Below are 102,471 nucleotides of genomic sequence, written 5' to 3'. Positions count from 1 at the left end.
TTTAAATAAATGAGGGATGAGGTAATTGGGGGGGTAATTAATATTATGCAAAAAATTCTCTCAATTAAACTTCATTTGTATTGTACCCGGAATATTCCTGGATAAAGGACAACATGATGGCATCAATGATTTTTCAGTTCATGAGAAGTTTTGGCAACACTTTATTTATTTTTTTGCCACACACACACACACACACACACACACAAAAAAACACCTAATGTCTTCAAAGTTCAGTTCACTGGAAGTACAACTTTTTGACCGTATGAGTTGACATTCAAGATCCATTCATGCCATGGTACTACTCCAGTTAACTAGCACACATACATCTCCGAGATGTCTGTTTTAGACCTTTTCATCTGGAAAGCAACGCAATCTAATTAACATCTGCTAAACATCTTAAAAAGATCAGGTTTACAAACTTTCTAAATCATAAAGGTCTCAAAGACGTCTTCTGAATGTCTTATAAACATCCGAGACATACCTATTGTCAAACTTCATCAATAGACGTATTGCAGATGAGCAAACAATGGAAAAAATAAGTCTTCCAGATGTAAACACACATCAAATACACGTCTGGGTGATGTCTGTAATAATATACTACTAATAATATACTATTATTTTCTCCACTGCAAGGTGTCCACCCCACAAAAGGCACTACAGTACACTGTAAAAAATGTCTGTAATTTTAACGGTAAAAGTCTGTAAAAATGCTACAGAAATAAAACATTGATTAATGAATATTAACTGTAAAATGTACAGTAAAAATGTTTTAATATGCTTTAAAAGACAATACACATTTTATTGTAAAAATTGCATTTTTTAGGTGTAAAAAGTATAATTTTTACCATAATGTAAACAATTTACATTATGTTTAACAAGAGGGTACATGTACTTTTTACAGTAAATTATTGTTAAAATTTTATATATTTTAATTTCACATGTGTTACCCTGATGGTGTTTAGTGTTTGTGTGAGTGACACTGAGCACTGTCTCTACATGTTTATTGGTCATTGCTCCAGGAAGAGCCACTATTGATGAACTTCATGTCATCATGTGCCCTTCTGTAATTTTCACGGTGCTTAACAATATCTTATAAAGTAAAAAGCTGATTTTTCCAGTTTCAGAAGTTTAATATCACGTTTATGATGGTTTTTTTTTACTGTGAATTGAACAGGATTGTTTTTTTACAGTGCCAGTGTGGTCATGTAAATTACAACAATTTTAAACTGTAAAATGTACAGGTTGTTCTTTAAAGTTTTTTACATTTGTACTGTATTTTTTTACATAATTATTCTGGCAACCACAGCTGCCAGTTTTTTTGTTTTTGTTGTTTTTTTTTAAACAACAGGATTTTTTTTTACAGTGTACACTACAGTAGATAACTCTTTTTTCTTAAAAGTCATCACTCTGTCTAGAATTACAATTGGAGGCCACCAATGCTCGTTTTCACGCTCACATTGTGACATCCTCAATGAAATGACGTCACAATGGACTAAATGTAAATTGCATTATTCAATCCCAAAGAACAGAACAAGCGGCTGTCACCCGATCTCTGCGACCCGATGGGTAAACTATCTGATTACCCTGTGACATATCTCATAACATCACTCACACTCCACATCAATGAGTTTGTATGTGTTAGCAATGATGTTTTAAATATGGATTACCAGTCCTTTACATGTTGCGTAAGCACCGGTCAGGCTTTATCGTATGATGTTTCGGCCTTGCTCTTGAGCAATTACATTTTCCCTCAGTGAAATGCAACCTTTATCATCGCACCTATTATCAAGCTTTGTCTAGGCGAACACGCACATAACACTTGCGCAATCGATCATTTGATACGCGTTAATTCCATTTATGGCCGTGCTGTGGATACATTATATTTTCTCCATGTTGCACACCAGATCTATTAAATATATCTTAAATAGACCTATACTATCTGCACGTGATAGTCTAAAAAAGGCTAGCCGACCAAGACCTGCACAGATATAAAGGTCAGACAGAGAATTAACGGGAATAATAATAATAATAATAATAATAATAATAAATCTATAATTTCATCACATCATCAAACGCTTGACTTCATTTCACTTCAATTACTGCCATGAACTTACTGTGTATGAATCCGCAGATATCCACTAATATAAAAGCTAATCAAATAAATGTTCGTCTTTTTTCCCCTAAAATTAATAACTTTTCACATTCTAATGGATCAGAATCAGTTTGATATGAAAAAAACAAAAAAACAACAAAAAAAAAACGAGTAATTAATTATACTTTAATGCTCTCTCTGGAAGCTGTTAACATCTAGACAACGTTTCAGGAACGTTTCGATTAATTTGACTAATCAATATGCGATGGGCTAAACATTTTGGCCCTGTTAACCCACACTCATACACAGCGAATATTGAAATACAGGAAATATAGTTTGAGCATGTGTGTGTGTGTGTGTGTGTGTGTGTGTGTGTGTGTGTGTGCGTGTGTGCGTGTGTGTGTGTGTGTATGTGTGTGTGACCGCAGATACACTCCTGTACTTTACACACTCTAAAAGTATTGCAGCGGAAAAAAACTTCACCGACGTCGCTAAACGACAACGATAAATTTAATTCATTAAAGCACGTCCAGGTGCAGCGAAAGAAACGAAAACCGGACGCGTAACCAGCGCGGTTTTATTTTTTCCTTCTTCAAAGATTTTGCATGGCAGTTTTAACACACCTTACCCCGCCATGTTGAGAGCGGGTTTGACACGTGAAGATCGGGGATTTGCGATTATTCTCAGCGCACCTGAATCGCGTTCACCGACCAGTGCGCGACGATCAACAACAATTATAGAAACACCGTCCGACGATGTGAAATTAAGTGTTGGTATTTATAAACATTTCGTCCTTTGAAATCGAAAGGAGGTCAAATGGCAGTTCAAAATAAAGTCAGTCGCTTTGAGGAAGAACACGAAACGAAAATATCGCTTGTTACATAAACGCTATTTTTCCGCGACATTTCCAGCGCGCGAAAATATATTTTATCAGCAGAATCGAAAGTGCCATCGCTCGACAATCGCGTTATTTATAAAGAAGGTGGATGCATTTGTCAGACCATTTTTTTTAAACTCCTCCTCGGAGGTTTGTGTATATTTCCGACTGTTACAAACAACCACCAAATGTTTTTATTAAGGAAAAAGCGTCCATATGCGGAAATTCGCTTGGCAAAGCGCGAGCCCTTGTAGAGCACGATCGTTATTACTGAATGAAGTTCAAGCAGGGAATGTAGTTTTTACCTTATGCGAGTTTTTTTCCGTCTATCTGAATTGAGTGATCCGGTGTTCTGGCTGAAGCAGGAACGGTGCGTGTATGCGTGTGTGTCAGCTGAATACTCAAGTCCAATATGGCATCATCCCGCGTCTGCGCATGTCTCAACATCTATATTATTTTCAAACCGACTCCTTCATTGACCTTTACAGTTGCAAAATTTGTTCAGCCCATTATAAATAGAAATGGGCCCGAGCCTCCGCCTCCCTGGTGTGGGGAAACTCACTGGCTTTGTCTCAAAACGTAGTGAGCTGCCTAAATGGACAGCATCTCGGGGCGTTCATGGGCGCGTGCAGCAGTTTCGGGCGTCATATTGAGGCGTGCAGCGTTTTTGGGCGTCTTGGACACTTCGATGTTGTTTCGACACGAGTCCAAGATGCTGACGAAATGCTGTTTTTGTAGGTGGCTCACTATGTTTTGAGACACAGACAGGGTAAACAACAGTGGAGTGCTGTTGCAATCTCACTTGTTTTTTATCTTGATCATCAGTTTGATTATTTCTTCACACTTACACAGTAATAATCTAACAGTTTACATTTGGACTGTGTTTTTTCTTCTGTATTTATTTACTAAATGCATAGTTGCATTTTTTTCTCCATGTTATATTGAAAAAAAAAACAGCTAATAAATAAACAATATCCTGTTGTTTCTCTTGTGTCATTTAACTTTTCCTATGCGCTTCTGCTCTCTCTCTCTCTCTCTCTCTCTCTTTTTATTTATTTATTTATTTATTTATTTATTTATTTTGTTGCCTTTCTTCAAAACCTGCTCGTGATTCTTGCTAGGTAAACAGGGACAAAGTAAATATACAGAATATCTCACAAATGCATTTAAAGTATAATGTAGACAAATAGAGATGGAGTTGCTGAAGAAAAAGTTTAAAGATCTAAACAATAAAATTAGCCTCAATACTGTTTAGAAATTACAGTAATAGTCAATTGCTTTCATCTCGTTCTCGACATAACGTTGCCATCCAGTGGTAACGATATTTATAACTGCACTGAGTTAAGTCGACATTTTTAGTTAAATGTGAGGTTGGCTACTCTTGAGCAAAAAAAAAAATTTCACAAATATTTTTTTACAAAAATTTGGACACCATAATGAGGCATGCAGGACTGGGGGAGAGGGAGGCAGTTAGTTTATCAGGCAGCTTAATCAACACTTTAAAGCACAAGTGCATGCACTCTCTCTCTCTCTCTCTCAGCAAAAAATAATGAAATAAATAAATAAATAAATAATGACCTCGTCTAATAAGCACTTGCTTTCTCTTAGTGATGTTACTGTAACAGATGGTTCGTGCCTTGAGCTTAATCTACAGGAGGAGACTGTAACAAGCACGTCCAGGGACAGATTACCACTGCTGGAGCAGCGACCTTGTGGGTGGAGATAGACAATGTGGGTCAATACTTTACCCTCCCCACTCTGTGTTATAATACTGCAAGTGTTGCCCAGGCAAATTTGCTCTGGAACTAGTATTTTATTAACATGCTTTGTTCAACTGATTAACCGGAAAGAGAAAAGTATGTGCATATAATGTTCCACAACGTTAACACAGCAAACTGTCTGCACAAATCAGATGCCACAGAACAAATAAACTGGTAACTAGACTACTGACTGTGTACTAAACACAGAGTTATTATAAACTACAGATCTAAAATTGGATCAGGGTGTTTAATTTACTTTACAGACATTCTAAGAAGTTTTGTCTTGTGAAAATCAATAGTGCATTTTGCATTTTTCATGTCTAGTCTAACAAACTGCACTGCATCATGTATTTTAAGTAAATTCAACTTATGGTAATTTTATGTCAGCATAACTAGAGAACTTTTGTTAGATACACATTATACAAATGTATCAGTTCATTCAACTTTATTAAAAAGTTATGTCACACAAATAAAATCTGACTAAAAAGTAATTAGTTACTGTAATTTAATTACTTTCAAGTAAAAAAGAAGTAGTGAAACACATTACATTTTAAAATCTTGTAATCAGATTCCACTTACTGACTTACAATTTAGGTAATTCTACATGCATTACTGGGTTACACATATTTTAGAGGTATAAGTAATTTGTAGTGGATTACATTTTTGGGTAATTTACCAAACGCTAGTGCTAACTATTTACATTTACAATATTTTACAGTAGCATTTATTTGTTCAATTAAATTTATGCCCCCTTTAGAAATTTCAAAAGCCCCTTATTTATTTTATCCTGGCACGACTCTGATTATAGTGGTTTTGAACAAATCTTTTGAGTGAACGAATCGTTCTTGTTCACTTCCATTGTTTGGGTGGTGAACAACTCTGTATTTTTAACAAATCAGTTGAATCAATGATTGAACAACTCATTCAAAACATAAAAGATGTTCATTTGTTGCCACCTTCTGGTGTAAATATACAATCTTCAGAAATGGTCACTAAATCAGTGAATGAATCAAAATGAACAATGAATCAAAATTAGGCTCTTTGCCCCCTCACTTCAAACACTGTATCCCAATTTTTCAGTTGATCGATTTCACGTTAGTCTATTTTGTAGCAAGGTACAGTAGATACATTTGATTTATTTTGAGCATTTGTTTGGTATAGTTTTTGGGTTTGCATGTCTACAAAAGCTGACGGCGACCATAGAACAAACACTCCTTTTAGCAACGTTATATAGTGACAAATGTGAGCCCCCTCAGAAATTCCAAATTCATCCTGGCACCAACTCTGATTATAGTCTTGATTTCAGCCTTAACATCAATCTCAGCCAAACGCTTTGTGTAGTTTCTGATCAGACCTGCAGCCCATTGCTCTTTACAAAACTGTTTCATTTCTCTGAAGTCACTGTTACTCTGGCATTCTACCATGAGGATTTTGTTCTGTTCAGGGCACTCAGTTGTACTTTCATGTTCTGGTTCATTTTCACGTTCATGACCCAATGTCTTTAGAGTAATACATCAGTGACGCTGAGACAATAAACCAGTCCCACCCCATTACACTCCCTTCACTACACGTCACGGTTGGGTTGAGTTTTTTGTGTTGCTATGCTGTGTTTTGTTCTCTCCAACAAAACACTGGTTTTAGTCTCTGCTGCTTGCTTGAGATGGGCAGAAATGTTTTGTGAGAGCATTGATTTTCTATGAACTTTAACTTTAAGCTGATTAGTATCAGTGATTTGTGAATGGTTTACTTAAAAAAAATGGGTTTTATAAAGTGCAAGAGACACCAGCAGATCTTATCTTATATATTGTGTTGTTTGATAGTAGTTTCATCTCTGTTATCTCTGATATTTGCAAGGATATTCAGATAAGTGGTCAACAAATACTGTATGTTTTTTTAAATATTTTTTAATGTTTTTTTATTGCCGGTTCAAAAATCCTACATCCTACATTTGTGGTTACAGCCTTGCAGAGTACCAATAGTTAGTTATTGTTACTAACACTAAGTTAAGCCTAAGCTAACCCTATCCCACAATCACTCTTTCAAAACATGTTTTGTGTCTACCCTGTTTTATTTAACATTTTAGGGGGTTGAATGCTATGGGGTTGAAGGTTAGTGCAAAAATTGCTAGCAACAGCAAACCAGCAAATTTCACAGTCAATATTTTTGTACTTTTGGCCAAAAAAAAAAAGATAAAAACTGATCGCTATGTTTTCCCACAACAGAGTTGAACTATTGAGCTTGAGAAGGCCAATATAAGTGTAAACATAATTAAATATAAATACTAATAATTAATTTTTAACTGCATGGATCTTTTACAATACATAAAGACTGTAAAAGAAATCTATCTTTGTTTGAACCACTGGTCAAAATTATTTATGATTTCAAAATCATTATTTTAATGGTTCTATGACTTCTCAGATATATAGATATGTATCTTTAATAGGCCTATATGATATTTAAGCAATATCAAATGAGCAAAAGTGCTGTTGTACTGTCATCTTTATCATATATTTTATCATATATTGTATCATATCATATCATATAAAATATGTGATTCAGCTGTAGCAGCCGCACAGTTGCACAGTGTGCTATTGCGTTTATACAACAATTTAACAAACAAGTAAATAATATGAAATAACTTACGTTTCAGACAAAACTTAGCAAGCTAATTTGTGCATTTCTCCTCAGCCAGCAAAAATAGTTCCAAAAGAAGCCACAGCTCTCTTTGCATTGCACTAAAACTCTGGTTTTGAACTAGTAATATTTTGTTTGTTAACAAATCGTGTTTTTGAATAAATAGTTCACTTCCATTATTTCGGTGGTGAATGGGTCTGTTTTTAATGAATCACTTGAGTCAATAGTTGAATGACTCATTCATAACATTAACGAGACTCATTTGTCGCTACCTACTGGTGTATATATGCAATCTCCAGTAACAGCAACTGAACGAATCAGTGAATGATGTCAAAATGAAAGTGAAATAAAAAATGCCCTCCACTATTTGGAAAGCAATGGACACAGAGAAGCGGAGTGACACAAAAAGTAAAGCATCCCAGTCCTTTGGACAAATCAGTAGGCCTTACTCTTGAAATGCCGCTCATCCAATCATATTTGAGGACTGGAACTACACTAAAAACCCTAATAAGTTGACTCTACTCAATTGATTGAGTAAACTCTCCAAAACTTGAAGTTCACTTAACTTGGTGTTCATGTAGTATTAACTTAACCACGCGATTGCGCTGGAGAAACACTCACGCAACAACATCAATAACACTGGCGCGCACAGAAGGGACACTCGTGCAATCGCATATCTTAAGTCTATGGATTTTTAAGATAAATAAGCTAAATGAACATAGATATTTGAGTTATCATCCCAAAATTTGGCATTTCAAGTACTGTTTAATTAAGACAACTTGATCTTTCCACTAACGACAACATTTAGGGTTTACAAAGTAAGTGCTGTATAATTTAGACCACATCCACACTAATATGTTTTCAGTTTCCAATTGTCATAGTTTTCCAAAATATGGAATAGAGTAATGGAGAGGGTTTTCGAACCGCTCCATTTTCGTTAGAGGAACATGTCGCTGTAGTGTGGATAAAAGGCGTATAAATGTAACAAAATTCAAACGAAAACACAACATATTATGTCGATAAATGCAACAACAGGGCCGTATCTTAGCACATGGGGACCCTAAGCGAAATCCTACTTGCCCCCCGACTTTTTTCCACTCACGATTTGTAGGTGCGCTTCATGATGATGAAAACCCTTTGAGCATGCACATGCCTGTCACATTTGATACAAATCTCTCCTTGCAGTTACATTCTCCCTTCCCTCTCAGGCCACAAGGGGGCCCCCTATAACTGTCTTAACAGCTGCCTGAGGCTTACTCCCAGCTTTCAGTATATTTAAAAGTAAATAAATAAATAATTCTCTATAATGCATAAAAATGCAATGGTGATGTATGGGTCATGCAAACTGAGTCATATTGTGATGGAAAGCAAACATTTTACATTTAAACTGTATTATTTTAACTTGTGTTAGGCTACTTGTTATGTTTAAAGTAATGTTTAAAGTAAAGTTCAATACCCTGTTAATTATATCAGTAGTAAGTCATGAGGACACAAAAGGCACTGTTCCCTGTTAATTAAGTATGTCAAGTTATTGTAACACAATTACCAGAAATTCATACCATTCCAAACATGTTTTCTCACACGCACATGTGATGTGTTTTAGGGGACAAAGGGCTGCAGGAGAATTCAGCAGCAGGAGGTGACGTCAGCAAGCAGTTTTCCCCCATTGTTGATTCATTAACAAGAAAGAAAGAAAGCGAGACGGGAGAGAAATGCTTTATGTCACATCGCTCAACTTTAACGCGACTTCTCAGATATTGCGATTTATATGCGATCTCGGTTCATCATTCTGTTCTTCCTTCTTCTGATGGGTGAAGTTATACGGAAAACCTGTTAAGACGGGAATTCCACAGGATTTCTACTGCACTAAGGACCGCTCTTATTGTAAACATGTACATGTATGGTTTATTGAAGAGTCGCACTAATATGAGCGATATTATGAGATCGGAGTATCAGGGCTGTGTGGACGGGACTCTGATGGACGGATTCAGTGTTTTGATTCAGGGTCTGCTGGCTCTTCTCGCTTTCAGCACTTTAATGTGTAAGTTTCTTTAGCTTTTAATCGAAACCGCAAATTCAGCTGTGTTTCTATGTGTTTTGCATTGTTTCTGATCCGGATGTTTAATGAATGTGAAGCAGCACGTGGCTTGGGTTTGTTTGTTTACAGTCATCATACTGTACCCAGATTGCACACGTACCTGTGATGCTTGTTTTAGATCTTTTCATCTGGAAAGCGTCGTAATCTAATTAACATCTGCTAAACATCTTGAAAAGATCAGATTTACAAACATTCTAAATTATAAACATCTTAAAGACATCTGCTGAATGTCTTATAAACATCCGAGACATGCCTATTGACATACGTCTTACAGACATATTGCAGATGTGAAATCAACCTTGAAAAACAAGTCTTCCAGATGTAAACACACATCAAATAGACGTCTGGGTGATGCACGTGTGCTGTCAGGGATGTGACTATGTGTTGTTACACTTATAGCACACGTACTTCACCCAGACGTCTATTTGATGTGTTTACATCTGGAAGATGTATTTTTTTTACGTTGCTTGTTCATCTGCAATTCGTCTATAAGACGTGTCCTGTCTTTGAGACGTTTATGATTTAGAATGTTTGTAAATCTGATCTTTTTAAGATGTTTAGCAGATGTTAATTAGATTGTGATGTGTTCCAAATGAAAAGATCTAAAACAGACATCTCTGAGATGTACATGTGCTATCTGGGTACAGCTGTTTCTCCTTGACCCACACTTTAAAATGACTTTGGTTGCTGTTACCTAATGTAGTCAGGTTCATTCAGTCATAGAATTTTTTTTAATCCAATTAATTTAGATGTTACCAGATGACACTTTTTTTTTTCTTGGCAAAAAATGTATTTACATGAAAATGGTTGTCATAGTTTCCATGTATCTGTGCCATCTGCTGTTTCCTCTTCCTGCTGTTTTTTTATTACAATTCTAGGTCAATTATTTTATCTTAAGGCAATAAGGAAACAAAGTGACTTTGTAGTCGTGTTATCCATCATTCAATCTCAATGACCTTAATAGACAAGGATTTTACACTCAGGAATAGCATACACCAAACTATAGGCTACATAACCTTGGGTTGTATGAAACATATTTTTTGTCACTCAAATATTTTTACACCATGTTATTCTGCACATACAAGCATTATTTCTATTTCAAATGAGGAACATTACATTTCTATTCGTAGTCTGCTGTGTTAGGATGAGGGTGACCAGTATCAGATGTGACTGTTGTCAACCATTAACTGTCAACTGTATTTGGGTTGTTGACATGAAATTTCAAGCAGTGTCAGACATGCTATATTTAATTAACTATTACTTAATTATTAACTAAATATTTTTTTCAAATTTATTTTAATAATTACTATAAATTAGTTTTTACGTGTAGAGAATACATTAATTTGACACTGCAGAACTATTTAATTAAACTGCAAATAAGCAAAATGTGTTAAAAAAACAAAAAAACAAAAACAAAACATATATATAAAAAATCATGTCCATGTTTATTTGTCAACTACCCATTTGTTAATTGTCAACGTCAGTTAAACTTTGTCACTAAATTCTGCATTTGAAACCAATATGAACTTTTAAATGAACTTTTAAGAAAAATTTAATAACTGCTTTTTAGAAGAAGAATGAACCATCTGGATTAGATTAAACTTTAATGAATTTGATGTGTAAGTTTTTGTGTTTGTTAGGTTCAAAATACTTGTCTTGTTCTCATTTTGTTTATTCATTTGTGAAGCATCTTTCACCTTACCTTGAGCAGGTATGTTGTACCTGCTTAATCTTTAGAAAAGGTCCTTTTATCATGCAAATTTTGCTTTCCTACAGAAAGCCTATTCTCATAAGAGACAGCTTTGTTTAGAGATGAGATTCCTCAGCTGGTTGATCACTTTATCACATGACAGTGCAACGTCCCTGCAGCTCATGTGATGTTCAGACCCCAAACTCAAATTATACTTTGTTTCCAGCTGGGGTCCCAGTCATGTGATCTGCCATTCAACCTTAAGGTCTGATTTAGATCTGCTTTAGCAAGGTACCACTATAGAGGAAGTAAAAATTCAGCTCATTTTTTTCCATATGGAAAATAATGAAGATACTGAAGATATAAACTTATAAACCTTTAAAGACGAACCTGCTGTGAGCTCTGAGGTTGTTTATCGATGGTGTATGCTTCCTTTGAAGCCATCAGTCCACGTCATTTCAACTTTATTGTTTAAAATTGTATTTAATAAAGGAAATTGTTCTGAATATTACTACCCATGATCCCACAAGAATGATCTCACAGTAGATTGACTTTTTGTTAAGCTGAAATTGGTCTGTACTTACCGAAATTCGAAACACTGCCCCCAGTGGCCAAAGTGATGTGTTGTTGCACATATGGGCACGTGTGAACTCCATTTTCTATGTGAAATGTCCACAGAGGGGCGCCAAAAGCGAGTTATGAAGCGAGTTGTTTTCAGCGGAGCTATGCAGTGACCGCCCACTCCCATGACTCACTGTGAATGACGCAAGCGAGTCGCACTCCTTACGCTCTCAAATAGCTATATTTGTATGTATCTGAATATTTTGCAGTAAACATAAAACATATGGTCTCTATACTTATAATCAACAACTTTAAATCAAAAATTTCTTATCCTTTCCATTGTTTTTAATTTGATTGCTTCATTCACAATGCTTCATGAGATTGTAGTTTACACCCTGGTAAAAAATCATGTACCTTTGTTTTTATCTATTTATTTTATTAGATTTTCAAATACTTTTTTTTTGCTTGAAATCAAAGGAACTCAAAATCCTTAGAAAATTCCTTAGAATTTTTCAAAATCCCTAAACCTATTTTTCCATACAAAACTACCACTCACCAATCTAAAACTCTAGTGTTCTGTTTCAGTCAGTCAGTGTGTTTTAAGATCATGCACTGAATGACCACCCAAAACATGGTAAATGACTTCTGACCTTTCCAGAGTTACATATTACCCTGGATCTGTGCTGTTCCTGTTGATCATTAAACATTCTGCTGTGCATGGACAAAAATACCCTAATCATTTGTTAATATCTGATCATTGATATTATTTTCCTGTGAATACAGAAGGGTTTGTTTACAATTTCATTAGAATTACACAGACTCTTATATACAGATGGGAAAGTTTGACATTTGTACTTTATAGACACTTTCCGGCATCTGCGTATGCCTGTGTTTTTACAGTATATACTTCCTCTGTTATTCTGGGCACTGTCTTGTTTTTGGCAGCTTTATGCTGACGTCATCAGTGTTTGTTTGCGCACACATTCAGTAATCATTCTGCTTCTGTTTGGCTGTTGATTACAAACTTACTGTTTGCATATTTGAGAACACATCCTTCGGATTATGTCTTCAGTTTGAGAGAGAGTTTCAGTTTCAGAGTGAACACAATAAAGTTCCTGCTGAATAATTCTTTCTCTTGAGTGCACTTTTCTTGACGTGTTTGTGTAGGTTAATCATAATTTCATTGAATTTATAACCTTGTTGTTGTTTGTTTTTCTGTAAAAATTATTTTATTCAGTCATGCATGTACAAAATACATTTTGTCTTCATTATGAACAGTGTATATTTTTAGTTTGATAATTTAACACCTAACAAACTTGTTTTTGTGTATTGTTTTGCATGAAAATGTGCTTGTGAAATCTCTCTTGATAGTTGTAATGCCGTATTACAGTGCCTTAAGTGTCTAAATAACTTTTAGTGCCACTCTGTACGTTATTTTTCTATTTGTTATTTTTACAGTATATATCCAGTATATAGATAGATAGAACTAGATAAATAGGTAGATTTATACAGTTAAGAAATATTTTTATTTAAAATATTTACATTTTACAAATGCAAATAATATATATTTATATATATATATATATATATATATGTGTATATATATATATATATATATATATATATATATATATATATATATATATATATATATATATAGTGTGTATATATATATATATATATATATATATATATATATATATATATGTAATAAAAAATATATGTAAAAAAAAAAAATATATATATATATATATATATATATATATATATATATATATATATATATATATATATATATATATATACACAGCTGAAGTCAGAAGTTTACATACACCTTAGCCAAATACATTTAAACTCAAACTTTTCACAATTCCTGACGTTTAATCGTAGAAAACATTCCCTGTCTTAGGTCAGTTAGTATCACTACTTTATTTTTAAGAATGTGAAATGTCAGAATAATAGTAGAGAGAATGATTTATTTCAGCTTTTATTTCTTTCATCACATTCCCAGTGGATCAGAAGTTTACATACACTTTGTTAGTATTTGGTAGCATTGCCTTTAAATTGTTTAACTTGGGTCAAATGTTTTGGGTAGCCTTCCACAAGCTTCTCACAATAAGTTGCTGGAATTTTGGCCCATTCATCCGGACAGAACTGGTGTAACTGAGTCAGGTTTGTAGGCCTCCTTGCTCACACATGCTTTTTCAGTTCTGCCCACAAATTTTCTATCAGATTGAGGTCAGGGCTTTGTGATAGCCACTCCAATACCTTGACTTGTTGTCCTTAAGCCATTTTGCCACAACTCTGGAGGAATGCTTGGGATCATTATCCATTTGGAAGACCCTTTAGCGACTGAGCTTTAACTTCCTGGCTGATGTCTTGAGATTTTGCTTCAATATATCCACATAATTTTCCTTCCTCATGATGCCATCTATTTTGTGAAGTGCACCAGTCCCTCCTGCAGCAAATCACTCTCACAACATGATGCCGCCGCCCCCATGCTTCATGGTTTGGATGGTGTTCTTCGGCTTGCAAGCCTCACCCTTATTCCTCCAAACATAACGATGGTCATTATGGCCAAACAGTTAAATTTTTTTTTCATCAGACCAGAGGACATTTCTCCAAAAAGTAAGATCTTTGTCCCCATGTGCACTTGTAAACTGTAGTCTGGCTTTTTTATGGCAGTTTTGGAGCATTGGCTTCTTCCTTGCTGAGCAGCCTTTCAGATTGTCAATATATGACTCGTTTTACTGTGGATATAGATACTTGTCTACCTGTTTCCTCCAGCATCTTCACAAGGTTCTTTGCTGTTGTTCTGGGATTGATTTTCACTTTTCACACCAAACTACATTCATCTCTAGAAGACAGAATGCATCTCCTTCCTGAGTGGTATGATGGCTGCCTGGTCTCATGGTGTTCATACTTGCGTACTATTGTTTGTACAGATGAACGTGGTACCTTCAGGCATTTGGAAATTGCTCCCAATGATGAACCAGACTTATGGAGGTCCAAAATTTTTTTTCTGAGGTCTTGGCTGATTTCTTTAGATTTTCCCATGATGTCAGGTAAAGAGGCACTGAGTTTGAAGGTAGGCCTTAAAATACATCCACAGGTACACCTGCAATTCAGTACACCTCCTATAAGAAGCTAATTGGTTAATTGTCTAAAGGTTTGACATAATTTTCAGGAATTTTCCAAGCTGCTTAAAGGCACAGTTAACTTAGTGTATGTAAACTTCTGACTCACTGGAATTGTGATATAGTCACTGTGATAAAATGAAACAATCTGTCTGTAACAACTGTTGGAAAAATTACTCATGTTATGCACAAAGTAAATGTCCTAAACAACTTGCCAAAACTATAGTTTGCTAATATTAAATCTGTGGAGTGGTTAAAAAAATTAGTTTAAATTACTTCAACCTAAGTGTATGTAAACTTCTGACTTCAACTGTATATATATATATATGTGTGTGTGTGTGTGTGTGTGTGTGTGTGTGTTTATTGTAATTGTCAAACTGCGATGTTGCTTGGAAATGGCACCCAAGGCTTTCACCCACTGTTGCATTTGTGCATATGGTTGAGTGACAATAAAGGGATTTGATTTGATTTGAGATATGTATATATATATATATATACAGTACTGTACAAATGTCTGAGGTGCATTATATTTTTAGTCTTAAAATTATTTTAATATAGTGTATCAGTAGGAAATATACATTTTAGATTTCATCATTCCCTTTGCCAATAGAAGTGAATAGAAAAAGAACAAGGAGCCCTACAACAGATGGTATGACCCCAACAGAGCCCGGATCTCAACATCATAGAGTCAGTCTGGGATTGAAGAACTGTGGCGAATTCTCTAAGAAGCTTAGGACATCCTATCTGCCAACATCCAAGAAAAACTGTGTCCGTGTGTACTTAGGAGAACTGGTGCTGTTTTGAAGGCAAATGTGGTCACAATAAATATTGATTTAGCTTTTTTGTTTTGTTTTGTTTTGTTTACTGGATATTGTATGATGTTAATTGATAAATGAAAACTGTTTATGACATTATTTTTGAAGACATCCTCACTATGTAACATTTTTCACAAGTGCCTAAAACTTTTGCACAGTACTGTATGTATGTATATATATATATATATATATATATATATATATATATATATATATATATATATATATATAAATATATGTGTGTATGTAAAGAGTGGAAAACAACCTGCAAATTTTGACAGGTTTTATTTATTTTATTTTTTGCTTTTGTGCTTTTCAACTGACCCTTTTCATTATTATCATGATTTATTGATATGTTTGTGTGATGTAACAAAATTCCATCAATTAAATTGAGTAATCTTTATTAAAATAAAATAATACAAAGTTTTATTTAATTTTGTTAGACTTTAAAAATATTGTATATATATATTAGTGTAATAAGTGTTATTATGACACTTTTTTTGAATGCCAGCCAATATTGTACTATAAGTGATACATGTGTATATGTGTGTCTTGACAGTGAAGAGGTATCGTGAGCCTGTCGGAATCAGAAGACCTTGGAGAATCTGGTACTTTAGTAAATGTTAGAAAAGTATGAAGGATAAGCAGAATAAGAGCATTAAAAGAGAAAAATAAATCTTTCTTTCTGTCTGCAGGTTCTTTGATACATCTAAGCAGGCCATTGGTTCTCTCTTCATGCATTTTGCCAATGTATTCCTCTCCACGCTCACCAATGAAGACCCTTGCTCTCTGTGAGTCAACCATCAACTGTTTGTCAAGTTTATAGCTTTATCCTGACATAAAAATAACTAACTGATTCTCATCTTTCTCAGGTATCTGTTGAACTTCCTGTTGGATGCCACACTGGGAATGCTGGTGATCTGGGTGGGGGTGAAGGTTGTTTCTAAGATAGTGGAGTACAAACAAGTAACACTGCTGATGTTTGGAGAATACGGTGAGTAAAATGGATAAGGAAATGATACCAAGGGCTTGAGTAACAGGGGAAATTATCTTTTTGGAATGAAAACTTTGCTTTGTGTGTGTGTGTGTTTGTGTAATTTATTTTCCACTAATTCATTTTCCTCTAGTTTTAGTTTATTTTTAACAAATATTTTAGTACTAGAGCTTACGATTTAACATGTTAATATAGTGCGATTAATGAAAAAAAAAGTGTTAAAAAGTAAATTGCGTATCAAAAGTATGTATTTTCCTAACGTCAGAACAATTCAAGCTTTACACAAATGTAACTTTGTGTTTTTACAAGCGGTGACAGAAGGGGGCAGTCAGTGCGCTTCAACAGACCTCACAGGCAGCACAGCCACATGACATCCGGTCACACAGGATGTGTTCTTGATAGATGGACAAAGCACAACACAATGCAAGGGTCACAAGATACGATTTACAATGTTTGAACTACTTTTAATTTGACAGAGCATCCTACAAAAATGCCTTTATGATGCTAAAACTAGTGAGATACTTCAGAAGCGTCAACTTAAACAAATGTACATAGACCGACAATTAAAAATAGTGCAGGAACAAGAACTCATTGACGAACTCAGTTGTAAATTGGAGCATTTCGACTGTTGACCAGTGATATAAAGGTTACTGTATGCATATCTCTCTCTCTCTCTCTCTCTCTCTCTCTCTCTCTCTCTCTATATATATATATATGTATATATATATATACAGTATATAGTCTTCTAAAGACACATTTTGTATTGTATAATCAGTGCTTCACAATAATGCAATATATTTCTATCTGAATATATGAATTAAGTGTATTATAAATGTATTTATAATTATTTAAATGAATGAGAATTTTATATTTAATTCTATATATATATCAGCAAGTATTTATTAATTGTGTTTAATTCTTTTAAAGTTTTTTATTGATTTACAGCTCTATTTAATACTTTAAAAGGTATATATACTTTAATTTTCCATTATATTATGTGTGGCCAGGATTTGAAAGGGCATTGTGTTGTATTACCACCAGAGGGCGCTACGTGTTATGTTTTTCAAGAAGGGTTGGGTAGTTTCCTTACACTTGCTTTTTCCCTCTGTGGGATTCCCTTATGGAGCCAGAATGATCTCAAAAATAATATATTTACAAAATACAATTCCTAAAAGCACAGCACAATTCACATTTACAAAATCCGATTAATAAATTCTAAATACAATTCCTAAATATACAAGTTATGGCACAAATATTTCCCCAATTGCCCACACAAATACTTATCAATAAAATACATTCAAAACGTTTTTACAAATACGTATCTATCAAGTTCCTGAATTAATGAGCCTTTTCTTTTTTTTACTTTTTTTTTTTTTGCTAATTCAACATAAACAACTGAACAGGAACGTACATACGTATAGAAATATAAAAAACTATATTCCTATATCAAAATAGGTAATAGTGGGGCAAGCCATTACAGACAAGACAGCTAACAGAAAACAACTGCAGAAAAGAACAATAAAAGGAAAGAAAGGAGATAATTAAAAACAAATTAACAAGTAAATAAATAGGTAAAACACACTCAAAAAAAGAGAGTACACAAATGATGGTGTATGCACATTAAGAAAGAATGTCAAACATGATACATATTCTAGTCATTTTGATCACTTTCTTATTAACCGATGTTGAGATTGTATCTGCATACAGCTTCAGTTCTTGTTTCAATATATTAAAGTGGGGTTTACAATTTGTGTATTTACATTTATGAATGTAAAATTTGCCAATTAACAAAAGTAAATTTATGCAGAAATTAGCATTGTCTATAGTCTTGTCATTAGCACAAAAAAAAAAAAAAAGCCAAAAAGAACGTGCTTGTGAAGAAAGTGTTTGAGCCAATTCATTTTAAAAGTGTTATTAAGAGAGCTGAATTCAATAAAATGTAAGCCACCCTTACTATAAGAATTTATTATAACAGATTTTCTAACATAATGGGTCTTATTTTTCCATAAAAATTTAAGCAACATTCCATCAATCAATTAACAAGTAGATTTATCAGCATATAAGGATTGAGAAGCACAGGACAATCTAGAAATACCTCCTGCCTTAGTGAGCAGAGCTCTGCCTTTCAGGGATAAATCTCTTAACAACCCCAAAAAAATGTCAACAATCAGGTCAAAGTTCATCTGGCATCTCAATTTAGTATAGTTTGTTATTTTGATTCCTAAATATGTGACACTTTCTCTAACAGGGATACTACAGATTGATATTACACAAGTTTTAATCGGGAGTAATTCACATTTATTAGTATTAAGCCAAGAAGCATCTGAAAAAGATCGAAGAGAGTTTAAGGCAACCGGGATCTGTGAACCATCCTCCAGAAATAGTGCTGTGTCATCCGCCAATTGACTAATAATTAATTCGGTATCAGAAATGGTAATTCCTTTCACAGGACTCTGTCTGATGTGTAAATTTAAAAATTGTGTAGCTATTAAAAAAGGTATGGAGCAACTGTACAGCCCTGTCTGACACCACGCTGTAAAGCGAATTGGGGAGAGGTACTGTTACTGAGTCAGATAAAACTATTCACATTACAAAAAAGCATTTTGATACAACTACAAAAAACAAAACAAAAATCAAATCCAATCTTGTGCAGGGCCTGTAACATAAATTCATGTTCTAAACAATCAAACACCTTATAGTGTTCAAGAAAGAGGATAAAGCTATCACTGGAAATAAGAACAAAATAAACTACTAAATCTAGAATCAAGTGTATATTATTGGAAATATGTCTCTGACGGATAAATCCGGATTGGCATTCATCTATTATGCCTCTTTGCTAAGATTAGGACAATGACCTTGTAATCATTGTTTAACAAAGTGATTGGCCTCCAGTTATCTATCAAGAGGAGATCTTTGTCAGATTTAGGAATTAAGGTTATTAGCCCCTGACACAAAGTAGGAGGAAGCTCCGTTCTCTCAAAACTCTCTATAAATACCTCATTTAAAAAGTGTACCAACCTTTTGCTAAAAGTTTTGTAAAATTTGGCAGATAACCCATCGGTACCAGGGGATTTATTATTCTTTAGATTATTTATCGCATCAACAATTTCCTTCCTAGAATAACAGGAGCATTGCATAGGCAACAGTCCTTATTACTAAGTTGTTTTATGTATGACAAAGAATCAAAGAATTTTGTGGTGGAACACTGGCAAAATTTAGAGGAGTATAAATCACTAGAAATTTTAGCACAGGAGACCGCAATGGATTTAATATCACCAGTGGCATTCCCATTAATATGTAGCAGCTGAATATGAGAGTTCCTTGCTGTTGCTCCAATCTAAAAAAATAGGCAGAGTTTTGCTCACCCTCCTCAAGCCATTTCCTGTGAGATCTAATGAAGGCCCCTTCAGACTTACGCTTATATATATCCTCTAATCGATGCTTCTGATCAATGAGTTCAGTCCTCTCAGGGTCTGAAAGGTCCTCTGCATTTTTTAGTGATAGAGCACTGATTCTAGCCATAATTTTATCTTCATCAATTTTCCTTCGTTTTGCTAAGGCACTACAAATCTTTCTACAATATTTTCCAATTTCGTATTTTAGACGTTCCCAATTACCGCTATACTTATCCTCCTTATTTGCTTTATACCAGTAAGAAGAGATCAAGTCCTCAATTTCACTGAATTTCACTGCTCTTCTTTAGGCTTCTATTTTGTAGGAGGAAAGGCGATTTAAAAAATCAGTTCCGGGTTTTATTGCTTTGTCTAAAATGCAGAAAAACTACCTAAGATCTTTTCATCATGCTTTTCGTTGTTAAAATCTATTAGATATTTCTCCCTGTTGTTCTCATAGGAATGAATAAGTAACTATGGTAATGGGAAACAATATCCAACAAAGTTCAGCAAGGCACGTTATGACTGGTGGATTAAAAGCTCAATGTGATTAGCTAAAGAGGACTTCCTAAAAATAAAAAAAAAATGCAATTTGTGAATCGAAACCTGGCAGGAAAGTCTCAAAAAAGCCACACACACAAATCCAAAGCAATCCACACACACGTGATGATTTGCAAATGCAGATTCAATGATCCATAAATAAATGTAACAACATTCATAAATGTTCTGATGCAAATTAATTCAAAAAACGTTTTGAATTTAAGTGAAAAGTGTGGGCAATTGGGGAAATATTTGTGCCCTTTCTTGTATATTTATAAATTGTATTTTGAATTTATGAATCGGATTTTGTGAATGTGAATTGTGCTGTGCATTTATGAATTGTATTTTGTAAATATATTCTTTTTGAGATCATTCTGGCTCCATATTCCCTTGGTAAAACACCATGGAAATTTAATCACACACACACTCACAGTTGTGCACTTGCACGCAGAGCAGATGGAATACACCCACCGTTTTAGATGTTTTTGGGCCTAGCAATAGTTCATGACTGCTTTTCTGCTTAGATCAGCTTTGGTTCCCTGTTTTGTTTGCCATATTTATTTTATCAGAATTTTTGTGAGCTGATCATTTAAGAGGGTTCCAACAATGAAAATACCAATACTTCACTTTCCATCATTTACATGATGAAAGTCAAACAAAATTAAATCTTAAGGGATGAAATTTTATTCTGCCTTAACCTAACCTGATGTGTTATTTGTTGTATTATTGGTTGCTATATGGATGTGCGCCTTTAAAGGTTTTTATATAATGGAATATAATATAATTTATTCCATGCAGTCATGCTAAACACTGTGATATTCACCCAAAAACATATTTTTTTTATTGCTCTGATTTGGTGGGAAATAAATCGCAATGTTTCAGACACTTTCCAGCAAGTCTGCACAAGCAATCAAACTCCCACTTTACACACCCCTGTTTCTTCAATTTCACGAGATCTCTTTTCAAGGTCTTTGAATCCCAGGACCTTGGGATTACTTCCTGTGGTATTAATTTTGAGAGTGGAAAATGAATTTTTCTTGAATTGTGATTCTTGATTAACACAATCTCAACAGCTAACCAGAAGTGGTATCTGGCAAGACCGTTAATGGCTGGTTGCTTTTAATACTCGTTTCTCATACTAACACTGTTGCTACAATCACCAAAAACAGTTTTGAAAAACGGACCGCTCCGGTCCAGGATGCTGATTGGTTAATACGCTTTAGCTGTGTACAAATATAATGTACTAAATTCAATTTAAGAACAGCTATGAATTGAAACATCTGACGATGACCGTGAATGTCTGGTCCCACTCATCAGTTGTTCCTCATGCAAATTTTCTTATTACCAATACCAAATATTTTCACATATCTGCTGAATGTGAGAATACATTTTAAATTTGTTTGAGTCTATCTGTCTATGATGTCTATCATAAAAACTTTTTTTTAAAACCCATTCCATATTACCGAGTAAAACAGGATACTCAGTTTAAAAATTTTTTATTCTGGGCTTGATTTTATTCATCTGATGAATTGTGAACAATAAGACCTGTAACATGTGTTAGGGAAATGAATTGGGTAATTTTTTATGTTATGTTGACTTTAAAGAATACTGTCTTTGATCTCAGAATAATGGTGTGTCTTTAAAGTTGAGTGAGAGATGCTGTCTGCATAAGCATGTTTGGCAGAGAAGTCTATTGTTTCTTTGAGCTTCTGTGTGTGTACATGTGTTTTACAAACTGGGTACTCTTTGATGCAAAACTTAAGTCTAGTTTGCCACAAAAATATCTGTCATTGCACTGATGCACAGTATGTATTTTAGTAGTGTTTGCTAAAGCTAGCACTATTACTTTTGCTCTTTTCGCTTGGCATATGATAAAACGGGTGAAAAACTCCTTAAGGCCCCGGCATACTCACTGAAAAGTTCTTCTTTGTTCTTCGCTCAGAGCCAAAAAAATAATAAATTCCGAAACAGCTGAGCAGTGGTAACTGTTTGTGAACATTCAGACACCGGTCACATCGCTGGGGGAGGTGTTTAGAGGATGTTTATTAGTTTCCAACTTTATACACAAGACAGACAAAACCACAAACGAAACAACAACAGCAACTCAGCTCACAGATACAATGACTAAGCAGACAGTGACTTAAAAATCACACAATATGAAAAAAAAAAGAAGAAATTATCAAATAGCAGACTATTAAAAGTGCATTCAGCAATTCCTGAGAAACACTGTTGATATTCGAACTCAACTGCCTAAACAAACACACCCCTCCCTTCAATGCTCCTTTGGAAGCTCCACCCCCAAAATGTTATGCACACCAGCTCCAGACACTCACAACTCTCCTGCTACTAAATCTAACATCACAACAACAGCATAAATGGGTTCTGTAAAACATAGCAAAATGTATGTTACCCACCTATCGAGAAGAAAAAGAGCAACTTCTGCATCCATCTTCAAACCTTTTACCTCTCGGAGGTCTCTCCACTGCTGAAAAGTCTCGCCGATGTTGAAACGGCTCCTAGCCCTCGACTTATCATAATCCTTCTTTTTTAGTTTATATTCATCTAACCTTTTTCTCTTGGTCTGTTTCTCAGCCATTTGTCCTTCTTGGAGTTTAGAAAGTTCGCATCAGCCAAATTTGCCTTCGCTCTTCTAATGAATTTCCCTCTCGCTCTGCCCCCACCCCCCATCCTGTGCACACACAAGAACCACCCCCTGTTGCTGATTGGCTGGAGTAGTGTTGTGTGGATCAGTCTGATCCACTTTGTTTTTGTCCCATTTACAGAGTCAGGGCTGTGTACAAATACTAGATTTTTTTTTCAGCCCTCCCACAGAACGGACAGCTGGCAGACTGTGTGGAGATATTTGCAGAATTTGACAAAAAGTGTATTGAATTAGAATTACTGAGTGCACCTTTAAAGTATGGCACAAGTCTGCATTACACAAACCCTCTTACAAGAATAGTAGAAATGCTTAAACCAATATAAGACAAAAAAAGCTCCCATGTTCTATGAAAACATTGTCTTTGCTGTGTAGCATACAAGTAAGATAGTCCAATGATACATATTCAAGAACAACCTTTTGCCAGAGTAGTAGTGAAGGGGCTTTGTCTGTTATCCAGTTAAGAAGAATACATTTCCTTGCACAGAATGTTAAATTTTTTTAGAGTTTCCCTTTATGTTTATCTATAATAAAACCACCCTGCATCCCCAACAGCATGTGTAATGGATTACATTCTAAGTGTTAACATCCTGCTAATTTCTTGTCCTACAACACACCAGAACTTCTGTATTTTCCTACAATACCAAAAGCAATGAATGAGGCTACCCACATCCGTTTTACACTTTTTTCATACAAACGTTCATACACGTTTAACCCATTCCCACACCTCTTTTAAATGCTGTGTGCTTTTATAGTGCTCTTTGAGAACACTATAAAATGAACCTGTGGAATTGCCCAACTGTGTGCGAAACACCCTGGTTGGCAAACAGGGTAGTATATTTTTTAACATAATCCCTTAACTGAAGATAACGAAAAAAGTCCCGCTTAGGAATACTGTATTTATCCATTAATTGGCTAGAAGACATTAAGGTGGGCTCATCGAATAATTCACGCAAAGTAGAAATCCCTTGAAAAGCCCAGACTCGAAAACCCACATCTAACATCCCCGGCAGAAAATCAGGATCATCACAGATTGGGGTGAACACAGAAGTAACCTGAGATCTGCCCTCTAAACATTTAATAGTCTGCCAAGCCTTGACATTACAAATCGTAATAGCGTTATTACAGGCCATTCTCAGGGATTTGATTTTCTTGAGAAAAAGCAAATTCACCAAGGGAAATTTGCTCATCGAACTTTCTATATCAAACCATAGGGAGGTGGGGTTTTTTTATACACCCATTCAGAGATGAAATGCAAGTGCACACTAAGCTGGTATTTCCGAATGTCCGGAAGATCAAGGCCAACCTTGTCTTGTCCCTCTGCAAATACTGAAATTGGAAGATCGGAGACCATTGGTAAGCACAGCAGACAGAGGATCCTGATAAAGTAACTTAACCCAACTAATAAAATGCTCCACCAAGCCGAATTTATGTTACATGCGGAACAGGTAAGGCCATTTAATGCGATCAAATGCGTTCACCGCATCCAAAGAGACCACAAGACTATCTACAGACTGCTGGCGAAACAGCTGAATAACATTCGACGATCTACGCATATTAATAGCAGAGTTATGACCCACAATAAAACCTGTCTGATCCTCGTTAATAAGGGAAGAGAGTAAGTTTTCCATTCGTGTAGCTAATATCTTGGAGAGGAGCTTCAAATCTACGTTTAATATGGAAATTACCCTTGCTAAAATAATCATTAAACATGTCCAGCAAAGGGTCAACTAAGAGGTTCCAGAACTCTTTTTAGAACTCACTACTGAACCCATCCAGTCCTAGCACTTTACTGGACTGCAACCCCTTAATATCATCCAACACCTCCTCCCTAGATATGGGATTGTTGAGAGAGTGCCTCTGATCATCTGACAGACTGGGAAGATTAAGGGAGGAGAAAAAGCCATCCATCAACTCCGAAGCCTCCACTTGTGACTCGGACTTATATAGATTTTCATAAAAATCCTTAAAGATATTATTTGAATATATATTAATAATCATATCAAAGAATAAATTACCGCAGCTATTTGTAATTGAGGAAACATTTTGAGAGTCAGATCTTTTCTTTGTTAGATATGCTAAGTATTTCCCGGCTTTATCGCCATGCTCATAATTTTTGTTTTGCATATCTAATTTCCCCTCAGCCTTGTTAAAAGGGAGTCCAAAGCAGTGCGGAGTGCAGAAATCTCTTTAAGCTTCCATGAGGGTGGCTTTTTCACATATTTTTTCTCCACTAACTTAAGTTTAGATTCCAAAATCTCTCTTTGTTCAACCTGCCTGTGCTTCTTGCTAACCATGTATGATGTGATGAGACCTTTGTTAGACATTTCCCACAACAATGACGGGTCTTCTGTAGAGGCAGAATTAATAGAAAGGATTTCAATTCCTCCGTAAATTAGGATACAAAGTTATGATCCGCCAGAATAAAAGGATGAAACCTCCAACTTCCCAATTTGATACCCGGTTTCCCAAGGGAGTACTGAACAAAAACAGCAGCATGATCTGAGATAGCTATATTACCTACAGAACTAGAGATGACTGATTGCAATAAAGATTTCGGAGTAAAGAAATAATCTATCCTTGTATAAGAAGAGTGAACTTTGGAAAAAAAGTACACTCCTTGTCCACCGGATGTTGTGCCCTCCAAACATTAAACAAAGAATGTTAACAGTCTTATCCTGAGAAGACAGACAAGACTTACCTAAGGGAAATTTATCAATGACAGGACTCAAGTGACAATTAAAATTTCCCCCAATGAATGAGCTCCTTACATTGAAATCTGCCAATTTAGAGAACGCAGTTACTACAAAATTGCTTGGATGACCAGAACGCCAATATATTTTCATAAAAGCAATTTCTTCCCCGTACATCATCCCTTTCACGAATAGATAGTGCCCTCTTCTGTCCTTAATGACAAGTTTTTCCTAAGTAATATAGCCACCCCTCGACTTCGCAACGTGAAGGATGAGAAAAAAGAATTGCCCAAACCCCTCTTGTTGCAACTTTAAATGTTCCTGATCATTTAGATGGGTCTCCTGAAGTATGGCAACCTGAACCCCCTCTCTTCTGAGATAGGTCAAAACCTTTCTCCGCTTAACCGGAGTATGAATACCATTAACATTCCATGTACATATATTCATCCTTGACAATGCCAGTATTTGCAAAGTATAATATTGCACATGTACCGCCTGCAAATAAACACATCGTTCAGATGAAAAGTGAGCCGAGAAACCAAAAACAAACAACTATTATACAAATAACAAAAAGATATAAACACAAAACACAAATTGCCCACATTGGCATTAGCATTAAGCACTTTCCCTCTCCCCGTGTGACGAGAGCTCAAGTGAAGAGGCTTTCTGAAGACAAAAGAAAACTACCTGTTCAGAACGCCAAGCAGCATCGCCTATATTCAGTCCCACATAAACTTGTAAAAAAAAAAAAAAAAAAAAAAGCAAACCCCCAGTTCAGCTAAGGTTCACACCAGTGAGTAGCCATGCCCTAGTGCTCATCCACAGAAGGCAAATAGAAACCCCCAGAGCTTAAGCCGAACATTTATGCATTATCCGTAGGGGTCACCTCCAGTGACTCGATGAAGTCCTCAATGGCAGCTTGGTCATGGAACATTTTTGTAGAGCCACTGTAAGTGACTTTGAGCAGGGCCGGGTATATTTGCTTGTACATGGCACCAGTGGACTTCAGACGTTTCTTCACTTCATCGAACACCTTACACATGCGAAGGGCCGCAGCCGAGAAATCCCAAAAGAATCTCACTGTAGCACTCCCGAACTTTAGCAGCGAACTATTCGCTCCATCTCCCACGCAGCGTTCAGGACATGCTGTTTGTCCTGATAATTATGAAACCTCACCAGGATAGATTGCGGCCTCTGGGTAGAAGGAGGCTTGGGGGCTAGCGAAAGGTGTGCTCTCTCCAACTTTGTCCGACCCATCTTGTTTTGATGTGCAAGGTTTCAGGCAGCCAAGACTCAAAGAACCACGTCAGATTATCGCCCTCGACATCTTCTGGTAATCCAACAATGTGAATGTTCTTTCTCCTTCCTCTATTTTCTAGATCATCAGTGTGTTCGCCCATCACGAGTATCTGTTTCTCGAAGGCTCTCAGCATGCTCTCGACCGGGCTAACTGCATCCTCCACCACAGAGATCCTGGACTCTGCCTCCGCGATCCACTTTTCACGGCCTTCAAATTCGGCGCGCTGCATTTGTAACAACTGTGATATCAGGCCGAGTTTTTCATTTATGATTTTAGAGATGTTCGCCATGATCTCCGGCACTGCGTCCGAGAGCGCTGACGCAGATGGACTAACTTCACCACTCGCCTTGCTAGCATGTTTGGTAGGCTCTTACGGGCTGTTAGAAACTGGAACTTTCCTGTGCGGCATGCTGTTAGACTGCCTCAAAAAGTAGTTGTTAATGCTCATTGTATGATATGGGGTCGCAAAAAACATACAAAAGCAGCATTGTGTGGGTTATAATGTAAACAAATCAGCGACACGACGTGCCAGCTCAACAGCACCTGACCTTCCTCCAAGCCGCCATCTTGACCACCCCCCTAGAGGAGCATTTAAATATTAAATGCACAAGACTACATGTAATACATCAACTTACAGTATATGACATAAAAATGTATTATCAATGATGTCATGCCATTTTATATTAGTACATTTACATGAGATCAGTAAAAGAAGTTTAAACCACTCGATTATAATTTTAAGTAATATATGCAGTTGATAATGCATAATTTGTCATGTTTACATTCTGCATTCATGGCGCTAATGCACTAGCACGCAGCCATAAAATGTGCCGGTTACCCTTCTTTATGTATTTTATGATGACACTGATACTACTGCAAAGATAGGTGTATACAAGAGTGTAAATGGGTAGAATACAGACAAAAGAATGATCGGCATCTTTGGGCAGATGTGTGAAGACATTCGGCCGCAGACGGCACATGAGTGAAGCAGCATATCAAACAACAGAGTGAATAAGCACTATTTATTGGAGTAGATTTTATTCCTTTTAGACTAATTAAACAAAAATTGCATGACATGTTCTTGGAAAATGTCTTTACATGAACAATTGTACAAATGTAGGTAAGTTTGCACCAGCTCCCTGTTAACTCTGCACGCTGGTGTGTCCACGTTGACCGCCCTTACAAAAATTGAGAGTTCACTGCAAACTTGCCACAAATTCGCGACAGATAATTTTCACATGCAAATTAGCTTTTAGATTTTTTGTAAGGTTGATGACGTCGACCAATGGCAGTAATAAGGTGTTTAGCAGCCGGTACTAAGTTTGCTCTGGTGAGCTGTTATAAACCACCAACAATCTTTTGGCCAAATTTTGTTCTAAATGTCATCACACCCATTTGCTCTATAATTTAGTATGGAGTATGTCGGGGCTTTTAAACTTACTTTGAAGGAGGTACCCTGCCATATCTAGGGATAAAAATATCATAGAAACTGGCTCATTTGACTTGGGCCAGTCTGCATCTAGCAACCACCAGGAACACCCCAGCAACCACATAGCAATGTGCCAACAACCACTCAAAACACCTCAGCAACACCTTGGCAATGTCTTGGGAACAAACTAACAGCTCTTTTTCATTTTTGAACGTGTCTTTCTTTCTGTCTTTCTTTAAGGTGACCCTCCTTGTGTGGTGGCGTGGCTGGCACAGTGTTTGGTATATTTACTCATCGTTGCTGTGGAGAAAAGTGTGGTGACTGTGGTGCTGCTCATACCTGGGTGGACCAATGTAAAATAAACACATACACACCCAAAAAAATGTCTGTTTTTGTTGAGGGCTGACCCAGTAAACATACTCACCCTATTGGCATCACTTTCCCCATATTTAGTAATACCAGCCCAGAGCAGGCAGAAGTAGAATCAGCTGGACTGTACATGGGTGATGGTTGTATCATCTTTGTTAGCTGTTATGAAACATGTAGGTTTGTTGGTTTTGAACAGTTAAAATCTGGACAAATTGAAATGTTCCATGTGTGCACACAATGTAAAATGTTTTGTCAAGTAACATAAAAAGATAACGTGATTGCACAGAAAATCGACATGCTACTTCTGAATGATTATGTGCCTTGAAATCGACACCATTTTGCCGAATTTCAGACATTTTTGCCTAAAATGCCTTTCGCCTTTCCCTTTGGTGCTTCTGATTTTGCGCAGCTCAAGAAACCTTTGAGAAATGCATTTAGGTCCTTTGGAAACCAGTGAGTAATCACATTTACGTATGTTGCGTTTTCGCTCTAAAATTACACTTTTAATCCACTTCTGTTAATGTTTAGGGTTGGGGTTTGGGTATGGGGGTAGAGTTAACAAAATATGCATTTCAGTTGCCTGACTTACATTATTGACAACTTAAAATACAACTCGCTTTTTATGCCACCCTGTGGACTTTTTACATTAACAACACTTCCAGCTTTGGCCACTGGGGGCAGTGGTTTCACATTTCAGTAAACACAGACTGATTTCAGGAATAGAACTTTTGACCTACTGCCGCCGAATTCAAAGTGAAATCAGTCTGAAAAAGATGTACTTCATATGGTAACATCTAAATTAACTGTTTTTTCTAAAAGATATTAAGGGATGAATCAGGTAGAAATAGATCCTTTAGGCTACACTGGCCATGTATGTTTTCATGTTTTGACATACTTGTTTGTATGGAAACATAAGTTAATAATCAAAGGAAGTGCTATCTGTGTTTTTGGTCCCCTTTCTTTGTTTATGGATCAATGTTTATGAAAAAATTACTAATGGTTTGGACTAAAGAACTTCCTCAAAGTATGCAAGAACTGAAAGAAGACAGAGACTAGAAAGACAATGATACACTGTGATCAGTGTTGGAATAATGAGTAGATATGGTATATGGTATATAGAATATGGTAAAAATTTGTTCTCTTTTCTTTTCTTTGAAACACACTCCCTTACAATTGACTGTCTAGAAATGTGTCTGTAATCATCAGTAAGAGAGTATTTGAATGAGAAACACAAAAGAGACAGGTTGCAGGTTTTATTATTATTAATTATTAGATTGATATGGCTATATTTCAGGGCTGACCACTGTGTATGTTTTTGTGTGTCTGTTTTGTAGCTGGAGGCTGTAGTGTTGGACTACATCCCAAACCCACAGCTGGAGTTAACCATTGTCATGCTGATCGTGCCTTTCATAGTCAATGTGAGTCATTCTTAATTATACATGCTATCTGTCTATCTGTCTGTCTGTCTATCTATCCATCCATGTATCTATCTATCTATCCATCCATCCATCCATCCATCTATCCACTTATTCATCAACTTATCCATCCATCCATCATCCATCCATCCAACCATCCATTTTTCCACCCATCCAACCATCCACTTATTCATCCATCCATCCATCCATACATACATCCAACCATCCATTTATCCATCCATCCATCCATCCATCATTCAATTTATCCATCCATCCATCCATCCATCCACTTATCCATCAACTTATCCATTCACTGGTCAAATTACTCATCCATCCATGCATCCACTTATCCATCCATCCAACCATCCACTTATCCATCAACTTATCCGTCCATCTGTCCATTTAGCCATCCATCCATCCAACCATCCATCCATTCATCCATCCATCCATTTATCTAACCATTCACTTATCAATCTGCTTATCCATCTATATGTCAAATTATCCATCCATCCATCCTAACACTTATCTGTAATGCATCAACTTTTTTATTTTAGTCTATAATGTTCTGGGTGGTGGACAGTTTAACGATGAGGAAGTATAAGAAGATGACATCACTGGAGGGGTCACGTGACTATGCAGAGCAAGTGGAGGTGTTGCCAGATGTGTGCAGTGATGAAGCTGAGGTGAGAAAAATAATGTAAAATGTCATGAAATAACAGCTTGTTAGCATGTTATTAATGAGTTATTTGGTCACTCCCACTTTAAGCCTTTTGCAGCAGTATGCTGTATGCTTTTTTTTGCAGCAATGTGCTGTATGCTTTTACAGTATTGACCCTTCGCTAAGCCATGCCTTAAAAGCATTTCTGACCAATCCTGTCTTAGCAACTGTTGAGCTTATTTTCCAATGAGAGCCTATAGGAGTAATGTGTGTTTGAGTAGTTTTAAATCTAAAATCTAAAAAATGGAAAACATGATTTTGCCTGTTCACTTGTAATAGTGACACGAGGAACCCAGAGAGGATACACAATGTTTTTCTTTATAAAAAATAAATAAATACATTTATATATATATATATATATATATATATATATATATATATATATATATATATATATGTCAAGAAGAGCATACTATGAATTAAACTGTGTCAGTCCTCATTCCCAAATGAGCATGAATAACATCAGCGAGGACACCTACATTTCCTCCAAGGTAAATTAAAGCTAATAGCTGAACATTAATTCATTTATGTATTGATTCACATAATAGTAAATGTTATAGTAAAAAAAAAAAAAAGAGTTCACAGCATCATAGTATGTGTGTTATGATATGTTATAAGCAGTTCTGTTCACTTACATTAATGTTATCTGGTGTGTAATCGCTATCAAATGATGCTTTTTTTTTGTAATTTAACTATTTCTGTTACAAAAAACATCAGATAAATATGCCTTACAATGTCACTCTTCATTCCAGCCCACTTAAGAATATTATCCATTCCGTTTATAAGAATATTTTGCGAAAAACCACGCCGTTCACGACAATATCCCATTCATTCCTTTAGGAAGTTCTGCAGAGCTTGTCAGAGCAAGCAACTGTAGCCAAGGGAGGCGGAGCTTAGAGAAGGCTCAATTATTAGCTGTTCAAAAAGCTGGATCAATAATTGGTAATTTGCTAATTTGACAGTTAGATGACAGTTTTATTCAAAGTGACTTTCCTTACTTAAAATGGAACACATTAATTGTACAATTATTTTTACAATTAGTTTGGTGTTGCCAGTGGCATGGAAATGATGGGTAATTTCTGCTCCTCTAGTGGCACAAAATTGAATAGCAAATATAATGGTTGTTTACAATCAGGTTTCCCAAATTATCTATGCCCCCCATCTGCCTTTGGTCAGAAAAACAAATAGTCCTACTCCTAAACTAACACCATTGGTTGAGCCAACTTGACACCAAGTTGCATTCACTCTTTTCAGGGAGTCAACCTACAAATGCTTTACAGTTGTCTCTGTACTTTAAGCTGGGATACAAGAAATATTTTAACACTGAAAAATGTACAAACAGCATTTATGTACAAAACCCAGGATTTTCTTTATCAGTGTTCAAATTCAGGAAAAAATTAGTCAGTCAAAAATCCCCATGACGATCCTTCTGGGCAACAAGAGTCCTTCTGGACAATGTATCCTTGTTTGGACTGTTTCAAGTGTGTTTATTTGTTTGTGTTTATTCTTTCTTGTGATTTAAAATGAAATCTGTCAGCTGGTTGAAATGTGAATGTTTTGTTTCTAGTGTGTATATGAATAGTTTAATTATGTATGTTATAATAGTGTTCTTCCTCTTGAATGCTGGAATTGTTCTGTATGAATTAATTTACAGCAAAGATCTTTCTTCATTTGACCAGAGACTTTTCCACAGAGCTGTTGACCCAAAGTGGGTCCATTTCTTGGGCAACATAGGGTCTTTCCCACATCTCGTTCTCATTGTTTTCCTCCTCTCCTCTATCATTTTCTTCTCATCCTTCTTTCATTCACTCCTTCAGTTCTGGCTTTGCGCCAAATGCCCACAAATCATCCATTTGTTCAGAATGTGCAGTGACATTTGGAACATGTTTCCATAATCTCATGCTATGGAGAATGAGTGCAAATCTGTGGAACAGTGTGGGGGTGTGTGTGTGTGTGTGTGTGTATTTGATGTGCAGAACATATAAAACTGGTCTATATCTTTATCATTGCTGGATTCGTCCATCTGTTCTGATGGGTTTTAGAGTCAGTAGACTCATGCATCTTTAAAATGATCAGATTCACATGTGATGTGAAAACCATAATGTGTAAGATCTGGCCATGCTGCTCAACTGACCCCAAACTGTTGTCTGTGGTGTATAGGTGCTATTAAAGGCAGATGAAGATGAGGCTACAGTGTGTTGTGAAGAGGAAGAGTACATCGCAACAGAAGCTGCATTAATACGAGTCTGCATGGAAGTTTAAAACACACTCATACAAATATTCTTATAAGAATGTCTTACTGTGTCTTTGTTTACGGTGTACATAAAGCGGACTGAAAATCTGTATAGCACTCGCAGTGCTGGGTTTTTGTTTTTGCTATCAAGACTACAAACAACAGAACGTATTTGAGTTGGAAGTGCCAAAAAAAGTTGTTGCTGCTTGAACAAAGCCTTAGAGATCTGAAACGTGTGTGTGTGTGTGTGTGTGTGTGTGTGTGTGTGTGTGTGTGTGTGTGTGTGTGTGTGTGTGTGTGAAAGCATATTTTAAACTTAAATTTTTATATTGAAAAAAGTTCATACTGTACATGTTATTTTTCAACTATTAAATACCTGCAAAAAGACGGTTGCTATAGTTGCTGTATATTTTATCAAACACTGTCAAATTACATTGCAGAATGTTGGAACATTTGTGCCATCACAAATATGTCACAGTTCTGTAATGTATAAGCAATATAACATAATTAATAGCATATGAGTTATTAAAGGGGAACATTATCCTCCTTCGACGTCCCTTAGAGTTTGTACTCCTTAGAAGTTAATTAAAAGTAAAGAAAGACAGTGAGATGAGAGAAGGTCTAAAGTTTCTCCTTATTACAGACATTTGGACTTCATTTGAAGTCTAAACAGCTCAAGTCACTACCTGTGATGAACACTGTATTTAACATACTGCAGACACGTTTGACATTCTATAGAACTTTATAAACTTCACCTTTTTTTTAATTTTATTTTTTATGAAAATGTATGGTCTTGGTATTTTAACCTGTAAACACTTCAATTACTGTACAGCATTCAATTTTGTATAATACTTGTCTTTTTACACATGCAGTGTCATGCAATATTACAAATTTACAATGTGATATAAATTGTAAATGTGTACATTTTAATTGCATACAATAAAACAATGTATGGAACCTGTGAATGTCTGAATTCCATCTGTTAAATTATCGTAACTTTTTGAAATGTTACCATTTTATTGCAATTCAACATCATTGTAGGAATGTCTTTTGATATTGGTTAAAATGTCTTGATGCATTCATTTTGCCTATTATTTTGCCAACAACATGTCTTTAATATATCATGTTTAGGCTGTTTTTTGCCCACAGAGCATAAATGGGTCTTTGTTCATGAAAATACATAGCTGCCTTGAATTTTAGGAAGGGGGATCCCTCTAGGGATCATCATATTTGAGGGTCCTTGGCATAAAAAAGTAAAAAAAAACTGTCCTCGAACAAAACTTTCCTTATAAGATGGATAGTTGAGGTCCTGGATGCTGACTGATCAATACAGCAATCCATCCAACCTAAAATACACTTTATAGTAACAGCTAAGATGTGAAACTCTTGTTATACACCAAGCTATTGTGTATTGTATATCACTGTGCAGATCCCATAGTGGCTATTAACCTTACTTTACATGTCAGAGAATTTGTCTTCAGGATTAAGGATGCCACTTAATGAAATTGCTTTTAAAATAAAATTTTATTTTCTTCATGTAGTAGACTAACCGTTTTCAAAATGCAATAAGGCACTCAATGCCAAGAATGTGTTTGGTCTGAAGAACCCTATGTAGGGTCAGTCGCCTCCAAAACTTTTATGTGAAGAGCAACAGTTATGTGCCTGTATGTTGACTTTATTCTTACCACAGCCAACAGAGTCTTGTGGAACAAAGAGGCCACCATTTCAATGACTTCGAGATAAGCACACCTGGAAGGGGTGGCAACCCTTTGACAGGGGCCAGACAGGTCATACCCTACCAGACGTTAGTCAACTCAGAGTTACCACATTTCTGAACATACAGTTTTGTCATTTTTACAATAAAGGAGCTGTGGTTGTTTGCTGAACATTAACATATTTTTCTCCCTGGATTTGAAATAAAAACCTACCCAAAAGCTGTTGAGCAGGGGATGGGTGGAGGTAGTTGCCCAAAAGTTGTTAAGTGGGGGGTGGGGGGGTGGTAGTTTCCCTAAAGTTGTTGACTGGGTGGGGGAGTGGGGGGTTTCCGTGGCCAGCCCACCGGGAAACCAGTCTGCCCATGGTAACAGACCACTTTTTTCAGCAGACTTGGTCCTGAAATTTTTCTCATTAATTTTCTCCATAAGTCATTCAAACATTCACTATAGAAATGACATTTAACACACACCTTAGATTCATAGGTGCAAATGATGGCAAACAAATATTGAAGAAAAGAGTACAATTGCACAACTCAAATAAATGAGCTTATATTTTGAGTTGTGCAGTTATTCTCTTTTTTTCTATATATTTTATCAAATTCAATTTTTTTTAGCGAAAACAAAAAGTTCCTAGATGAATCACAACAACATTTGATTCTAAGCAACAAAAACAAAAAACAAAAAAAAAACAAGTGTGATTAAATGAGCATTTTTCCTCTTGAACAGTTTTTTCATTTTGGCAATCCAAATGGGAGTGGGAAGTCGTAATTTCAGCCAAAGTATGGGATGCCCCGGCTAATATGGGACTGTTGACAACCCAAAATGGGAGTGGGAAGTCACTGTTGAGCTTTATTGTATCATGATGGTAAGCTTCGTTCTGCGATGTCTTGCAAAATTCACGTGCAACATTCATATTCTATTTGGAATCCCGCTGCAACCCTAACCCTAACTTAAGTAGCAGCAAATATTCCAAGAGTTTCAAAGAACAAGTTTCAGGGTAACTGTGATTCTCTGATTGGTAGATCTCTCTTGAGGCTTATGGGTAGTGTAGTACTTTGCTGGAAATTTGGTTATAAAGCACCTTTTTTACAAACGACAGCACAATGCTTTGTGGCTTCTAAAGAAGCATATATCATTGTTTCAACCTGGTCTCATAATAAAAAAAAATACTGTAACAAAGTTTTTGCAAAATTAGTTTTACATGCCTCGTTCTATGTATTGCTGCAGTTCTCTGGTGAAAAGAACACTAAAGGCGATACAACAATGACTTTTATTCACTTTCAAAGAAATCACTTGTAAAACAGGAGATTAACACTTCATGAACACTTATTTTTCGCTCTGTTCCTGACACAATAATATCTTATAACATTGAAACACTTTTACTATAATGCATGACTTGAAACCAGAGCTGTCAAAATTAACACATGCGATTCATTTAAAACGTTTAATGCGTTAATTTCTCTTTAATGCAATTAAAGGAATAGTTCACCCAAAAATGAAAATTCTCTCATTATTCACTTACCCCGATGCCATCCCAGATGTGTATGACTGTCTTTCTTCAGTAGAACACAAATGAAGATTTTTAGAAGAAGATAGAGCTCTGTCAGGTCCTTATAATGCAAGTACACAGGTGCCAGCACTTTGAAGGTCCAAAAGTCATATTTAGGCAGCATAAAAGTAATCCACACGGCTCCAGTCGATCAGTGAATGTCTTCTGAAGCGAATCGATAGATTTATGTAAGAAACAAGTTGATAATTAAAGTATTTTTAACTTTAAATCGGAGCGTCCGTCCAGAGCTCTGATGTTGCTTGAAATGACACAATTCTCGTGTGAACTCGCGGACTTGCTTACGTCATGCGACAGCCGCGTGATGCGTCAACTGCTGGCTGGAAGCGCTTCTTAAAAGTTAATAACATTTTAATTATCGATTTATTTTTTACACAAACATATCGATTTGCTTCAGAAGACATTCACTGATCGACTGGAGTCCCATGGATTACTTTTATGCTGCCTAAATGTGACTTTTGGACCGTCAAAGTGCTGGCACCCATGTATTTGCATTATAAGGACCTGACAGAGCTCTGCCTTCTTCTAAAAATCTTTATTTGTGTTCTGCTGAAGAAAGACAGTCATACACATCTGGGATGGCATCAGGGTAAGCAGATAATGAGAGAATTTTCATTTTTGGGTGAGCTGTTACTTTAATTCATTTACCAATTTTGACATTAGGTTCTGACATTTTATTCAGCTCTGTGTGAGTTCTGAACACTGGTTGCAATATGGTGGAAGCTCACGGAATATTTGCGATTTTTCCGCCTGGGGTTATTACACTGATGCACACACCACAAGTCCACAAACAAATATTGATTCCATGTTAATAATCAAGTGATGGACAAAGGACCTCTTAACCACATTTTTTTGTACAAAACAAACCCAGATTAGACCTGTGAAAAGCTGCATTCACATGACTCACTGGAGTGAAGCATCAGCGTCTCCCCAGCTTTGTGTTGTGATTCCATCATACCGGACAATTTGGATAAAGTATCATTTAGTGCTAGCGTTAAAAAAACAAAAAAAAAAACAAGATGTTCTCTGCAAGTGCTTTTCATGTGGAGTTAAAAACGGGACAAATCATGTGAATGCGCCTTCAGTATTGCTGTAGCAAAATGGATAGTCATGATTAATATCGTGGAGGATGAGAGTTCTTTTTGACAGAAAAGGAAACACATACAGAGTCAAATTTAAGCACTTTCAAAATCTGCGATTAATCACGATTAACTATGAAAAGTCATGCGATTAATTGCAATTAAATATTTTAACTGAGTGAGCACTATTTGAAACACAATACATTTCAATAGATCAAGATTTTGCTGCGGAGCTCTCCAATTCTTTTGTTGTTTTTGTTTGTTTGTCCTGTGCTTTTTCACACAAGTTTTTCCAATCAGTTTTACCAGGGGCAAACTGCTGAACATTTGGCAGCACATACCAGACAATCTTTTCCCAGTTTTTGACTATTCGGATGCTTTGCTGGACATTTTAGTCGGAGGCGCAGCTGTGTTGTTTAAGAGACGCAGACGAGGGAAATGAGCCAGCGTGCTGGTCAAGCTTCGTCAGCGTGGCTTTTGATCAGCGCTGCCGAGTATTCATCTAGCAAATCTTTGCTCTCTTCCTAACAAAACAGATGAACTACATCTCCTCACCCATACAAACAAGGACTTTTCAACCTCTGCTGCCTTGTGCTGCACAGAAACCTGGCTGAGTGAAGCCATTCTGGACAGCGCATTACATCTGCTGGGTTTTCAGCTGTTCAGAGCGGATCGCATCGCGGATTTAACAAGGAAAACAAGAGGCAGTGGAACACGCTTTTACATCAGTGAAAGTTGGTGTACAGATGTATCAACGTTAAAGAAGACGTGCTGTCATAATTTGGAATCGCTCTTTATTAACTGCAAATCTTTCTACTTGCCACGGGAGTTTTCCTAGTTTATTCTGGTGAGTGTTTATATTCTGCCACATGTGTGCATGAACGCAGCGCTGCAACAGCTGGCTAATCAAATCACAGACAAGGAACAACAATACCCAGATTGGGGATTTTAACAAAGAAAACCTCACACGTGTACTGCCCAAATACAAACAGCACATTACATGCCCAACCAGAGACAGAAATATACTGGATCATTGCTACACAACAATAAAGGAAGCATAGCGCTCTGTCCCTAGAGCAGCTTTGGAACTCTCTGATCACATTCTGGTTCATCTTCTTCCAACCTACAGGTAGAAACAAAAATCAGCTAAGCCTGTAGTAAAGACTGTAAATAGATGGACCAATGAAGCAGAGCTGGAACTACAAGCCTGCTTTGACTGCACTGATTGGAGTGTTTTTGTGCTGCAGACACCAATCTGGACGAGCTCACAGATACTGTGACATAATATATCAGTTTCTGTGAGGATATGTGCATTCCTACTAGGACTTATTTAACATACAACAATGACAAACCGTGGTTTACAGCAGAACTCAGGCACCTTCGTCAGGCAAAAGAGGATGCTTACAGAGGTGGGGATAAAATCTTGTACAATCAGGGCAGGAACACATTGAATAAGGAAATTAGAGTGGCTAAAAGAAGCTATTCTGATAAGATGAAAAACAATTTTTCAGCTAACGACCCTGCATCAGTGTGGAGTGGCCTGGAACAATTTACTAAATACAGGACTCCTACCCCCAACACTGTAGTGGACCAACAATTGGCTGACGACCTGAATGTGTTCTACTGAAGATTTGAAAGGCCCAATCTCACACCCCACACCTGCTCTGACCTTCACACAAACATCAACACCTCCTGCAACCCCCCTCCTCCCCCCTCCTGCTACTCAACCTGCACTTAAGATCTGTGAAGTGGAGGTGAAAACAAAAGACAAGGAAAGCACAGGGCCCATACGGTGTTTCACCCACTTGTCTAAAATCCTGTGCTAACCAGCTGGCCCTCATCTTCTCACTGATCTTCAACAGATCACTGGAGCAGTGTGAAATCCCATGCTGCTTCAAATGCTCAATCATCATTCCTGTCCCAAAAAACCCAAAATCACAGGACTTAATGACTACAGAGCCATTGCTCTGATGTCTGTGGTCATGAAATAATTTGAGTGACTGGTGTTGGTCCACCTGAAGGACATCACTGGACCCTTACTAGATCCCCTTCAATTTGCTTATCGAGCAAACAGGTCTGTGGATGATGCAGTCAACATGGGATTGCATCATATCCTGCAACATCTGGACAGACCAGGGACATATGCAGGGATCCTTTTTGTGGATCAGTTTGGCTTTCACCACCATCATCCCATCTATTCTCCAGACTAAAATACACCAACTCTCTGTTCCCACGTCAATCTGTCTGATCTCCAGCTTTCTGATGGACAGGCAGCAGCTAGTGAGACAGGGGAAATTCACTTCCAGCACATGTACAATCAGCACTGGTGCCCCCCAGGGATGTGTGCTCTCCCCACTACTCTTCTCCCTGTATACAAATTACCACACCGCCAAGGACCCCTCTGTCAAGCTCCTGAAGTTTGCAGATGACACTACTGTCATCGGCCTCATCCAAGATGACGATGAGTCTGAATACAGAAGGGAGGTTGAGCGGCTGGCTCACTGGTGTAGTCAAAACAACCTTGAGCTGAACATGCTCAAAACAGTGGAGATGAATGTGGACTTTAGGAAGAACACCCCAACATTGAGCCCCCCCCCCCCAATCATTCTAAACAGCACTGTGGCAGCAGTGGAGTCATTCAGGTTCCTGGGCACTACCATCTCACAGGACCCACATTGACTCCATTGTGAAAAAGATCCAGCAGAGGTTGTACTTCCTTCACCAGTTGAGGAAGTTCTGCTCAGCAGTCATTGAGTCTGTCCTCTGCACTTCAGTATCTGTCTGGATTGGTGCAGCTACGAAATTGGATATCAGAAGACTACAAAGGACAGTTCGGACTGCTGAGAGGATTATTGGTTGCCCCCTGCCCTCCCTTCAAGGACTGTGCAGTTCCAGAGTGAGGAAAAGGGCTGGAAAAATCACTCTGGACCACACTCACCCAGCCCACTACCTTTTTGAACTGCTGCCTTCTGGCAGGCGCTACAGAGCACTGAGCACCAGAACCGTCAGGCACAGGAACAGTTTTTTCCCTCAGGCTATCCATCTCATGAACAGTTAAAACTGCCCCATTGAGCAATAATTATGTACAATACATAGCTTAATCTATTTATATTTATCCAACATACCATACCTCTTCTGTATATAACAGATTTGTATATTGTACATATGTACATACATATATATATATCTTTTTTCTTTCTTTTTTTCTATTATGCATTTCTATAAATTCTTTATTTTCTATTCACTTTTTATTTTTGTTCTATTTTTGTATTATTATAATTATCTCTGTCTTGTTGCTGTATTGTTTGTACACTGGAAGCTTCTGTCACCAAGACAAATGCCTTGTAAGTGTAAGCATACTTGGCAATAAAGCTCATTCAGATTCTGATTCTGATTTTAATGCTTGCATTACATAACCAACTACATATACAACCTTATTCTAGCATGACTAATGACTAAATTCTCATACAAGCGCATTAACCTTAAAAACCTAATCTTTTTAGGAGAACATTAAACTTGCTTTTAGCGCCCATCAGAGGACATTTCACCTCGAAACTGCAGCAGTAAGTGTGATTTGCAAAAATGTTGCCACAGTCATGTTATTTTCATGAGATCAGGCTTCATCGCTTAATAATCTCAGAGCTCATGGCAGATCTGCCTTGAAAGGTTTGTACATTATCGTTAAACATCAACTTTTGTATGGAGAAGATGAATGGGATTTTTACTTCTGAAACCTAACTGTTGCCCTATGTACAGTACCAAACAATGCCAGTCTTATTGTTAATATTTATTTTTAGTATAAAATGTGTTCCAAATACAGTCTTATTATGAACAAAAAATATACAGTATATATTCACATGTTGGTACAATAAAAAGAGTAGAGTAGTATGTCCACAAATTACTGAATATAAATCATATACTTCAAATGCTGCATTCTGGAGTGTGTGATGGTTTTCCAAATTGTTTATGGGAATATATATGTTTTATGGCTCTTCAGTCCACTGGAATCATATTCTGTGCATATGGTATATGTGTGGGTCTCAGTGTGTGTTGGTTCCATTAGCCCAGTCCCCTGTGTCAAACAGATGTGACACAACATAATCATTGTACTGTCCATCAATCAGTTTAGCTGCATTGTTTTTGACGAACCAACAGTCTACTGTCTGCTTTCCTGAGTATATTCGTCGACTCTTCTTTATGACGTGGACGGTTCGATTCTTCAACTTCAGAGTAGGGTAACTGGGTAGCATGACATTTTTCCCTTGTTTTTCCTGTGTGTTGTTTTCTACATCCATGCTGAAGTTTCTAGGAAGATGTGTCAATCCAATGTCCTCGTACAGGAACTGACCTGTGAGCACAGGAATACGTCCGTTATATAATATACAAGAAATGTGTTTGAGTTATTATCTCTGTTCAAAGTTAGTGAGCTGCCTACATATATCTCATTTTAAGGCATAATAGTCATGCTGTGGATGTGAAGACTATTCAAAAATTATGCAGCAACTTCGTGCTGCCAATGCTTTGGATAAATTCTAAGGCAATTACTCAAAGACAAATGCTTGTAGTGAAGCATCGAGTTCTTATGTTGGTGCATGCCGAAATTTCTCAGGCTGCACAGTATAACGCAATGCATGTATTAGCGGAAACTGCCATCTTTTACTGTCAGTTTTCTTTTTGACGTCAACTACTGTCATGGCAGACAATAAGAATCTGGCTGAGCATCGGAAAAAGTTAGTTAAACTAAGCAATGCAATAGTGCAAGTTTTAAAAAAAAGTTAATACAAGATGGCGGATGAAGCAAATGAAAGGTCGACTATTTTTACTTATATGTTCAATACTGAAAAGTATCAACCAAAATGTTTTTAATAAAACTAATAACTAACTAACAAGCAATCTAACTAGAAGTGGACTATTTTACCTAATATTTGTGTCCGATCTATTTTTATGGTTATTACAATATTGCATCATTAGCTTAGCAACATGCTAAGCATACAAAATGCGTGTATGCTTGCCAAGTGAAGTTGCTGCCTGTGTAGAGTGTTCCAATTCAGTTACCTATTTAGTTACCACCTTCAATTTCGGTTCAGATGCTGCCTTAGAAAGTAGCTGTCTATGTAGGCAGTAGACAATGAGTTAGCTTGATGGGTGTATGGAAAAGAACTAAAGTATATGTGTGGGTGCTTACCTAACAAACCATGTGTATTCTTGCTTAGTCCTTTGCTGTTAGCAATGTAGAAGCCCAGGTGATCTCGCTGATAGGGGGCTGGATTTTTGTAATGGTGGAATAAGATGATGAATTTGATGGTCCCTTGGATGGTTACTGTCAGGTTTGTGTTAGCATTGAGTACCACAGCCAGGTTTGCAGTTTCAACTGAAATACTGGAGCTGGAAGGAAGGATCATCCGGTCGCGGCCGTCCAGTATAACCTTCTGTGGGGTCACCTCAATGTACGAGCGAGTCGGCTTATTGGCTACTATAGTTATAGTTCTGAAATACGTCCTCTGTTCTTTATGACTGCCCATTGGGGCTGGAGCACCAATCAGCGCACCGTTCACAGTCACACCTAAACAACACACATGAAAACACTTTAAAACAAGGATTTACAATCTTTTCCAACCATTTGCCAAGCTCTCCTGTCACCCTATCTTGCCTTAACATGGAAATTGTCACTGGCATGATCACATTTTAAAATATTATTACCAAATACAGCTTGGAGCATGACAGTTTTCCTTGCATACAGGAGTGTAGATTCTGGGTGGGAATCTACACCCATTATTTATACATGATCAATGGAAACGTAAATGCTTCATGCAGATTGTTTTTTTTTTTTTTTTTTTTAAGTAGTCATGTTGTTTACCTGAGTGTTTATGGTCAGTCACCAGTCTGAGGATGTGTCCTGGCTCTCCATTGATGTTGAAACATACAGTCAGTTTACTGTGGGGGAACTCCACCACAAAATGAGGATCTCCATCAACTACAAACAGGTAAGAAGTAGGTGACAAAGAAACAATAAGACATTTGAAGCTGAGTATGGACCATTTGCAGAACTTTGTATGACACATGTTTACAAATTTGGGTGCAATACCTTAGTCTGAGACCAGTCAGTATGACTGAAATAAGACCCTATATAATTACAATAAAATTTTGTTACATGCAAATTAGTCAAATTATGTAAGCTTGCTGTAAATTTGCAACACAAACAACACCATTGAATATTCACACCCAACAAGTTAACTATGTGGTCCTTCTAAGGCAAAGTTTTATATGATATCACATAACATTTCAGCAGAACAGCGACTTTTAAAAGCTTTGACATTAAACAAAGCTTGAATGATGGGCAGTTATACTCATCTGATAAATGCTTTTAATAGATTTCACTTCCACCCTGTTCAAAACTTTAAAAAGACTCTTTGTGAGTACTGCAGTCTGCGTATAACCCCTTCAAATCTGTCTCACACATATACACTGTCTGTGTAAATGCATTTTGATGTACAGTGCATACCACCACACATGCTCGGCCTACTGTAACTATAGTAACATTTTCTGAATATATGAGTTGTGTTTGCTTGCGCAAAACTCTATGTCTAGCACTAGGGAATTCAGGTGATTGCCACAGTGTTCCTATCCATTTGTTAAGGTGTTGTGAGTTTTTATGCGTGTTGCTATGTGGTTGCTAGGTCATTTTGAGTAGGCTACTGATGGCCGGTTACTTTGTGGTTGCTAGGGTGTTCTGAGAGTTTCAAGTGTTCTGTTATGCTGTTGCTAGGGTGTTCTGAGTGTTTTTAGTGTGTTGTTATTTGTTTTCTAGGGTGTTCTTAGTGTTTTAAGTGTGTTGCTATGTGGTTGCTAGGGTGTTCAGAGTGCTGATAGCATATTACTCTGCGGTTGCTAGGGTGTTCTGAGTGTTTTTAGTGAGTTGTTATGTGGCTGCTAGGGCAGGGTTGCCAACTTTGGCTTCCTGGTTGGAGTGAGATTTTGATGACATAGGCTGAATAAATCACACATGCATTATTTCTATTAGTAAGCCTACCATCTTAAATTTGTAACACCAAACATGACCTACTCAAACCCTACAATGAAAAGAATTATCAGTTTTTGTGCACAATTGTATCAATTAACCTGCCATTGACCATTTCAAAAGACACACATACCCTATAGCACTACAAAGGTTTTTCCTGGGTCTTCAGTGGTAGTTCACCAACATGATCATCCTCACTCACAAATTGATTGATTACATAATTGCAATTATTTATAACTTGATTGTATGTTTACATTGGAATCTTGGTGTTATTTTGATAACCTTATTTTGATGTCACCTTTTGAATTTAAAAATGATTAGTTTTTTTTCCTTTAAGGTGCTATGGAAAATCAAACTATTCTATTCTATACTAATCAAACTATTTAATTTAATTCACCCTTTGTTTCTAAAGGGTTAGTCATAATGTTCTGACTGTGAGTAAACCACTTTACTGAATTGGGACTCTGCTTCTATTATCTGGCTTAATGATTTAAGTAATCTCTTGAAATACCTGGCAAACATGGTCAGTTTTCTGGATATCAGACATCAAGAGAACAAGACGAAAACATTGCTCATAAACTGTCCATATTTCATGGAGATCCACACGTTAAACCTCTTCTTTCATTGTACTTGCCCTGGTCAAAGTTTACCATAGTTCTTGCATGGTTTAACAGTAGCATTTAAGACCATCCTCATTAATGTGGTTAGGCCAGCTAGTAATTCTAAAAAATATATTCTTGTTGTAAGAATATTGATAGTCTACACAGTTAAACACAGTTGTAGTTAAACACATTTAACTACACATTTCACTGTTGTAAAAAGTATTATATTGCCTATAGATTTCATATGAAACTGTAACATTTCTGTTACAATACCTGTTGTTGTTTGGCCACTACAGTGAAAATATGATGCGTTGTAATAATTGTGATGTGTAGTTTGAAAAGCCTTGTAATTGATGTTGATGCATGGCACATTGTTGTGTCATTTTTTCATCATCAATAGGCATTCAAATAATAATAACAAGGCAGCTGTCTTGCCGTTTTAAAGTTTAGACTTCCTCCATAGCACTTTTAAGTAGAATATTCTCTGTAGATTTAGAATGGATCGCATCTGCTCTGCGATATCCAGTGAAGATGACTCTCTCAACAGATGCGCGCTATCCTGTACACTGGTGTGCGATGCGCTGGTCTGCACGGCACTCACATGAAACAAGAGGCACGTTTCAGTTAGCGCTTATAAAGGGTCGAATGAAATAGTGTCCCCAGGGGGTACCCGCTCAGGACACAATGCTTTTTACATCATAATTGCTGGTGGTCATATAAGATTGTAAGGTGTGTAAATATGTAAAATATTTTGTAATATTGTGGTTCAGTAAATCTATAGCAGATAGCTTGCCAAATGTAAGTTAACTGAAAAATACACAGAACAAGAATCTTTTTATTTCACGATCTATAGCTGTGGCAATATACTATTATGTGTAATAAATTATTTAGAAGTCATTAAATGTCATATTTACAAAGTTATATTGTCATACATTATAAAAGGATTTTGTAGGATTTTTACTCAGGCAGTGAATGTAGTAATCATTAAAAGTCCTATGAGCCAATGGATTCACTAAGAATCGCTATGACGTCAGATGCAGACTCTATTTTACGGGCAGACACAGTTCATCACGACACCGGGCCAAAATTCCAATCGTCATACCAACAGAAAAAAATCAAACAAGCAGATTTTTAGCTATTTCTTTTTTATTTACTTTACATTGAATGATGTTGTCTTGTCATTTGGAGTGAGATTTACTTTGGTAGCGTGAGACAGAGCATGAAAGCGTGTGTCTCGTGCCAAATGCGTGAGAGTTGGCAGTTCTGAGTGTTTTAATGCGTTATTATGCGGCTGCTAGGGTGTTCTGAGTGTTTTTAGTGCATAGCAGTTGCTTGGGTGTTCTGAGTGATTTAGTGCATTGTTATGTGGCTGCAAGGGTGTTCTGAGTGTTTTAGTGCAATACTTTGTGGTTGCTAGTGTGTTCTGAGTGTTTTAGGGCATTGTTATACAGCTGCTATGTAACGAATGAGGCTGGTATCCCTTCAGCCGACCACCAGAGGGAGCCCTCTCCCAAAAACTGACTCTGTACCATTTCCTCTATGGTTACTTCCTGTTTGAACCATATAAATAGCCATGCTCTTCCATTATGACTTTGCGAAGTATTGCCAGGTTCATTGCCTTACCAAGCGTTATTCTCATTGTCTGTCTCATTGCCTTCTTGTTATGACCATTGTGCCTGCTTTACTGGATTACCGATTTTGGATTACTGTTTTGCTCTGTTTGCCTGGATGGACTTATTACCTGTGTAATGACTACTTTGCCTGCTTCAACGATTACGTCTCTGCCTTGTGTCTTGGATTTGTCTGCTGATTGTAATAAACTTCTTGCATATGGATTCTACCTTCGCCTCCATGTCGAGTCCATTATAGAATACATCTCCACCAATGAATCCAGTGGAATTTTCTCAACTCCAGGCTGCATTCGCTCACCAGAGCGAACTGCTCAAATTTTCCAGGAACAACTGAACCACATAAGAGCTGAAAATGAGAACCTCACCCGCTATATCCGTTCTCTTCCATCTCCACAAGCTACACCGTTAAGATTCACTCTTCCTGATAAATTTGACGGCTCGCCAGAGAAATGTAAGGTATTTTTACGTCAGTGTAAAGTATATTTCTCCAATCAACAAGAGTCATTCAGTCAGGAGTCCAAGTAATGATGACATTACTTACCGGTAAAGCACTAGAATGGGCCTCAGCTGTTTGGGAGAGTGATAATCGGCTTCAAACGTCATTTGATTACTTCGCTTCCCAGAACCATGAAGTGTTTGAATACCCAGAGGGAGGTAAAGATGTCTCTGTTCAGCTGCTTCATGTACACCAGGGTTCATGTTCTGCAGCTGACTTTGCCATACACTTCAGAACATTAGCAGCCCAAAGTGGATGGAATGAGATTGCACTCAAGACTGTGTTCAGAGAGGGACTGAACTACAATCTGCAGGCCGAACTCGCATGTAAGGATGAGGATTAAACACTCACTGAATTCATTTCATTGGCAGTAAGGATTGATAATTTACTGCGTAATTCACCACGCTCAAGGATTAGCTCCAAGTCACAACCATCAGTCCAAAGTCAAGTTCAGGCATGCCCCGAAGCTCCTGAACCGGTTCATTCATCCTTCCACCTCACCAGCTGCAGCAGGCTTCTTCTTCGTTGAGAAGAAAGATGGAGGGCTCCGTCCATGCATTGACTACCATGGACTGAACACAGTGACAATCAAGTAAAGGTACCCACTCCCTCTTGTTCCGACCGCCTGCTGAAACACCAACTCTACGTGAAAGCAGAGAAATGTGAGTTCCATGTTACCCATTCAACATTCTTAGGGTATATCATTAGCCATAGAGGCGTTGAGATGGATGACTCCAAGATCAAGGCAGTCACGGAGTGGCCAAGACCCAACACTGTTAAGGAGCTACAACATTTCCTGGGTTTTGCGAACTTCTACAGGAGTTTATCCGCAACTACAGTCTCATCTCAGACTGTGGCAGGGAATTAATATCATCACAGACTTTAAAGGGAATAAAAACTCTGCCGTGAACACCACTGCTTCTCTCCCGGATGAGCTAAATATTTTTATGCACGGTTTGAGGGAAATAACACCGCCCTCGCAGAGAGAGCTCTCGCGGCCAAACCTATAGAGGTTAGTTCACTCTCCGTCTCTGTAGCGGATGTAACCCGATCCTTCCAATGGGTGAATATCCGTAAAGCCGCGGGTCCAGACGGCATTCCGGGCCACGTCATCAGAGCGTGTGCGAACCAACTGGCTGGTGTTTTTATGGACATTTTCAACCTTTCCCTCTCTTTGTCTGTAGTCCCCACATACTTTAAAATGTCCACCATTGTGCCTGTACCAAAGCAATCCAAAATCACTTGCTTAAATGACTGGTGTCCTGTTGCTCTGACCCCCATCATCAGCAAATGCTTTGAGAGACTAATCAGAGATTACATCTGCTCTGTGCTGCCTCCATCATTGGACCCATTGCAGTTTGCTTACCGCAAAAACCGCTCCACTGATGATGCCATTGCATCTACAATACACACTGCTCTCTCCCACCTGGAAAAAAGGAACACTTATTTGAAAATGCTGTTTGTAGACTACAGCTCAGCATTCAACACCATAGTGCCCTCCAAGCTTGATGAGAAACTCCGGGCTCTGGGCGTAAACAGCTCGCTGTGCAGCTGGATCCTGGACTTCCTGTCAAGCAGACGCCAGGTGGTTAGAATGGGCAGTAACATCTCCTCATCACCCTCAACACTGGAGCCCCGCAGGGCTGTGTTCTTAGCCCACTCCTGTATTCCCTGTAAATACATGACTGTGTGGCAACACATAGCTCCAATGCCATCATTAAGTTTGCTGATGATACGATGGTGGTAGGTCTGATCACTGACAATGATGAAACAGCATACAGAGAGGAGGTGCACACTCTGACCCTCTGGTGTCAGGAGCACAACCTCTCCCTCAACGTCAGTAAGACAAAGGAGCTTGTGGTGGACTTCAGGAGAAGAGAAACAGCCCCATCACCATCAATGGAGCACCAGTGGAGAGAGTCAGCAGCTTCAAGTTCCTGGGTGTCCACATCACTGAGGAACTCACATGGTCCGTCCACACTGAGGCCGTTGTGAAGAAGGCTCATCAGCACCTCTTCTTCCTGAGACAGCTGAGGAAGTTTGGAATGAACTGCCACATCCTCACACGGTTCTACACCAGCACTGTAGAGAGCATCCTGACTGGCTGCATCTCCGCCTGGTACGGCAATAGCACCGCCCACAACCGCATAGCCCTGCAAAGGGTGGTGTGAACTGCCAGACACATCATCGGAGGTGAGCTTCCCTCCCTCCAGGACAAATACACCAGGCGGTGTGTGAAAAAAGCACGAAGGATCATCAGAGACTCCAGCCACCCGAGCCATGGGCTGCTCTCACTGCTACCATCGGGCAGGTGGTATCGCAGCATCAGGACCCACACCAGCCGAGTTCATGACAGCTTCTTCCCCCAAGCAATCAGACTTTTGAACTCTTGATCTCCCACGATCAAAATACATCAGCACTGCACTTTATTACTCTTATTATCTCACACTGGACTATCATAAATTATATTCTCTTAACAACACACTGGCAACTGACTATCAAACGACGGCCTGAATGTCAATACAGTACAATACAACCTACTGTATATTTTATATATACTATATATACTATTTTTTTATTGTATAATGTGTATTCTGTATTGTATGTATTGTATAATGTACATTGTATGTTATTATTTGTATATTGTGTTGTGTGTAATTATGTGTATATTAGATTTTAAATTGTGTTGTGTAAATTTGATGTTTATTGTAGATTGGTATATGTCTCATCACTGTCACGACTGCTATGTTGCTCGGAATTGCACCCAAGAATTTCACACACTATTGCACTTGTGTATATGGTTGTGTGACAATAAAAGTCATTTGATTTGATTTGACCATAAGAACCTCGAATACATCAAGGGAGTAAAATGTCTTAATCCACGACAAGCCCGATGGTCACTCTTCTTCACAAAGTTCCAATTCACAGTCACCTACCACCCTGGCAGTAAGAACTGCAAAGCTGATGCTTTCTCTCGTCATCATGATCCCCTTCACAACACACCTCAAAACAAATTTATACTCCCACCTTCTGTCATCATCACACCCATAAGCTGGGACATCATGGAAAAGACCCAAAGAGCCCAACAAGCAGATCCTGCACCACCTGAATGCCCTCCAACAAAACAGTATGTACCACGCACTATGCCAAAGAACAATCCAATGGATCCATACCTCCCTCAGCACTATAAGCCTGGTACGTAACTCATTTTGGTGGCCTTCAATCATTAATGATGTCACTGCATACGTAAAGCATGTCAAGTTTGTGCAAAGTCTAAAACCCCCAGAGAACTGCCAGCCGGCCTGCTACAGCCACTGCCTATCCCTCAGAGACCCTGGTCCCACCTGTCCATCGAATTCATCACCAATCTACCAAACCCCAATTGGTATACCACCATCTTTGTTATCATTGATCATTTCTCTAAGTCATGCAGACTAATCCCCATGAAATGTCTACCCACTGCCATGCTTTTCCACCAAGTGTTCAGGATCTATGGTCTGCCAGAAGACATAGTGTCTGACAGGGGACCACAGTTCACTTCCAGAGTCTGGCAGGCTTTCTATAAACAGCTGGACATCAACGTCAGCCTCACGTCTGGTTATCATCCTCAGGCAAACGGACAGGTGGAGAGACTAAACCAGGAAATCGGCAGATACCTCAGGTCTTACTGCAGTCGAGAACAACAGAGGTGGAGTGACTTCCTTCCATGGGCTGAATACGCCCAGAACTCCCTCACGCACTCATCTACTGGACTCACTCCCTTCCAATGTGTGCTGGGCTACCAACCCCCTATGTTCCCTTGGTCGGGTGAACCCTCTACGGTGCCAGCGGTGGATGTTTGGATCAGGCGGAGCGAGCAAGTGTGGGACAGTGCGCACGTCAGATTGCAGAGGGTCGTTCGGGCCTAACAGATCCAAGCGGATCGATGACCTGGCCAGAGAGTCTGGCTATCTACACGAGACCTCAAGTTGCGGCTACCCTGCAGGAAACTCAGCCCCAGGTATATTGGTCTGTTCAGAATTGTAAGACAAATCAATCTTGTAACTTACTGACTGGAGCTACCTGCTAACTACCGCATCTCTCCTTCCTTTCATGTGTCATTGTTGAAACCTGTCCACCCGACATCTGGCCCTGGAACCACAGATCCTGAGCCTCCTCCTCCATTGGAGATAGACGGATCACTTGCTTACATGGTCAGAGAGATCACAGACTTACATCGTCGAGGGGGCCAGATGCAGTACCTGGTGGACTGGGAAGGTTATGGACCAGAGGAGAGACCTTGGGTAGCCGCCAAGGACATTCTGGACCCATTATTGACTCATGACTTCCACCGAGTGCACCCGAATCGTCCTGCACCATGACCAAGGGGACGACCCAGAAGAAGAACACCGGGACCGATTACCTGTGTAATGACTACTTTGCCTGCTTCAACGATTACATCTCTGCCTTGTGTCTTGAATTTGTCTGCTGATTGTAATAAACTCCTTGCATATGGACCCTACCTTTGCCTCCATGTCGAGTCCATTACATGCTAGGGTGTTCTGAGTATTTTAGTGCAATACTTTGCAGTTGCTAGGGTGTTCTGAGTGTTTTAGTGCATTGTTATGAGGTTTCGAAGGTCAGGATTTCTTACAGTCATGGAAATCCTGGAAAAGTCATGGAATTTAGAAATTGTGTTTTCCAGGCCTGGAAATGTCATGGAAAAACAAGTTAACACAATGTTTTGGAAAAGTCATGGGATTTTTTAACAAAATATTTTCAGCAATAAGCGCTACCCAGAGCCCGCACAGAGCAGCAGTATGCAAAATGCATTGCTGTGTAAACTGACTAGTTTGTGAATAGGCATAGCGCCATGCGGTGATGCATTTTTGCACTTAACACTTGAAGTTCGCTCACGGTTGCTCAAGTTCATATGGATAATGTATAAGTAAAGGAATTAGTAAATTTCATATAGGCTATTAAGGCTTTGTATGTAATAACTCACCATGTTAATTAAGCTTATGGTGATTTTGCTTGTGAGTCTGAGCACTGTTAATTGTCCACTTCTTTATGAGCAATCATTAAAAGTCTCGGTATCACCTGTCCCACACTATCCTGTTTTAATGGAAAGCATGAGAGAAGACATGCACTGGTTGTCATTGATGTCCCCTGATATTCCCCCCGGCCAATTTTGTCAAGTGCCGCATCTGTGTCCCGGAGCAACAGCTGATGTGAGGGCTCTCCGGCGTCTGTTTCAGGTCTATTTCTCTAATTTTTTACTTCTCCATTCTAATCTGTAATTATTATCATTAACAATTGTGTGAAAGTGATGAAAATACAAATATATACAGTATGTTTACTGTAGGCCTATATAGCCTATATATTTAGAAACGTTCTCAGCTGTTTGGATGTGAGACACTAAAATACTGTGTCCCGTATTGATTTAATATTAAATGCAATTCTGTTCGCTTTAGTACTCAACGATTCCATATTATACGTGACGGTTTAGAACAAAAAAAAAAAAAAGCTGGCTTTGCGCAGGTCTGATTCGCAGTTCTCACAAAATGTGCATTTGAAGAATTTCTCTCTCTGTGTCAGTGGTCAGAAAACAGTTTGCAAGAATTTTGTCTTGATTGTGAGGGCTACAAATAATCTCAGACCATCTCGGGAATTGCTCGGAGTTTAACTAACGTTAAATCCAGCGGTTAACATTTTACTGTACAAGTATAGTCTATACCGGTATATTTTTGACTATTTGTTTGAATAAGAAAAAGTGGTCAAGTGGGCATTTAAAAGCTGACAGTGAGACATCCAAAAGATGTGTTGACAGGACAAGACAAGGCAAAAACAATGTGTTCACAGCAAAAAAAAAAAAAAAAATAATGAAAATAAAAAATAAATAAATAAAACTTTCTTGAATTGTTACAAAGCAAATGCTGTGTGTCATTGCTTTAGTGCTATTGTATAAGTGCATGTTTTGACTGTTATATACACAATGCTGAATTTTATTTTTCACAAAAACTAGGGCTGTCAATCGATTAAATTTTTTATTAATTAATTAAATGATAAGGCAAGTAATTAATCTAATTAACCGAAATTGATTACATATAAATATTTGCTGAGAAATCCACTCAAATAACAATAATTCAATAATAATAATAATATAAAATGATCAAATAATTATAAATAGTTATATATAAATAATTATAAAAAATAATAATTCAGATACTTAAAATGCATTACATTATTGTGGCAGACAAGTAAAGCAAAAGTGGCTTTAGAAGGGAATATATTTATTTCCATATTACTGAACATAATCCTGTCATTGGCCTGCAGTTCACAGCAATCCATTTTGCAGTTGAATTAGTCAATCTTTCAGAGATATATTTGACTATAAGGGCTTTTCTAAGGACGTGTAAGTGTAAATGTGCGTCAGACAAATGCTTTTAGAGCGCTTTGGTTGCGTGACTTGTGTCGTGCCATAAACACAGCGTTTTTAGGTCACTGTGTCAAGTAAAATGTGGTTTGCAACTTAGAAAAACATGTCTCGAGATCCGTGCATTCGGAATTGCGCTCCGTCCAACTGTGTTTGAACGCAACAATGCGTTGTAACACAGTACTAAGTTCGTGGGCAACGGAGGAGTCAGGAGACAGCAAACAGTCAAAGGTGAGTATTTTATTACTCTCTCTCAGGGTCTTATAAAACTAAAACAAAAAGGGCTCTTGGTGGCCAAACCTACAAATAGGTCAACAGTATAACACATATGTTCAGGCACAGGCTCTGGTCTCTCTCTCCCACTCTGACGCCCTGGCGTGCCTTTTCAGGTCTCCCTCTGCCATCACTATAATTAGAGACAGGTGTTAGAGATAATTATGACCCAGGTGACGAGCCTTACCGCTCTCTCTCTCCCGCAGACCGACACATGACCACGCCCCCCATGCCACACGCGTTCTCATCTTGTGATGTCGCAAGTGTCAAACAAGCCTGATTGTGATTGTTCTACAGTTGCTCTTAGCCCATTCAGCTTGAGTTTTGCTTACTGTCCCCTGCTGAAAATAGGCGGTACTTCAAGCTTGAATTGCTCTGGTAGAAAAATTCCTTATTAAGTTCCGGGGACTTGATTAATTGCGTTAATTTGTTAAACACACTATTTTTATATATAATTAATCACACCGAATTAACACGTTAAATCGACAGCCCTAGTAGAAACATTTGAAAATGCTGCAAAAGAGTTTTGGAATTTCATGAAAAAGTCATGGAAAAGTCATGGAAATTTACTAGTCAGAATGTGTATGAACCCTGCAAGGTGTTCTGAGTGTTTTTAGAGCATTGCTATGCAGTTGCTAGAGTGTTCTGAGTGTTTTTATTGTGTTGTTATGTGGTTGCTAATGTGTTCTGAGTGTTTTTTGTGCATTTTTATGTGGTTGCTAGGGTGTTCTGGGTGTTTCTAGTGCATTGTTATGTGGTTGCTAGGGTGTTCTGAGTTATTTTAGGGTGTTGTGAGATTTCTAAGGTGTTTTAGAGCATTACTATTGTGTTCTGTGTGTTTTTAGCATGTTGTTATGTGGATGGTAGAGTGTTCTAAGTGTTTTGAGTGCATTGTTACTAGGGTGTTTTAATTGCTGATAGCACATTACTTTGCGGTTGCTCGGGTGTTCTGAGTGCTTATAGTGCATTACTTTGCGGTTGCTAGGGTGTTGTGAGTGTTTTTAGTGCATTGGTATGTGGCTGCTACTAGAGTGTTCTGAGTGTTTTTAGTGGTTGTTATGCGGTTTCTAAGGTGTTCTGAGTCTTTTTAGTGAATTTTTATGCAGTTGCTAGGGTGTTTTGAGTGGTTTTAGCATGTTGCTATGTGGTTGGTAGGGTGTTCTGAGTGCTGATAGCTCATTACTTTGCGTTTGCTAGGGTGTTCTAAATTATTTTAGAGCATTGTTATAAGGTTTCTAGGGTGTTCTGAGTATTTTTAGAGAGTTATTATGTGGTTGCTAGGGTGTTCTGAGTGCTTATAGCTCATAACTTTGCGATTGCTAGGGTGTTCTGAGTGTTTTCAGTGCGTTGTTATGTGGTTGCTATGGTGTCTTTTAGTGTGTTGCTTTGCAGTTGCTAGCATGATCTGGTTGGTTGCAAGGTGATTAGATATGTCTGAGGTCCCACCACCAATGTAAGTCTATGAGATTTTTCATCAGTTTTATTGATTTTATTGATATGACGCGTGACCTTACCAACGAGCTTACGTCATCCCTCTCATTAACTATTCCTTTAAAATTGAATACTCTGGGACAAGGGTTTGTTCGAATGGCCTAAAGTAAAAGCAATAATAACAGGGATACTTGCCTTAGCAAACACCACTAATTATCAGCTCTTTTCCCATCACTGCCAAAACTGTGGCATTTCAATTAGAGCCTGTACACAACTCTCAGTAGCTATTTACTACACTCTAATGAAGCACCTTTACCTGAACAACACAAATTACAAACCACACAGTCCATGTGAACTGACACTAGTGCTGTTACATTACCACCAAGTTTAACTACAAGCACACAGTCAAACTGAAATGTATAGCAGATGAACAAATGTAGAAAATTAGAAAATACCAGATGTTTTGGATAGGGTGACAGACTTTTTGGCGGGTTTGCGTACGCCACCTGCAGATAAGAGGAAACAGTTACATGGTCATGGATTGTTTGAACTAGTGTTGAGTCACCAGTGCTGTCAAGGCCAACTGACTCATTGTGTAATGTAAGTCATAATAACCCCAAATCTGATGTAAAACAAGGATGTTCTACGTTTTGTCCAATTTAAATAAACATACTTGTTGCCTTGGCAATTGCAGAACTCGGCTTCGACAGTCCATTTCTGATGAGGCTCTGGGTTAAGCTGTAGTCATCTTCTGATAGCTGATTGGATGATTGAGGAGAGGGTGGTGCTTTAGTGGGCGGGGCTTCCATGGATACCGCCCCTGCTAAAGTTCCGTCTGCTAGTATTTGTGGTTTCTCCACAATCATTTCCGTTAGTGGCGTAAGGAAGTTGTACGTTAACGAAAGATTTGTAGCATGTTGCGTGTAGTTTTCTCGCTCTCCGCTTGTCTGGCTGCGAAGTCGTCCCTTTAGTCCATCTTTAACGCTCAGGTATCCCCACAATCGCTCCACATAACCATCTGAATTTGGACCCACTTCCGCTTCCACTAGCCGCTTTTCCGTTTCCCGCTCACGTTCCCGTAAAGACACATCTTTGTCCAGCATGATGCTTCTCTCACTGTTGCTGGCGGTAACCTGAACATGTAGTGAGTCTGAGCTGCGATTGGTCAACTTTCCCGCCACAACAAGCTCTGAGCCATTGAAGTAGTTTGTGAAAAGGTTCTGGGTGATGTATTCCACAGCATCCTCTGAGTATTCCACCCGGATATCGGATAACAGTGGTGTGCCAATCTCATCGTAAAAGCTGTAGGAGAGAAGGTAAGTATGTTGCTTCAGACTGTGGGTTAATAAGTCATGTATTCTTCACACTGAACTTGTTGAACTTATAGAGTAGGGCACAACTGTTAAGCCTTTTGTAAAGAGTTCTGACTTCCCATGGCATCTTATGTGACTTTTGACCTGTCACCTTGACTTCTTTACAAGATTAGCATAAAAATCAGATCTTCTAGAAGCCTTTCAAATTTTGAATCAACACTGTTTCACTATATTACTTGACTGTGCTGTTTATCATTGTGTTATCTTGCTTATAGTTAACATAACATGCCTTTTAAAATTTGTTCAGACAGACAGGAAAAATCTGAATTAATATATAATATAAAAATCTGTAGCATCAATGACTCAAATCGCTGTAGTTTCTCCAGTTGTGTCAGATTTTACTCATTTTCACTAACTCTGTCCCAGTATAGTAAACTATGTGGCAATGTAGTGAATAAGGAATGAAGAACCAAATGAGTGATTTGTATATACTAAACCTTTGTAGGCCTATTTATTTTTGTTATTTTTTAGTTATTTATTTTATTTTTCAAAAAAAATGTACGTGGCTTGTTATATGTACAGTTGTGCTCAAAAGTTTGCATATCCTGGCAGAAATTGTGAAATTTTGGTATTGATTTAAAAATATGACTGATCATGCAAAAAAACTGTCTTTTATTTAAGGATAGTGATCATATGAAGGCATTTATTATCACATAGTTGTTTGGCTCCTTTTTAAATCATAATGATAACAGAAATCACCCAAATGGCCCTGATCAAAAGTTTACATACCCTTGAATGTTTGGCCTTGTTACAGACACACAAGGTGACATACACAGTTTTAAATGGCAATTAAAGGTTAATTTCCCACACCTGTGGCTTTTTAAATTGCAATTAGTGTCTGTGTATAAATAGTCAATGAGTTTGTTAGCTCTCACGTGGATGCACTGAGCAGGCTAGATACTGAGCCATGGGGAGCAGAAAAGAACTGTGAAAAGACCTGCGTAACAAGGTAATGGAACTTTATAAAGATGGAAAAGGATATAAAAAGATATCCAAAGCATTGAAAATGCCAGTCAGTACTGTTCAATCACTTATTAAGAAGTGGAAAATTCAGGGATCTCTTGATACCAAGCCAAGGTCAGGTAGACCAAGAAAGATTTCAGCCACAACTGCCAGGAGAATTGTTCGGGATACAAAGAAAAACCCACAGGTAACCTCGGGAGAAATACAGGCTGCTCTGGAAAAAGACGTTGTGGTTGTTTCAAGGAGCACAATACGACAATACTTGAACAAAAATGAGCTGCATGGTCAATTTGCCAGAAAGATTTTTTGTGGCAAAATGCCACAAAAAAGCCCAGTTAATATGCCCGACAACATCTTGACACGTCTCACAGCTTCTGGCACACTGTAATTTGGAATGACAAGACCAAAATAGAGCTTTATGGTTACAACCATAATCGCTATGTTTGGAGAGGGGTCAACAAGGCCTATAGTGAAAAAAATACCATCCCCACTGTGAAGCATGGTGGTGGCTCACTGATGTTTTGGGGGTGTGTGAGCTCTAAAGGCACGGAGAATCTTGTGAAAATTGATGGCAAGATGAATGCAGCATGTTATCAGAAAATACTGGCAGACAATTTGCATTCTTCTGCATGAAAGCTGCGCATGGGACGCTCTTGGACTTTCCAGCATGACAATGACCCTAAGCACAAGGCCAAGTTGACCCTCCAGTGGTTACAGCAGAAAAAGGTGAAGGTTCTGGAGTGGCCATCACAGTCTCCTGACCTTAATATCATTGAGCCACTCTGGGGAGATCTCAAACGTGCGGTTCATGCAAGACGACCAAAGAATTTGCATGACCTGGAGGCATTTTGCCAAGACGAATGGGCAGCTATACCACCTGCAAGAATTTGGGGCCTCATAGACAACTATTACAAAAGACTGCACACTGTCATTGATGCTAAAGGGGGCAATACACAGTATTAAGAACTAAGGGTATGCAGACTTTTGAACAGGGGTCATTTCATTTTTTTCTTTGTTGCCATGTTTTGTTTTATGATTGTGCCATTCTGTTATAACCTACAGTTGAATATGAATCCCATAAGAAATAAAAGAAATGTGTTTTGCCTGCTTACTCATGTTTTCTTTAAAAATGGTACATATATAACCAATTCTCCAAGGGTATGCAAACTTTTGAGCACAACTGTATGGTGGCAGTTTACTGGTGAAATGAACATTAACCAGGTCTCATAGTGAAAACGTGACTCTATATACATCTTTGCAAAACTTGTTATACATGTCTCCAGGTACAATTCCCTGCAGTTTCCAGGTGAAATGAACACTAGAGGAACTATAACAACTGTGTGTTTTATTCACTTTCACTGAAATCATGACTTTAATGGCTGATTATGACTTTATAAATACTTATTTTTCTCTCTGTTACTCAGACCCTGCTATTTTATGATATCGACACACTTTTACTCAAACGCATCTTTCTTGAAACAACAGACCCAACTACATATATACACTTATTCCAACATTATTAACTTGCGTGGTAGCTCACCTGATAGGATGTTGGACTTAAAGTCAGAGGACCATGGTTCAAGTCCAGCTATGACCTCAAGCTGACATGAAACACAATCATAGAAGCAGCACGAAATGAGGTGGTTGCTTCAGAAATTGTGCTTTTTAGGTTTAGGCAATGATAAGGTAAGGATGTCTTTTTTAACGTCTCATATACTGTATATTTCAAAACACTAATTGTTAGGTTCAGGAAAAAGTTTTAGGTTAGGGGGGTATATTTAAAACAAAACACCATTTTACTCGCTTTTGATGCCCCCAGCTGGACGTTTCACTGGAAACCTGCAGCCAAATGTGTAATACAGCACATACAATTTGAATTGCAAATATTTTGTCATGTTCACATAAATTTCATGAGACCAGGCTGACATTAGAGGCGCTACAACAACAACGACTTGTATCATGAATAAAACAGCAGATTACCATTAAAACATATTGTTCACTCTGTTCCTCACACAATGCTATCTAACATAACAACAACATTTACAAGCTTGTAAAGCATGATCAAATTGCGTGATAGCTCAACTGATAAACTGTTGCACTTGCAATGCAAAGGATGGGATACAAGTCCTGCGGGGCACCCGAGTCTGCAGAAAATGACATGGTTGCTTCAGCGATTGCATTTTTCATCTCAAATTTGCATTTATGACACTATCGGTTAGGTTTAGGTTTAAGGTTTGGGGTAGGGAGTTCAGTTTTGTTGAAAACCTCATCTGTTTGGAAGAACAGTTAACTAGCTTTTAGCACCACTCAGTGGATATTTCACTGTGGAACTGCTGCGATACGTGTAAGAAATTTGTGTAATCTGATTACATATTATTTGCATTACCTATCATCAGTCTTTTAATCGGTTCACCAACCCGGAAAAACATTCAAACGTGTGGTGACCTCATGTTCCTCACCCTTTGAGCATAATTCTTGCATCAGCATCCTCTGGGATCCTCCTCGTGGTTCCACAGTTCTCCAGGGACATCCTTTCCAGCAGCCTGTAGTCCACATCATTACCCATCCCAATGGTGAAGAGGCAGAACTTCTCTTGCACTGTTGCTTTGGTGTTACCAAGGATGGTTGGACTCTGCACAACGCCTACCGTGGGCCGCCCATCTGTCAGGAAGATGATGAGCGACACACTGTTGTGATGGGCCTCTTCTGTGCTGGATAGGTAGGTACTTAGCAATGTCGAGCCTGTCTGAATGGCACTGTTGATGTCAGTGCCTTGGAAAAGGGTTTCAAATGATGGCGAGAATGAGAGAGTGAGTTAAACAAAAATGGAAAATATGTTTGATATTAAAGGAATAGTTCACCCAAAATTGAAAAGAATCATTGCGCAGCTCATATTATTGTGGACTTGACCACAGTAACCAATGCGTCACGCCATTTTTTTTTATTGACAAGAAAGCAGGTGAGACGCGAGCTAAATGCAGCTCTAATGTGAATAATGACTTACATTTTGGTCTGTTCTTCACTGAAAGCTACGTATCATATGTCTTTAGAAGACTTGGAATATAGGGCATTAACTACATTTGTGAAACTTTTATGGCACTTTTTGATGTTGTGTGTAGGTGTGTGTGTGTGTGTGTGTGTGTGTGTGTGTGTGTGTGTGTGTGTATGTCATTTTTGGAACTTGAGAAAGAGCTGCGTAAAAACATTCTTGACAAATGTCAGATTTTTGAGTTCCATGGAAAATGTAATAGCGTACTGGTTTGGTACGACATCAATAATGATGGAATGTTCATTTTTTGGGTGAACTATTCCTGTAAGTTAAATTAAATCAACATAAATTTTGTTTAAATGTTTAGCAGGGTGTAGGAGTGTGTAAAACTTTCTACCCCCTGTGGGTGAGATCATATAGATGAACTTCTTGGCATCACGTATATTGTTGGGTGTGACTGGCACTAGTTTGCCTGGCTGCCATACACGGATGCGATTGGAAAAAGTGACAAAATTGAAGTGATCGTTGGGCCGCAGCTCGCGTAGGATTGTGAACAGAGCGTCTTTGGTCTGGATGAGAGAGAGTACAAAAAAGAGCTATTATTGAACACTTTCGTTCAGAGAAGGGTGTATGTATCTGTATGTCTATCTATGAGGTCAGAAAAACCAGCTGGGAGAAGCATGTCATAATATCATTGCCTCATTGAGAGAATGGCACACTGCAAGTTTGTAACTTCAGGAATGTTGAATAAACATTTATAAGTTCAATGAGTCCATTTAAGCTGATGAGTGTAATTTCTTCATTGTTAAAATACTTAATATCTCAGCTTTAGTTTGAAGAGATAAACTAAATGTAAGCAATTTATAAGTTGATTTCCACCAAAAGTGTTTGCTTCCAACAAATGATTGCTTTTCGTTTGAGCATCCTATCCAGCCCAACACAGGAACATTGGCTCAACCAATGGCGTGAATTTTGGGTGGCACTCTTTTGACTAACTAATGGCAGGCAGGGGGAGTGTTCGGGAAACCTCTGGTTTGGTGATGCTAGTGGCATAGAAATTACACACTTTATCTAAGCCCTTTTAAGCCTAAATTAGTGATTTAAGTTTAGATGCTTCAATCAGTGTTTACTGCAGTTTATTTACCTGTTTGATTTTGGTCCCAAGCATGGAGGCACTGGTATCAATCACAAATACAACGTTCTTAGGCACGACAGGCAAGTCTTTAGGGGCAAAATAGTGCACAAAATGTCCATCCAGAACCTGAAAGACAGCAGATACTTTTACTGGGTGTGTAATGATAAAATAGTGAATGATAAAATTGATACATTTATAACAAAATAAATGTATTATAATTGTGTTATAAATATAATTGTGTATAATTATAATCAAATTATATTTAATTGTATAATAATGTGTATTCTTATTCTGTTATAAATATAATTCTGTATGATTGTAATGAAATTATATATATGATTGTATAATAACATACAATTTATCATGTTTATATATTTATATATAATATATTTTTAAATGAAATAGTATTATATGTTTTTTAATAGCCTATATATTATATAATTACATATTATATAAATCGTGTAATGATACATTTTACAATGTGTACTGTGTTTTATACTCATTCGTTAAGTTTTAATATATTTATTGTATTTATTTTTATTTTCTCAAAATGCAGTTCATCATAATCAGTTTTTATGCAGTATAGCTTATATCCTAGCTAAAGATATAACAGAAAGACAAAAATCAACTCAACCTGCAATTTATTGTGTTTATACTGTTATAATACATATATCATATTTTAAAATAATAATAATAATAATATATATATATATATATAGTATTTTAAAATGTGATATATATGTATTATAAACGCCTATATATAAAATAACTGTTAATAATTTTTGCATTAAAATTTCATCAACGTTTTGGTTAGCAACTTCATCTGCAAGAGTCAACAAGAAATCTCTCATTGTACCAAGCCCAGCCATAATGCATTGTGAGAAAAAAAATGGTGTTAAAATAGTGCTAAAATGAAATACAAGGGACATTTATTTATTTAATGATTTATTAATTAATTTGAATATTTTTATCATTTTTTTTACAATTTTATTATGTATTTAATAATATCTTTAAATATTTATTTAATTTTCCATGTAATTAATTCACTATGTGTATTTATTGATTTATTTAATGAAATTAATATGTAATTATTTATTTAATGATGCATTTAATTAATTCACTATGTATTTAATGATTAATTTTAATATTTAAATATTTATTTAATGATTTAATTTTGAGTAATTTGGCCCTCCATATTATAGCTTATATCCTCGCTAAAGATAAAATAGAAATACAAAAATGTACTTGTATAATAACATGCAATTTGTTGTGTTTATTTACAGTAAATGTTATATATTTAGCACAATAGCCTAAATATAATATATAATATAATTACATATATTATATAAAAGTTTAATGATACATTTTGTGTGTTTTATGTATTTATTTTTATTTTCTTTAAATCCAGTTCATCATAATAACTTTTTATGCAATGTAGCTTCTATCCTAGCTACGTATAGATAAAGTATACAAAAGTATACTACTTAAACTTTCTATTGTGACTGTGCATACCTGTATGTCCCCAATGCCCATTTCTCTCTGTACATCATAGCGCACCACAAACTCTCCTAGCATGCCATTGGTGACAATTTTGGCCTGCTGGACGATGTTGGGAGTGAAGCTGATCTTGCAGAAGGTTTCATTTTGTTTGACTATGGTGGAAACTGGTGGTCCTACTTTACCTAAAGGGACATTTTAGAGAAATAAGTTTTAGTAAAGGCCTGTCTTTGTTTTAAATGAACTGAAACAAAATGGGTATTTTCCCAAGAACTTTGAATGGAAAAATAGCAAAGAAAAATACTAAATTATGCCATCTGTGTTGCTGTTTTTGAGCAACAAAATGTTGCAATATTGTCAAATATTTTAATCCATACCAGCTACAACACATCTAAACACACACTAAAGCATCTGATTTGGTTACCATCTGCCTTCCCATTGCCATTGGAGGCTGGAGTTTTGCCATTTCGTAGGGGTAAGACTTCTAGGTAAGTGATACGGGAGTGCTCCACAATGGTAACGCCCACACTGAGTCTACTGACCAACTGCATGGGCCTAACACTGGTCATATGTTCATAATGGCCCAATCGTCTCTGGAGAAGCTCTTCATAGGTCAGGAGGAACACAGCACGGTTACGTCCTGGAATAGTGACCTCCATGCGAAACACCTCCATCTCACCCTCACTGACAAGGAGAGAAGCGAGAAAGCACAACATTGTTACTTTCGAAATGTCAACTCCTTGCCAAAGGAATTTCTTATGGTGCCTGCCAAACCACATTTCAATAATGATGATTTTTGAGTGGAAAAATAAATCTCAACTTTCTAAATTTCTTGCTCATTTCTGATTCACTCACTTTGAGGCAAATTAATTACAGGTGTGAGTGTTTTATCAATAACAGTATGAAGCATTTACATTGATCATGGTATAACTATATTGGTGGAGTTGTACTTGCTTGTTTTGAAGCAAGTACAACCCCCTGAATCTACACCCCTGTCTCCACGTACATATGGCAAGCCCTTTTGACATTTAATCATATTCAGGATATGAATTATAAATATAAATAATTCAGTTTTCACTAGTTAAAATGCAGTTTTGTTTTTTTTAAATAAGTGACTAGGTTTGCACTAGTAAAAAATTTAATTCTTGATTTAAAAAATGGCATTATTACTTGTGGAAATGTCCGTTCTTGATGTCACATTTTTTGGCAAAAGCTGGAACTTTTAGTATCTGTAAATCCTTTTTCACTAGTAGAATTTCAAAATGATCTGTCATTCGCGCTTTCCTGTTCAAAATGCAGTTACAGATATCTATGATTCATTTCTTACTAGTTGAAATTCCAATTTTACATATCAGCAATATACTACTTACTAGTAAAACAATCATTTTGTTATCAATAATTCCATTACTGATATCAGCAATGGAATTACAATTAGTAAAAATGCTCCTTTTTTATATCTATAATTTGGTATGATGTTAATTTGAGATATCTATCAAATTATTGTAAGTAGTAAGAAAGCCTTTTAAGATATATTTAATTACTCTTCAGTTTATTTATAATCTGAAATCCAGTTCCAGATAAATAAAATTATTGCATTAGCATTTTTACTAGTTGTTATTCAGTTGTTGACATAAGGAAATTACTTTTGCACTAGTAACAATATACGTATTGATATAAAAATATTATTTTTTACTAGTAAGAAGTATCTGAAATGTGTATTTGGAATTTCAGTTTGAAATTAATGATAGATTCCGTTGCTGATATCAAGAATTATCATTATAACTAGTGAAAATTTAATTATAGATACCTATTATTTAAATCCTACACATGATTAAATTTCAAAAGGGCTTGCGAAACATATACTCAGCATAACACAAGAGCGTGTTGTATTCTCCATGTTGCCACAGGGGGTGCAAAAGTGGACATTTGCGAAAAGTGTCTTCTTTTATGGTCAGTTTTCTTTCAGGTCCACTACTGTTGTGGTGGAACAGCAGTTTGAAGAGAATCTTGCTGAGCAAGTAAGTTAAAGCTAGTTAAAGTGCAGGCATGTTTATAGCTTGTTACATGATTAATAACACATCTGAATTTATGTCACAGAAATTTGATGGTAACTCTATCGCCCCCTTGAGTACCACCACAGTAACTCAAGATCACATGTTAAGAATGTACAACTTCCAAGCATTGGTTAGGCGTATCTTGACCTCTGCTCTGTTGAGTCCTTGATCTTCGGTTTGCCATTGGTTTCTCTACCTTCCTTCTTAATCTTCTTCTCTTTGGCCTTCACCTGACTGGGAAAGACTCGTCCTCCCACAATCCTTTCCCACCATACCAACAGGATAAAAAAAGAGACTTTTTATTAGTGCTATGGAAACAGCAGCATTTTATTATTGGCACATCCTGTAAATATCTCTCATACCACTGTTTGTCCGTTTGTGGTTAATAATAGTCTAAACTCTCTCAGGGCCTTCAAAAACCTCTCTCAGGATATAAAGACAGTGATGCACTCAACTATAAAAAAATTAAAAAAACACTGAACCCAAATGCAGTCTCTTTAAGGAGTAATTTCAATATGAAACTTGTGGCACCACAATGCTGTATAGGGGTTTCGTAGCTGAATCCCCCTGATTCTTTTGCTAGCTTTCTTTAAATACCCATACCAAAACAACCATCTTCAACTCAAGGTAATAAAACCATAAATTATAATTTAGCCAAATAGGATCCAGTGACCCATAAGGTCACACCTCATATGGGACAGGAGATAATTTTACCAGGGACCATTATGGAGGCACAACCCATCATAGGAGAACAGAATTCTATTAAGTTTGAAATCTTTATTATGATCTATTGAAATGCTGTGGAAATGAGACCATCTTACTAGTCGCACTAAGACAATTAAAATGATACCAAACATGAAAAGGAAAAAAACTATAATTCACAGAGGACATTATATGTGACATATAGAAATTCTGGGTGAACTTTTGGTGACCTGGGCCTGCTGGAAAGGAAAAAAGAAAGTGGAATGGGGGAGAAGAAACAAGTATGCAGGAGAAAGGACCTCTCCCGCAATCTTTTTCCAGAGGAAAGTGACATCAGATGTTGGTTTGTTATTTTATTGTGCATTGTTTGTTTTAATGTTTAAGTTGCAATATATGCAAAACACATATATGAAATGAAATATTTATGGATTGTGCCAGTCATATGTTTAAACTTTAACACTTACATGGTAAAGTTGGAGATGTATGCAGAAGAAGGGATGTGGAACTGAAAGACCCCTTGAGTTGCAGCAGAGTGTCTGTTGAGCATGCTGCAGGATACCGCAGTGAAGGCATAGCGTGAGATGATAGTGGTCTGGATTGACAGCTCCTGAATGTGAGGTTTAGTTTCCTGGAAGGCGAGAGCATGAATAGTTATGACCATAATGAAAATATAGATTAATATTTAGAATAGTTGTTCTAAAACATATGCGATGTAGCCAAGTGGTTAAACATCTGGTCTGATGGCCCTCCCCCCAACCAAATACCACAATTAATACGGTTACTGTTACTACATTAAAGCTGTAACATGGTATTATCCACTAGTGTCATCAAAATATAATGACAGAAATATTCTGAAAGCTTCTTACACTGTTTGAAAGAGATCCGGTATTAATTTATCAGGATTTTACAGTAAATGTACTACAGTGACTGACATGAAAATACCCACTCTTTTCAAAAAGGCCACCAAAAACACTCTTAACTTGGCAAAGGATAACGATACAGAATAAATGTAGTGCAACAACTTGTTTTCCATAACTGGTAGGGAATACATTTGTTGCAAGCTATGATGTTTAAAGTGGCCTTCATTGATGGCTTCTCTAATCACAATGGATGGCCAGTGCTGAAAAAATGTACTCTAAACTGGTGCACTATTTGTTAAAGTGGTAATTTACAGTAAATGTTAATCCCAGACTAGCTTGCTATAGCCCATCAAGTATTTGCATGTGATGAAAAATGTTACACCATTGTCCCTATATCTACACTGTAAGCCCTAATGTTGTCATTACTGGAAAAGTCAAGTTGTCTTAATTAAACATTACTTGAAATGTTGAGTTTTGGTCTCATAACTCAAATACCTAAGTCCTTTGAATTTATTATTATTATTTAAATCCATAGACTTAAGATTTTAAGTGTTTATAACTCATGTTGAGGACAAAACTGAGGCTATGGGAATACCCATAATGCCTTGTGCTTGAATTATTAAGAATTCATAGAGGTTTTAGCTCTTTTGTAGTATTATTTATGTTGTTGTGTTGCAACATTAGGGTGATCTGTGTCCCCTTTGGTGAAGTTGGACCAAAGTTTGGTCCTGTTAACTCTATTTCAGTTCACCTTGTGCATGTGCAACTGAGGTACAGGTTTATATGCATTTCTGTGGAGAAATAAGTTCATTTGCTGTTTGACCTAGAATCAGTTATAATCCTCATTAATTAAGCTGTGTTATTGTATGACCTAAATTTGAGTCCATTCAGTTAAATTAAGTTAAAACATCAACATTGAAACAGAAAATCTGAGGTAAGTCTACTTGCAGTTACTATAACTTTTAAAACAAAATTGCTTCTATATGAACACCAAGTTAAGTGAACTTAATTACACAAGTTTTGGAGATGCCATCACTCAATTCAACTGAGGGAACTAGTTTACTCAATCCATTGAGTAGAGTCAATTTATTAGGTTTTTCACTGTACAGTATGATCCCCCCAGGGAACTTTTACCCCACACTTGGAGTTATTTAGAAGTTTTTAATCAAAACAAACTATCTTTACAATTTCTATTTACACAAATTGTGTTGTTCCATCAAAATTCAATAAAATCAAATACATTTTTTCGATCGTTTTATGCCCTACTTCGGGATCAGAAGAAAATCCCATTTCCCTTAAGACCTGCTTTTACCCTGTTGTGCCCTACTTGATAATACAAAATTAAAAAATAGCCAGTCTATGTGAAACAAACAAAACCAGCAGAAAAGCAGCTTCTCTGTCGTTGTAAACACTTCACTCTCGCGCAACGAGTCTCGCGCTCAGGATTGCGCGGCTGCGCGCGAGTTATTAAATGTTACTTAAAATATGAATTGAAGACGACTTCGCAGACTGAATTTATTATTTGATTATTCAAAACTTAACGTCATCTTGACTATTTTGAGTGGCTATAATCCAGAAAGCGCAGGTTGCGCAACTTTACCTTGGTTAGAAGCGTTTTCACCTGCCGCGGGACTCTATGAGGACCCTGAAGACAAAAAATAACACTGATGAGATCCTAGAAGTGACTTAGTATTAAAATGGCATTTTGATATAGCCCACTAAATGCAAAAAAAAAAAAAAAAAAAAAAAAAAAAGAAAGAAAAGGTCCTACGGCATTTAAATCCATGTCAGAAATCATGTAGTCTTCAAGGTCCACATCCTCTGGAAATTCAGAATCCTCCGTTTGGCATTGAAATACCGGACACAAACACAAGATGAGTACTATGAACAACATTTTAAGGTAGCCTATGTTATTCTGCACTGGCTCGTCTCTGGAGTGGATCGAGTGTGCGTCCAGTGGTCGTGGAGTGTGATCGGGACGGTTATGGTGTCCCACCCATCCGAAGACAGTGAAGCACACGCCTTTTTGGAAACTCCAGTGTTTTTGGTGTCTAGATACTATAGAGCTACTAGGGCACTTGCGACATTCACACTCATCTGTCTGTTACGCAAGAGTGCTTTCGATGGCAGTGTCTGCAATAATTATACACTAAAAAATGCTGGGTTAAAAATAACCATTGCTGGGTTATTTGGTAACCCAAACGCTGGGTCAATATGAGCCATTACCGATAATATAACCCAGCAAAATAGGTTAAAATACTTAACCCAGCGAATGGGTAGAAAAAATAACCCAGCATGTTTTAGAGTGTACAATGCGATTTTTAATGTCTTTTCTGAACACTTTGGTCTTTAGGCTATTTGGTAACCATCATAATCAATATGGTAACCTATAATTTTATTTTGTACATAATAATGTTATGTTGTAAATAACAGCCATTTGAGAAGATAAAAAAAAAAAAAAAAAAAAATGCAATATCCGATTTGGTTTAATTAATATTTTGAAAAATATTCATAGCATTTATAATAATAATAATAATAATATATATATATATATATATATATATATATATATATATATATATATATATATATATATATATATATATATATATATTATTATTATTATTATTATTATTATTATTATTATTATAAAATGCTATTAATATATATATATATATATATATATATATATATATATATATACAGGTGCATCTCAATAAATTAGAATGTCATGGAAAAGTTCATTTATTTCAGTAATTCAACTCAAATTGTGAAACTCGTGTATTAAATAAATTCAATGCATACAGACTGAAGTAGTTTAAGTCTTTGGTTCTTTTAATTGTGATGATTTTGGCTCACATTTAACAAAAACCCACCAATTCACTATCTCACAAAATTAGAATACATCATAAGACCAATAAAAAAAATATTTTTAGTGAATTGTTGGCCTTATGGAAAGTATGTTCATTTACTGTATATGTACTCAATACTTGGTAGGGGCTCCTTTTGCTTTAATTACTGCCTCAATTCGGCGTGGCATGGAGGTGATCAGTTTGTGGCACTGCTGAGGTGGTATGGAAGCCCAGGTTTCTTTGACAGTGGCCTTCAGCTCATCTGCATTTTTTGGTCTCTTGTTTCTCATTTTCCTCTTGACAATACCCCATAGATTCTCTATGGGGTTCAGGTCTGGTGAGTTTGCTGGCCAGTCAAGCACACCAACACCATGGTCATTTAACCAACTTTTGGTGCTTTTGGCAGTGTGGGCAGGTGCCAAATCCTGCTGGAAAATGAAATCAGCATCTTTAAAAAGCTGGTCAGCAGAAGGAAGCATGAAGTGCTCCAAAATTTCTTGGTAAACGGGTGCAGTGACTTTGGTTTTCAAAAAACACAATGGACCAACACCAGCAGATGACATTGCACCCCAAATCATCACAGACTGTGGAAACTTAACACTGGACTTCAAGCAACTTGGGCTATGAGCTTCTCCACCCTTCCTCCAGACTCTAGGACCTTGGTTTCCAAATGAAATACAAAACTTGCTCTCATCTGAAAAGAGGACTTTGGACCACTGGGCAATAGTCCAGTTCTTCTTCTCCTTAGCCCAAGTAAGACGCCTCTGACATTGTCTGTGGTTCAGGAGTGGCTTAACAAGAGGAATACGACAACTGTAGCCAAATTCCTTGACATGTCTGTGTGTGGTGGCTCTTGATGCCTTGACCCCAGCCTCAGTCCATTCCTTGTGAAGTTCACCCAAATTCTTGAATCGATTTTGCTTGACAATCCTCATAAGGCTGCGGTTCTCTCGGTTGGTTGTGCATCTTTTTCTTCCACACTTTTTCCTTTCACTCAACTTTCTGTTAACATGCTTGGATACAGCACTCTGTGAACAGCCAGCTTCTTTGGCAATGAATGTTTGTGGCTTACCCTCCTTGTGAAGGGTGTCAATGATTGTCTTCTGGACAACTGTCAGATCAGCAGTCTTCCCCATGATTGTGTAGCCTAGTGAACCAAACTGAGAGACCATTTTGAAGGCTCAGGAAACCTTTGCAGGTGTTTTGAGTTGATTAGCTGATTGGCATGTCACCATATTCTAATTTTTTGAGATAGTGAATTGGTGGGTTTTTGTTAAATGTGAGCCAAAATCATCACAATTAAAAGAACCAAAGACTTAAACTACTTCAGTCTGTGTGCACTGCATTTATTTAATACACGAGTTTCACAATTTGAGTTGAATTACTGAAATAAATGAACTTTTCCACAACATTCTAATTTATTGAGATGCACCTGTATATATATATTATATGTGTTATTATAGCTTATATATATATATATATATATATATAAAGACTTTAAAACTGTCATGTGGTGTAACCATCAAGTAAAAGGTAGTTTTCTTGCATGTGCACTAACTTAATTTTTATTTAAACAAAATTTTTCCCTTTTTCTTATTTTACAAATATCATGACCACATGACCTGAACAAAATGTGCCTTTTCATAAAAATTTCAAAATACTGGATGTCAAAGAACTCTTCTCTGTTTTATGTTTTTTTTTTTTTTTCCTTTCTTCAACATATAAACAACTAAATGACAACCTACCTGTTGGTTACACCACATTATTTTGATTTGGTGGACAAATATTTTTATTATTTAATATTATTATATTATTAATAATAAAGAAATATTAATAAAATATTATATCATGTCAAAAATTATTTTGAAGAATTTCAGCTTTGAATAAGAGCTCTGGTTATTTATTTATTTGTAGATTTATTTATTTATTTTTACTGTCTCTGGACGGTTACACCACGTGATATTCTTTACTTTAAGCCGCAGAAAAAATTCAAAACTATTTTGAACCCAGAAACTGAAAATATGTTCATCATAGAAAAGGGTGTATTCAAGTAATTGTTTAGTATGAATTGCATTTTTTATGTATTTTTGAAGAACTTAAAAGATCTGGACCAACAACTTAAAAAGAGCGTCACGTCACTGACCCTTGAATTAAATGAGCTTACAAATGTAAATGTTTAATGCAACTATGTTGTAGTTCTCTTCTAAAGCTAAGCGCAGGAGTGATGTACCTGTGCCAACTCAAGTCTGACATCATTTTAATATGGTGTCGCCACCCAGTGTTTTGTTTAGGTTACTGCAGTGATACTTCTGGTTCATCAGCTATCATTTTTGGGCCAACCAGTTGTTTCTGAAGAAGTGACACAGTTTTGTGTTCTAGTCACGCATGTTTCTGTTTTCTACATCTGCTAAAAGAGCTTCATCAGCTCAAAGCTATCTCCCTCAACCTCAGAGGTAGATACGGAGCCTCTTAGAGGACAGTGCGGGAATTTTTCTTTTTCTGAAATAGTTTTGCATTCTCTTGCCATTTTAGAGCGAAAAAAAAAAGAGGGCAAAAGCAACTTCTGAATTATATGGAGCCCCTGATTTTGGCGGAAATTATGGTTTGTTATAGTAATGTAGTAACCATGACTTATTGTAGGCTAAGATGTTTTATTTATTTATTTATTTATTTATTTATTTATTTTGCGGAAACCTATTTCAGAAAATAATAAATAAAATCCCGGCCTGTAAAGGCGGCATGTTTTTTTTAAATAAATATATATACACAGTGCATCCGGAAAGTATTCACAGCGCTTCACATTTTCCACATTTTGTGTTACAGCCTTATTCCAAAATTGATTAAATTCATTATTTTCCTCAATTCTACAAACAATACCCCATAATGACAACATGAAAGAAGTCTGTTTGAAATCTTTGCAAATTTTATTAAAAAATAAAAAACGAAAAAAAACGAAATAAAAATAAATCACATGTACATAAGTATTCACAGCCTTTGCTCAATACTTTGTTGAAGCACCTTTGGCACCAATTACAGCCTCAAGTCTTTTTGAGTATGATGCTACAAGCTTGGCACACCTATTTTTGGGCAGTTTCTCCCATTCTTCTTTGCAGGACCTCTCAAGCTCCATCAGGTTGGATGGGGAGCGTCGGTGCACAGCCATTTTCAGATCTCTCCAGAGATATTCAATCGGGTTCAAGTCTGGGCTCTGGCTGGGCCACTCAAGGACATTCACGGAGTTGTCCCTGAGCCACTCCTTTGTTATCTTGGCTGTGTGCTTAGGCTCGTTGTCCTGTTGGAAGATGAACCTTCACCCCAGTCTGAGGTCCAGAGCGCTCTGGAGCAGGTTTTCATCAAGGATGTTTCTGTACATTGCTGCATTCATCTTTCCCTCGATCCTGACTAGTCTCCAGTTCCTGCCACTGCAAAACATCCCCACAACATGATGCTGCCACCACCATGCTTCACTGTAGGGATGGTATTGGCCAGGTGATGAGCCACGCCTGGTTTCCTCCAGGCATGACGCTTGTCATTCAGGTCAAAGTGTTCAATCTTTGTTTCATCAGACCAGAGAATTTTGTTTCTCATGGTCTGAGAGTCCTTCAGGTGCCTTTTGGCAAACTCCAGGCGGGCTGTCATGTGCCTTTTACTGAGGAGTGGCTTCCATCTGGCCACTCTACCATACAGGCCTGATTGGTGGAGTGCTGCAGAGATGGTTGTTCTTCTGGAAGGTTCTCCTCTCTCCACAGAGAAACGCCAGAGTGACCATCGGGTTCTTGGTCACCTCCCTGACTAAGGCCCTTCTCCCCCGATCACTCAGTTTGGCTGGGCGGCCAGCTCTAGGAAGAGTCCTGGTGGTTCCAAACTTATTCCATTTATGGATGATGAAGGCCACTGTGCTCATTGGGACCTTCAATGCTGCAGAAATTTTTCTGTACCCTTTCCCAGATCTGTGCCTCGATACAATCCTGTCTTGGAGGTCTACAGACAATTCCTTGGACTTCATGGCTTGGTTTGTGCTCTGAAATGCACTGTTAACTGTCATGTCCAATCAACTGAATTTATCACAGGTGGACTCCAGTCAAGTTGTAGAAACATCTCAAGGATGATCAGTGGAAACAGGATGCACCTGAGCTCAATTTTGAGTGTCATGGCAAAGGCTGTGAATACTTATGTACATGTGATTTTTTTTTTTTTTCGTTTTTTATTTTTAATAAATTTGCAAAGATTTCAAACAAACTTCTTTCATGTTGTCATTATGGGGTATACATTATGGGAAAATAATGAATTTAATCAATTTTGGAATAAGGCTGTAACATAACAAAATGTGGAAAAAGTGAAGCGCTGTGAATACTTTCCAGATGCACTGATATATATATAACTTTTTATTAGAACAAAATATGGGAATACAACAACATAAATACAGGACAAACAAAACAATAAACCAAAAACAAACACAACAGGTTTTGCATGTGATTAAGTGAAGTGTAGGTGTGAGGTTGTGTTATGCATGTGTACATCTCTATTCAGTATGTATGTAAATATATATGTAAGGCAAGGCAAGAGTAGAGAGGGGAGAAAAAAATTATGTATATATAATATAATAAACTACGAAAAATAAATAAAGAAATAAAGAAATTAAGAAATAAAGGGAGGAGGCATACCGAGGGGATATGGAGACGGGCCAACATTCAGGGGGAATCAGAGTAGGACAATAGGGCAGGACAGTAGGGCACCCCCAGCCATGTTTCTGCCAAAAAAAATAAATACAAAATAACTAAAAAATAAACATGGAACTGCCATGATTACTATAGTAAAGCCATTTTCCACAGCTTCGGCCACCGGGGTCAGTAATTTGAACTTCGGTAAGCGCAGACCGATTTCAGCAGCAGAACTTTCGATGTTGCCGAATTCACAATCAGTCTGGATTGTCTCTCTCCATGGACTTTTTTTATATCCACAAAAAGGGTTCCTCGCCTGTCTCCATTACTGACCCAAATCACCACCCAGACCTCAAGGATTATAGAGACAGATAACACACTACTGAAGTGGCACAGAGTGATGTGTATGCATTTATCAGAATGGAATGTAATACACTATGTTCTCAATCAGAGAGAGGGCTTGGGACAGGTGATTGGGCAATATTCTGGGTAATGAGGGCACAATTCAAGCAGCGTGTTGTATTAACCCTTGAATTACCTATATGCCCTTTGATAAATGTTACACAGGTTTCATCTTACACAGGAGTCCTTTTTTGTTTTTATTTTTGATACTGTAATGTTCAGCTTTTTATGTTACTTGCTGCCACCACCTTAAATTCTCAGCCAGTTTAGTCTGGCGAGGGAGGTTAACACACCAACACAATAAGATGCAAAAATTAATATGTAATATTAATAAGTAACTGTCGCATATTAGATGGAAACGATGTCCAGCGATGTCATTGGCTGTAGTGAAAGTCATAGGAATTCAAACGAGTGCAGTCACACAATATCATACGAATTAGCCAAATTTAGAAAAGTCGTACGAATCCTGACGATTTTGACGTGAGAGTGTGTTGAAAATACTACACACCAGTGACAAGTCATACTCTTAAAACGCCTCAAATCAACAGTAATGTGCAAGAAATAAATATTGCGGCTTTTCACATACCACCCACGTCTCAAACTCAACCCACCATAGAGTTTGCCCTTAAATTTAAAAGATTACAACTTTATTAAATACATAGGCCTATGAAAAAACAAAAACAAGAGCATTTAAGTCTTAAAACACAACTTTCCAAGGGTCCATGACCCCTCCCCATGGAAAGTCTATGCGAAGAGCTGCACCGTCACCACAGCACAAGACAATTTCGTAGAGGCAACTAAGTCAGTCTGGAGCGTAGAGTTGAGCCCCGCCTGCGGAGAATAACGTTGAGCAGCTGCACTTAATGTGCTTTAATTCCAGGAAGTAGAAATAGTCTAAGCAGCACAGTCACTTTAGAGGGGTGAAATTGAGTCCCAATATCATCAAACGGCCGATACGTCGAGCGAGTGCTCTCAAAACAGACCTCCCATGCTTACTCCCAACTCTTCTTTTAAGTGTTTTCCACACAGTCTTCACAAGCACCCACATTGAGTCTCGGTGATCCTCATTCCATAATCAGTCCCACTAGTGAACTGTCGGGGTGGAGCCCAAGAGTGCAGCAAGCACTACAATGCCACAGTACCACAGTCAAAGCAGAGAAGTAAATGAGATTTTAATAAAGGATGATTTAATTTTGACACTTTTCTTTATCTGAAACTCACAGTTTGATCCCCAACACTTTTAATGGTCACTGTTTCATATAATTCAAGAAGAAATATATAAAGATTTACTGTTTTGATTCGAAGGATTTGAGGCAAATAAATAGACATATTGCATATTGAAACACCCCATTTGTATTTTAGTGTTCAAGCAGATTGTTTCCAAAAACAATATTGCTTCGGCAACAGATGAACAAAAGCATATGATATGTGTCATACCATTCTGGGTAAAGTGTTTGAACATCTACTGGTCAAATTTCAAAGGTTCCCAACTGTCTTTTTTGGTTATGTGTCGCACAACAAATATTGACGAGGCTCAAAGTTCTCACAGTCTGCAGAGGCTGATCACTGAGTGTCAGTCAGTGTGTGTATGTGTGTGGATTGTGCTAGCCATTTTGTTTTGTGTTGAGAGTACTTTTTTCTGGCTCCATGAAGCCTGCATTTCTTTTTCTTTGTGTCCTGCTCTTCTGTCAGAGCTGGGCTTTTGAGTTTGTCATCGATGGGGAGTGGGAAAGTGAAATGGTAAGATGGAAAGAGACTTCAGGGTGTTTGTGCTTCTGTGTGTGTATGCTGTTGATGAGGGTTGAATGGTTTTATTTATCAAAATGTATATTTCGATTTTTTTTTTTTTTTTTTGTTAGTCAGGTCCTTTGGATCAGTACAAAGAGTCTGGAAGATACAGGGTAAGTTATATTTTTCCACTTCAATATGACATTAAAAAGTTGTTAGAAGGAGGATGTTAAATGGAAATGTACTAAAAAAAAAACAACATTATGCAGAATATCTTTATAATAATAATAATTTTTGTACTTGTTTTCAAGAGGATCAGCTGCTTTTTTTTATTTAAAGGTTTTAATGTGATCATAGTGTCACTGAGGCCTTTATTGATTTCCATTGATCAAAGAGTCAGGTGTAAGTCCAGTCTGTGAGATAGTGTTGGATGTCACACAACTGTTTTTAAAGTAAAATGTTAAAATCTATCAAACAAATATTTTCTGTCTGTCAGTGAATACGTTTTTTTTTTTAATCTGGTGAGGAATGCGCTTGAAAGTGGCTTCATCATTTAACAAAATTTCCCATCTTTTTTTGAAAAAATGGCCCAAAATATATCAGGAAAATGTTGCCAATAATTTTTTTCCCCTAATATACAGTATTTGTTGCTAATTGTCAAATAATGTTGTTAAGGTGAAAAAAAAAATGAAATTAATCATTTTAAATGGTTCAAATTAATATATATATATATATATATATATATATATATATATATATATATATATATATATATATATATATATATATATTTACAGTATATATATTATTATTATTATTATTATTATTATTATTATTATTAAAAGAACATTTTTCACTGCTTTTTAAAAATAAATAACAATAAAACATTATTCCAAATTACTTATAACGATGTCTTAATTTAAATGATTTTATATAAACTTTTAATGAGACTTTAATTTTTTACAACCTCCAGATGCTTATAAATGGTTATAAGTGGTATAAAAATGTATTTAGAATATTTTGTAATTTTTCATTTATTCTGTTTTTTTGTTTTTTTTGTTTTGTTTTTTGGCCAATTTAGTATATTTTAGAATTTGAATTTAGAATTATTATCCAAAATAGATTTCAGCAAGACTAGAAAATAGTTGCTTTCCCAATCCTATGTTAGATTGTCACTAAGTTGTATTGCCATTTACACATTACATTGGCAGACACTTTAATCCAAAGCACTTTGCAGTGCTTCAATGATAATAAAGCAATTTTAAATATATATTTAAAATACATTTTGATATTGGAAATGTATTCTATTGCCCAATGCCTATGAAGTCTTGTGATATATTTTAAAATAAACAATTATTTTATTTATTTATTAATTATTTTATATTTGCAATATTGTGGGCAGAAAAAAAATCACTTTGTACATTTTGATGTATTTATACAAGATTCAATAATTTCTCTATTGTTGTGTGTAGAGGAACATTTTGACCAGTGAGGAGGAAGAGGATTTTGAGGTAATCATGTTCTTGTTATTCGACTCTAATCTTATCTATCAATCGATTGGCTTGTTTAAAGACACTACGGTTATTGACTCCCCTCTGCTGCTGTTCTGTCTCTGTTAGAGATGCTTATTTTCTCAAATACTTAAATACGTATTAGTTACTGTGCTTGTTTGTCTCAGAACATGTTTTTTCCCAAATGATTACAAGCCTAAAAAATTATGCTACAAATATAACTGCATTTCAACCAATATAACATTGATTGTGCAACAAAATATGTGTGTGGTCTACTTTTTAGTAGTGCTTGCTAAAGCAACAAACCCTTAACCCTCAGAATTAAACTTTGGCTAATCCTGTAGAGTTTGTGCTACGGACATCAATGATCCCTTAAATCATGCGGTTAATTGAGGAGAGGTGTGCTATTAACTTTCTTAGTGGTCGAACCTACAACCTTTGCCTTCCTGATGATAAAACAGGCAAAAATTCAATCAATTTACATTGAAAGAGAAACCCAAGTCATGTCTAGAGACAAAAATATAAAAGAGAATTGGGGTTGGGCTCTTTTGACTTGGGTCAGTAAGAAACCACCTTAGCAACCACGAGCAACGCCATAGCAACCAAATAAACACCCTAACATAAAGATGCCCTAAAACTGCCCAGTTTGGTTTGATTTGTGTATTGCGTTCTGTTTGTGTATGTAGGCGATTCAGGGCAATGACATCACTGTAAAGAGCTATAAGGTGGAGAGCAGGATCACATCCCGGTTCGCTCACACCATAGTCAAGAGCTCTGTGGTTAACTCAGGCTCCAATGCCCAGAGTATCGGCTTCAATGTGCAGATCCCTAAACAGGCCTTCATTAACAACTTCACCATGTGAGAGCATAAACACACACACACACAAACACATACACACACATGGACATCCTGTATGACAGGTGGCTGCTTTTCAGGAATGTAAATGGAATCACGTTCGTTGGTTCGGTGAAGGAGAAGACAGTAGCAAGAAACCTTTACGCTCAAGCAAGAGCCCGTGGGAAAGCTGCTGGCATTGTCAGGTACTAAACACCAATCAATCCATCCACCCATCCGTGCACCCGTCTATCCATCCATTGATCATACTGCTGATTTTTCTACATAACAAATATATAAAAAATGTACAACTACAAACCATTTGTAGCTAAATATTTGGCCCGCAATAATGCTCAGTATAGAAATAATATACAGTACATCTTTTTATCTCTCAGGACTAACTCTCAAGCAATGGAGACCTTTAAGACCGAGGTGCATGTTCCTCCAGGCAGCAAGGTGGAGTTTGAACTACACTATCAGGAAATGTTGCAGAGGAAGCTGGGCATCTACCAGCACACATTACACATCCAACCAGGACGCCTGGTCCCACAGTTGCAAGTCAGTTTCACACGTATACACATGTGTATGCTTACATCCAGGTGCATGCGTAGATGCATCATGTGACCTTTAATATGGAGTGATGTGTGTATGTTCTCAGGTTGACGTGTATATATTTGAGCCCAAAGGCATCAAGTTTGTCACGGTCCCTAACACTCTGGGAGAGCAATTTTCAGAATTAACCAAAGTCACACACACAAAAGACAAAGCCCATGTGGTGTTTAAACCAACCCTACAGCAGCAGCGCAAGTGTGCAAACTGTACAGAAAGTTCTGTGGATGGCTTCTTCACTGTCAAATATGATGTGGAGAGAGAAAGCAATGCTGGAGAACTTCAGGTATGCATATACACTCATTTTATATGTGAAAATTGACACACAAAAATACAAAGTATTTTATCCCATTGGCAGGATTGGGGAGTAAAGGAATACATGTAACGGGATTATATATTTAAAATACAAAATATAAGTAACTGTATTCCACTACAGTTACAATTGTAATCATTGGTAATTAGAATACAGTTACATTCAAAAAGTATTTTGATTACTGAAGAGATTACTTTGCATTTTATTGTCATTTGTTTCATTTAATATTTAGTCCTTTCAGATGGAAAACATTTATACATATAAATGATGCGCTCCAAAGTGCATTTGAACAGCGGTGAAACATTTTCTTATGATGCGTTACATTCATACGAGCAGACAGAGTATAAGTTTGAAGTAAGTTTGGAGCACAAGAAATAGAAATAAACCTTCTGAAATTGTCATCTTTACGCTAAGCTAAAATGCTATTTCTAGCCATTTTACATGCACGTTACCAGACACGATCATTTTTATTTATCAAGAAAATTCACGTTAGATCATAATTTCTTTCTTTCTAGTAAGACCTTTGATATTAGGGCAAAAATCTTATTCTTGATAATGATTTTTGCATTGTTTTCCTGTAAAAATATCTAAAAGTTAGATTTATATTGTTTTAGAAACAACACTGCATAAGATATTTAGGTTTTTCAGAGAATGTATTTTTAACATGTGTATTTTGTCTTACTGTACTTTTTTTATAGTCAAAACAAGTGAAAAAAATCTACCAGTGCTGAAGAAGTAATCCAAAGTATTTAGAATACGTTACTGACCTTGAGTAACGGAATACGTTACAAATTACATTTTACAGCATGTATTCTGTAATCTGTAGTGGAATACATTTCAAAAGTAACCCTCCCAACCCTGCCCGTTGGAGCACGTAAACACACTTACTCTCGCAGTAAAAGAGAGCATTGTTGATGCACTGTATCTATTCTCCATCTCTCAGGTGTCTGATGGTCATTTTGTTCAATTCTTTGCTCCTTCCAATCTATCGCCTCTCTCAAAAAACATCGTCTTTGTCATTGATGTGAGCGGCAGTATGTGGGGACTAAAGATGAAGCAGGTGAGGATGTTTTGCTGCGGTAATCTTCCATTTTCCCAGAAGAGATCGTCTGCAAATTTAAATTTGTATATCTGCCAAAAGTTTATGTTGTCAACTTTTAGGAGTACACTAGCATAGAATTGATCTTTAAGCTAACAGACATGGACTAACAGCCACAAACCACCAATTTTGATTTCAAAAGATCTTTAAATTTGGAAAAATCGAAAAGATATCTAAAAATGATTGCTCTTCATTTCTGTCTCTCTCTTCCTCACTTGCAGACAGTGGAGGCAATGAAGGCTATTCTGGAGGATCTATCAATGGATGACTACTTCAGCATCATAGACTTCAATCACAATGTCCGCTGTTGGAGTGAAGATCTGGTCCAAGCTTCCTCCATCCAGGTGGATGAAGCCAAGAAGTACATCCAGAGCATCAAACCCAATGGAGGTGAGAGAGACAGATGGGGAGAGACAGACAGATGGTTTACATAGTGGTCTTGCATGATTTTGAGTGAACTTCTGTGACATTTGCCCCCAGGCACCAACATCAACGAGGCTTTACTGAGAGCTGTGCAAATGCTGGTGAGAGCTTCCAATCATGGAGTGATTGACCCACGCTCTGTCTCTATGATCATCCTGGTGTCTGATGGAGACCCAACAGTGGGTTAGAGCATTTAATGTTCACCTTATACCACAGACAGTTACTGTATATCCACCATTACGTCCTGAAGTTTTCTGTCATCTCAAGCTTTTTATAAAGCCGGTTTTAGATTCCATAAGATACGCTTTCTTTCATCCTATCTTTTCAGGAGAAATAAAGTTGAGCACTATTCAGAAGAATGTGAAGCGTGTGATGAGGGAGGAGTTTTCTCTTTTCTCTCTTGGTATTGGCTTTGACGTGGACTTCGACTTTCTGGAGCGAATTGCCATGGACAACAGGGGTATGGCCCAAAGGATCTATGCCAATCATGATGCCTCAGAGCAATTAAAGGTACAGAGATTTTGAACGTGACTCTGAAACTCCAGTTGCACTTAACCTGCTAAATATCAACTTACTTGACATTTGACTTCAGAATTAAATTGGATTTTCAATTAGAAACTTGTGCACAATAGTAGGTCTACAAAGATGAACATTTCCTCTAAATATCACTAAAAGTCAGGGTCATGTGACGCCATGTGAGGTTTGGATGTGTGAATGGTGAGCTCTGCGCACCTTGCTAGTTTTAATACTTTTTGTGTCATAAACCGGTGAGACTCGATACACCCTGATTCTCAACTGTTCTAGGAAGACAATATGTCAAAGAATTCGAAATCCTCGGGCTCTGGAGACATTAAAACTTACACTTACGTGCTCAAGCTGAAGCCCCCGAGCAACAGGCCGCAAGCCCGGTTGTCGATTTGGGTAGTGAGGTGAAGGAAATTTGGCAACAACTGATGAACTTGTCGGCAATGCTGATGAAGGGTGTTGCTGACTTGGAGAAGCTTGCTGTAACATGTCGATCGATCACTGCCATGGAGATGAAATTCACTGAGATGGTTACAAGAGTGGCGGATGTTGATTATCTGGAGTCAACGGAGAGGGAATTAGCTGCTAATCCGCTAGCGACCAAGGCGGACTTGGAGCACGTTTGGGAGAAGTTGGAAGATATGGAGAATCATAATCGGCGGAATAATGTCCGAACTGTTGGAATTCCTGAGCAAGCAGAGGGTCAGAATATGGTGAAATTTCTGGACGGGCTCTTTCCGAGTTTGCTCGACATAACAGGCCATAAGCTGGAAATCGAGCAAGCTCATAGAGTTCTGGCTCAGCAGCCAAGTGGGCCTGACTCACTGTACATTCACTTGACCATCCGAGGAAACTGGGCACCTTTTTTGTTTCTTGTTGTGCTGGTTCCGCTTAGCGGCTAGAGTTTGTTTGTTTTGTGTAGTAACACTCCTTCGGGACAGTGTTGTGGATGAATCTGCACGTTCTTTGTGCTTATGCCTCCTATTGGTTGGAGTTTGTTTTGTGGAGTATTTCTTGCAGGACATTGGAGTGATTAAGCCATTTGTTACACTCACGTAGCAGTTGAATGACTGTTTAAGGAAACTGAACTGCCTTTTTTTTTTTTTTGCTGGTTCCGCTAGCAGCTGAAGCTTGTTTTGTGGAGGAACACACCTTTTGGACAGTTATGTGGATGAATCTACAAATTCTTTGTGTTTAACTCCTATTGGCGGGAGTTTGTTTTATAGATTTTCTTCTGTTATGTAATTCTGACTCACAAAATTTGTATAGAAACATAGGACTTGAGCAATCCAACGGAAAAGTTGTCGCGGCGGCTCTTGTAGGCGTACATGGACTGTTTGAGTTTAGAGGGATGTCGTTTGGCGCTGTCGTGAGCGGGGTTAATGCGCACATTTTTCTTTTTTCTGTTTATTTGGTTCAGAGGGAAGTTTGAGGTTTGATTGTTGCACTAATGTTGGAATGTGGTCTTTATAATTTTATTTTTGACACACAATCTATTTTTTCTAATATGTCAAAATGTCAAATGTTAATATGAGTGGATTGTCTCTCTCCATGTGGAATCTGAATGGGTTAGGGCCCCCCATAAAAAGAAGGAAAGTTATTTATTTTCTTAAACGTAAGAAATATGATATAGTGTTTCTTCAAGAAACGCGTCTTTCCCCGCAGGAAGCTGAACATTTTTGGAAGATATGGGGTGGGCATGTTTTCTTTAGTGCTGGCTAAGAGCAGGGGAGTCATTACATTGATAAGTAAACATCTACAATTCAAATGTCTCAAACAGAGTAATTATTGTTTTAGAAGAAATTCAGGGGCAAAGGTTGATTTTGGCTAATTTTTACACACCTAACGCTGATGATAAGGGCTTTTTTATAGATCTTGAAGGGATGTTGCAAGCTGCTGGCACCCCTCATGATATAATATTGGGAGGAGACTTTAATATTTTGATGGAATCAATCCTTGATCATAGTGAAGCAAAAGCCCCCTAGATCAATATTGATGCTTCACAGGATTTGTAAAAATCTTGGTCTTACAGATATTTGGAGACTTTTGAGCCCATCTGGTAGGGACTATGCATTCTTTTCATCAGTCCATAAGATTTTCTTTAGAATAGATTTTTTTTTATATCTAAGTCCCTCATTTTATTGTTTGTTGATTGCTCAGTTGGAAACATCTTAGTCTCAGATCATGCCCTGGTGAGTTTAGAGGTGTTGCCATATACAGAGAAAAAGAAATCATATAGTTGGTGCTTTAATGTATCCCTTTTGCAAAATCCTGAATTCCAACAAATGTTAAAGGCTGAAATCAATGTTTATATGGAGACCAACTGGTCCTCAGTATCCTCTGTGGGCGTGGCATGGGAGGCACTTAAGGCGGTTCTTAGGGGTCGGATCATACAGTATGCCTCATTCATCAAAAAATTCATAGCACGAGAACTCGTGGAGTTGGAAGGGAATATTAAAAGTGCCGAGGCAGAGCTGAACTGCCAAATGTCGTCTGATGGCCTCAGAGAATTGACCCGATTGAAATACAGACATTTTGTCACGGAAGGTGGAGTTTTGGCTATTCAGGGCAAGACAGTGATATTTTGAGTTGGGGGACAAAGCAGGGAAGCTTTTGGCTAGATATATAAAGCAGAGAGAGACTTTTTCTACCATTCCCTCAGTGAAATCTGCTGGTGGTGACATTTTTACCTCAGCCATTGATATTAATCATGCTTTTAAAGAATTCTGTCTTGATCTTTATAGTTCCACATCTCTGTCTACTAATGAAGATATTAGAAACTTTGGAACCATTAGAACTCCCTAAACTGACGATTAATTAAGGCCTTGACTACAGGCAAGGTTCCGGGGCCAGATGGCTTTGCCGCTGAATTTTTTAGATCTTATGCTACAGAACTGGCTCCACTTTTGTTAGAAGTTTATACAGAATCATTAAAGAATGGAAAGCTTCCACCAACCATGACACAAGCCTGGATCAGTCTGATTCTTCAGTGGACTTGAGACTTGAGACTTGAATTGGATTCTATTTCAAAGACTTGAGTCTTGACTTCCACTCCACCTCAATGACTTGAGACATGACCTGGACTCTTCTTCAAAGACTTGAGACTTGACTTGGATGCTGCCCCAAAGACTTGATACTTGCAGTCCACCTCAAAGGCTTGATACCTGATCTGTACTCAAACTCAAAAACTTGAGACTTGACTTGGACTCTACCTCAAAAACTTGAGACTTGCCTTGCATTCCACCTGAAAGGCTTGATACCTGACTTGGACTCTTCTTCAAAGACTGACTTGGACACTTCTTCAAAGAATTGAGACTTGTTTTGGAGTCTTTTTCAGTGACTTAATGCTTGACTTGGACTCCACCTCAAAGACTTGAGACATGACTTGGACTGCACCTCAAAGACTTGAGATATGACACAGACTCTTCTTTAAAGACTTCAGACTTTACTTGGAATCCACCTCATAGATATGAGACATGAATTGAACACTACCTCAAAGACTTGAGACATGATTTGGACTCCAATTCATAAACTGGAGACATGACTTGGACTCTTTTTCAAAGACTTAAGTCTTGACTTGGACTCTACCTCATAGAGTTGAGACATGATTTGTACTAATCTTCAAAGACTTAAAACATGAATTGGACTCTAAATCAAAGACTTGAAACTCGACTTGCATTCCACCTCAAAGGCTTGATACCTGGCCTGGTCTCTTCCTCAAAGACTTCAAATTTGACTTGGACTCTACTTCAAAGACCTGAGACTCGACATGCACTCCAAATCAAAGACTTGAAACTTGACTTGGACTCTACCTCAAAGAATTGAGACATGACTTGGACCTCCCACCTGAAAGGCCTCAGATCTGACTTGGGCTCTACCTCAGGGACATGTGCATATGTCTGCCTCCTATCATTGTCAGTCTATTTTTGTTGCTTTTTTTGTTCGGGGATCTTCCTACTTCTATCTCTATCCTTATCCCAGGAATACTGTTTTAGTGATGTGATAATTCTTCCTCATTTTGTCTCTCCCCAGACATTCTACAGCCAGGTCTCCTCTCCTCTCCTGAGGACTATCACCATCCACTTTCCTGAGAGTGCTGTAAGTGACGTGACCCAGAACCGTTTTGACAAGTTCTTCAGTGGTTCTGAGCTGATAGTTGCTGGAAAACTCCACCCAACAGATCTCACCACACTGCAGAGCTTCACCACCGCCTCTGCTGTGAGCCCAACATCACTTATGTCTCTGTATAGATCCTTAATTCAGTTTTCAAACCTTCTTTGATTATAAATATTTCTCTCTTTTAGGCCAACATGGACCTGAACATTCAGACAGAGGCAGATGTTCAGGAGATGGACTCGATGCTCAACACACAGCAACATTCTTTCCCCGGCTTTGCCCGGCAGATGTGGGCCTACATCACTGTCAATCAACTACTAGCTGAACGGTGAGAGAGACCCCAATTTTGTTTAGTTCACATGGACTGCATCTGTATATAATCTGTTATAATTCATGAATGATTCCCTCTAACACTGACTTGAGAACTATGTGGAATTCCTCTGGTGTAGCTCTCTTGCTCCTACTGCAAATAAAAAGCGTAAGATCACCCAGCGAATCGTAGCTCTGGCTGTGGAACATCAGTTTGTGACCCCTCTCACAGCCATGCTTGTGGAGAGTCAGGACCAGGAGAATGCAGAGAGACTGATCGCGGACTCGCCCAAAGACTCCAAACATGGCTGCTGCTCAGGTAACCAATCCAAAGGGACTACTTTATATATGGAGGAAGCTATGGGCAGGAACTCTTCTAAGATTGAGGAAGGAGATGGGGAGGTGGAGGGATGCCTGAAAGACTGTCGCTAGAGCGAGGTAAGTGGCGGTTTATATACTTTGCAGCCAGCTGGTTGATTGGCAGATTAGATGAGCAAGCTCCTCCCGAACTTTCGTTAAAGAACTCCATTTTAATTGGCAATAATATAAATCTGCTGTATACTATTTTTTCCTGTTATTAATCAGAAAACTCTGTTCACACTAGGTAAAACATGATATAGTGTGCTCTCCTATACTGTTCAATAGATCTGTGTATGATCAGTGTGATACCTCTTAAACTATCTCTCACACCCTTTACCTTTTCTCTTTAAGCCACCATGCCATCATCTGGATCAATGTCAGTGCAGCAAGTAGTCTTCCAAAATCCTCCATGGGTTCAGCCTACACCTGCTCCAACACTTGGAGAAGCGACCGGAACACATCAAAGTATTATTCCTGGACGCATCAACCTTGGTAATGCAGCTCAGTCAAACTATAATTAATTATAAGAATACTTCTTTCTCACTGATCAATATTCCTGGTAATACTGAGATCTCCCTTATAGGAATATGGCTCAATACTAACCCTACTTACTGTCTCAAGATACATTCCTTGTCTTGTTGTGCACCATTTTAAATTACTCTGCCTCTGAAAAGACTTGTTTTTTGGCTGATATCAACTGGAATAGGCAATGCTGGGTATTGGTTAATGATTTCTAATAGCCAATTAGGTATTTAGGCATTGTTTTACACTACTGTAGTATGTAATGCAGCCTTTCTATAATCCTGCCAATATTTAATGTAGTAATTTAATGTCATAAAGGTTACGTCTATTATAGCAATTAACGATAGATTTGAAAAAAAGAAGCATTCCAATTGGGATATGTGAGATGCTCTCGAGGGTAAAGTCCCATGTTCCCAACAAAAAGCCTTCTTAAAAGTGGATGCTGGTAGTTTTTCAGGTGGGGAGATGTCCTCCACAATCCACTGCAAACTCACATTTAGGTTTGACTCCATTTAGGTATAGAACACCCACTTTTCATGATCCATTTGTAAAACGGGCTGTGAATGCCGTTTCTTCCTCACTTTAAAGAAATGCGTGCTCCATTGTTGCATTAACAAAATGTATACTGAAATATTCTTTTGTTTTTTAATGCAGTTGACAATGACCCTCACTTCATCATTCACCTGCCTAAAACTAACATGGATGTCTGCTTTAATATTGATTCCAAGCCTGGACACATCCTCAACCTGATTTCTGACCCTGGAACTGGTAACTTCTCCACATGTCTCTGGACATTTGAAAAAAAAAATTTTTTTTACTTTATAGCTATAAAACACTGGTCCTGGTCCTTATTTAATTCATACATCACATATGTTTTTTTGTCCTTCTTCATACTCACAGAAGTCACAATCAATGGCAAGTTGGTGGGGTCTAAGAAGATGAAAAACAACAAAATAAACACATATTTTGGCACCATATCCATATACTCCAAAACAGATGGTGTGCAGGTCATAGTAGGAACCCAAAGAATCAACCTGATGGAGGGCAAGAACAATCACTCGTTCTCTTGGGGAGAAACAGCTGAACTGTTGCTCAACAGGTATCAGAGCCAGACTTTTGACTATTGGCACAAAATCTGGTCACTTTTGCAACTTATTCTAGCCAAGAAAAACCCACTTAGACCAGAAGAGACTGTCTGACTGACATGTAAAGGTCCTGGTATATTCAGCGTAGTTCTCCTTTGTTCTTCACTCAGAGCCAAAAAAACAGTTTGAAACAGCTGAGCAACGGTATACTGTTTGCAAACATTCAGACACAGGTCGCAGCACAAGGAGAGGCGTTTAGAGGAGCTTTTAAAATTGTGGACACACAAGACTACATGTAAAACCTTAACTAATGTGACTTCATACCTCATTTTAGTTCTACTCATAGAATGAGATCAGTAAAAGATGCTGTTTTAACCACTCGATTATGATTTGAAGTAATATGTGTGCAGTAGATTAATGTGTAATTTGTAATATTTACACTTTGCATACATGGCACCTTTATTTGGCCATTAGACTGTATGTACTGATTTCACTGTTATTGTAATTTATGATGAAACTGATACTACTGAATATATATATATATATATATATATATATATATATACAGTATATATATGTATATAAAATATGAATGTGTGAATGGTTGCAGACGGCACATGAGTGAAGCAGCATGTCAAACAACAAAATAAGCACTATACTGTATATCTGAATAGATTTGATTTCTTTTGTAGACTTATTTAACAAAAAATTCACATGAATTGTTCTTGAAAAATATCTCTACGCAAACGATCCTACAGATTTAAGTAAGTTTGCACCTGCTCGCTAATAATAACTCTGCTCACCTGTATGTTCATGTTGACTGATCTTAACTGACTGAACAACATAACTGGAAAAATCTGTCAGCTCCAGGTCACACATACCGATGACGTGGACCAATGGCAGTAAGGTGTTTAGCAGCCAGTACAAAGTTTTCCTTAATGTTTGCACTGGTGAGCTATTATAAACCACCAAAACGAACTCAAAAACATCACTCATGTCACACCCATTCGTTCTTTGACTTCATATGAAGTATACTAGGGCATTAAGGAACCAACCACAGTTTTTTAGGGGCGGGCATATCTGAAATAGTTGATCCCACAATAACAGACCTCTTTAAAAAGCAGTCTTTGCAAATTATTACACACAAAATAAATAAATAAAAATAAAAACAAAGAAATGGTGGAAAATGTATGTAGACTTTGTGATCAAAAGTTCTGTTCAACAGTAATAAGTACTGATTATTTCACATACAGAAAACAAAGAAAAATTGATGATGTTACCTAGTTTACTAGCTTCTAGGTGTAGCAAATAAAACTCTGAATATCTTTAAGAGACCTGATTTAACAAACCCTGAAAATTTGGCAAGTCCAGTGATTAGTTCTTCCTCAGAAGTTTTCATTGTGACAGCCCAGTGTCTTAACATTTGATTTTATCTAACAAATAGCAGTTCTTTTGAGCACTATGGAAATATATGCTCATGTATTTATTATAACCCTTGTTTGTCAGGATGAAGGTTGTCATAGTGAAGGAGCAACAGGTTTCCGTGACGATCGATGGGGGTATTTCAGTGATGGTGCTGTTGCATCGGGTGTGGAAGAAGCATCCTGTGCAAGTGGACTTCCTGGGCATTTACATGCCAAATGACAACAAATTCTCCCCACAGGTTCATGGTCTCATCGGTGCGTTGGTCAACACTCAAACATTTACAACTACAAAAACGCACAAGTGAACGGCCCTTCAGGGTTACCATTTTGTCATCATTTACTTAAGGGACTACATGGAGCAATAGAATTATGCTCTTAACATTACAATTATTAAAATGATCAAAAACTTGCCGATGGTTCGACAGACTACAGATGTGTTACCGGTAGTATTTAATTATGCATGACATTTGTTTTTTTCTGAGTTTGGGTCCATGACTTGTGTGCAACTGGACAATGTTGACGAAGGAAATGTTTTTGTTTTTTTTCCTAACAGGTCAGTTTGCACAGGAGCCAGAGGTGAAGGTGTTTGCCATGCACAAAGGTAAAGACCCAAAGAAGAAAGAAGCCATAATGGAGGTGAAAGGCAACAAAATAGCTGTCACCAGGTACATCCTCATCAAATACAAATATACTGTAATTCTGACTTTTAAAAATCACGCTATATATCAATATCAAAAAGAAAAGAACTAAGAAATTATATTTTGCATGGATTATGAAGCCTATTTTTAGGACCAGTATATTAGGAACCCAATTCTCATTACTGTCATGCATCCGAATTTTTTCCTTTAAGTTTGTAATTCTCATTACTGCAATACAGTAAAAAAGAATCATCCTCTCTGGACAGAATTGTTTTTAAGGAGCATACATTAAAGGCAGTACAACAAATAAATGCTTTACATTTTAAACAATATATCTTTTATTTCATATTACTGTAATGGGAATTGTTGAGAAAATGTGCTTAAAGGACTGTTCTGGGTTCAATACAAGATAAACTCAATGGGGCCAGTCCATAAATGCTAAAATACACATTGTTTCAAAAGTAGTCAAAAGTCATAAACATTATGCATTAACATGCATACTAACCTTAAAGGGATAGTTCACCCAAAAATGAAAATTCTCTCATCATTTACTCCCCCTTATGCATCCCACTTGTGTATGACTTTCTTTCTTCTGCAGAACACAAATGAAGATTTTTAGAAGTATTGTTCTGCTCTTTTGGTCCATACAATGCAAGTGAATGAGTGGCAAACTTTTGAAGCTCCAAAAATCCCATAAGTTAGCATAAAAGTAATCCATGAGACTCCAGTGGTTAAATCAATCCCTGCGTCTCAATCAGCTCCCCCCATGTCGTGAATCAGTATATCGTGAACTGAATCCGGGCACTGGCAAGGGTGTTCATCCACTGAACATTGGGACACTTATGACTCAATCACCTGCAACATGATAACGAATTCAGCGCAGCTGTTATAAATCAGCACCATTGCTGTATAAATGGCACTATCGTTCATTTTTGTTGAAGATATTCAAATGTACAGTTTTATTATAACAAATAAATGGCATAAATAAATAAATACAAATATATAGGAGTGTATTTTAAACCTTATTTTAACAACTTAAATATTTAAAAGATTGTTTCACTGTCATGGCAATTATGAATGAAAGACATTACAAACAACATCTCTTTTAAAGAGAAAATAAGGCTTTTTGACTACATATTTTTGTACTTGTGCTCGTCATCTTTCGACTTGAGATACTTCAGAAGACATGATGACGTTTCTGGTAAAGGAATGTAGTAAGCAACTGTGCTCCCTGGTTTTTATGTTGCATTGTGGGATTTTTTAGGGAGAGAACGTTTCAGTGCACTGGAAGGATTTTGCAAATGAGGCAGCCCTATAAATGGCTGACTCCCTGATCAGTGCCCTGACTACTGAACTAGGAAGCTGACTGAGACGCACCCACAATCTTCAGAAGCGATAGGATAGTTGTGGGTGAGAAACAGCTATTACCTATCATATCACTTAATATGGATTACAAATTATGGAGTCATATGGATTAGTTTTATGATGCCTTTATGTGATTTTTGGAGTGTCAAAATTTTGGCACCCATTCACTTACATTATATGGACCAGAAGAGCTGAGAAATCCTTCTAAAAATCTCCATCTGTGTTCTGCAGATGAAAGTAAGTCATACACACATCTGGGATGGCATAAGGAGGAGTAAATGATGAGAGCATTTTAATTTTTGAGTGAACTATCCCTTTAACTGTGTAAAGTTATATCCAAAAAAACACCTTCGTTGTCATGACAACAAAACCCTGTAATCACGGTTTTAGATATAACTTTTCACTGATAAGATTAGCAAGCAATTTTATCAAACTTAAATCATGTTAACGTAGAATATTTACGTTTTAATTTTAATTTTTTATTTTTTTATTTAGTGTGTGTGTGTGTGTGTGCATTATTTATCCTTCATATATTAACATCTTGTGGCTGGTGTGTGTTGATAAGGGGTTGGCAGAAGGACTACAGACGTGACAAGAAACGAGGATCAGATGTCTACTGCTGGTTTGTTCATAACAGTGGGAAAGGCTTCATTGATGGCAGTTACTCCAGCTATATCCTCCCCCAGCTGGACAGCTTCCTCCACTCTCTCTGATTGTCTGTATGTTCAATTCGTTGCTAAGAGAGAAAGAAGCTGATTGGTAGAAAACTGTTATTTTATATGAGAAATAAGAACAAATATAACAAACCATTTTATTAAACTCGCCACATGGCCATTTAAAAAAGGCTCTTTTTTTAATACTACAAGAAATATATAAAAAACATGGGGATGCAGATCACTTAACAGTTTGAATCTATGAATACTGTATTTTCTTTTACATGCAACCATTTTCATTGGCATCTAAAGATAATTGACAAAAAAATAAATAAAAACAAGATCAATTTGATCCATTATGTAAATTAGGTGATTGTGTAAGAGTCTTTATTATGTACATGTGTGGTGTAAATAATCTAAATTGCGCTCTGACACAGTAGAGTCGCTCTGGAGTGAGGATGAACATCAAGCCAGTTTGGAGAATTCCTCGTACGGAATTCCTTCTACTGTTTTTCCTTTCATCCAACCCTGAAACAGAGCAAAGATCATGCTTTAAAGACAACAAAACATCAAAAATGTACATTATATACTTTCTTGTCCCTGGTCTTATTGTGCACATTTCATCAGTGTATGTTATTCTACAGAATAAAATGAATAATATTTCCGATTATTATGTTGGCTTGACAAAGCCAATGATCTGACGAGTCTACAGACTTTAAGGGGTTTTTCCCAAAATCCCTAAACCAAGACCAAAATTATCAACTGTAACTCCTACAGTTTTCAAACTACATCCTCCAAACTTGGCACAGACCTTCAGACTGTTCTTACTCACATTGCTATATCTTTCTATATCTTGCTATATCTGATCGGTATAACAGTTTTCGTACAGTAGACCATCAAATATGCCATAGACCTACATTGACAGAATGTTCAAACAGGCCAACGGAATGCTCGTTAATTCAAACTCCAACATTCAAAAAGGTCAAGGGCTCTATTTTAAGAGTGTTAGCACTAAGTGCAGCACTATGCTTTAAAGTCATAAGCACAGTCAATGGGCATGGCCATGAAGTTTTGGTATTTTAGCGCAAGTATGCGCTAAGTCTAGGCGCAAGTGGGTTTGCCAAAATTGAGCTGTGTCAAGTGCAAATGAATTCTGAGATTCTTCTCCGGTTATTGCTTCGTCTGTGACCTATTATTTAGTTAATTCCCCATCAAACATCAGCGATATAAACACAGACAGCACAATCATAAGAAGCTGGTTGTGTAAATGGACTGTATGCAATAAATTAGAAGAATAAAAATATTTCTATGACAGTGACACACTCCTTTTATAAGCATAGAAAATGTGATTCTCATCAGGATTTGGATGTAGGTTCCATTACATTATAGAGAATGTAAGCATTATTAATCATTTTCACCTACTGACACAAATTGTGGCTAGTGTTAACAGTGATTGTATCGGCACGCACTTCACTTCTTCTGTTTGATTCTGATTTTGAAAACTGTCATTCATTTATTGAAACAAGAAAAAATGAAACCAAAAATATTTCTAAATTCAAATTACACTTCAAACTAAACGAAAATATAATCAAAATAACGAAGTTGTAAAACAAAATCAAACAGAATCCAAACATTTTACCCTCTCCATCTTCTTCCACTGGCCCCTTTTGCAGTGACTTAAAAATCACTCTATGACAATAGGTGGGAAAATCCCAATACAAATTATATCATAAATACAATTGTAAATATAAACAGCATAACAACAACTTCTTAAATATTAAACCATTACTTATAGATAGTTCAACACAAATCTCATACATTTTTGTTTCATAAAACTGTGATTGCAAGAGACATAATTTGATGTTCCACTCTATTTTCAGAGTTTGGACATGAACTTTATTACCACCTGCCGGTGGAATCTCCAAATTGCAAATGTAGGAACTGAGTTTAGACATTGCGCTGAAAACAGGCCTGCTTCTAAAATGTCTTGGCGCAATGAACTATTTCTCAGGAAAATAACAAATTGTGCTTTGTCCCACTTCATTTACATACAATACACCCACAGTTTGCGTGCATACACCCACAGATATTACAATCCATCCATCCATCCATCTATCTATTATCACAAAAGTATTGTCAAACCAATGTCAAAGTTTGTCTTGACAAACTTTACCTTTCTAGTTAAATTCAGATTATTTTTTTCCCTGCTGATGTAACCAAGGCTGTGTAGGCAGGGGAAATGATATTAACTAATAATATCTTAGCCCACTTTTCCCAAACCAAACAATACCAATGGTTAAATTCAAGTCCCACCCCACACTATTTCCAGCTAAATATTCTGTTTCACTCAGGAAAAATATGTCAAATTACATAAGATAAATGTGCTGCTGTTTTATGTAGTCTTTCTAAGTCGGACGAGTTAAAGCTGATCTACCAAAACATAAATTTATGGTGATTTTGAAGGCACAGAAAAGTGTGCTACAATAAAATGTGTCAAGTATTTCAAGACAATATGATTTCAGCAGTAAGCAAAATATATACAAAGCCAATAATGAGAGTATTGTTTAAAGCTTGCACTCAATTACAGGCAGCAGTTCTAACAGTGTTTGGGGTTCGATTCCACTACTGACTGGTTAAGAGAAAGGTTTCTGGTTTTGAAACAGTAGGTTTTATTGCTCTACTACAGTGCATGTGGTAACATTCTGAGTGAACTTACCGAGTCTAATATGAGCGTGGTGGAGAATTTGTGCTAATTTATGCCTTCCAGGATGGCCTCAGTGTCTTTATATTGCCCATTTATGATCAAAACTTGTTTACCTGAGACAAAGAGATGGTAGCTCCAATTAATAAATGCAGAGACTGATAAAAAAGTGATGTGGTTAATAATGGTAATGCATTACCAGGAGCTGGAATGACTGTCTCCAAGTGAATTTGGTCTAATTTGAGTTTGTCTCCAGAGTTGATCATCCTCACCAAAGCTGTGTATTTTCCCTGCACCTCCTGTAAAACCCACACACATACTACACTGGGTGAACTCACACAGACAACCAATATTCCAATAATCACAGCATTTCATTTACCCGAATGACTGCTTTCTTCTTGTAATACTTCTCTCCCAGTTTCTTTGTGATCACTTTAACCACAATGTTTGGTTGAAGCCAGTGATCTGACGTCATGGATTGCTTCTTTTGCACCTCCATCTGGAAGTCACACATGGGGAAAGTTCAGCATTGAACAGGGAGGACTGTTTAAGCCAATGCTAATAAACAGACATGTAACAGAAAGAGAACCAAAGGTCTGACCTCGGGAGAATTTAATTCTTCATTTCTTTGGACTGTAAAAGTTGTTTGATCTGTGCAATAGAGTTATGTAAGGATTCTAATTCTCCTTGGCCTTTCAGAGTGATGTGGGGGTAAAAAATAAAGCAAGCCTCTATTATCTCATCAAGGGCAGATTTCTTCTTCTCGTCTTTCCTTTTGGCCGAGGCTGCAAGTCTAAATGCACTAGGACCCAGAGAAGTGCTATGAGAGTAAAACACAAAGATGTTATCACACATCTGAACCTAAAATATACCTGGAAGGTATAGCTTGGCTGAAGGAGTTAAAAATATGTTAAACAACTGACTATGTAATATGTAATTTCTGGGTCGATACCGATAATTCAAAGCTCATTGTGGCTGATACTTATAAACGTACTTTTTGCATTTTAACCCTTTAAATGGGAGCTGCCAGCAAATTAATTAAAAACTACTCACTTGAAACAACAGGTGTCGTTTAAAAGCTTGGAATCTGGACATTACAATCTGACCAAATTGTAACTGCTGCTTAGGTCTGGCGGATGCAACATAAACCAGAAGTGTGACTATATTACAAATGGATGCTGATTTGAAGGAAAAATAAATAACTTTAAAATAAATCATTTTCTTTGGCTAAATTTTACTTTAAACTGAGTATTTTCAGTTTAGGACTATGTCCAAATGATACATACATTTTGAAGTCCTTCACCCAAGCTACAGCTTCGCTGGTTTGATACTTTAAGATTAATGATACCTTGCTTTAGAAGGTCCTGCTGAAGCACTGTCCAAATTAAAAGCTATTTTCTCTTCTTCATTCTTAAAGCGTTTACATGCCAGTAAAAAGTGATTAAAATAGGAGTACTCCACATATTTTATATCACTGCAGTCTGGATGGATGTTCACTGGATCTGTTAACTGTTTAAACGTATTATTAGTGGTGCTTGCGAAGCAAAGCATCACTATTATAATCTCACATACTTATTATTCTTCTTCCATACAAAACTTCGGCACCTAACTTGTCCCGCACCATTTGTCGTAGACCCACAAACGAGGTGCCAAATTGAACGGCCTATTGAGTACACCTGTGCTATGACTTGTCTAAGGTGTGGGGGGTACGGTGCACCCCTGGAGGGCAAAAAACATCCCGAAAAATCCCACTGACTTTGCATTGCACTGAACTGTGTCGGATCATATCTCTGGATAATATTTTCGTAGAGACATATGGGTGGACTCATTTCATTCAGCTAAGCAAGCAGGTTTTGACCATTACATGAGATTGGGGGTAAGATGTATCCCTGGGGGGTAAAACTAGCCCAAATATGCCCCATAGGCTTACTATGGCATGGGTCTCGCCCATGAAAAAAAAAAATGTTTTCCTACTATGACAAGACACTGAATTTTGTGGGATCATATCTCCCAATCAGAATGTCATACAGACATGGGGGCAGGCTCGTTTCACTCGGGTTACCAATCAGTCTTTAAGTATCACCTAGGAAATGATATAGCCATGCCCTAGCAACCATTTAGAGCACCCTAGCAACCAAACCCAATTCATTTCCATTCAGAATGGCTCAGAGCGATATCTTTGGATCAGAATGTCATACAGACTTCAGTGTTGGCTTTTTTGATTCAGGATAGCAAGCAGCCTTGTTAGTATAACCCTGGCAACTGCCTAACAACCAAATGAGCTCACCCTAGCAACCAAGTAGCAAAAAACATATCTCTGCACCAGAACATCGTAAAGACTTCCGGATTGGCTCGTTTGACTCAGTCTAGCCAGGAGCCTTTAAGTATCACCCTGGTTACCCTAGCAACCGCGGAGCAAAACACATATCTTTGCACCAAAACATTGTAGAGACTTCTGGGTTGGCTTGTTTGACTGAGGCTCTCAAGGATCCTTTTGAGTATCACCCTGGTAACTGCCTAGCAACTAAATGAACTCACCCTAGCAACCAAGTAGCAAAACACATATCTCTGCACCAGTGGTGGCTTTAAGCATCTGAGGGCCCATTTCAAGAGCTAATGTGGGGCACTACCCCCCATAAAAATAAAAAAATAAACATAAAAGAGAAAAAAAAAGCAAAGATTCAAGTTGGTTTTCATCAATATGGTATATTTTCAGACTTCACCTTAAATGCATTATGTGCACTTTCAGCATCAACAGCTCAGCATAGAAATAATCCAAACAATTCCCTTAATTAAAAACTGAAACAATGCCATTATTTTTGCTTTGGAATAAGGAGAAGCCTCACCCTTCGGCAACTACTATTTGGCACTGAATAGCACTATGTGTTATGTATCAGTTGACATAAAAACAGCTTAAACAATTCCCTCGTATTAAATTAAAAACAACAACAGCAATAACATATTTTGCTTGGGAATTAAAAGTGTCTGAAATTACTGGTAGTTTACAATGAATTGTGCTTTGCACTTTCAGTGCCATGGACAGCTCACTACAGGCCTGGAGAGCGAAAAGAAGAGGGAGAGACAGAAGGGGAGCAAGCCAAGCAGGAGAGAGAAATTACGATTACACATTGATTGAAATAAGTAGTTCATTTTATTAATACTATTCTTATTACTAACTTTATTTCTGCTAAAAATGTGTTAAAAGACTTACCGCTGTTTCAATCTGAGGTAGTCCTGTCTAGAACTTCACCCTCCTATGCTTGAGTGCTGCCTGTGACGGTGGTGCAGGTGCAGTCGTCGGCAGGCCTTTTACAGATGCAGGACCAAAGAAAGAGGTCACTTTTGGGACATTATTTAGACGTTTTCTTTTGTTGTCTAATATTTTACGTTTTTCGGCACCACTAGGATAGGTGCGTTTCATTTTCCTTTCACAAGTAAGGTCCTTGCTAGCTGCTGTATTGGACAGCCAGGTCAAGTTCAGTGATTGCTCAGATGTCAGTCGAGCACCTGCTAGTGGTTGAAGCTGTGGACAGTGTGTCATCTTTGAATGAAGTAATCACAGCTCACCAGTCAGCTGCCACAGCCACAGTATAGCTATATATATATATATATATATATATATATATATATATATATATACAATATATAATGTTTTTAAGTGGGTGAATTATTCAATTCTGGCATGTCAGTTGGGGGCCCTTTGGAGTGCAGGGCCCATTTCAATTGAAATGGTTGAAACATAGTTAAGGCCGCCAATGCTTTGCACCAGAACATCATAGAGACTTCTGGGTTGGCTCATTCGACTCAGGCTAGCAAGGAGCCTTGTTATATCACCCTGGCAAATACCTAGCAACCAGATGGAGTCACCCTAGCAACCAAGTAGCAAAACACATATCTCTGCACCAGAACATCATAGAGACTTCCAGGTTGGCTCATTTGACTCAGGCTAGCAAGGAGCCTTGTTATTATCACCCTGGCAATTGCCTAGCAACCAGATGGGGTCACCCTAGCAACTGAGCAGCAAAACACATATCTCTGCACCAGAACATCGTAGAGACTTCCGGGTTGGCTCATTTGACTCAGGCTAGCAAGGAACCTTGTTATATCACCCTGGCAAATACCTAGCAACCAGATGGAGTCACCCTAGCAACCAAGTAGCAAAACACATATCTCTGCACCAGAACATCATAGAGACTTCCAGGTTGGCTCATTTGACTCAGGCTAGCAAGGAGCCTTGTTATTATCACCCTGGCAATTGCCTAGCAACCAGATGGGGTCACCCTAGCAACTGAGTAGCAAAACACATATCTCTGCACCAGAACATTGTAGAGACTTCTGACTGGCAGCCTTTCTGTAACATGTTAACAAATTCCTAGCCATGCCCTAGCAACCACATGGAACACCCTAGCAACCATGCAGCAACAGTCATATCTAAGCAGCAGAATGCCATAGAGACTTCAAAGTGGGTTCTTTTGACTCCGATGGCAGCCTTTCTGTAACAAGTTACCAAGTACCTAGCCATGCCCTAGCAACCAGAGGGAACACCCTAGCAACCATAGAGCAACAGACATATATATCAGTAGCAGAATGTCGTAGAGATGTGGAAGTAGGTTCTATTTACTCGGGCCGGCAGCCTTTCCATAACACCACACCAAGTACCTAGCCACCCCCTAGAAACCATATGGAACACTCTAGCAACCATGCAATAACAATCAAATCTCTGCACCAGAATATTGTAGAGACATGGGAGTGGGTTCCCATCCATCCATCCATCCATCCGTCCATCTATATATCTATCTTAAACTTTCAGACCAGGCTTTTTCAAGCCAACCTTAAAGTTTGTCTACAAACTTTATCAATCTAGTTTACTTGCTATAATGCTTGGTAATGTTTTCTAGTAAGGTTGTTGAAGCTTATATTGCTTATCATGATTTTATGAATTGTACAATATTCGTTGGTTAACCAACCACGATGTACCTACATTGTCTGGTGAAGTTACTGTAACATGTTTACTAATATTCATGACTTCTCCGTATTTTATAACATTGCTGTAGTTAGCAGGTTCCCTAAGAGAGTGTGTGCCACTGTTTTCTCATTTTTTTTGCCTCATTTGCAGAAATGCACAAGGTTGAGACACAGCCAATTATGACACCAAAAAAAGATAAAGCCTATGATGCCCAAAAATGCAGTCTAGTTAGGCAGCTCACTAAATTGAGACAAAGCCAATAATGTTCAAAAAATGCAGTTTAGGTAGGCAGCTCACTAGATTTAGACAGACTATGATCCCCAAAATGCTGTCTATATAGGTAGCTCACTAGGTTTTGATGTACAGTCAAAGATGCCCAAATAAGATAAAACCTATGATGCACAAAAATATTGTCTAGGTACAATGATGCCCCAAAAAATTATGTCTAAGTAGGCAGCTCACAAGATTGAGACAAAGCCTATAATGCCCAAAAATGCTGTCTAGGTAGGCAGCTCACCAGCTAATGATGTCCAAGACTGCTGTCCAGGTAGAGAGCTCACTATGTTTTGAGTCACAGCCAATAATGCCCAAAAATGTATTTTAAGGGCAAATCTAATTATTTCCAAAACTGCTGTCCAGGTACACCGCTTCCTAAGTTTTGAGGCACTGCCAAAAATGAAAACAAAACATGCTGTCTAGATAGACAGCACACTGGATAGAATAAGAAGGACATCAAAAATGCTGTCTACATTGCCAATGATGCCCCAAAGAGAGACAGTCTATGATGCCGAAAATGCTGCCTAGATAGGCAGTTCACTAGGTATTGAGGCACTACCAAAAAAAACAAACATGCTGTCTAGATGGTCAGCTCAAGCCTCAATAAGTTTTTAATTATGAGCAGTTTGAACATGTGCCCAAAAGTGTTGTCTAGATAGGCAGCTCACTAGGTTGAGATATAGCCAAAGATGCCCCAAAGAGAGACAGCCTATGATGTCCAAAAATGCTGTCTAGTGAAGCAGCTCACAGATAGTGTCCAAAACTGGTGTAGGTACACCGCTCACTTGGTTTTGAGGCACTGCCAAAAAACAAACAAACAAACAAACATGCTGTCTAGATTGTCAGAGCACTAGATTTTGAGCACAGCCAAACTTGCCCAAAAATGAAGGTCACTAGGTTGTGACAGTCTATAATATCCCAAAACGCAGTCTTTTTAGACAAAACCAATGTTGTCCAAAACCGTTGTCTAGATAGACAGCTCATTAGGTTTTGAGGCACTGCCGAAAACAGCCCAAATGTGGTGTCTAGATACAGTTGAAGTCAGAAGTTTACATACAACTCAGCCAAATACATTTAAATTTAGTTTTCACAATCCCTGACATTTAATTGTAGAAAACATTCCCTGTCTTAGGTCAGTTATTTTAAGTGAATGTGAAATGTCAGAATAATAGTAGAGAGAATTTAATATTTCAGCTTTTATTTCTTTCATCACATTCCCAGTGGGTCAGATGTTTGCATACACTTTGTTAGTATTTGGTAGCATTGCCTTTAAATTGTTTAACTTGGGTCAAACGTTTTGGGTAGCCTTCCACAAGCTTCTCACAATAAGTTGCTGGAATTTGGACCATTCTTCCAGACAGAACTGGTGTAACTAAGCCAGGTTTGTAGGCCTCCTTGCTCGCACACGCTTTTTCAGTTCTGCCCACATATTTTCTATTGGATTGAGGTCAGGGCTTTGTGATGGCCACTCCAATACCTTGACTTTGTTGTCCTTAAGCCATTTTGCCTCAACTTTGGAGGTTTACTTGGGGTCAATGTCCATTTGAAGACCCATTTACGATTGAGCTTTAACTTCCTGGCTGATGTCTTGAGATTTTGCTTCAATATATCCACATAATTTTCCCTCCTCATGATGCCATCTGTTTTGTGAAGTGCACCAGCCCCTCCTGCAGCAAAGCACCCCCACAACATGATGCTGCCACCCCCATGCTTCACAGCTGGGATGGTGTATTCGGCTTGCATGCCTCACCCTTTTTCCTCCAAACATAACGATGGTCATTATGGCCAAACAGTTACATTTTTGTTTCATTAAATCAGAGGACATTTCTCCAAAAAGTAAGATCTTTGTCCCCGTGTGCACTGTCAAACTGTAGTCTGGCTGTTTTATGGTG

The 102,471-nt window shown here is 37.5% G+C and overlaps 4 protein-coding genes and 1 pseudogene across 6 annotated transcripts in view; 2 read left to right on the top strand and 3 right to left on the bottom strand.

Moving 5' to 3' along the window:
• Positions 1-3,451, bottom strand: part of LOC127436716 (scm-like with four MBT domains protein 2) — a 70,046-nt gene extending 66,595 nt beyond the window's left edge. For 2 of the 3 annotated variants that reach the window (XM_051691027.1, XM_051691028.1), the window contains exon 1: positions 3,275-3,450. The gene's annotated coding sequence lies outside the window, so the exon portion shown is untranslated. Of the gene's footprint in view, positions 1-3,274 lie in introns of all 3 variants that reach the window. The other variant, XM_051691026.1, reaches the window with a different exon arrangement.
• A 5,572-nt stretch (positions 3,452-9,023) lies between these two features.
• tmem110l (transmembrane protein 110, like) lies at positions 9,024-33,781 on the top strand. Its single transcript, XM_051691335.1, has 8 exons — positions 9,024-9,404; positions 16,224-16,272; positions 16,360-16,455; positions 16,537-16,658; positions 28,912-29,024; positions 30,375-30,458; positions 31,010-31,138; positions 33,334-33,781. Exons 1-8 carry the CDS (start codon positions 9,254-9,256, stop codon positions 33,433-33,435), a joined length of 846 nt encoding a protein of 281 aa, XP_051547295.1. The 5' UTR covers positions 9,024-9,253; the 3' UTR covers positions 33,436-33,781.
• A 7,758-nt stretch (positions 33,782-41,539) lies between these two features.
• Positions 41,540-69,255, bottom strand: LOC127436857 (inter-alpha-trypsin inhibitor heavy chain H5-like). Its single transcript, XM_051691306.1, has 14 exons — positions 68,978-69,255; positions 68,807-68,851; positions 66,811-66,974; positions 65,792-65,905; positions 64,015-64,274; positions 63,606-63,775; positions 62,103-62,219; positions 61,356-61,527; positions 60,429-60,741; positions 56,307-56,935; positions 56,089-56,139; positions 43,625-43,741; positions 42,953-43,330; positions 41,540-42,115 (listed from the first exon to the last, which is right to left on the bottom strand). The coding sequence occupies exons 1-14, from the start codon at positions 69,098-69,100 to the stop codon at positions 41,808-41,810; spliced, it is 2,961 nt and encodes a 986-aa protein (XP_051547266.1). The 5' UTR covers positions 69,101-69,255; the 3' UTR covers positions 41,540-41,807.
• A 7,419-nt stretch (positions 69,256-76,674) lies between these two features.
• LOC127436870 (inter-alpha-trypsin inhibitor heavy chain H2-like) lies at positions 76,675-93,004 on the top strand. Its single transcript, XM_051691336.1, has 20 exons — positions 76,675-76,861; positions 76,981-77,022; positions 78,322-78,360; positions 79,047-79,219; positions 79,297-79,401; positions 79,591-79,753; positions 79,854-80,090; positions 81,061-81,177; positions 81,438-81,606; positions 81,697-81,822; positions 81,968-82,149; positions 86,197-86,382; positions 86,469-86,608; positions 86,730-86,908; positions 87,301-87,441; positions 88,126-88,239; positions 88,372-88,570; positions 90,063-90,235; positions 90,534-90,645; positions 92,549-93,004. Exons 1-20 carry the CDS (start codon positions 76,769-76,771, stop codon positions 92,694-92,696), a joined length of 2,838 nt encoding a protein of 945 aa, XP_051547296.1. The 5' UTR covers positions 76,675-76,768; the 3' UTR covers positions 92,697-93,004.
• LOC127436871 (DNA/RNA-binding protein KIN17-like) lies at positions 92,717-101,993 on the bottom strand (annotated as a pseudogene).
• Positions 101,994-102,471: the final 478 nt, after the last annotated feature.

The sequence above is a fragment of the Myxocyprinus asiaticus genome, chromosome 47, assembly GCF_019703515.2.
Source record: "Myxocyprinus asiaticus isolate MX2 ecotype Aquarium Trade chromosome 47, UBuf_Myxa_2, whole genome shotgun sequence".
NCBI classification, from domain to species: Eukaryota; Metazoa; Chordata; class Actinopteri; order Cypriniformes; family Catostomidae; genus Myxocyprinus; species Myxocyprinus asiaticus.
The sequence above is the reverse complement of the archived record's forward strand: the minus strand, read 5'-3'. Positions and strand labels throughout refer to the sequence as shown.

Excerpts from the sequence above, each read along its gene's own strand:
- tmem110l (XM_051691335.1), top strand. The coding sequence starts at position 9,254 with ATGTACATGTATGGTTTATTGAAGAGTCGCACTAATATGAGCGATATT. Across the intron at positions 16,273-16,359 it reads AGAAGACCTTGGAGAATCTG|GTTCTTTGATACATCTAAGC; the intron begins GTACTTTAGTAA and ends TTCTGTCTGCAG. Across the intron at positions 16,659-28,911 it reads GCTGATGTTTGGAGAATACG|GTGACCCTCCTTGTGTGGTG; the intron begins GTGAGTAAAATG and ends TCTTTCTTTAAG.
- LOC127436857 (XM_051691306.1), bottom strand. The coding sequence starts at position 69,100 with ATGTTGTTCATAGTACTCATCTTGTGTTTGTGTCCGGTATTTCAATGC. Across the intron at positions 68,852-68,977 it reads CTGACATGGATTTAAATGCC|GGTCCTCATAGAGTCCCGCG; the intron begins GTAGGACCTTTT and ends TTTTGTCTTCAG. Across the intron at positions 43,742-56,088 it reads CACCCTATCCAAAACATCTG|TTGATGGAGATCCTCATTTT; the intron begins GTATTTTCTAAT and ends ACCTGTTTGTAG.
- LOC127436870 (XM_051691336.1), top strand. The coding sequence starts at position 76,769 with ATGAAGCCTGCATTTCTTTTTCTTTGTGTCCTGCTCTTCTGTCAGAGC. Across the intron at positions 77,023-78,321 it reads AAGAGTCTGGAAGATACAGG|AGGAACATTTTGACCAGTGA; the intron begins GTAAGTTATATT and ends TGTTGTGTGTAG. Across the intron at positions 81,607-81,696 it reads GAGCATCAAACCCAATGGAG|GCACCAACATCAACGAGGCT; the intron begins GTGAGAGAGACA and ends ATTTGCCCCCAG.